The sequence below is a fragment of the Myotis yumanensis genome, unplaced genomic scaffold, assembly GCF_028538775.1.
Source record: "Myotis yumanensis isolate MYYU_CA2020_CCGP unplaced genomic scaffold, mMyoYum1.0.hap1 SCAF_2, whole genome shotgun sequence".
NCBI classification, from domain to species: Eukaryota; Metazoa; Chordata; class Mammalia; order Chiroptera; family Vespertilionidae; genus Myotis; species Myotis yumanensis.
The window spans coordinates 25551093-25693722 of record NW_027223753.1 but is presented as its reverse complement, the minus strand read 5'-3'; the positions used below and the strand labels follow the sequence as shown (position 1 = coordinate 25693722).

At 43.6% G+C, this 142630-nt stretch overlaps 4 protein-coding genes, 1 long non-coding RNA gene and 2 pseudogenes across 10 annotated transcripts; 5 read left to right on the top strand and 2 right to left on the bottom strand.

Moving 5' to 3' along the window:
* Positions 1–21007: 21007 nt before the first annotated feature.
* On the top strand, positions 21008–62284 carry RHBDL2 (rhomboid like 2). Of its 3 annotated transcripts, none has more exons than XM_070404771.1 (8): positions 21024–21206; positions 37814–38074; positions 38557–38705; positions 42682–42794; positions 54678–54778; positions 56558–56618; positions 60830–60891; positions 61735–62284. In XM_070404771.1, the coding sequence occupies exons 2-8, from the start codon at positions 37835–37837 to the stop codon at positions 61912–61914; spliced, it is 906 nt and encodes a 301-aa protein (XP_070260872.1). In that variant the 5' UTR covers positions 21024–21206; positions 37814–37834; the 3' UTR covers positions 61915–62284. The 3 variants fall into 3 exon arrangements, with proteins under 3 accessions (XP_070260874.1, XP_070260872.1, XP_070260873.1); XM_070404772.1 differs by lacking the exon at positions 21024–21206 and adding an exon at positions 36693–36758; XM_070404773.1 differs by lacking the exons at positions 60830–60891; positions 61735–62284 and adding an exon at positions 57456–60820 and having other exon boundaries at positions 21008–21206.
* Positions 24158–24657, bottom strand: LOC139002372 (large ribosomal subunit protein uL11-like; annotated as a pseudogene).
* LOC139003202 (uncharacterized) lies at positions 27780–80982 on the bottom strand. 4 transcript variants are annotated; one of them, XR_011470222.1, is made up of 6 exons: positions 70158–71225; positions 31565–31665; positions 29511–30365; positions 28846–28908; positions 28378–28521; positions 27780–28280 (listed from the first exon to the last, which is right to left on the bottom strand). It is a non-coding gene; the product is annotated as an uncharacterized lncRNA (long non-coding RNA). The 4 variants fall into 4 exon arrangements; XR_011470225.1 differs by lacking the exons at positions 31565–31665; positions 70158–71225 and adding an exon at positions 80780–80982; XR_011470223.1 differs by lacking the exon at positions 31565–31665 and having other exon boundaries at positions 70158–71223.
* Positions 67254–67837, top strand: LOC139004367 (gap junction alpha-9 protein-like; the record flags this gene model as incomplete). The annotated part of the gene is given in 2 exon segments (XM_070407322.1): positions 67254–67467; positions 67470–67837. Coding segments are annotated over 2 exon segments (582 nt in total), but the record flags the coding sequence as incomplete, so codon positions are not given.
* On the top strand, positions 68000–69045 carry LOC139004366 (gap junction alpha-9 protein-like; annotated as a pseudogene).
* Positions 70514–76179, top strand: MYCBP (MYC binding protein). The gene is made up of 5 exons (XM_070404775.1): positions 70514–70615; positions 70817–70889; positions 74335–74383; positions 74623–74752; positions 75952–76179. The coding sequence occupies exons 1-5, from the start codon at positions 70532–70534 to the stop codon at positions 75994–75996; spliced, it is 381 nt and encodes a 126-aa protein (XP_070260876.1). The 5' UTR covers positions 70514–70531; the 3' UTR covers positions 75997–76179.
* A 295-nt stretch (positions 80983–81277) lies between the features above and the next one.
* Positions 81278–97834, top strand: RRAGC (Ras related GTP binding C). The gene is made up of 7 exons (XM_070404770.1): positions 81278–81578; positions 82905–83108; positions 84068–84267; positions 86841–86955; positions 88358–88500; positions 90883–91031; positions 96339–97834. Exons 1-7 carry the CDS (start codon positions 81342–81344, stop codon positions 96488–96490), a joined length of 1200 nt encoding a protein of 399 aa, XP_070260871.1. The 5' UTR covers positions 81278–81341; the 3' UTR covers positions 96491–97834.
* The last annotated feature ends 44796 nt before the right edge of the window (positions 97835–142630 follow it).

The following is a 142630-nucleotide window of genomic DNA, read 5'->3' as shown; positions in this document are numbered from 1 at the left end:
GGTGTGTGGAGAGGCGTCGGGGTCGGCGTCTAGGGGTCCCGTAACCTCCAATCTAGTCCTTGCCCCGCGATAAAAGGAGAGGGTGATTTTTAAAAGTCCTCAAGGGCATTCCCCTGACTCCAGGAAGTGTCAGTTTAAACACAACCCGAGGTCTGAGGATGGACTTCAGGAAGTCCACCAATCCCACGAAACTGCTCAATTTTGTGTCTGTGTGTATTTTAGGGTAGAAGACCCCCATACTTTCATCGGCTCATCAGAGAGGTCTGTTACTCAAAAAAGTCAAAGACAAACAGAAAACAACCCAAACTAGTTTAAACCGTTTCAGAATGGTGTCTGTTAAAAACTTCAGCGGATTGCTGATTTGCAACTCCGGTCTCTGAACTCTTGACAGCAGGGCCCGTGGAAAAGTGCTTTTGATATTCTGGAATAATAAACGGATACCAGGAAGGTTCCACTCTCGGAAACCGTGTGCTTGTATATTACTAGGGAGCAGGTCCAAGGGATCTGTGATACAAAAAAGGTTGAAACGTTTTTATATTTATTCATATATGTTAAATAAGGACCATGACCCCGGTATCTGTCTGCTTCGACATATCTCTGGGATTTTCCAGAACAATCTAAATTTTAGATACTCTCCTCTAATAGGTCATATGTCTGATCAATATGCCCCTGTATTTGAGTTGGAGAATATGAACATGAGTCTCATTTTTTGTCCCTTTCTGTTGCTTTTCTCTGAGTCCTCCCCAGTTAATCCAAATTTCATAAAGATCAAACATAGGTCAATTTCTTTTTTGCATTTATGTTTGACAAATAGCAGAAATAATTCTAAAATGACTGTGCATATTAGTTGTTAAATTTATTTTATCCTATCTCCTTTCCATAAGGACACAAAAAGGGTAACGGTAGGCTAGAAAACTAGAAATGGAACATTAGGTCCAAAGAAAAAGATCAGCCCTAACCGGTTTGGCTCAGCGGATAGAGCCGGGCCTGCGGACTGAAGGGTCCCAGGTTCGATTCCGGTCAAGGGCATGTACCTTGGTTGCGGGCACATCCCCAGTAGTGAGTGTGCAGGAGGCAGCTAATGGATGTTTCTCTCTCATCGATGTTTCTAACTCTCTATCCCTCTCCCCTCCTCTCCGTAAAAAATCAATAAAATATATATTTTTTAAAAGATCAAAATTATCCTAATAATTTAAAAATGACTGTGACAGCCCTAGCTGGATAGAGCATCCACCTGTGGACTAAAGGGACATGGGTTGGATTCCACTCAGAGCACATGCCTGGGTTGCGGGATCCAACCCCAGTAGGGGGCGTGCAGGAGGCAGCCAATCAATGATTCTCTCTCTCATCATTGGTGTTCCTCTTTTTCTCTCTCCCTCTCCCTTCCTCTCTGAAACCCATTAAAATATATTTTAAAAAAAGAAATGTTTTTCTTTAAAAAAATTACTGTGACTAAATTTGAAATTTAGTTCTCAGTTTCCTGGCTGCAGGATAAGAATGAAAACACTGTACATGTTGAATAGATCTTGTCATCTGAAAGGAATCAGTTTATCAGAGGAGACAGACCATAGATTTTTTTTTTCTGTAGCACTAACTTCTAAAGGTAATTTCTCCTGTGACTTTATTAGGAACCAATGAATGATGTTATAAGGCAATCAAGATTTGAACAACATATGCAAAAGCAAAATTCATATGGATATTTCTTGTTATCCTATCTAATAACAGACAAACATGGTAATTGACCGTACCTTCGCTACGCCTCCCATTGACTAATCAGCATGAATGCAAATTAACCACCAACAAAGATGGTGGCTAATTTGCATAGTGCAGGCAGCTCCCGCTGCGCCGCCCCTCCTGGGGCTGGGCGGCAGCGCGATCCCCAGCCGCTGGCCGCCCCAGCAGGAGATCCTGGCCTGCCATATGCAGGGCGAGGCGGGCAGGGCAGGTGGCAGCGCCCTGAGCAGGGCGGGCGGGGCAGGTGGTAGCGAAATCCCGAGCCGCTGCCCGCCTCAGCCTGAGGTCCGGGCCTGCCGTGTGTGGCCCAGGGTGGGCGGCAGGGCGATCCCAGGCCTGCGGTGTGTGGGGCGGGGTGGGCGGGGTGGGCAGCAGCACGATCTGACTGGCCGCCCGACCCAGCGCAGGATCCGGGCCTGCCATCTGCAACCGGGGGAGATGGGGCAGACACTGCAGGATTGGGCGTGCCATCTGCCACCAGGGGAGCGGGCGGGCCTAAGCCAGCAGGTGCTTATCTCTCGAGGGGTCCCAGACTGTGAGAGGGCACAGGTTGGGCTGAGGGACCGCCCCCCCCACCACCACTGCCAGTACACAAATTATTGTGCACCGGGCTTCTAGTGTTTAATAAAAGCCAAGGACATAAAAAGCAACCTAGTGGTGGTTATTTTTTTTAAAGGGGTTTGTCTAATGTGGTCTGAGAAATTGCTTTCTTGTAGTCAAACTGGTTCAAAGTTAGAGCTTAGAAGGTTTTCATTTTTAATTTTTTAAATATGTTTTCATTGATTTCAGAAAGGAAGGAAGAGGGGGAGAAAGACAGAGAGATAGAAACATCAATGATGAGAATCATTGATCAGCTGCCTCCTGCACACCCCCCACTGAGGATTGAGCCTGCAACCCTGGCATGTGCCAGGACTGACCAGAATCGAACTGTGACCTCCTGGTTGGTGGGTCGATGCTCAACCATTGAGCAACACTGGCCAGGGGAGCTTAGAAGGTTTTCAAAGTATGGCCCCTGGGTCATCATTCTAACTAGCACTTGTAGCTAGGGTTCTGCTAAGTGCTCTGATAGTCATGCTCTTCTCTGTGAGCCTTTAAAAGTCTGAGCATGCCTTGTAATTTTAGTGTTTTAAAACAGGAAGTTATAATTTCTTTATAAATCTGGCTGTTCTTCAAAACCAGAAATTCCTTGAAAATAATATCAAGGCCTCATTCACTTATGTTTCCCCATCCTCCACACAGTGTTTGAGTGCAGTAGGGTTAGGCACAGAAGAAATATTGGTCAAATGAATAAATGGTACTCCGAGTAATTATTTTCAAGATTGTTCTCTCTATCCCTGGAAGCTGATTGTCCACGTTGCTGAATGAGGGTGGATTCAGATGATTCAGAAACCAAGCAAGTAGGTGGCATATCCTGTTTTAAGTCGCAGTTGACAGCAGTCCAGCCAGAGAGATGCCCTTGAGGGAGGCAGATGGGCTGCTTTGAGGGCCACTCACTGTGATGTCTCCTTATGAAGTCACCACAGTCCAGGTCTGCTTTACTTTGTATATCCAGACACTTGACCAGCCACATACATGCGTACACATACACACATTACTAAGTACCTTTCATGTGCCAGGCATTCTACTTTCACGGTTGAGGATACTATGGTAGGAAAAGAGACGTAGTTCTTGCCCTCCTAGGGCTTCCAATCTGTTAGAGATGACAGACATTTATCAAGTAATCACAACAACAACTATACAACTACAAACTATGACAAGCACTCTGAAGGGGAAAAAACAGGGTATTACAGTGGTTGTCTTAACCTGACTCAGAGAAATGAAGACTTGAGCTAGGAGCTAACTAAGCAAATAGAGGGTGAGAACATCCCAAACAGAGGGGCTAGCATACCCAAAAGTCAGTGATAGAAGAGACCATAATGTGTTTGAAGAATCAAAAGACATCTAAAGTGGCTGTGTTCCCTGGCTGCTTTGGCTCAGTGGATAGAGCGTCGGCCTGAGGACTGAAGGGTCCCGGGTTCAATTCTGGTCAAGGGCACATGCCTGGGTTGCGGGCTTGATCCCCAGTAGGGGTGCGCAGGCAGCTGATCAATGATTCTCATCATTGATGTTTCAATCTCTCTCTCCCTCTCCCTTCTTCTCTGAAATCAATAAAAATATATTTAAAAAATAAATAAATAAAGTGGCTGTGTTACAGAGCACGAATGTAGAGTCACGGAAGAAAAAAACTGGTGAGGAAGGCAGGAGCCTGATCACTTAATATACCCTCTTAAAAATCAAGAGATTTTTTTTACCTTTATCTTAAGAGCAGTGGGAAGCTACTCCAAGAGTTAAGGTGGAAACAAAAGAGCTTAAATATGATCAGATTTACATTTGAAAAGATTCCTGGCTGCTGAATAGAGAACAGGTTGGAGGTGAGCAGGGGTGGGTGGAGATCAGCAAAGAGGTTATTGCATTTGTCCAGATGCATGTCTTGTAGTATGAGTTTTATAATATGACAAGAAACCTCCTACCTCCTAGCACACACAGATTCTTTCACATCACCACCGGTGGGTGTTTTTATCATAGTTCACCCTATGAAAGCTCAGCAATAGGTCTGAAGTTCTGTCTATTTATGGTGACAGCAGTTGTTTGACCCAGAGACATTGATGAGCTAAAGATGGGTCTGGGAATGAAAGGAAAGAGGGATACCATCTTCCAAAATCTTCCAGGATTCTTTGCCCAAAGTTTCCAAAAGAGTTGTCTATATTTGCTATCTCCTTTTGCCTACCTCCCATCACCTATCAATCACACTGGTCTGATTTCTGCCCCTCCCATTCCACTAAAACAGGTAAAGTCACCAACGATCTTCAAGCTATGGAGGGAAGTGAACTCACAACAGCAAAGTTTAGAAGATGAAATAACAGATGTCTGCGAGGGTTAGGTATGGGGGTGAGAGAAAGGAAAGACTCAAATATGACTCTGAGCTTCTGGCTTTTTCAGAGCCATTTCTGAGAAAGTTTTCATCAGACAAGGGCCAGACGAGGGAGGAATATAGGAGCACAGTTTTGAACATATTGAGTTGCAGGTTCCTTTGCAGTGGTTCTCAACCTTCTGCCCTTTAAATACAGTTCCTCATGTTGTGACCCAACCATAAAATTATTTTCGTTGCTACTTCATAACTGTAATGTTGCTACTGTTATGAATCGTAATGTAAATATCTGGTATGCAGGATGGTCTTAGGCGACCCCTGTGAAAGGATCGTTCGACTGCCAAAGGGGTCACGACCCACAGGTTGAGAACTGCTGCTTTAAAGTATCACTTGGGATTCTCAAATGGGGTGTGTGTGTGTGTGTGTGTGTGTGTAAATATGTAAGCCTGGAACTCAGAAGAAGTCTGGATTGGAGAAAAAAAATTAGGAGAGTGATTGGTGTAGAAATGGTAATTGAAGTTGTATAGGCAGCTAGGATTATCTAAAGTAAGAATTCTTAGTCTTTTTGTGAGTGTGTGCTATAAGTCCCTTCTCTGAATATTTTAAGTGTATAAGATAAAATACATATAATTACAAAGAAAATATCAATTGTATACACACTCACATATAATATATTAAAAATATATAATATAATAAAATTTCCAGTCTATCAATACCAATTGGATATTCATATGATACTGATAGACTACATGGAAATATACATTAGGATATTCAAATTTATCTGAAACTGTATAATATAAAAGGTAAAAAGAAAAATGATTATTGAGTCTGCTGGTGTGGCTCTGCAGTTGAGCATCAACCTATGAAACCAGGAGGTCACAGGTTCCATTTCCGGTCAGGGCACATGCCTGGGTTGCAGTCTCAGTCCCCAGTAGGGGGTGTAAGGAGGCAGCTGATCAATGATTCTCATCATTGATGTCTATCTCTCTCTTCTTCTCCCTTCTCTCTGAAATAATAAAAATATATTTTAAAAAAGCACTATAGCCAAAACCGGTTTGGCTCAGTGGATAGAGCGTCGGCCTGCGGACTGAAAGGTCCCAGGTTCGATTCCGGTCAAGGGCATGTACCTGGGTTGCGGGCACATCCCCAGTAGGAGATGTGCAGGAGGCGGCTGATCGATGTTTCTCTCTCATCGATGTTTCTAACTCTCTATCTCTCTCTCTTCCTCTCTGTAAAAAATCAATAAAATATATTTAAAAAAAAAAAAAAGCACTATAGAATACAGCAAAAACTACAGTCACAGGAAATTTGATAGCCTTGGTGCCTTCATTATTGAAACTGAAATACTAAAAACAACAACAACAAAAAACCCATAAAATTAAAACTCACCTTAAGAAATTAGAAAAAGAATAAATAAACTAAAAGAGTAGGAAGAGATTAATAAAGATAAAGCTGAAAATAAACTAGAACACAAAAAAATAGTGAAAATGATTAATAAATCTGAAAACTTTTAAAAAAGAAAGAATTTTAAATTGAATTTGAGAGAGAGGAAGGGAGAGGGAGAGAGAAAAACATCAACGTGTGAGAATGATACATCAATTGGCTGCCCTGCATACCCCTGCCGGGGTTTGAGCCTAAAACCCAGGCATGTGCCCTGACCTGGAATTGAACCAGCCACCTTTTGGTGCACAGGATGATGCTCCAACCAACTGAGTCACATTGGCCAGGGCTGAAAGCTTTTTAAAAAGGATAATAAAGAAAAAGACAAAATATTTAAGAGTAGGAATGAGAAAGAAGACAATCATAGATACAGAAATGATAAGAATTATAAGAAAACTAGAGGCCCAGTGCACAAAATGCATGCACTCGGGGGAGGGTTCCCTCAGCTTGGCCTGTGCCCTCTCGCAGTCTGGGAGCCCTCGGGGGATGTCTGACTGACGGCATAGACCCAGGGGGAACAGGCCTAAGCTTTCAGTCGGACATCCTTAGTGCTGCAGCGGAGGCAGGAAAGACTCTTGCCACTGAGCTGCGCCCATCAGCTGTGAGCCCAGCTTTTGACTGAGCAGCACTCCCCCTGTGGGAGCATACTGACCACCAGGGGGCAGCTCCTGCATTGAGTGTCTGCCCCCTAATGGTCAGTGTGCATAATAGCAACCGATCATTCCACCATTGGATCAATTTGCATATTAGCCTTAGCTACACTAATAAAAGAGAAACATGCAAATTGGAGTCACTCCGCTACGCTCACCAGCCAAGCAGAGCGACTATGCAAATTAACCCACCAAATATGGCGGTTAATTTGCATATGCAGGCATGGAGCGAAGACTGAAGGCTCCCGCCGGAGTGAAGACTGAAGACTGAAGACTGAAGAGGCTTGGCTTCTCCACTGCTGTCCTGGGTGCCGGAGGAAAACTGGTGCCGGCAGCCAGGGGAAGGAAGGCCTATTGCACAAATCTCTTCGTGCAACGGGCCTCTAGTATTATATAGGATACTACCTGAAACTTGATGGCAATGCATTTAAAAAGTTAGCAGAAATGGGTAATTTTTAGTTAGATTATAAATATACAGTTAATCAAAGAATAAAAGGAAAACTATAATGTAGCAAAAAAAAAAATCACACTATACAATAAAAGAGATTTGGGCCCTAGCTGGTTTGGCTCAGTGGATAGAGTGTCCTTCTGCGGACTGAAGGGTCCCGGGTTCGATTCCCGCCAAGGGCACATGCCGGGTTACAGGTTCTGACATTTCTAGCTCCCTCTCCCTTCCTCTCTGAAATCAATAAAAATAAAAGAAGTGACCATTTAAAAAAAATAAATAAAAATAAAAGAGATTTGGGAGGTGATTAGAGATCCACCATTTACTAAAAGGATCAGAACCTGATGGTTTTGCAACTAAGATCCCTCTAACCTTTAAAGAACACACAAGTCCATTGTTATTTGATCTGCTAATTCAAACAAAATTTGGAAAGCTCTTTAATGCATTTTATAAAACTGACATAACTTTAAAAGCAATCTTTAATAAAGATAGTTATAAAAAGGAACTATGGGCCATCTTTGTTAATAAAGAGAGACAAAAATTCCAAATAAAATATTAGCAAATGGAATTCAGCACCCAAGAGTAACACACTGTGACCAAATTGGGTTATTTCAAACATAGGAGGGTGATTAGACTCTCAGGAAATGTATCAGTATAATTCATAAACTCCACAAATCAAAGAAAAGCCTTAAGATCATATCAGTAGATGCTAAAAATAAAAATCTTAGAAGCTAGATGAGGGACTCTAACATACAACATGGTGATTTTATTTATTTATTTATTAATATATTTTCATTGATTTCAGAGAGGAAGGGAGAGGGAAGAAAGGGATAGAAACATCAATGATGAGAGAGAATCATTGATTGGTTGACTTCCACATGCCCCTCACCATGTCCTGACTGGGAATTGAACAGTGACCTTCTGTTCATAGGACAATGCTCAATCATTGAGCCACACCAGTTGGGCTACAACTTGGTGATTTTAGTTAATGATATTGTATTATATAACTGAAATTTGCTAAGAGAGTATATCTTAAATGTTCTTAGCACACACACACACAAAGGTAACTAAAATTAATGGATGTGTTAATTTGTTAATTAACTTGATTGTGATACTCATTTCATAATGTGTACATATATTAAATTATCACACTGTATTCATTAAAAATCATGTCGTACAACCTAAATAAATACAATTTTTATTTGTCAATCATACCTCAATACAGCTGAGAAGAAAAAAAAGACACTTTCCTTGCAAAGTATCTGTGTAAACCTCAGATGCTCAAAACATTTCAGTAAAATTTGAATATGTTTACATCATTTAAAGAGAAAAACATTTAAAAATGAAAGCATCTATTTTTCTTTTGTATCTATTTTTTAAAATGAAAGAAAATGTAGAAGACCATATGTACAGCCTTGGTATAAAGTAGACCAAGACAGCAAACTCAGAAAAGAAAGAAGTACTTGACTTAATGAAACCATTTAAATAATTTTAAAATTGGGAGGTGGAGGGGGGTATGCAATGGAGAGAACACAAAGTTACTATTTAAAAAATATATATTTTTATTGATTTCAGAGAGGAAGGGAGAAGGAGATAGAAACATCAATGATGAAAGAGAATCATTGATCGACTGCCTCCTGCACCCCCCATACTGGGGACTGAGCCTGCAAACTGGGCATGTGCTCTGACTGGGAATCGAATGATGACCTCCTGGTTCATAGGTCGAGGCTCAACCACTGAGCCACACTAGCGGGGCACAAAGTTACTATTTATAACATAAGATGGATTCTTTCAAACTGATAAGAAGGGAACTGACAACCTGATAGAAAAATGGGTAAAGGACATGAAGAAGTAATTCACAGAACAAATCCGAACGAACAAGAAGTATATGACCCCAGCAATCGTAGCTCAGTGGTTGAACGTCGACCTATGAACCAGGAGGTCACGGTTCCATTCCCGGTCAGGGCACATGCTCAGGTTGCAGGCTTGATCCCCAGTGTGTGGTGTGCAGGAGGCAGCCGATCAATGATTCTCTCTCATCATTTAAGTTTCTATCTCTCTCTCCCTCTCCCTTCCTCTCTGAAATCAATAAAAATATATTTTTTTAAAAAAGAAGCATATGAGAAATACTCAAGCTCACAAATAGCCAGGGAATGAAAACCAAAGGAACAATGAGATATCATTTTATACTTATCAGACTGTGGACTTTTAGAAAAATTCAGATAATATTTATTGCTGTGGGATTGCTGGAACGGCATTATTATACACTAGAGGCCCGATGCACGAAATTCGTGCAAGCGGCTTGGCCCTCGCAGCCCCGGCTTTGTCCGGAAGGTTGTCTGGAAGGATGTCCGGAAGGTCGCTTGGCTGTCCAGTCTAATTAGAATATTACGCTTTTATTATTATAGATTGCTGTATATTAGTGCAGCCCTTTCAGAAAGCATTCCAGCAATGTCTATCAAAAATAAAAACATACCCTTTCATCTATAATCCCACTTCTGGGAAGACACCCAGAAAGCACTGAAATATATTTATATGGGTGTTTATTGCAGCATTGTTCACAGTGGCCAAACGCTGAGATTAAAGAGATCATTCATCATTCAAGCAGTGATCGAATAAAGTATGGTACATCTAAGGCAGCTATTAAGAAGAATGTATCAGAAGTATGGAAATTCACATGGTAGGATTTTTGAAAAGAAACTAAGGTATGGAAAAATGTTTGTAATTGACTAAGATTGCACAGCTGCCAAGGGTCAGGATTCAAAAAGTCTAGGTCCAGAGTCTGCCAACTTAGCCACTATTCTTACTACGTGCCTTTTGAAGTGGGGTTGCGTAGAAAGTTGGTAGAAGATGACAAATAAAAGGGAGCACAGAACAAAGTGGAAATATGCTGGGGTCCAACCCCAGCAGGTCCAGGGGTCCCCAAAGGTGTGGACGGAGTCGGCGAAGAAGGAATGACATGGAGACAGCGTTCAGTTGATCAGCAGCCTAGCCAGGATCTCTAGCCAAGTTCTGTGTCCATGTTCTCTCGCTAGGTTCTGTCTCTAGGTTCTGTAGTCAGGTTCTGTTGCAAGGTTCTCTAGCCAGGTTCTCCAGCCAGGTTCGGTCGCCAGGTTCTTTAGCCAGGTTCTATCCAGGTTCTATCCAGGTTCTTTTGCCATGTTCTGTCTAGGTCTCCAGTGAAGTTCTGTAGCCAGGTTCTGTCCAGGATCTTTTGCCATGTTCTCTGGCTAGGTTCTGGTTAGGATCTGATGATTATTGTCTTGTTACATCCGTATTTATACCAGCCGATTTTAATCCTGTCAATTTCTATTACAAAGGTTAGGGCGTTTCTTATCTCCATTCCAGGGAGTAAAGATTATGTAGCTTAACTACCCGCCTGGCACTTAATTAAGGGGTTGTATCCCCTCCCTAACCTCAGGGAAAAATTCCTACCTGGGGAAACAACCTTTCTCGGAGAGGTGACTTTGGTTAAAACACATAGCTCCAAGAAGGGGAGCAAACATATTAAGAACAGTATGCCATATACACCAGGTCCCTTGAAACAGCAAGGATGGACCGGCTCCCGGCAGGAATAATTATCTGGTAGCAACTGTTCCTCACCCTCAAAGACAGAACAGCAGAAACCTCCCTTCAGCTCTCAATACGGTAGGAGAACGGTGACTTCTTAGGCCACCAGAGGTCACTCCGGTTTCCTTTGTGGGGTTACAGGCCTGCGGAGTCTTGGCGACAGGCAGCACAGTGCTTTGGGTCTTCTTGCTGTCCTGCCCTGAGCTGCTCCTGCGTCTCCTCTCTGGTGGTGTGGCTCTGCCTGCCTCTGACGCTGGCTGCTGCCGGTGCAGCTACTACTATTCCTAAAGATAGGAGATAATGGAGACCTCTCTTCTCTCTGCCATAAAGCGACGATGTGGGCTGGGAGTCAGCCGGATGTGGGCTCAAACCCTAGCTCTGCTATTGACCCCTTTGTGTGAACCGAGGCAGGTCACAACCGCTCTGAGCTTAGTTTGCCCACCTGTAAAACTCACCTACATCACAGGTTAACTATCAAAATGAACTGAGATAATGCACCTCAAACGCTTAGCTCGGATCTTATTACTTACAAAGTCACAACGTGTTTCTCAATGCAGGCACTTGTATTCAGCTAGTTTTCCTTGACTTTTCTTCTCGTTGTTGGCTATAAGGCTCAATAAAGAAAGAAGTTGGGCGATGAGTTATTAAGGCTTCATTCAGCCTTAACACTTGGATTGCGGGAAACGAGTTAAGTCGGCTCGCGTGAATTGCGCGTACTCCGCGGGAGCCGTCTTAACTCGGTTCATATAGATTTGCGGTGGAGTGCGGGAAACGTGTAAACTCGGGCCGATTGTAACTGCGTATTACCAAATATTTGTTTGTTTGCCGTTCACAAAGATACCTACCTGCGTATGCGAACCGTTTCATACCCATTGGGGTAATAGGTATCATAAAAATCCCTTGTAAGTAGAGAACACTTTATGGCGCTGGTCGAGTACAATACCGTTAGGGTACCAATGTATTGTTTTCTCATTTTATAACCTATATCCCTGGATATCTCACCATGCAAAGAGAATAGTTATTGAGAAATACTTCTTGTGTCCGGACGTCTTTAGTTTTGAGTTTTGTGAATATTATTACGTGTTTAAATATTTAAATATATTGTGATAAAGACATTCATATAGAATTTTTTAACCAAATAAAATAAAATCGTTCCGCAAAGTGTTCGCATAATAATTATTTTTTTATATCAGATATCTATCGGAGTACCGCTATTTTCAGTTAGTATTATTTTTATTTGCTTTAACCTAGAATGTCGCAGCATTCAGACTATAGTGATGATGAGTTTTGTGCAGACAAGTTGTCCAATTATTCTTGTGATAGCGATCTTGAAAATGCGAGTACAAGTGTTTTGAAAAATATCATACGCTAAAAAACTATTAATTTCTATTTGTTTTGATTTATTATTAAAATTTTATTTTAAACTTTAAAAATATGTGTATATTTTTAGGTAATAAGTATTTTTTGGGTTTTTCGTATTTAGTTTATATATATCGAATTATTTATGTACTAAATAGATAAAAAAATGTCTGTGATTGAATAAATTTTCATTTTTTACACAAGAAACCGAAAATTTCATTTCAATCGAACCCATACTTCAAAAGATATAGGCATTTTAAACTAACTCTGCTTTTGCGCGGGAAACCTAAATAATTGCCCGCGCCATCTTATATTTTGGCGGGAAATTCACCCGACACCGTAGTGCTAAGTAATCCCTTCAGTCTGTGTTTCCACTGAGACTCCTCAAAGCAAACAAGTCTGATCTCATTGTGCGCTTGCTGTTCTTTGGTGGCAGAAGGCTCGCCTTAACCGGGGATCAAGCGCTGGAGGCAACCAATCCATGTGTCTCTCTCGCATCGATGCATATCTCTCTCTGTCTCTCCCTCTCCCTTCCACTCTCTCTAAAAAATCAATGGGAAAATATCCTTCTGGAGGATTAACAACAACAAACCCCCAAAGAATGTGTAAAAATGAAATGAAGTTCTCGTTGTTGTCAGATTGTCCTTGCCTGGTGTTAGGTTCTCCAGGATGCTGCTCTCACTGCTATGAAAAGCATATTGGGGAGAAAAATAAAACAAAACAGTGCACATTTTATGTCCCATATATGTGAAACAAAAAGGAAGGGGAATATATATATACATATGCATACATTGTCTTTGGGTTAATAAATAGGAAAGTGGTAAAAGTCAATGATTCTTGGGAGGAAAACAGGGATTGGAGGACAGAGGCGGATAAAAGATTTACTTTTCATTGTGTGCTGGTGATGGTGTTTGCCACTTTTTTACCAAGTGAATGTATTGCCTATTAAAAATATCTTTTAAAAATGTAGCATTCAGAGATGGAATAAGATGACATGGGTAGTACGGGAGGCAGAAAGCTTGCTCACCATGTGCACCCACCTGTCCTGCCTCCCTGCACTCCCTAGTCGAGCTTTCCAGCCCAAACCACATTTCCTAGACCTGTACGTATGTCTCCAGATGTGTTTTCAGTTCCCCAGTGAGTTACGGGCCTTGCATCTGGAACTGAGCTAAGTGCGGGAGAAATGAGGCAGCATGTGAGGATGTGGGATGTCAAGGTTCCAGAACCAAAAGCTCTGTCTCTCCCTCCCCCTTCCACTCGCTCTAAAAATCAATGGGAAAATATCCTTCTGTGAGGACTAACAACAACAATAACAACAGTGGCTTCCTGTTCCCCAGATCTTGGCCAAGGTGGTGTGTTCTTGGAGCCAATAGTCTGGATAATGGCTCCCTAATTTCCCAGAGGTAAGTCTTCCTGATGCTAGCCTGTGCCTGACTAGAATCAACCCTTATTCAGTCGCCAGCCTAAGAAGAGGTCACTATAATTGGTGAGACTTGTTTGCAGAAGGCGCTCCGAGATATACTGGCACCAGTATACTGGCAGGGGTGGTCCTAAAGGTTAAGGGTATAGTGGACACTGGATATTTCTTTTGGGCCCTCAGCATTGGACTCCTCCCCGCCGCTCCCCGCCCCCCCCCCCCCCGCCCACCCCAACACACACAGTCCTGTGTTTCTCGAATTCCCTCGGGTTATGAATCTGAGATAAAGGGCCTATCATCCTCTATGAAGCTGGCAGTGCTAAATACTTCCTTTCTCATTTTGTTGCTGGGGCATCAGCATGTGGACTGGGCTCTGCCTGCCAGACACACCTGCCTCAGAGCTAGCTAAACAGACTGGTTTCAGGAAGATCAGTTCCGGGAAAAGCAGTGGCTGCAGGGGTGGTGATCGGGCCAGTATTCAATGCTAGTGAATACCAGGGCCATTGACGCAAGCTGCGTGTCTAGAGCTTCACAGCCGTGGCAGTGATGCCCTGATCACCAGACCCGGTCAGCAACTTGCTACTGGCTGTTTGTCACTGTGCAGCTCAGAATATGATTCTTGTCGTCAGTTCTCCCTTCGATGCTATGAGCTAGTTAACTTTTTTTTTAATAAATATTTTTTTATTAAAAAAGAAACTCTCTGGTAGCTATTTAAGCAAGAGTTGGGAGTAGAAGGGACTGGAAGATGTCAATGGATTAAGGAAACCACGTACCTGAGTCTTCAAGAGTCAGTAGTGTTGGGGCCTGAACAATGAACTGGTGCAACAGGGTGCCTTGGCACACCGTTACACTCAATGGGGGGTTTTGTTTGTTTGTTTGTTTTTTAGCTGAAACAGGTGTACTAAGGTTCCAGGCTCCCTGCAAGGATCTCGGTTGGAAAAAAGCAGAGGCCCTGAAGGGAAAGAAAGAAAGAAGCCTCCTTTCCAAAACATACTTTTTATTACTGTACGAAAAGCACACCCGCCCCTCCTTTGTTCTCCCCCACCCAGCCCCCAGGGAGCTGTACATGGTGTACAGGACTGCATGACCCACAGCTGCTGCTGCACACCCTGTCCACAGGCTGAGCTCTCTGCCCCAGGTCCTTTCAAGTGTCTAGGTTGCCAGGCTGGGGCAACGGAGTCCCAGCTCACACATACTCCTTGGCAGAGTTGGGCTTAGAGTAGGCGCGAGGCGCACCATACCTAGCTTTGCCCTGAGTCCCAGGACAGGAGCAAGAGAGCAGTGCACCTCCCAAGAGGACCAGAGCAGACCCTGCCCAGCCGATGAAGATGGCAGGACCAAACTCGTACTTAGTATTCATGGGGACCAAAGGGTTATAAAAGTCTGTGATAATCTTTTGGCCGTACCAGGAGCAAGCTATCAAAGCAGCCAGGCTGGCCACGATGAAAATGAGGCCTCTGGTCATGGCTATCCGGGCCTTTTTCACACCGTCGTCTCCCCCACAGCGTGTGTGCACTTCATGCCCATTGTGGCCACGAACATGGCCATGAAGCCCAGCACGAGGGACACCACCATGAGCGCTCCAGTGGCCTGGAAGGCCGCTGCGAGGAAAGGGAAGGAGGCCTTTCATTACTGGGAGGCAGCAACCTTCGGATCACCCCAACCTTCCAGCCAGCGGCTGCCCAAGCTAACATATTTTTAATGATTTTTTTTTTTCCTGTTTAAAACACCCAGGTTTGCCCTAACTGGTTTAGCTCAGTGGATAGAGCGTCAGCCTGCGGACTGAAAGGTCCCAGGTCCCTGGCCAAGGGCATGTACCATGGTTGCGGGCACATCCCCAGTAGGAGGTGTGTAGGAGGCAGCTGATCGATGTTTCTCTCTCATCGATGTTTCTAACTCTCTATCCCTCTCCCTTCCTCTCTGTAAAAAATCAATAAAATGTATTAAAATAAACAAAACACCCAGGTTTGATTTTTGTTGCAGTTAAGAATCCTGGTGGATATATATAAAGGAGACAAATCCTCCCATTTGGGTAGGGTTTTTGCCAGCAAGATTTGCAGTTTAAGAAACACACTTCGCATTAACAACGTATGGCAGCAAGTGATAGCATAGATTCACTGGTGCTATCATACCTTCTACTTGCATTAATCAGGTTCTCCAGATGTGCTAGTACATATACATGTATATGACAGTTTGGCTCAAGCTGCAAAGTCCCACAACCTGCTGTCTATGAACTGGAGACTCAGGAAGCCTGGCAGTGTAATTCAGTCCAAGTCCAAAGGCCTTAGAACCAGGGTTGCTGAATTCCTTCCTCCTCCACCTTTTGTCCCATTCAGGCCCTCCAGGGATTTGATGAGGGGTACTCACATTGGGGAAGGAATCTACTTTACTGATAACTTTATCCCTGGTGTACTTTCAAATTCCCTCCTTAATTTATCTCAGTGTGAAACATAATGACATTATTTGACATCGGATAATAACAATTCTATGATCTTTATGGGTATGATTCTGCAGTTGGTTGCTTCTACCTGTTGGGATTTGTTTTCCCTGTGAGTCATGTTGCTTGCAACTTTGTGGGAAATCTTGGTGGCGTGGGTTGAATTGCATGCTTCGAGAGAGAGTCTGGATTTGTTTCTTCCAGGTGCCTATGGATCCTAACACTCCAGGAACACTTTACATTTTCATCTTGGAGAACTTTGGGCGACACAGGACAGTGAGGTTGTCGCTAGGTAAATACATATGAGTGGAGGGGTCGGGTGGAGAATTCTCAGGAGAGGCAGTATTTTGTTTGTTTATTTTTTGCTTTACTCTGACCCAAGGCCAAGACAAGACAGACCCACACCCCCACTATCTCCCTAGGTTGGCAGGCTTTTTTTTCCTTTTTTAAAAAAGTTTATCTACTGTCCACTGAGGATATTAGTGGGTTGAGGCTTGGAGAGGCTAAGAGTCCTCCTCTGATTTGACTGTCTGCTCTGTTCAGGTGCAGGTTTCCTCACCTCCACGGCTCAGGAAAACATTGGTACTAGGTCACCAGGGATCCAGGGATGCCCCCAGGGCTAGTAGGGCTCTCACAATTGCTTACTTGTGTTTTCTCCTATGGATTCCTTACATACCAGTCAAGGTCAGACATGCATTAAAAAAGATTATCTTCACATTTCATCGAGTTAATTTTTTAAAATAAAATTTTATTTATTGATTTGAGAGAGAGAGAGAGAGAGAGAGAGAGAGAGAAACATCTATCTGTTGTTCCGCTTAAATATGCATTCGTTGGTTGTGGCTTGTAAGTGCCCTGAGCGGGGGATTGAACATGCAACCTTGGCGTATTAGGACGATGTTCTAACCAACTGAGCTACCCAGCCAGGACCTTTTTTTTTTTTTTTTTAAGTTCAGCTATACTAGCTTTTCTGTGGATAGTTAGTATGTCTTTTTTCATAAACAGAATATCTTTTTGAAAATTCACATTTCAAATATATATAATGCTAAATCTCAGGAAAAAAAGCTAATTTATTGAGATACATTTTCAGTGCATCTAACACATTTTGGAGAGAACTCAGCTGCCCATTCATTTTTTGTTATTCATTTGTTTATTCATCATTGTTTGAACATGTATCTGGATTCTCGGGGGGGGGGGGGGGGGGGGTAGGAGAAACATACAATTTCTGCTCTTCCAGGGAATAATTTCTGCTCTTCTCAGGGTTATTTGTTTCCTCCTTCCTGGTATGGGGTGTCCACCCAGCACTTGGAGCGCCATGTTCAGCACTTGGGAACATGCTCGAGGAAATCTGGAATATACAATGAGGAACTTGATGCAGCCTACATTATATTGCTGCCTATTGACTGGCCTGACGCCCGGGGCTTTGGAGCTGACTCACTGGTCACAGTCACTCTGCACACCTCCCGTGATTCATCTACACTTTCACCACCCACCATGGGCCGGGATTCAGACCAGGAGCTTGGCGGCCAAAAGCTACAGAAACTCGTCCTGACACCTGCTGGTGGTCAGGGAGCCTTCACCTGCGGAAGGAGGGAACTCTGTCTACGCTTCCCACTTTGAAAGCTCAACAAACATTTACTGTTTCACACTTTGTTTCTGATTTTGGAAATAATTGTATGGATACAGAGATGAAACAGAGGAAGTTACTGCTCTGGAGGAACTTATAATATCAGGGCATGCCCTTTCGCAGGGGAAGAGAAAGGGACGTACTGATGATTTAAATACATTGGGTAGGTGTTATGATGTGTGGGAAATAATAGGAAGTACGTACTGGTCTCTGCCCCTAGTTCCTGGTGCAGAACTCCTAAAAAGTTTGTAATTTCTCATGTGGTGAGAGCACTAGGAGCATCTTGTGTTCTAAGGAGGCAACTCTGGATGGGCTCCTGGAGGACTCCTGGCTGGGCACTGGTCAGCAGAAAGACCAAGCCATGATTTGAGTTTGGAATTTTCAGCCCCACCCCCAGCTCTCTAGGGAGGTCATGCCTATGTGAAGAAGCCTCCATAAAATCCCAGTCATGGGGTTTGGAGAGCTCCCAGGTGCACACACCCACATGGTGGGAGGGTGACACACCCCACTCCACGGGGACAGACGCTCCTGTGCTTGGGACCCTTCCAGACTTCTGCCTGTTCATCTGTATCCTTTATCGTATCATTTAATAAACTGGTAAATGGGTGACCCTGAGGTCCCTGGGCAACTCTAGCAAATTAACCGAACCCTGAGGGGAACATGGGAACCTCTGATTTGCACTCAAGTTGGACAGAAGTGGAGAGAGAAGAAGGGAGAGGGATAGAGAGCTAGAAACATTGATAGGACCATTGTCGGCTGCCTCCTCCATGCCCCCCACTGGGTACCGAGGCTGCAACCTAGGCATGTACCTTGCCTGGGAATTGAACCAGTGACCTCTTGGTTCATGTGTGGACACTTAACCACTGAGCCACACCAGCCAGGGAAGTTTTTAGGGAAGGAAAATGAATTGGCCCTGAGGCAAATATCCTTCTTCTCTGGTCCAATCACTGTGACCAACGCTGCTCACAGAATACATAGGTGACAGCCCAAGTCCTGAGGGGTGTGTGTGTGGGGGGAGGAGCTGTTCTCAGAGGAACGGGGCTGTGGTGAGCTGAAAGGGTACCTGGTCCTTGTCTTTCTGTGGCACCCAAACCTGAATCACACCTACCACCTTTCAGTGCTCTTTGAGCAGCTAAGAGGGGCCGGAGAAAAAAAGCCACACAAACATTTGTAGAAATTTTAATGGAAACATCCGAATCTGAAAAGACCCCTGAAGCCTCATGATGGGTGGGGAGGGGGGGGTGTTAGGTGGGGGTAGCATTGCAGAGAGGACTGACTGGCTGGCCCTAGAGAAGCTTGACCTTGGGGAAGTCACCGCAGTCCTGGGGCAGGCTCTGAATTTTGCAAGCTTAGAAACACGAGCTGGTCGATATCTCAGAACCAATGTGATTTGTGGGTACTGATTCACATGGATGAGCTCCGCGAGCCACTGAGGTAGAGTTCCTAAGTAAGGATTTATTAATTTACAGGAAATATTCCCATCAGCCCTCCTCAGATCTGTTTTGTAAATACCTTTTTTTTTCCAGTTTGAGACATAGTTTAATAATTATTTTAAAATTCACTCTAAGATAAACATTCTTCGCTTTTTCTTTGTCTGATGTTTCCTCCTGATTCTGTTCACATCACACTTTCCGAATGGGAATGCCCCTGAGGAGACGGCATGTCCTTCTCCAGGCCACACCTCGGAGGCACACGATGTCCGATGTCCATCGCCCTTATTGGGATTCGTTTTCCTCGCCCAGTCCGGGTGGTGTTTGGTTTCTCCGCTCTGTAACTACCACTTCCTCCTACACTTACTGGGTCCTCAGACTTGCTTTTGGAACCAGCATTTTAGATTTTTTGCCGCGTCCCCGGCAAGGTGAGGAACCACTCCAGGACTTGCAACGCTACAAGTAATTGCTACTTCCCGTGAAGGGAGCGTTCATAATTGTAAATACCTTTTTGAGCCCCACCTCAAGGCTACACTCTGTGCCGGGTGCTGGGGACACACAGACAATAGGACACAGGTGTTGTTCTCTAAGAGCTCCCTAACTTACGTGTGTCAGGTGTGGGCAGACACCTTCACTTTCTGAAATTACACAGCTTAGGGAGGCAAGTGTCCTCCTTATCTGGTCTAATCACTGTGACCAACGCTGATCACATGAGGAAGCACCTTGTTGCGGATAAAATAAGAACAAGGGAGGTTGGCTGGAGGATGGGAATGGTCGGTTGTATCTCTTACAGCCTGGGTCCAGGTGGATAGCAGGTAACAATGTGGTTATTGGTGTGGTTATTTACCTTGCAGGCCTCAGCAATCTAGCTGAAATTCTGTGTCCCTTGTGAAAAACCTTTCTGTAACTCCCCAGTACCTGTAGGATAAAGCCCAAGTCCTTTAGCAAAGCTCACAAAGCCCTCCCCGAGCTCCTTGCTGACGGTTCAGACTTCTAATAGTTCCTGCCAGAGTCTGTCCAGGTGCCTGGCCTCTTCAGTCTGCGCATGCTTCTCTTCCCCCTTACAGCTGCGGAGAACTCCTATTCATCCTTCAAAACCCACCTTGTTATCTCCTCTAAGAGCTTCCCCAGAACCTCCCACAAGGGATGAACCTCTGGATTCCTGATGCCTGGATGTGGGGCAGCATCTACACAAATACTTCATTCTTCTCTTCCTAGCAGAGCAGCAATTTTCAACCTGTGTGCCCCAAGAATTTGTACAACATGCAGTAGTACTTAACTATTTAGTCAGGGGCACTGACCTCTTTTCCCTTTGATTGTCAAATTAAAACAACAACCAACCAACCAACACAACAATAGCCATCCGAAGTGAATGAGAGAATGTGATAAAGGGGGAGAGAATGACTGACCAGGGCAGAGAAGGGGTGGCGTCTCTATTTTTTTTTTTTGCCAGGTCAGCAACAAATATACTTTTCGGTGTGCCGCAGAATTTAGTAATTAGTTATGTGTGCCAGGAGATGAGAAAGGTTGAAAATCACTGTATAGATCACCATGTTAATCCACCTCTTTCTTCATCCTAGGGCTTAGCACAGGTGAGTTATTCTCAAAATGCACTGAATGAATAATCAGAAACTGGCAGACATTTCACCAGCGCCCAAGGAACAACCAGTTTAGTGGAGAGTGCCTGCGGCTTGTGACTAAGCCCCCGCTGAGAGTCATCAGGTCACCCACCCGGGACGCCCTGCCAGGCCTGGCTTTCCTCGGGGCAGGGACACAGTAGCGGAGACCACCTGGCTAAGGTCTTCCCCTGGAGAGCTGAGAACGGACAGCAGGAGGATAGGGCTGGGAGGACTGGAGTTCAGGGTCAGGGCCACGGAGAAAGAGCGGAGAGGCTGGCACGGTCCCTGGCTCGGTCCCAGGCAGGCGAGGGGGAGGACTCATTCATCCAGGGCCAGCCCAGGACTGGGGCTGCCGAGCTGGCTGGTCGGGCTCAGGCCCAGGCTCAAGACTGGGAGGGGATTTCCTCAGGCTCCCTCCCCGGTGCGGCTGCTGGAACCTGCCCCACGCAGTTAGTGAGGGGAGGGGCCGGGAGCGCCATCAGGGCAGCAGAGGAGCCCCTTGGCCCAGGACGCCTGGAACGCGGGGTGCAGCCGGTCCTGCCTGGGCGCCCCCGGGCCTCCCGAGGGAAGGAGGTAAGCGGCGGGAACCGGGAGCCGGTGGGGGAGTCCTTTCTTGGGGCCATGGGGTGGGGGTGGGGGGGTGAAGGCAGGAAGCATAGGGGCGGGGGTGCGGGAAGGAGACCGTGCGTGTTCCCTTGGCAGCCTCCCTTCCGGAGCAGCCTCCAGGAGTGGCCGTCTGGGATCTTGCAACTTTCTTTTTGGAGTTGGCAGTATGATTGGCCAGGAGTCGGGGGTGGGGGTGGGGGTGGGGGGAGGCCGTTGCTTGGCTTCTCCCTGGGACTGGGGGGACGTGGTGGGAGTGCCAGGTGACGCTGTCCCCCTTCTCTGCCCTGGTCAGTCGTTCTCTCCCCCTTTATCACATTCTCCCAGGGACACCCCCCACCGCCCTCTTGCCTCCTAGTTTTATTCTCCCTGCAGCTCAGCCAGGTCTCGCCCTCCTGCCCGCTGCCCCTGCCCTGGGCGCTGGAGACCACAGCCAGGGGAGACAGCCTCCGGCTTCCTCCTGCTAGGCGTCTCGCTCAGGGTTATTTGTTTCCTCCTTCCTGGTAAGGGGTATCCGCCCATTCATTTTTTAAAAATATATATATTTATTGATTTCAGAGAGGAAGGGAGAGGGAGAGATAGAAACATCAATGATGAGAAAGAACCATAATTAGCTGCCTCCTGCATGCCCCCCAGGGGCATGTGCCCTTGACCGGAATCGAACTAGGGACCTCTCAATCCACAGGCCGAGGCTCTAGCCACTGAGCCAAACCAGCTAGGGCCGCCCATTCATTTTTTGTCATTCATTTGTTTATTCATCATCGTTTGAACATGTATCTAGATTCTCTGGGGGTGGGGGAGAGGAGAAACATACAATTTCTGCTCTTCCAGGGAATAAGAAAGTGGAAATTTATTTCACAGACATGTAAGGATCATGTATAAGCTGGTGGGCAATGTGGCACCGAGGAAAATTATTTTGGCGTCATAGACACACTTGGCTTCCTGTCCCACCTCTCCTGTGCTCTTCCCGAGCCTCAGTTTCCCCGTCAGGAAAATGGTATTGCTCTGAAGATGACAGGAGACAGGGCATGTCAAGCACCTACCCTGGTGCCAGGTACACAGTGAGCCTCAATAGACATCTGTGCTCTTTCCTTCTTCTTTGGCCCCTTTCCTGCCACCTCCCCTAACCGCCACCCCCCCCCCCGGGCCCCCCCCCAGGCTTGTAAAGATGTATAAGAACCTCTGGCCTTGAAAGCACTTGAAAGTAAACACAGAACTGGGCGGTGAAGGGAAGGAGGCCAAGATGGTGTGGGGGTTGGGCTGAATAGGGAAGGTGTCTCTGGTCTCCCGGGTTTGAGGTAAGAATGCTGGACCAGGGATGGAACCTGGCGCTGGAGGGAGAAGTTATCCCCAGCAGGCTCTCCTGCTGTGTTTCTGAATCTGCGCATTTCACACTGAGCAAGTAATGGGAGCTACTTGAGTTCCTGAAACCACCTCTGCTTTTAAATGTCCTGTCTCACTTAACCATGACATGTTGTGATATTGTTAAAATGAAAACACAAACAGGCTCAAGGATTTGCCTAAGGCAGCGGTTCTCAACCTGTGGGTCGCGACCCCCTTGGGGGTCGAACAACCCCTTCACAGGGGTCGCCTAAGACCATCGGAAAACACATATATAATTACATATTGTTTTTGTGATTAATCACTATGCTTTAATTATGTTCAATTTGTAACAATGAAATTGGGGGTCACCACAACATGAGGAACTGTATTAAAGGGTCGCGGCATTAGGAAGGTTGAGAACCACTGGCCTAAGGTCACATGGCTAATCAGTCTCTCTGTATCAGAGAGAACAAAAGGACATCATCGGTCCCCAACATCCATACACCAGCTTCTCCCTTCCTGTGCATCCCGTGCTCTAGACTTTTCATCCAGGTGGGGAGGAGCACACTCCTTCCCTGATTCATTCATTCATTCACTCATTCATACATCATTCATTCCATCAGGTGCACTCTTGCTCCCAAGAAGGCAGTGTCTGTTGGTTCACAGTTGTATAACCAGCAACTTGTATGTCCCTGATACAGAAATATTTGATGAGTCCTTTGTGAGTAAATGAGTCCAGCAAACATTTATTGATGCATTCCAGCGGCTCCATGATAGGGATTTGAAGATGAATAAAACAGAAGTCCTATCCTCAGGGTACTTACTCACAGTCTTGCAGAGGAGATGGTGGTAATATACAGAAGACAGGAATAGAGGTTGTTGAAGGAACTACGAGGGGCATTTAATTCTACCGTGTCTGCTTTGTTCTCCACTGGATCCAGGGCCTAGCACAATGGCAGGCACATAGAAGCTCAATACAGTTTCGCAGAGGAGGTGTTTAGGACAATCTTGAAGGGGGTGTTAAAACTTCACTCTGAAAACCAACTGGGGAGGGAAAATATTCTACAGAGGGAGATGCTCGTGAAAAGGCCTAGTGGAGGGAGGGAGCTGCAATCGCTGGGGGCTCAATATGGCTGAAGTAGGGTGTGTATGGAGGAATAGCAAGAAATGAGTGAATACATGGGCAGGGCTCAGTCATGAGGCCCTTGTGTGTCTTGTTAAGGAACTTCAGTTTCATACCAAGAGCGCTGGGTAATTAGTGAAGAGATTTAGCAAAGTGGGGACACCATCTGATTTGTATTTCAGAATTATGGCTTATGCATCGGGGTCTCTGAGCCTGATGGGGTTCCCACCTGTCTGAGGAAACAAGTCTTCATTGTTAGGACTTCATGATGTTCAAGAAGGGACTCCTGACTTGTCCTGATCTATGGGTGCTTTGCCCTCAGCTGTACACTGGGTTACAGCTAATCTGTTCTTCCTAATAAAAGTACTGAAATTTATGAATGATTTACACTTGTATAATCTGGAGCAAATTCAGGGATATACTCCTTGCTAATTTGCAATCCTTTATGTTTTTTTTGGGGGGTTGTCAGTGATCTTTAATTGAAATATGTTCCTTTGGGGGTGTTAACTGGACATTCCACTGCACCACTGTTGATTTATTTATGATGTCATGAGGGTGGCAGCCGTCAACATTGCAGCCCACAGACTGGTTAGCCCCCAGGATCTTTTTAATGGTTCCAGAAAGTTCTCTAGCCAAAGATCGGTGCTGTATCTGTTGGGCAATGCTGGCAATCTCACCAAAAGTGATTATTTCCACGGTGCTGAATGTTTGTGTGTTTTTCTTCTTTCTGTCTCTTGGCAGTTCTTTGAGGGCTTTGATGATTAGGGCGGAGGCAGAAGGTACAACCCCAATCTGGGCCTGTCTGTACTGCATGGTTAGTTTCACTGTAATCTTTAGACCCTTCCAATCACTGGTTGCTTTGGTGATGTCATCACCAAACTTTTTTGGAGTCAGGCCTAGGGGACCAGTCTTGGGGGCCACCACTCCCCCACTGGTTCACCTCAGGTATATGACTTTGATCTCCTTGGGTGGCATGGTGACCGGTCAGATGAATCCAGGTTCAGGAGGATCAAAGAAAGTTTTGCCTAAGCCTCCACCAAATCAAAAGCCCAAAGGCAAAAGCTGTGCTTTCTGATGTAAAAGAGAAAGAGGTGGAGTTGTAGAGGTGACACCAGGAATTCTAGGAGCTCTGAATGTGAGCTCTGAATGTGCCGTGGGAGTTTGTGCTGAATATGTCAGTGGCTCTGGAACTGGGGGACATGGATACCTTTAAGGCAGTGGTTCTCAACCTTGGCTGCACATTAGAATCACCTGGGAATCGTTTTAAAATCCTGATTTCTAGGCCTCATCCTCCGGAAATTCTGTTTCTTTGTTACTAATGTTGTGGCCCCACCCCATAACAAAGAAACAGAATTTCCGGAGGATGAGGCCCAGAAATCAGGATTTTAAAACGATTCCCAGGTGATTCTAATGTGCAGCCAAGGTTGAGAGCCACTCCTTTAAGGGAATCAGTTTCCAGATCCTCAAATTCCAGAGGTACTCTTTCCTGAAAACAATCTGCTTGTTTGGATTAAGTTCTCCTTTTCAGTTCTGCTTCTGTTGTAGGCGGTGGGAACAGCACCAGGTGTCTGACTGGGGGGGGTCAGACCCAACCTGGGTTCAGCAACCTCGGTACTTGGGTTCTGGCTAGGAAAGAATTCGGAGCAAGACCCAAACTGTAAGAGAACATTTATTGAGTACATTTCAGAGGTAGGAGAAGTAATTCCTAGAGGAAAGGGGCACAGAAAACAAGTTATGGAGGTAAAGGAAGAGCCCTTGGACCTTGGGAGTGGAAGCTAATGGTAATGTGCCTGGAGGGGGGCAGGGCAAGGAAAGGGAAAGGCACTGGGTCTCCTAAGGGTTTGAGGGGCGGAGATTTTGGGGGAGGCCCCTGGAAAGATCTTAAGAGAATATTCAGTCGCTTTCCAGGTGTGTCCATTCAGGGTTGCAGTCTCCACTGATTGGCCTGCACCAGGGCAGGGGGTCTTTATTGCAGCTGGTCCTGACATCAGCTGTGGCTGGTTTTGTTGCTTATCTGGGCCTGGAGCTGAACTACAACTTGAGGCATAGATGCTATCTCTAGGAGGAAAGGTCAGGGTGTCCAAACCGCATGACCAGCGATATGCCAGTGGAGGAAAAGTCACCCCGGGGGCGAGGTCCTGCCATACAGTTGATTGTTGCTAGGTTCTGGGGCTTTCCACCCTGGTGACCTTCTGTACCTGGCCCACCATCCTTGCTCTGCTCATGTCTAACTGCCTACAATAATTCCATTGTTTCCCTTCTCTGGCTTTACTGGGTCCTTCCTGAATCTTTTTATGGTGAGTTGCTTGGGGATATAAAAACCAAAAGGATAATTGGAGAATGCTCAGTTCCAGCGAGAGCAAGCAGAGAGAGAGATCAGGTAAAATCAACGGAAGGGGTGGTGTCTTACTACTACAGGCTCTAGTATTTATTTAAAAAAAAAAATACTTATTTGATGCTAATTATGTGCCAGACACTGTTTGAAAGGCTTTACAAACTAATAAAATCATGTAATAGTCATACCAGCTCTATAAAGTAGATACTTATTATCTTTCTTTTACAGATGAGGTTCCCAAGGCACCCAGAGGTTTAATAAGTCGCCCAAGGTCATAGAGCTCTTTAGTGGCAAAATCGGCGTTTGAACTCTCATACCTTCCCTTTAGCATGTGTGCTCTGAACTGTTAGGCTACTCTAAACGCAAGTGCTTTAGCTCTCTATCTATGTATTGTAAAATTAGAATTGGGACCTGAGCCGGTTGTCATGGGGATGCAAATGAACTCATTTATAGAAATTGTTAAAAATGAAGGTGGTTTGTCTTACCAGCAGAAAATTATGCTTGTTTGGATGATTGGTTTGACAGTGAGGACTGGCTTTGACAGTTGGGTTCTATGGTAGACAAGTTCCATAAATTGAACATGCTAAGTCTGTAGCTCCAAGATTTGGATGAGACTATATCGAAGCATGCCTCTAATAAAGGCTGTGCCAGGAAATTCCATCTTGGAACCTATTTTTATTTGTGAAAAATAATTTTAGTTATTAACTTAAAAATGTGTGAGAGGGTCATAGCTTTTTCAAAATTGTTATGGAGACTCATGAGCAAGAATTGGGAGGACTTCTGGTGTACGGCACATTATGAACATCACTCACTAGCCACGTGCATCATGGTGGGCATGTGGATTCTGGTCAGGTGAGGTGTCGTGTCTTATCCACAGGTAAACAGGGGCAGAATTAGAGCAAGAACCAGGGTTTTCTGAATCCTGTAGTTTCAGTGCTCTTTCTATTATTCCATACTTCCTTCTCCCTTCACTCTTCATTTACTTGCTGGTTTATTAGGGAAGACTTCTTAGGGAGGTGCTATTGGTTATGAAAGAGCTACCCTTGTGTGAATGTGTTGGGATGGGTGTGAGGTAGAGAGAAAGGGTTAGGCAGAGGAAACAGCAAGTCCAAAGACCCTCAGGCAGCAGAGAGCTTGGTGTGTTGCTGGAACAGAAAGGAGGCCCTGTGGTTGCAGCACAGAGATGTTGGGGGAGAGTGGTAGAATTCCACAAGGAAGACAGGAGCTGGGTCATACAGGACCTTATCAGCCATAGAAAGGATATTGTATTTATCTTGAAGACAATGGGAAACCATTGAAGGATTTTTAAGCAGAGAGTTGCTATGTTTTGATTTGAGGTTGTGTTTTTGTTTTTTTAAAATATGTTTTTATGGATTTCAGAAATGAAGGGAGGGGGAAAGAGAGAGAAACATCAATGATGAAAGAGTGTCATTGGCTGGCTGGCTGCCTCCTGCACACCCCCACTGGGGATGGAGCCTGCAACCTGGGCATGTGCCCTGGCTGGGAATCAAACCAGGACCTCCTGGTTCATAGGTTGACGTTCAACCACTGAGCCATGCCAGCCGGGCGTGTTTTTGTTTTGTTTTGTTTTGGAGGGGGGCAGGAGTGGAAACCCAGATGGAGACTACAATCTACTTAATGGAGGGTTATGAAGATGAACAATGTTAATGGGAAGGCAGAATGGTATGGGATGTCCTTCTGTCTTCTAGTTCTGATGAGGTGTGTTGGTAGCTATTGTATGACAAATCATGCCAAAATGTAGTAGCTTAAAACAACAACCATTTTTATTTTGTCACTAGAGGCCCAGTGCATGAATTCGTACACGGCTGGGGTCCGGCCGACCTGGCCCTAATCAGGGTGGATCTAGGCCAGGCCTGTCTGGAGGAGGAGATGGTGGGAGGTTGGCTGGCCGGCCTACCCCAATTGAGGCCTGATCAGGGCTGGACTGGCTGGGGAGAGGGACCGTGGGCGATTGGCTGGCAGGCCCCACCCCCGATCGGAATTGGGGGGCCAATTGGGGGCGGGGCCGGCCATGGGGAGGGTTTGTGGGCAGTGGGCCGGCTGGCCCTGCCCTGAATGGGGTGGGGGAGCCGATTGGGGGTCAGCGGCTGGGGGAGGGGCCATGGGAGGTTGGCAGGCCAGCCCCACCCCCTATTGGGGTATGGGGGTAATCAGAGGCAGGGCTGGCCAGGGGGAGGGGCTTTGGTCTGCAGGTGCAAGCAGGGCCGGCGCCAGCAGCAGGCTGTGCAAGTGTTGGGCGGGACTGTGGCACATGGGAGCAAAGAATTTTCAGTAACCACCAGAGGCTCACCCCGATGACAGCAACCGGTGCCCCCCCTTGGTCTGGTGCCCCAGCTCACCTGCTCCACCATCCCGCTGCGGCTGACGCCCACCATGTTCCCCACTCTGCCACCTGCTGCCGCCTCCCGCCATGTTCTGCACGCACCCCCTGGTGGTCAGTGGACGTCATAGCGACTGGTTGTTCGGTTGTTCTGCTGTTCGGTCTATTTGCATATTAGGGTTTTATATATATAGATAGGATGAAGTTCTGTGTTTCTACACCAGTGTGTACTTTTATCACTATTTTCCATATTATAATAGGGTACAAAAACATATGTAATATCTTAAATAGCTCTGTGGGGAGGCATTGTGATGTAGTGGAGAGCCTAGGATTTGGCCTCAGAAAAATGGGTTAGTGCCACAGCTTTGCTGTTACTTGGTATGTAATTATGGGTGCCTCCTTTTGCCTTATTTGTTCATCTGTAAAATGGGAATAATAATGATGTCTTTTTCACAGGGCCACTGGGAGGATCCATTAAATAGTATACCTGGCTGGGTAGCTCAGTTGGTTAGAATGTCATCCTGATACACCAAGGTTGTGGGTTCAATCCCTAGTTGGGGCACATACAAGAAACAACCAATGAACACATAAATAAGTAGAACAACAAATCGATCTTTCCCTTTCCCTCCCTCTCTCTTTCACTCCCTCTCTCTCTCCTTTGGTTTCTCTCACTCTAAAACAGCGGTTCTCAACCTGTGGGTCGCGACCCCTTTGGGGGGTCGAACGACCCTTTCATAGGGGTTGCCTAAGACCATCGGAAAACACATATATAATTAAATATTGTTTTTGTGATTAATCACTATGCTTTAATTATGTTCAATTTGTAACAATAAAATTGGGGGTCACCACAACATGAGGAACTGTATTAAAGGGTCGTGGCATTAGGAAGGTTGAGAACCACTGCTCTAAAATCAAACAATAAAAAAGAAAATAGTAGAAGTGAGAGTGGTTCTGTAGCCTGGGAAGAGGAGGTATTGTGATTTTTTTAGAATGGGAGAGAGACACAAAAGCATTATTCTGCTGTGAGGCCTTGCACGTGACCAAGGCCCTGGTCCCCCAACCCTGCACCACAGCCACAGCGGAGGGATTCCAAGGAAGAAGCTTGGCCATGCAGCGGGCATGCAGAGGCCTCAGGAGGCCGAGTGTCCTTACCTGAGCTGCCCTCACCATCGAGCCAAGAGTGCTTTGCTTCAGGAAGAAGGAAAACTTTCGGAAAAGAGGGTATTTTTTGTTTTTAAACAAACCTTTTGCCTATTTATTCCAAGTGTATCCTCAGAGACGTAGCAAAAAGAAACAACCACAGCCACAAACCCACAATACTGAAAAGCTGGTTCTTAATTTCTGTAGCTAAAAAAGCACTCTTTCAGGCTATAACCATGGAGATTGCTGCAGGCTTCTGGAACTGGCATAATGATGGTTTGCAGTGTGATGAAGGAGGCTGTTAATCTTTGTGGTCCAGAAGCCCAATACGTGGCTTCTCCAATTACTTATGTTGCCTAGCAACACCACCAAAAGTCTCCACACCAGGCCCAGCTGGGCAGCAATTGGGTATACCCAGCCCAGCCTGTTGCCCAGCCTCCTGGGCTCCCCGGCCACATCAAGGCTGCACTCATCCTTGCCAGGGGCCTGCCTGGTACCAGTAAATGGGTGGGGCCAGCTGTTTCAAAAAAACAATTCAGATATTTAGAACCTACTTGTTTGCAGCGAGGAAAGCAGCACAAGCTAATGATCAAAACTCTCTTCGGCCAGAGAGGAGTTGTCTAAAGTGGTGGCCTTGCCAGTGCTCTTCTGGGTGAGGTGAAGAAGGGAAGGTGAGCCTGACTTAGTCCTTTGGGTTCCAGAGAGAAAAATCTTTTCCTTTCCTGGATGCCTGTCTCCATGTTGACTCCCTGTGGCAGCACTGGAAGTGGCGGGGATTCCCGGCCCCGTCCTCAGGGCTGGTGACCTGCCAGTTCTGTGGCTGCCATTTGGGAACTCCCAGGGTCTCGTCTGGTTCAGTTTGGGAAGCTGGAGGAAGAAGAGAGAGTTAGGGTAGAGGGAAGGTTGGGATGGAAATAATCAAAATAAAGATGTACTAGTACACCTCTTTAACACTCGGTGTGTAGAAATCACATGGCAGAGGAACACCCAGGGTCTTGGAGTCAAACGCCCTGGGCTCCTCTCCCAGCCCTCCCCTCAGGGGTCTATGACCTTGTTCGAGTTTTCTGGAAGCCTGAGTTTTGTTATCCATAAAAGGGAGATGTTACTATCCTGCTGTACAAGGTTGTTGTGGAAATGAACGGAGAGAATGCTCATGAAGTGTTGAGCATGGAACCCGGCACATAGTGAATGCTCACTCATGTGACGACTTTTCTTTCATTTGATTCTTACAATAATCCTGTGAGACACAGAGGGGAGAGAGGAGCTCTCTTTTACAGCTGAGGAAACTGAGGCCCAGGGAAATTAAATGTGGGTGCTAGGAGCAGAACTCAGGTCTTTACAGGGCCAAGTACAAGGAACAGTGCTCCTCAAAGACGGGCCACAAGCCCTGTTGTAGCCTTTACAGCATGGTGGCTCCACCGGTCTCCTCTGACAGCCTGGTGATGGCAGAATGAGAATGTGGTGGGGGTGGGGGTGCGGTGTGCCCGCGCAGAGGAAAAGGTGACGAGAGATGCTTTTCAATATCCAGTGATATAAGTCTCTTAGTTAATGTGGTGTGGATAAAATTCCTCTTCCCCCTTCTTCCCTCCTCCACCCTGCCTCCCTTCTCTTCCTTCCTCCTTTCCTTTTTTCCTTCTTCCTTTCTTCTTTCTAGTATTCTTTTCAATAAACGTTTTATTTATTTTGAAATAATTTTAGATTTACAGGAAGGTTTCAGAGAGTTTCTGTTTACCCTTTCTCAGATGCAGATGCTTTCTGAACCCTTCCTGTACATCAGGAACTTTTTGGGCACGAGGAATACAGCAATAAAACCATCTCTCCCAGGGTATGTGCCATGGAGGGGCCATAGAGAGCCTTAGCTTGTGGTTCTCAAAGGTGCTGCTGCCTCCACCTCACTGGTGTACTTGTCAGGGATCTACTGAATCTACTAAATTAGTTTCTTCAGGGTGGGGCCCAGGACTCTGTATGAACAGTAAATGTCTGAGGGGATTCTAAAACAGCCAGTTTGGGGAACTACGGGTCTAGTGCAGACTGTTTACTGTGCATATGAGAGAATTGTTGCTTACAGCTGAGAAGGGACTTGCTGCAGGTTACACCGCTGGGAAGTGGCAGAGGCTAGACCAGAAAACAGGTCTCCTGGTTCTGTGCTTTCCTTACACTATGTCTCCTAAATACAGAATAAGAAATGAGTTTAGGGGAGGCCAGGGGATTGTCAAGGGCGGGGAAAAAAAAAAGGACACATATGTAATACCCTTTGTAATACTGTAAGCAATAAAACAATAAAAAAAAAGAAAGGAAGAAATGAGTTTAACTCGCCCAGATAGAGTTTAGAAGAGTTTCTCGGCTGTTCAGATGTATTAGTTAGGTTCTTGGTTGCAAGGGAGAGAAACTGATTCTGGCTGATTGCACCAGTAAGTGGATTTTATTGAAAGCACATTGGACAGTAAAAGAAAAAAGTATTTCTCTATTTTTATTCACACTTCTGACACCAGATGTGTGAGTTTTCCACGCCAAGCTATTCTGACACTAACTACCCCATAGGCTAAGGGCTCAGTCCCATAAGACTTCTCCCCACGTCAGATGCCAATTGCAAGTCTGGGCCCCCAGTACTTCTGACCAACTGACTGTAAATTGGGGTTTCCATGACGCCTCTTCAGGTTCAATAATTTGCTCATAGAACAGCTCATAGAACTTAGGAGAGGGCTTTACTTACTATTACCAGTTTATTGTAAAGGATACAACTCAGGAACAGCTTCATGGGAAAGATGCACAGGGCAAGGTGTGTGAGAAGGGACATGAGGCTTCCACACTCTCTCTGAATGCACCACCTCCCAGCACCTTGACGTGCTCACCAACACAGAAGCTCTCTCAACCCCTTTGTTTAGGGTTTTTGTGGAGGTTCCATTACATAGGCATGACTGATTAAATGTTGACCATTGGTGATTAAACTCAATCTTTAGCCCGTTTCCCTTCCCCAGAGGTTGGGGCTGAAAGTTCCAACTCTCTAATCATAGGATTGTTTCCTGGCAACCAGCCCCAATCCTCCAAGAGTCACTTTATTAGCATAAACTCAGGTAAGGTTGAAAGGGCCTTATTATAAATAACAAAGATGTTCCTCTCACCGCTAACACTTTGAAAATTCCAAGGACGCTGATGAAGGCCAAATATATATATTTCTTAGTATACCATAATTTTACAGGTAGATTACAAAAATCACTAGAAGGTTGCAGACACAAGGTTTGGGAAGTAGGCAGAAACAAAGGGAGATCAGGCACCTAGAACTCTACAAAGATCACATCACAGAGCCAGGTGGGTGGAGAGAGCTTCAGTGTTGCTGCTGTATGCTCATTGCCGCAGCCTTTGTCAGAGATACAGCTGGGACTGGATGCTGGAGACCACACTGACCCCATTAGCGAGGTTGGACGCCGGACACTGCCGCCACCACTGGCTAGTCCACCTCTGTAAAGAATTTCTCCCATTCCCAGCTCTGGCCTAAAAAATCCTAAGCAAATGTAGCTGCTGGGTCATGTACCTTAGTCTTAGCTGCGTAGGGACCTGGAAAAGTGAGTATTTTTAACTTACGCTTCTGTAATAGGAAGTGGTCCCTGCTGCCCACCAAGATTTATGAGATGAGAAATTCTCCGAGAAAAGTAACAAATGATCACTACATAAGTGTTACTAAAGAGTACACTGGAAGTGCTCCACATTTGCAGGTTCATCACAGTTTCTGTAGTTCATTAGCTACTCTCAAAGGCCCATTGTGAGTGAGTGTGAATTGCAAGACTGGTTATCCCTGTGCCAGTCATTTACTAGTTAGTGAACTAGGCCTCCTGTTCCACCTTGACATCTCATGTGATGTGACTTCACTATTTATTCTCTACTAGTGATAGCCTTCATGTAACCTGCATGTGGTGACTAAAATCTTTGCTTCTTGTTGCAGGAGTAGAAAAGACTCAGGAAAATAAATCAGTTACTAGTGCCAGTGAGAAGCATGAAAACAAAGTGAAGAAGCCCGAGAAAGTGATTTTTTTTTTTGGTCACAAAGAGAAGTTCTGGATAAACTGGCATGGAATGTCAAGTTCAGTGTGTGTAGGATCTCTGATACCCAGAGATCTACCATATGTGTCACATAGAAGCAAGGAAAAATGCATTGGCTAGTGGCTTCAAGTGAGTTGGTCAGCCAGTGCAGAAACAGCTCTTTGAGAGAGATTAAACCTTATGAAAAATGAAAAGGTGTACCATTAACTAGCCAAGTTTCCTTTTTTATTTTCTTCTTTGGGACCTCGGGTGCAAAGCATTGAACATGGTTAATACTCCTCACACAACAAATTTTATAAATAACGTTTCTTTTGCATTTATGGAGTCAATTAGGGTCTGAAATGGAATCACTTAAAACTTGCTGGCTATAATTTACAACGTTCATTTGGGAGGCACTATATGAGATTTAGTGAATGAACACACCCAAAGGGTCTTTGGAAAAATTCCTTGTTGATGTCAAGGGCTTCCTGTGTAGATCTCCTTATGGACATTTATATTTCCACAGATTAAAAAAAATGGCAGACAACCATTCTGGGTAAAGGAGCACAGCCCTGCTCTTTCCAATCCTTGGCCAACACACAGTGATTCACAACACAAGCAATGCTGCTGCCAGATAAGGCCGGGAAGTACAGAAGTTCTTTTCATTCTTCCGCTTCTGAAGAATACTAGCTAAGCCATGAAAGGAAGGTCTCTGGTTTTGGGGGCACAGGGGGGACATCTCCATTTTTAACCAGAAGGCTGTCTTTTATACTCTTCCAGAGCCATTCTTTCTAATGTCGATGTAAGACCTGTCCAAACTTGTAGAGAATTTTTATGAGTTTATTTGAGCCCAAATGATGACAATTCCTGGGAAGCAAAATCTCAATGAATTGAGAACATACTCCAGAGAATGGCAATTTTGCAGCTTATTGTATGCATGAGAATCAAAGCGGGAGAGAGAAGAGGTTTAAGACAGTACACAGGCTCATTGAAGGTAGAGAGAGACTTTTGTCAAGGAAGCTACAGGCCTAGGACATGACTACAGTCATGACCCACTTTTAGTTCAGAATTTTTATGTTCAGATCATGCTATGTGGTTACATTCTCTGAATTTATAAGGTCCACCATGCAGGTGTCTCCTGAGCTTGTCAGGTTTAGTGTGTGGCTCTTTTTTGTTTGTTTGTCTACATTAACAATCTACCCCAGTTGTTTCCTACTGGTAGGATGAGAACGTTTTGATCTGAGTGTGTGTGTGTATCTGTGTGTGAGATTTCATATATACATATTCTATCTATCTATCTATCATCTATCTATCTATCTATCTATCATCTATCTATCTATCTATCTATCTATCTATCTATCTAATCTAATCTAAAAGGCTAAGTGACCGTCTGACTGGTAGCTCTGACGCACACTGACTATCAGGGGGCAGATGCTCAATGCAGGAGCTGCCGAGCTGTGGTGACTTGGCAGTGGTGGTTCTCGGGTAATGACGCACCTGGAACCAGAGAGGAGGGAGCCCGATTCTGGGGTGCATCACCTGAGAAACAGCCTCTTGCAATCCGGGACCCCTTGGAGGATGTTGGAGAGCTGATTTTGGCCAGATTCCCGGCCAGGTGGAGGTTCCCCACCTGCCCTGCTGTCGGGACCTTGCTCACTCCGCAGACAACCTTCAAGCCGTGGCCACCCCAGATGCGGCCAGCCGGAGAGGGACCGCGGGAGGTTGGCTCCAGGTTGTGTCCAGCCCATCTCGCCCAGCCCTACCCCGCCAGCCACCTTCTAATGAATTTCCTTTCAATATGAACGAATCCATGCACCAGGGTACTAATGTCTGTCTATCTATCTATCTATCTATCTATCTATCTATCTATAATAAAACCCTAAGTGACTGTTACTGTGGAACGACCAGAATGATCGGTCACTATGATGCGCAATGACCACCAGGGGGCAGACGCTCAATGCAGGAGCTCCCACAGGGGGAGCACTGCTCAACCAGAAACTGGGCTCACAGCTGGCTAGCGCAGCGGCAGTGGCAGGAGCCTCTCCCACCTTCACAACAGTGCTAAGAAACAGTGAGCTGAGCAGTAAGGAACAGAGAGCAGTTGGGCGGTAAGGAGCTGTGAGCAGCCAGATGGTAAGGAGCGAGGGGTCCTGGACTGCGAGAGGGTGCAGGCTGGATTGAGGGACCCCCCCCCGCTCCCCCCGCTGCATGAATTTTATGCACCGGGCCTCTAGTGTGTGTGTGTGTGTGTGTGTGTGTGTGTGTATTTATATATTTATATATATTTATATATATTTATATGTATATATTTTTAAAATGTGTATTGATTATAGAGAGAAAGGGAGAGAGATAGAGATAGAAACATTGATTAACTACCTCCTGCATGTCCTGACTAGGAATTGAACTGGTGACCTCTTGGTTCATGGGTTGATGCTCAACCACTGAGGTATTTCATATAAGACTATATTTCATCAGCCAGGCTGATTTCATATTTTTAAATCTTATTTTTATTTATTTTCAACTACAGCTGACACTCATTACTGTTTTATATTTGCTTTGGGCATACAGCGTAGTGGTTAGACCAGCGGTTCTCAACCTCTGGGTCTCGACCCCTTTGGCAGTCGAACGACCCTTTCACAGGGGTCGCCTAAGACCATCCTGCATATCAGATATTTACATTACGATTCATAACAGTAGCAACATTACAGTTATGAAGTAGCAACGAAAATAATTTTATGGTTGGGTCACAACATGAGAAACTGTATTTAAAGGGCCAGAAGGTTGAGAACCACTGGGTTAGACATTTATATAATGTACAAAGTGATCCCCCTTGACGTATGTGTGTGATGAATGGATCAGTCTTTTTCATTGTTGCCAATCTGATTAGTCATGTTTCCAAGGTAGTGAACTGTGCTGAGAAATTCAGGTGTGGGAGCAGAAGGTAAACAGGAGTGGGAAGGATAGCATGACAGGAAGCAGCACCTGTGAGCACCCAGATGTTGGAGATAAGATGAAGCAGGGTGCTCCTGTTCTCGGGGAGCAGGCACAGACAGGTATGAAAGTCAGAGCATGATAATGATTGACTGAGAAGAGAGGCAAAAACAAAATGTTGCAATCACTACCAATGTGCTCACCTGTTGCTAGAGCCTAGATTAGCTAGAACTATACAGCAGGTCCCTTTACTGTAGATGCCAAGGAAGAAGGCAGACACACACTGAGTCTTGGTGAAACTGAATGGGTCAGGTATGTTTGTAGTCCAGGAAATATATTTCAGTAAAATACCTAAAATGGTGGGCTTGAAGTTGTGAAATGTTTGGAAAGTTCGGAAATCTGGAGAAAAGAGAAAATTGGGGAGGAGGGAATGTAATTCTCATTTTTCTAGCTCCTTTTATAGATATAAAGTTGTATTGTTAACAACATAGAATTTTATTTCCTCATAATGTGATCATGTATGGTGCTTAAATTTACAAAGAACTTTTTAGTACAATGCGAATCATCCCTAATTGAACTTGTTTTTTTTTCTAAAATATATTTTATTGATTTTTTACAGAGAGGAAGGGAGGGGAATAGAGAGTTAGAAACATCGATGAGAGAGAAACATCGATCAGCTGCCTCTTGCACGCCTCCTACTGGGGATGTGCCCACAACCAAGGTACATGCCCTTGACCGGAATCGAACCCGGGACCCTTGAGTCCGCAGGCCGACGCTCTATCCGCTGAGCCAAACCAGTCAGGGCTGAACTTATTTTTTAAATGCTTTAACATTCATGGTTAATAGATGTGACAGTCCCCAACATCGTGCCTGATACCCAGTTGATAGTCATTAAATGACTTTTGATTCTGAATCAGAAACCTGAGAATAGAAGCAAGATGAAACTTAGAGGGGAAAGGAGATTGCTCAGTTAAACTAGATGGAACTGAGGCCAGTTATGTATTGTGCATGATTTGGGCCCTGAGACACATTACCCTCAGGGCAAAGCTAACGGCAGAGGGGAAGGAAGGACCATACAAAGTAGTGTTGCCATTTCAAGGCTCCAGTCCATCCCTTTGGGTGGTGGCAATAGATGAAACCAGAAGTGACCACTGAGAGCCCTCTCCCTCATTTGGGGAGACCCTAGCACTTTGTCACAATTACACACTGATATGCATGAGTATTCGGGCAACAGGTCTTCAGCTGCCTTGTATTAACATACAGGAAAGGCTTTGGAAACCAATGGTTATGACAGAGAACCCAGGAAAGAACCACGGCCTTAAGACTAGAGAGTCATCTGTTTCCCCTGACATTTACGTCCCTTTCAGGTGTAGGTAGGACCCAGGACAATGGCTGCTGCTGGGGATTTGCACATGGAGGATGTGAATGTGGGAAGAGACGTGGAAGAAGAGCTGGAGGAAGAGAAGAAAATGAGAGAGGATGGGGAAGGTAAAGATCCCTTCAAGAATAAGAAGGTCCACAAGATGGTCTCAAAATGGATGCTTCCTGAACATGCCCGAAGAACGTACTTGGAGAGAGCTAACTGCCTTCCACCCCCTGTGTTCATCATCTCCATCAGCCTGGCGGAGGTAAATATGTTGGGCGGTGGGCACTAGTGCAAGTACCCGTGGGGAGCTGCAGACAGACTGGGGGTTTAGATGAGACATCCATCGGAGACTAGGAAGCATGTAGGAAGAGAGTGAGGTGGTGGCAAGTAGAGCACACAGAACACAACCTCACCCTCTCCAGATCCCCCTTCCCGGGCTTTTCCTATGTTCCCAGTCACTTTCAGCCAAGCATTGAGCTTTATTTTTCAGACAAGGTCCCTGCCCAGCAGTAACTACAAGTTCAGTGGCTTCATTTCATTTTAGTTGGTGGAGGAAGTAGGATACGACCACAGTTAAATGGTCAGATACACGGCAGGAAAATTTAGTTCCTGTCATCTTTTGAGCACATGGTATGAAGTGGCCAACTGGAGAGCTAACCATTGGAAACAAAGGTGGTGCCCATGGGCTTTACCGGGGCCTCTGTGGAAGGTGTGGTTCACATTCATGTCTGCCCTCCCTGACAGCTGGCAGTGTTTATTTACTATGCTGTGTGGAAGCCTCAGAAACAGTGGATCACCTTGGACACGGGCATCTTGGAGAGTCCATTTATCTACAATCCTAAGAAGAGGGAGGAGGCCTGGAGGTTTATCTCATACATGCTGGTACATGCCGGGTAAGGAATGATAGTTAAGTCACTGCTGTTGGAGGTGACTAAAAGTCACTGTAACCCCTAATATTTATTTGTTCAGAGCTTTATTACTGACTAGAGGCCTGGTGCACGAAATTCGTGAACTGGGGTGGGGGGGCTCTCAGCCTGGCCTGTGCCCTCTCCCAGTCCGGGACCCCCCATGGATCGGGCCTAAGCCGGCAGTTGGACATCCCTCTCGCAGTCCGGGACCCCTTGCTCCTTACCGCCTGCCTGCTTGCTGCTCCTTACCACTCAGCTCGCTGTTCCTTAGCGCTTCCGCGGAGGTGGGAGAGGCTCCCACCACTGCCCGGCTTCTGGCTGAGTGGTGCTCCCCCTGTGGAAGCACACTGACCACCAGGGGGCAGTTCTTGTATTGAGCGTCTGCCCCCTGGTGGTCAGTGTGCATCATAGTGACCCGTGGTTCCATTCTGCTGGGTTGATTTGCATATTAGGGTTTTATTATATAGGATAAGGCACTTTCATGACCATAATCTCACATGATTATCACAGTATCCCTAGGAGGCAGGTGTTACTCCCACTGTTTTATGTTTGAGGCTGAGGGTAGGGGTTAGGGTCACCTGCTCCTTGTCACACAGCTAAGTTGTAGAGTTAGGAAGGATCTCAACCCATTAGTGCTAAGGGCAGGTCCATTGTACTTCATATTACATTATAACTGCCTAATATTGGTATGTATATAGGAATATTAATGAGAAGAGATCAAATCATTACCAAACCAAAAGTATGTTCCCCTGGTTGTCTGATGTTGTTGAATGTTCCCTTTAGGATATGAAGCATCACTCCCACTTTTTCTGCCCCACCAGACGCTTAAAAAAACAATCCATGAACACTGATGAATGTATAATCCTGTTATCCACCTGGAATAATATAAGCCACAGGAGCTGCAGTGTCTGGCTTTTAGTTTTGCTTATAGTTTCTTTCTTAAAAAATTATTTATTATTGAAAGTATTACACATGTCCTCTTTTCCCCCCGTTGTCCTCTCCCAGCCTGCCCCCGCCCCCCAGCCCCGGCCTTCATCCCTCCTCCCTCATTGTCTGTGTCCATTGGTTATGCCTACATGCATACAAGGTCTTTGGTTGATCTCTTCCCCCCAAGTCTCCCTCCGGCCCACATCCCGCTTATAGTTTCTTAAGTGCTAATAGCCTTCTATGACCCCCTCAGAATCCACAATTCACCATGTCCACTGCAGACAGTGAACAGCGTGCTCTTGGCCCACCTCTCTGGTGGACTCCTGGGGTTCCAGATGAGACCGACTTTGTCTAAGAGACCTACATAGCCCTGAACCTTGAAGGATGACTCTGGCCTTTGGCCAAATAGGCATCCATGGCAGGACACAGGGCTCAGAGACTTGACAAGTCAGGGACAGAATCATCAACTGCTCAGTTTTTGTGGACACTTTCACACTTTGGCTTTTCATTTAACAAGTATGTTCTGAGCATATGTGGCTTCTGCACTCAATGACTTTAAAATGACAAGGAAGCAGTTAACTGATAATGCAAGGCAGTGTAGAATTATAGTATATAGTAGTTACTTAATCTCTTTGCATCTCAGTTTCCACATCGGTAAAATAGGCAACAGTACCTACCTCATAAGTTTGCTGTGATTAAATCAGACAATGGTTATAACATAATTTTTATAGTTCCTGACACATACTAACCACTCAAAAAGAATTTACAAGGCTGTGTAGGACATGTAACATATGGGGTTGCATAGATGCTTTTATATGTAAGTAACAAAAATAATCTAACAGGGACTTCAATAAATGGAGGCCAATGTTTTCCCATATAAAAATCCCAGAGGTAGGTGGTTGGTTCATCAGTTTAATGAAGCCAGGACACTAGGTCCTGTGCTGGCACCTCTGCTTTTTCCTTGGCCTTTCCCTCATGGTTGCAAGTTGACTGCTGTAGTCTGCATTCAAAGCGGGAAGGGGGAAGAGGTAACACCAGGTACTGGATGTACCAGGTACATCCCTTTTGTCAAGACAGAAGTGCTCTTAAGTCTCCTGGCTGTGCTGCTTTTACTTGCATCTCACTGGCCAGAGCTATGTGTCCCTCTTTAAGAGAGGCTGGGAAAGGCAATAGTAGCTCTTCTAGCCTCAGTAGAGGAGGTAGAGAAGGGATAGGGAATGAGTGTTGGGTAAGCTACAGTAATATAAACGGAAAGAGGGAAAGATCAGTATGGGGATGGCTTCATACATGATATGGGTACTAGTTGGGCCTTGAAGGTGGATACAATTTGGAATAAAAAATTAATATTTTGTCCTAGTTGGTTTGGCTCAGTGGATAGAGCGTCGACCTGCGGAACAAAGGGTCCTGGGTTCGATTCCGGTCAAGGGCACATACCTTGGTTGCAGGCTCCTCCCCAGCCCAGGCCCTGGTCAGGGCTTGTGCAGGAGGCAACCAATTGCTTCTCTCACATAGATGTTTCTCTCTGTCTTTTCCTCTCCCACTCTCTAAAAATAAATGGAAAAAATATTTTTGGGTGAGGATTAAAAAAAAATTAATATTTCTACTTTGGGAATATGACAGGATCTCATCTTTCTGCCACTTCTACTCTTGATGTTGAGCAGAAGAAAGAATACTTGGGTTAATTCATTGGGGTCTCTGTGCTATTAGTCATCTTATCTTCTAGCTGTTGCCAGAGGAAAGGATGGTATGGCTTTCTTTGACCTTGTTCAGATTCACAAAGTGCATATACTCCCAAATCTCCTTTATGTCTGAGGTCTCCATAAGACTAGTGTAACTGCTCTTGCTAGACAATTCTGTGCTGAGTTATGTTACCTCTCATATGTCTTTGAAGATGGCTTGGACAGTGATGGTTGTGGCTGGGTGTGCTTGTGGCCATAAAGGTAGGTTTTCTGTTCTGCTAGATATGCCCAGAGAACCTCTTCAATGGTCTAATGGATTTTTGTTAAGTAAATTATAATGTAAAACACACTCCCTAAAACTAATGCAAAAGTTGTTGCACTTTGTGGAAGATCCAATATGTATATATATATATATATTTACTTTTTGCTTTAATCTGAAATCTTAAAAAAAAAAAAAGGCATTGTGCTACATAGCAACTAAATTGACTAAATTGATGAGTATGCTAATGTGGGAATTTATCAAATTACATTCAGAGATTATCCAGAGATGCTTGTGGGGTTTGACAAGCAAAATGATATGAAATGCATTTAAAAATATTTTTACCTATTTAAAAACTATAAAACACATGTCCTCTAATGTGTTCAGCCAAATTGTGGTACATGGGAGATACCAACTTTAGCTAGGTAAGCTTTTCCCCCCTCTTCTGGTTAGCTTTTATTTTTATTGATTTTAGAGAGGAAGGGAGAGGGAGAGAGAGATAGAAACATGAATGATGAGAGAGAATCATTGATTGCTGCCTCCTACATGTCCCCTACTGGGGATCGATCCTGCAGCCCAGGCATGTGCCCTTGACTGAAATCGAACCGGGGACCCTTCAGTCCGAAGGCTGACATTCTATTCACTGAGCCAAACCAGTTAGGGTCTCGTTAGCTTAAAAAAAAAAACCACCTTTTTAATGTAGACCTGGGAATGAAGTTCCTCTTGCCAGCTCTGTTTTATTAAAGAATATACTGAGATTGTAAGACACAGTGCTTAAAAACCTGCTGAAATTTAAACTCAATATGAATGAATTAGGATTTCCTCCATACTGTGCAAGTGAAACAAAATCAAGTTCATGTTCTTTAGGCCAGCCTTATTGCTCTCTGATTTTATCAGTAATTGTTATAATAAAACAGACCTTGTAAAATAAAAGCATACTTCTAAAATGCCCCTTTATCTGCTAAAAAAATTAGAATTTGGAATTTGAGTTAAGCAAGCCCTTAACTGGAAACACCACCTCAATGCCTATTAACCTCCCAAGGAAGTAACTGCCTGTCTCAGACATAATGTTTGACAAATGTGTTTGTCTCTGCAGAGTTCAGCACATCTTGGGGAATCTTATTATGCAGCTCGCTTTGGGTATTCCCTTGGAAATGGTCCACAAAGGCCTCCGAGTGGGGCTGGTGTACCTGGCAGGAGTGATTGCAGGTTAGTGTTCTCAGGGCAACAAGAAATCAACACCTCCGGACTCTCAGGAGGTTATAAACAAAATAAAGGTAATCAACTGTGATAATGGGCTTTTTAATTAAGATGTATTCTTCTCCTAATAAGTGCGAGGAAACCCGATAGCATTGGAGATAAGTCAATTAGAGATAGTAGAGATAAGACAATCACATAGAAATGTCATTGTGAGTGCCCTCAGGTATCGCACAGACAGGGTTTTGCACATTTGGAAACTTTGAGTAGATTGGTGCCCAGGTGCATACCCTGGGTCAGGGCCTACAGCCAGATCATGAAGGCCTTATGTGCTCCTGTAAAGATTTTGGGAAGTAACATGATCAAATTTGCATTTGAGAAAGATAACTTCAAGAGAATGTAGAGAATAGTTAAAGGGGTCTAAAGACTGAGTTGGTACTAGCAGCATACAGCAGCGACTTCTAAAATTGTGTGCGTGCCCAAGATGATTCATTATGGTGTGGGCAGAAAATACTAGAACTCCCATTCATCCATTATTTAGTTGTTGGAAACATTAAAAAAAAATAAACTTTTCATCTTGAGATAATTATAGATTTATGCTTAAGTGTAAAAAATAAAAACCTAGAGGTCCATGTACCATTTAACTAGCTACCCCCAATGGTAACAGCTTGCAAAACTATAGTACAGTACCATCATCAGGATATCCACACTGATGGAGTCAAGGTACAGAACATTTCCAATACCATAAGCAATACTCTCTTCCCTCCAACTTGACACTCTCCTTTATCCCTGGCAACCACAAATCTATTCTCTATTTCTACAGAGGTGGGCAAAAGTAGGTTTACAATTGTAATACAAATAAATAGTCTATATATATAAAAGCCCAGCAATGGGAATGGCGGAATGACCAGAATGACTGGTGGCTATGACATGCACTGTGGCAGCCAAACAGCATGATCTGGGCCCCGATTAGTTCCTCCCTCCCCCCCACCCCCAGGCCAGCCCGGCCCTGATAGGTCCCCAGCACCCCAATCGGGGGTGGGGCTGGCTGCCAACCACCTGTGGCCCCTCCCCCTGGTCAGCCCCGCCCCCGATTGGCCCCTACCATGCAGATTGGGAGTGAGGCCGGCCAGCCAACTGCCCACGGCCCCTCCTCCCCACTAGCCCGGCCCAATGGGCCCCCATCGGGGCAGGCCGGTCAGACCCCACCTGTGCACGAATTCGTGCACTGGGCCTCTAGTATAAGTAATAAATAAAAATACAAGAATAAACTATTTCATGTACTCAAAACTAAACCTACTTTTGCCCACCTCTGTATAATTTTCTCACTTCAAGAATGTTACATAAATGGAATAATATGGTAGCCTTTTGGGATTGGCCTTCTTCACTCAGCATAATTCTCTGGAGATTCATGTAGGTTGTTGCGTGTATTAATAGTTCATTCATTTTTATTGCTGAATAGTAGTCTACCACCCACCCTTCAGTCACTGGATGATATCTGGGTTATTTCTAGTTTTTGACCATTACAAATAAAGCTGCTATAAACATTTGTGTACATAAGCACAGAGTTTTGTGAAACATGAGTTTTCATTTCTCTAAGATAAATGTCCAAGAGCACAGATGCTGGGTTGCGTGGCAGTTGCATATTTAGTTTTGTAAAAACCAGCCAGCATGTTTACCAGAATGGCTATTCCCTTTTATATTTCTCCCGGAATTGTATAAGTGATTCAGTTTTCTACATTCTTCCATGCATTCAGTGTTGTTACTATTTTTTATTTTGGTTGTGCTCATTAGACCATAGTGGTATCTCTTCATAGTCTTAATTAGTATTTCTCTAGTGGCTAACGGTGCTGAACATCTTTTCATATACTTATTTGCCATTTGTATCTCCTCTTCAGTGAAATTGTCTGTTCATGTCTTTTGCCCATTTTCTAATTAGATTTTTTTTTCCTGTTGAAATTTTAGAGTTCTTTACATATTCTAGATCCTAGTCCTTTATTGACTATGTAGTTTACAGGTATTTTCTCTCAGTTTGTAGCTTGTCTTTTCATTGTCTTAACATAAGGAGTTTTCACAGTGCAAAAGTTTTCAATTTTGATGAAGTCCAATTTATCAGTTTTTTTGGTTTATGAATTGTTCTTTTGGTGTTATGTCTAAGAACTCTTTACTGAGCCCTAGGTCTTGAATGTTTTCTCCTATGTTATCTTCTAAAGTTATAGTTTTATGTTTTACATTTAAATATGTGATCTATTTGACTTTGTTAATTTTTATATAAATTGTGAGGTTTAGATTGAGGTCCTTTCTGTTTGTTCATTTGCATGTGGATATACAATTACTCCAGAACAATCTGTTGAAAAGATTCTTCCTTTATTGAATTGCTTTGGCACCTTTGTCAAAAATCAGTTGGCTATTGTTGTGTGTGACTGTTTCTGGGTCCTCATTCTGTACCACTGATCAGTGTGTCCATCCCTCCAAATAGTCAATACCACTGCTGCTGTAGATTATAAGTCTTGAAATCAGAGTGATTCCTCTCATTTTATTCTCATTTAAAAAATTAGTTTATGCATTTTACTTTTACAAAAAGACGGGTATCTGATTTGCTGGCTTTTTGTCCCCCCTGTGATAATAAAAGGCTTATAGTAGTCAGCTATCTAACAGATGTTGAGAAAACAAACACCAAACGTGTCCCTTTGATGATATTAATATCATTTTTCTCCTAAGGAACAAGAATGTAACTGCTTTTCCAAAAATAGTTGTGCTATGAAAGGGCATTTTGAAAACTGGTCATTGGAAATCACTTGATATTTATGCGATTTTGCTTCTGAAAATGATGCAACAACCCTTACAAGTTCACATTTAAAAAGCTAGGAAACAATTTTCTAATCTGTTTTAACATTTTTCAGTGAAGAGTTTTAGTGCATTTTAAACTTATTTACTGAAACACTTTACTAGTTTGCAAGAACTAATGACATACATTAGGGAAGGTGGGAATTAATAGCCAAAATTACAACAAAATTTTTGCATAACTGAAGCTCAGCCAATGATGTAATTCTTCCATTTTAAATTACACGTCATTTAAAAAATGTTATATTTTGGCTATGACAGTGATTAAGAGAAAATTTCTATAGAAAAATATCTGAATTTAGAAGTATATGTACCCCCTCCCCCCTTATTCACAGGGAAAATGTTCCAAGATCCCCAGTGGATACCTCAAATAGTGGATAGTACCAAAACCTATATGTACTGTTTTTTTCTATACATACATACTTATGATAAACTTTAATTTATACATTAGGCACAGAAAGAGATTAAAAACAATAACTAATAATGAAATAGAACAACTATAACAATGTTCTGTAATAAAAGTTATGAGAATGTGGTCTCTTTCAAAATATATTGTACTGTATGTACAGTGTGGATACACTGGACAAAGGCATGATTCACATCCTGGGCTGGATGGAGCAGAATGGCATGAGATTTCATCATGTTATCCAGAATGGCACTCAATTTAAAACTTAAGAACTGTTTATTTCTGGAATTTTCCATTTAACATTTTTGAACTGTGGGTAACTGAAACTGTGGAAAGTGAAACCATGGATAAGGGGGGGACTACTGTATCTGTATTTCTGTGTCATGATATTTAACCAGGATTTTCAAAAATAGTGAAGCTTATTTAATAACTTCATTGAAACATTTTTTAAAAATTAAAGACATTTTAAATATATATATATATTTATTGATTTCAGAAAGGAAGGGAGTGGGATAGAGAAATAGAAACATCAATGATGAGAGAGAATCATTGATCTGTTCCCTCCTGCACGCCCCATACTGGGGATTGAACCCACAACCCGGGCATGTGCCCTGGCTGAGAATTGAACTGGGACCTCCTGGTTCATAGGTTGATGCTCAACCACTGAGCCATGCCAGTTGGGCTAATGAAATTTTTTAGAGCAGTTTTAGGTTCACAGCAAAATTGAGAGGAAGGTACAAAGATTTCCCAAACACCCTGTCCCCTATACACATGCATAGTTTCCTCCATTATCAACATTTCCGAGCAGAGTGGTACATCCTATATAATAAAAGCCTAATAGGCTAAGTGTCTGGTCAACCAATCGGCCATTCAACCAATTAAAGTGTAATAATATTCTAATGATATGCTCAACTGCTTGCTGTGACATACACTGACCACCAGGGGGAAGATAGTTGATTGGTCGACCAGTGGAACAGTCACTATGATGTGTATTGATCACTAGGGGGCAGATGCTCCGACTGGTTAGCTTGCTGCTGGGGTCTGGCCGATTGGGACTGAGCAAGACGGGTTGGACACACCCTGGAGCCTGCCCGTGGTCCCTCCCCAGCTGGCCAACATCCCGTGTCTCTCCCCGGCCGTGATTGTGCACCGGTGGGCTCCCTTGGCCTGGCCTGCACCCTCTTGCAATCTGGGACTCCTCAGGGGATGTCAGAGAGCCGGTTTGGGCCCGATCCTGCAGGCCAGGCCGAGGGACCCCACTGGTGCATGAATTCGTGCACTGGGCCTCTAGTTCCTTATAATTGATGAACTTACATTGACAGAACATAATCACCCAAGTCCATAAAATTAGAGTTCACTCTTGGTGTGGTACATTCTGTGGTTTTGGACAAATGTTGACATGTATCCATCCCAGTATTGCACAGAGTATTTTCACTGCCCTAAAATCTGTGCTCTACCTATTCATCCTTTCCCCCACCCACAACTCCTGGCAACCAATGATTTGTTTACTGTCTTTACTGTCTCCATAGTGTTGCCTTATAAGAATGTCATATAGTTGGAATCATATAGTATGTGGCCTTTTCATATTGGCTTCCTTCACCTAGTAAAATGTATTTAAGCTTCCCCATGTCTTTACATGGCTTGATAAGTTTTTTTAAATACCATTAATGAAGTAAAAATAATTTTAAAATATTATGTAATTAATATGTCACATCCCTTAAAATTCGATTTTTGTGTTTTAAAAAACCATGTAAGTGCCTGGCTAGCATGGCTCAGTGACTGAACATTGGCCTATAAACCAGGAGGTCACAGTTCGATTCCTGGTCAGGACGCATGCCCGGGTTGTGGGCTTGATCCCCAGTGTGGGGCATACAGGAGGCAGACGATCAATGATTCTCTCTAATCGTTGATGTTTCTATCTCTGTTTCCCTCTCTCTTCCTCTCTGAAATCAATAAAAATATATTTTAAAAAACCATATTAGTGTAGTCATACATATACATATAATTTATAAATAAGTAAAACATACCCATATTGCACTGGGTGGTTGTATTAGTTTCTCAGGGCTCTCATTACAAAGTACCACAAATGGTGGCTTAAAACAGAACTGCAGTGTCACAGTCCTAGAGGTAGAAGTCTGACATCAAGGTGTGAACAGGGCCATGCTCCCTGCTCTGATATCTGTCGAAGAGAATCCGTCCTTGCCTCTCTCTAGCTCAGTGGTTCTCAACCTTCCTAATGCTGCGACCCTTTAATACAGTTCCTCATGTTGTGGTGACCCCCAACCATACAATTATTTTCGTTGCTACTTCATAACTGTAATTTTGCTACTGTTATGAATCGTAATGTAAATATCTGATATGCAGGATGTATTTTCATTGTTACAAGTTGAACATAATTAAAGCATAGTGATTAATCACAAAAACAGTATGTAATTATATATGTGTTTTCTGATGGTCTTAGGCGACCCCTGTGAAAGAGTCATTCGACCCCCAAAGGGGTCGCGACCCACAGGTTGAGAACCGCTGCTCTAGCTTCTGGTGGTGGCCATTGGTCCTTGGCATTCCTTGTCTTGTGACTGCAGCACTTCAATCTCTGCCTCCATTGTCAGGTGGTATTCTTTCTTCATGTGTCCCTGTCCCTTCTTATAAAGACACAGTCATATTGGTTTAGGGGTCCACTCTACTCCAATATGACCTCATTGTAACTAATCACATCTGCAAAAATTGTATTTCTTTTTTTGTTTGTTAATCCTCACCTGAGGATATTTTTTCCATTGAAATTTTTTAAAATATATTTTTATCGATTTCAGAGAGAAAGGGATAGAGGGAGAGAGAAACATCAACGATGAGAGAGAATCATTGATTGGCTGCCTCCTGCACGCCCAGTAGGATCAAGCCCGCAACCCAGGCATGTGCCCTTGACTGGAATCGAACCCGGGACCCTTCAGTCTGCAGACCGAGGCTCTATCCACTGAGCCAAACCGGTTAGGACTCCATTGAGTTTTTTAGGGAGAGTGGAAGAGAGAGGGAAAGATAGAAACTTCAATGTGAGAGAAACAACCAGGACAGGGGCCAGGGAGGAGCCTGCAACCAAGGCACATACCCTCGACAGGAATGGGACCCAGGGCCCTTTGATCTGCAGGCGGACGCTCTATCCACTGAGCCAGAAAGGCTAGGGTGTATCGTATTTCTAAATAAGGTCTCATTCTGAGGTGCTGGGGGCTAGGACTTCCACATATCTTTGGGGGACACACAATCTGACCCATGACAATGCTTGAAATTTTTTTTTTACCAATCAAAACTTTGCCAGCCTCCTAGAGTAGTGGGAATGGGGAGCAGGAAGCAGTCATGAGATAGACTGGCAAGGCTCACTGACACCTCCCCGTCCTGCTTCCCTCCACCTTGGGTGGATCCTGTTCTTCCACCTTCTACTTCTGTTCCTGAGTCCACCTTTTGCCTGACCTTTTGTGACGTCAGGCCCTGCCTGGCTCCAGCATCTGCACTCCCCTTTTCCCTATAGTTTGATTTCAACCTGTGGAATCAGCTCTGCCCTAGTTGCAAAGAGAGAAAACGTGAATAACCTGTTCAGATTCTTGCCTATTTTTGCAACAGCTTCTTGGCAGGTATTTCTTGACTGTTCTGGTCTATCTTTCACACTGCTGCCTGGGTCACCTTCCTCAAACACCGCTTAGGTCATATTATACCCTTCCTAGACCATTTCCAGCGGCCAAAAGAAAGTTGAAATGTTCAAGATTGCTCTTCATTACCCTCCACTGCCTGGGCCCATTGCCTTTTTTTTTCTTTTTCTTTTTGATAAAGAATGAATTTCTTTACTAATATTAAAAAAATAAATTAAACGTGAAGAGGTTAGAGGAAGACTTGATATGTTTTTTTAATCTTTTTTTGAGGCTGATTGACATACAAAAATTAGTACATATTTAATGTATAAAACTGGAAGAATTTGGAGATAAGTATACACCCATGAAAATATCACCACATCTATGCCGTAAACATATCCATCAACTCCAAAATTCCCTCCTGCCCATTGTCTTTTTTGCTTTGCCTACTTTGCACTACAGCCCAGGGTCTTCTCCCCCCTGTCCCCCCCCCCCCCCCCCAATTTGACTGATCATCAGAATCATCTGGAGAGAATCGACTGAAGCTATCCAGATCCCCACCCAAAGCTACTGAGTCAGAATCTCTGGGGATCTGGCCCTGGGATCTGTGTTTTTGTTTTTCTGTTCAGTGATATATAACTGACATATAACAACTTACACATATATTTTTGGCATACTGTAAAAGCACTATTTAAAGATTTCTATTTCTGATTCTTCATTGCTATTATGGAGAAATATAGTTGATTTTTTACATTTTGATCTCGTATTCTCCAACCTTGATAAATTCACTTATTATTTCTAGTAGTTAGTTTAACAGTTAAACAGCCAATTATTTTCTAAAGAGATTTAAATAAGAAAAAAACTTGTATGTTTTCCCATGTTTCTATCATTTCCAGTGTTCTTCATTCCTTTGGGTAACCCTGTGTTTCCACCTGTATCTTTTTCCTTCTGCCTAAAGATTTCCTTTAGCATTTCATGTAGTACGGGTCTGCTCGTCATCCATTCTTTCAGTCTCTGTACAACTGAAAAAATTTTCATTTTGCCTTAATTTTGAAGTATATAAGGTATCTCCAAAATGTATACACATACTTTTATTTTTAAAATATATTTTTATTGATTTCAGAGAGTAAGGGAAAAGGAAGAGATAGAATCATTGATATGCTGCCTCCTGCACACCCCCTACTGGGGGTTGAGCCCGTAACCCAGGCATGTGCCCTAACCAGAATTGAACCCTGACCTTCTGGTTCATAGGCCCATGCTCAACCACTGAGCCACACTGGCTGGCCACACATACATTTTTTGATAGCTCAATTGATTTTTTTGTTCTTTTCAGATTTAAACCATTGGAATTAATAATCATTCAAAATGTGTATACATTTTTTGGGACACTCTAAATTTTTACTAAGTATAGAATTCTAGCTTGGCAGTATTTTTCTTTCAGTACTTTAACCTTTTTCGGTCCAACGTCGAGGCTGACCCGACAGACCAGGCGCTAGTAGCAGGTCCAACGTCGAGGCTGAGGTCAACACTGCAAACTGGTTCAACATTCAATCCTGTCAATTAATTTGGACCAGACTGTTTGAATTCCAAAAATAAAATTGGACCGCAAAGGGTTAAAGATGTTACCCTACTGTTTTCTCATTTGCATTGTTTCCAATGAGAAATCAGTTATCATCCTTATCTTTGTTCCACAGTATGAAACATGTCTTTTTACCCTGGCTGTTTTTAAGATTTTCACTGGTTTTGAGCCATGTAATTTTTTTTAAATAAGATAATCATCTTTTTAAAAAAATATATATTTTATTGATTTTTTACAGAGAGGAAGGGAGAGGGATAGAGAGTTAGAAACATCAATGAAAGAGAAACATCGATCAGCTGCCTCCTGCATACCTCCCACTGGGGATGTGCCCGCAACCAAGGTACATGCCCTTGACTGGAATCGAACCTGGGACCTTTCAGTCCGCAGGCTGATGCTCTATCCACTGAGCCAAACCAGGCAGGGCGAGTCATGTAATTTTGTGGTGCCTTGGTGTGGTTTTCTTCATGTTTCTTGTGCTTGGGGTTTTTTAATCTTTTTGGATCTCATAATTTATATATTTCATAAAACTCTGGAAAATGTGGCCATAATTTCTTCAAATATTTTTTATGTACCTGCCTTCTCTCTTCTCTTTTGGGGACTCCAATTATGCATTTATTAGGCTGCTTGAAATTGACCCATAGCTCATTGATATTGTATGTATTTTTAAAAATATTTTTCTCACCCAGCCAGTGTTGCTAGGTGGTTAAGCACCGACCCATGAACCAAGAGGTCATGGGTTTGATTCCCAGTCAGGGCACATGCCCAGGTTTCAGGCTCAATCCCCAGTAGGGGGTGTGTGGGAGGCAGTTCATTGATGTTTCTCTCATCGATGTTTCTACCTCTCTATCCCTCTCCCTTCCTCTGTAAAATCAATAAAAACATATATATTTTAAAAAATTGTGCTAGCTAGTTTAGCTCAGTGGATAGAACATATGAAGACTGAAGTGTCCCAGGTTCGATTTCTGGGCACATACCTTGGTTGCAGGCTTGGTCCCTGACCCTGGTTAGGGTATGTGCAGGAGGCAACCAATCGATGTGTCTCTTTCACATCAATATTTCCCTCTCTGTTACTCCCCCTCCCTTCCACTCTCACTAAAAATGAATGGAAAAATATCCTCGGGTGAGGATTAACAAAAAAAATAGTTTCTCTGAGTGTTTTATTTTGGATAGTTTTATTGCCATGTCTTCATGTTCACTAATCTTTTCTTCTGGAATGTCTGATCTGCCAATAATCTCAACAAGTTTATTTTTTCATCTTAAACATTGTAGTTTTCATCTTTAAAAGTTTGATTTGAGTCTGTTTATATTTTATATGTTTCTACTTAACATATAGAATATAGTTGTAATAATTATTTATTGCCCTCAACTGCTAATACCTGTGTCAATTTGGGTAGGTTTTATATTTTTCTCCTTATTATGCGTCACATTTTCCTGCTTTCCAATCTCTGTTTGGATGCTATACATTTTACTTTTGGATGGTGGATATTATTGTATCCCTATAAATAGTCCTTAGATTTGTTCTGGAACTCAGTTACTTAGAAGCAGTTTGATCCTTTCTGATAAAATTTTCTAGGTAAAATTATGTTTCTGAGTCATGTTTAGTGCTAATTATTCCCCACTTCTGGTACAGGACCCTCCTATGTTCTTGATTCAATGCCCCACGAACTATGACGTTTTCTAGTTTGGAAAGTTACTTAGCCTCTCTGGTGAGCAAGAGGTACTCTTCTATTCCTTTCTGATGATTCTTTTCTTGGTTTGGATCATTTCTTCACATACTCCTCTCTGGAGTTCTCTCTCCATGCAGGTCTCTCCTCTCTGGTGCTCTGTCTTTTGAACTCTAGGTCTTTCTGGACTCTAAACTCTACTTCATCAACTTCAAGTTTACTGGGATCGACTCGGTTTTCCCCTCCATGCACTGCAGCCTGTCATTTCTCTTCAGGCGGTAAGCTGGGCAATCAGACAACTCATCTCATTTATTTTGTATCTCTCAGGGTCCATTGTCCTTTGCTATCTGATATCCAGTACTTTGAAGACCATTGTTTCATATATTCTGTTCAGTGCTTTTAGCTATTTCAAGTGGAAGGGTAAATCCTAACCTTGGGACTTCATCATGGGCAGAAGTGGACATTTGTATATGTATTTTAAAAATAAATTTCTTATATGATTACGATGCAACCACATAGCCCTACCTATAAGTTGAGAACCTTTGCTTTAAACCCATTGAACTACTTATCATTGACCTTTAGTCATCTGTATACCTTTGTTTCTATGTCTTTGCTTTTCCAGATCCCTACATTCTGAATACCTTCTCCTTCACTTTTCCTGTCCAAATTTTAAAGATTCTTCAGTGATTAATAAAAAAAACCCTATTTCCTCAGAGTACCACGGCCTACACCTCTCTGCTGAGAAAGTCATTCCTTTCTAGGTGCTTCCATAGCAAATTTATTTCATTAAAAAAAATCATCCCCTGCCCAGTGACTTGGTTGGTTGGAGCATTGTCTCGTACACAAAAAGGTTGCGGGTTCAATTCCTGGTCAGGGCACATACCTAGGTTGTGGGTTCACTCCCAGATTGGGACATGTATGGGAGGCAACCGATTGATGTTTTTCTCTCTCTCTTTCTCTCAAATCAATAAACATATCCTTGGGTGAAAATTTTTAAAAAAAGTTGTTATATTCTGCATTTTATGATTGTTTGCTCATCCATTTGTAAGATTGCTAAGGTCATGCACTTTGTATTTCTTGTACAAAGTAGGTTTAAACTATATCCTAAGGAATGAAGGAGGGCCTCAAAAGCAAGAGACCAAATAATAAAACTAAGTAGTATAGAGAGATTATCTTAGAGTTTGCGTTAAGACTTTTTTGTTGTTGTTGTTCAGGCGACCTAAAATTAGGTTAGCAAATAGATTTCATCTTACTTGGTGAATCTGATGGAATGGTATGTTGAGGAGGATTTGGAGGCCACATCTTGATTCCATGAGAAAGCTAGCCATTAGATAATAAAGTGTTTGGCATGTCTCAGGTATTTTGGTAGTGTGGGTTAAACATGTAAAATGTTTTGATATAATACATTTCAGGCAGTGTTCTAAGCATGATGCACATTTCAGTTCATTTACTTGCTCTGACATCTTATTGATATCCCCATTTTCTAAGTAGGAAAACTAAGGCACATAGAGGTTAAGAAACTTGCTCAAGTCACCCAGCTGGTAATTCTGGCCCCAGAGTCTGTGCTTTATCATTGCTATACTGTCTTCATATTGAACATTCATTCAATGTTTCAGAAAAATTGAGGTGGTTAGCCCACAAAGCTATACTTTTATAGTATGGAAGGGATAAAGTGAAAACGTTGTTTGTTAAATGGCCCAAACTTTCCAAACTTTTACCTTAGATTAGAAAGATTTATCTTTCGTGATTCTTATAGTCATGATTCTTTGTGTTTTATTTCTTTAGGATCCCTTGCCAGCTCCATCTTTGACCCACTCAAATATCTTGTGGGTGCTTCAGGAGGAGTCTACGCTCTGATGGGAGGCTATTTTATGAATGTTCTGGTGGTAAGAACTTTGGGAATGGAATCTATGGACTTTTAAAAAAACAAACAAAAAACTAGTATTTGGTATAGGAATCTTCATTTATCAATATTTACTGAGCACTCATCTTCCTTATGACCACCATTTTTTTCTTTCATATTTTATCTTATTTTCCCCAATATTAAAAGTAATGAATACTAAATAAAACTTTAAATGAAAAACAGAAAGTCAAAATCCCCAATATAGTATGTTAACAGTTTAATATACTACATTCTTTCAGATCTTCTTTTACATGTATTCAAAATCCTACTAATTAATAAATCCACCTCAATCTTTTCAAGTGTTCCACAGCACCCTCTATAGCTGTATCCTGACTTATTTAATTTTTCATTGAAAACAATGTGGGGTGATTGCAGCTTTTCACATTTACATATAGTACTATAAAGAATGTTCTTTTACATTTATCTTTTTAAGCATTTTTGTGATTTTTTTTGTAGGATAATTTCCTAGAAGTGGATTTCAATGCCAAATCGTCCTCCAAAGTTTGCATGCTATTTTACATTTCCATGATATAGCATGTGAGAATGTCAAGCACTTTTTAAAACAGGCTAAAATCCTGTCTAGTTCTTAACCCTTTAACCATGTAGGTATATTTTAAAATATAAAGTATATATATCTTATTTATACTTATTTATATATCTGTACTTTAAAAATACTGTAGGACAGGGGTGGGTAACCTGTATTCTGCCAAGGGCTATTTGGATATTTATAACATCATTTGTGGGCCAGACAAAATTATCAACTTAAAAATTAGCCTGCTCTATTTGGTCAAACATTTAATTAGTTCACCCCTAATGCCTTGGCAGGGCCAGACCAAATGATTTCACAGGTCTAATATGGCCTGCGGGCCAGACGTTCCCCACCCTTGCTGTAAGAGGAAAAATATGAAACAATTATAAAACTGTTCAAAGAATAGAAGTCATTTAGAAAAATGTTTTTCAAACTTTGGATTTAAATCCAAAGTTGTTGTGAACTCAGCTCAAGGGTTGTGAAAAATTAAGCAAAAAGCAAAAAATGAAAAATAATTTCAGTAATAAGTACTGTTTGATTTATGTGTGTACTGGGTTGTTATATAAATTATTTCTTACTTTAAGTCATGGTCACAACAGTTTGAAAATAATTTACTTAGAATAAACACCAGCTATTCCAGCATCTTTACTCCTTGGGAGGAGAGTGAATAACTTGAAAGGAAATGGAGATATATCTCAATAAATTCAAGTGGCAATGTCTTTCTGACTTTGTTCTGTAGTAACACATGAGGTTACTGCAAGCTAGACCAAGGTGCATTTTTTCTGACTAGTGTTTACATTTTTTTAAAAATTATCTCAAAAAAATAAGGTAGCATTCAAATTTTAGTACTTTCCTAACTCCTACTTGGAAAGAGGATCAAGAAATATCAAATGAATATAAACCAAAAAATTTGGAAATATTTCATCCTACTTAGTTTGACAGCATCTGTATCTATCTATCTATCTATCTATCTCATGTTAAATGTCGATTTCATATTACTTAGATAATTTCCTGATAATGAAATTGTGTCTAGTTTATATTGTGGAGTTAAATTTCATGTTTCAATTTTGTTCTTCAAAGCACACCAAAGTTGTACTTCCCAAATATATTCTTTGTTTTGCAAATATTTGACATAATTTATTCTAAATGAAAAAGAAGATAAAGAGGAAGTACAGTTGAGGTTTCATTTGCCAATAGAGAGCTTATCTTAATTATTATTTATCTCTTTGCAAGAATTTTCGAGAAATGATTCCTGCCTTGGGAATTTTCAGACTACTGGTCATCATCGTTATAAGTAAGTTTGTTTTGTGAACACTTCACTCCTTCAGTTTTCTCGGTTCATCCTTCAGAAGGTTAACCTAGTCCGTGGTCAGCAAACCTCGGCTCGTGAGCCACATGCGGCTCTTTGGCCCCTTCAGTGTGTCTCTTCCACGAAATACCAGGTGCGGGCGTGCACGTACAGTGTGATTGAAACGTCATGGCCCATGCGCAGAAGTAGGTATTTTGTGGAAGAGCCGATATTTTGTGGAAGAGCCACACTGAAGGGGCCAAAGAACCGAGTGGCTCGCGAGCTGTGGTTTGCCGAGCTGCAGTTTGCTGACCACTGAGATGCACAATGGACAGGGTTGGCTTAAAACCTTTCACTAAAGAAGTTATAGGCTTGGGGCATGATTACCCACAGTGACCTGCCCAGTTAGGAATTTATGGCCAGCTCACCCTGTAGGTTACTTTCCATAGAACCTTTCTTTTAAATCCACAAAAACAATAGCAAAGGCAGGGCCAGTTATACTGTGTTTCCAGAGCTGATCCAGATAAAGCTGTGTCTGCTCGTAGGCTTGTGGGGAAGGGCAGATGCTGGGGTCAGCCTGTGGGTTCGGACTTGAGGGCCAAGGCAGAGGTGACACTTGATAAGGCCTAAGATTTTTGCTGTCCACGTGGTAAGAAAAAATGATTCTGCTAATTGGTATTGAGCTCAGTGATCCGCACTGTGGAAACAGGGACAACCACCTTTGAGGAAAGAGACTAAATAGAAACAGTTTAACTGTAAAAAAATAGGTTTCATCCTGAGAGAAAATAAGTGACTTATTTATAGTCTATATACCATACTCAACATAATTATTTTTTCCTTGAGGAGAAATCCAAGGGCTGAGGGACAGTTGCCAGCACAGACGGGAGAGCTGTGCAGGGAGGGAGCGAGGAGAGTTGCTTTGGGAGCCGAGGTGCCACCCGAGTGGAATCACACCAAGAACCAAGGGACAGCCCTTTGACTGAAAAACGTTGTTACACAAGTTACCTGCGTCCTCAGTCTGCTTCTTTTGTGTAATTACAAGTGACTTTTATAAAATAAGCCTCAAACCTTTGATGGGGAAATAATTTTTATACTCTTCTTGAATTCTCTTCAATGTCGGAGTAAAAGCCCTTTCCTCATGCACAGTGTTTCTCCAAAGATAGTTTAGTCAGAATATATCATTCTTGAGCTAACTTGATAAAGCCACTGAATGATGTACTTTTATTATGTCCCACAATAGAGGTAGGACAGGCCAACGTTAACCTTCCCCACACATTTCTTTTTCATTGATTTGAGAGAGAGAGGAAGGGAGAGGGATAGAACCATTGATGTGAGAGTGAAACATTGATCGGCTGCCTCCTGCATGCCCCCTACTGGGGATCGAGCCCACAACCCAGGCATGTGCCCTGACCGGCACATGGTTCATGGGTTGGTGCTCAACCACTGGGCCACACTGGTTGGGCACATCATTTCTAAACGTTCTTTGGCCTGGTTTACCTACTATTGAAAATTAGAAAAGTTACAACACATGCCAGACTCTTATAAGTACATTTTAATTTTAAACAAATTTTCTTGGGAAAATGTATATATTTATATTTTAATAATAAAAATTATTTTAAAAAATTTGATTTGAGAAAGAGAAACACCAATTTATTGTTCCACTTATGTATTCATTGGTTGATTCTATTTATATATATATATTTTATTGATTTCAGAGAGTAAGGGAGAGGGAGAGATAGAAACATCAATGATGAGAATCACTGATTGGCTGCCTCCTGCATGCTCCCTACTGGGGATCGAGCCCACAACCTGGGCATGTGCCCTTGACCGGAATCGAACCCAGGACCCTTCAGTCCGCAGGCTGATGCTCTATCCACTGAGCCAAACTGGCTAGGGCTCATTGGTTGATTCTTGTATGTGCCCTGACTGAGGATCAAACCTGCAAGCGTGCCAGTGGTCGGCAAACTCATTAGTCAACAGAGCCAAATATCAACAGTACAACGATTGAAATTTCTTTTGAGAGCCAAATTTTTTAAACTTAAACTATATAGGTAAGTGCATTGTTATTAACTTAATTAGGGTACTCCTAAGGCTTAGGAAGAGCCACATTCAAGGGGCCAGAGTCACATGTGGCTCTCGAGCCGCAGTTTGCCCACCACGGGTAACCAACTGAGCTACCTGACCAAGGCTAAAAATTATTCTTAATTGTGGAGGACATTTGGCCTTAAGCACCTTCCTTCACTAAGCATTATTTGTTGGGTGTGTTTCCTGACAAAGCTAGTGAGCTTCCCTCTGGAAAATGTCCAGAAAATCTCACATTTTCATTGTTTAAAAAAAAAGGTCGGCATAAAGGCAACCTTCTTAAAACGAGTGCTAAATTTTTAGTGAGGATAATGATTGGGTTTGGAATGAGGAAGACCGGAGAAAGCAAGGATTTATTGGGAAAACATGTCTCAGTTTAGAGACTGCAGCAACTTAGAAGCAAACTCCCCCAGAAAGCAGAAAGGGCCAGAGATGGGTGGAGGGGCAAGATAAAAGGGAAATGGAATGGAGAAACTGACATGCTAAGGGTTACAAAGGCTTTTTGAGAGGAGCCTCCTCCTACCCTGGAAGACTAACCCAGAGGAACTGTTTCCAAGAAGTCAGCCCTGTTCTTTGGCAGGGTTTTCCCTATACTTTCCTAGTCCCATCTCTATTGGCTCAGGAAATGCGAATGATTGAAAATACCACACAGCCACCTTTATCCAGAACTTCCTGGACCTCAATCCCTGTCAGGTGACTTTTAACTGGGTCTTTCCATCTCTTAGGATGCAATGGCTCCCTGAGTGGAGCGCAGGGAATTGGGGGATGGGTGTCGAATGTGGCAGCTGCATGAGATGTTTCCAAGTGCTGCACATGTAGGGTGGGAGTCCTAGGCCAAGAAACCGGGAAGCCTCCTTTTGTAGCGCAGATCTGACTTATTGGAAGAATGTCTTAAGCTTTGGCTCTCACTGTTCCATCGGAGGACGTGCACTCATCCCTATCTTGGCCCATCTTCAGTAATTAGGGGTAATTAGTGTGGTAGGTGAGAGTGGAGTCACACTGCTTAAAGTTCAGGTCCTGGCCCTGCTTCTGAGCTGTGTTAAGTACTTGGGCAAGTACTAACCTCGGTGCGTTGGTTTCTTTATGCATAAAATGCCACCATCATTCCTCGCTGGTCTCCCTGCTCCTGTCCTCGCTCCATAGGGTCTATTCCCTATATAACTGTCAGAATGAGCTTTTACAAACATAAGATAGATCATGTCACTCTTGTGTTCAAAAGCTTTCAAAGGCTTCCTATCCCTCGGAATAAAAGTCGAAGTCCTTACACGGCCCCTACATGGACTGGCCCCTGCTCATCACCTATCGCTTTATCCCTCACGGTAGTCCAGAATCCCCTGGAGGTCTTGTTAAAACACAGACCGGGGGCCTCACCTTCAGTCTCTGGTTCAATAAGGCTGGGGTGGGCCTGAGAATTTTAATTCCTAATGAGCTTCCAGATGCTGCCGCTCCCGCTGCTTTTGGGAGGGGCTGAAGGGAGGAGAACCACACTTCGAAAAACATTGACTGAGCCAGATCAACTGCTTTAGTATTCCTCAAGCCCACCAGGCAAGTCCCTACCTTAGGGACTTCGCGTTTGATCTTCCCTCTGCCTGGCTCTCATTTCCAAGGTCAGCATGGCTCACACCCTTATTAAAAGTCACACCCTAGCCCCAGCTTTCCCAATTCTCCCCACCTCCCCCGTTGTGTTTCTCCACAGCACTTAGCACCACTTGACACACTGCATGTTTTCCTTGTTTGTTTGTTTGCCTCCCTCAGCTCCATCAGACGGGGCTGTGTGATCTAGTCTTGACTTCCCTTGTCTCTTCCTCTTCCCTCCCTTTGTATTTAGAAGCCCCTTCCTTAAAACCTAAAACCTTTTATTAGAAGTCTGCTCACTCCAGCATGTCCACCACCTAGGTAGTGCCTGGCACATAGAAGATAACAAATACTTGTTGGATGAATAAATCTGCAAAATGGGATAATGATAGTACTGACTTTGTAGGGTCATTGTGAGGACTGATACAAGGTTAATCATGTAAAGCACCTGGCACGGAATGTCTTAATAAATGTCAGCTGCTACCACTATTGGGGGAAACCAAAGCACTCAGTGTGCCATTGGAGACCTTGGAGCTTCATCAGCTTGTCTTTCCTTCTAGTTGCATTGGATATGGGATTTGCTCTCTACAGAAGGTTCTTTGTCCCTGCAAATGGGTCACCGGTGAGTTTGACTTATTCTTTTTTATAAAATATATTTTTATTGATTTCTGAGTGGGAGAGAGAGAAACATCAATGATGAGAAGGAATCATTGATTGGCTGTTTCCTGCACGCCCCCTACTGGGGATCGAGCCTGCAACCCGGGCTGTGCCCTGACTGGGAATCAAACTGTGAACTCCTGGTTCATAGGCCAATTCTCAACCACTGAGCCACGCCGGCCGGGAAGGTTCTGAGTTTTGTTTTTTTTTTAAATTCAGAGTGCATGCTCTTTTTTAAAAAATATATTTTATTGATTTTTCACAGAGAGGAAGAGAGAGGGATAGAGAGTTAGGAACATCGATAAGAGAGAAACATCGATCAGCTGCCTCTTGCACACCTCCTACTGGGGATGTGCCCACAACCAAGGTACATGCCCTTGGCCGGAATCGAACCTGGGACCTTTCAGTCTGCAGGCTGATGCTCTATCCACTGAGCTAAACTGGTCAGGGCGTGAGTTTTAAATCTGACATTTCATTTATGTGCGATCAGATTATGCTCCTATAAAGATCCTTCACGCAACTCAACTCTGTTCTCTTGGTTGGCTCTATAGAACCATCCAAAATGGGATGATGGTCAAGTAGACGGAGAAACAATTACTCTGCCTTGTGCACTGAGATAGTGAAATGATACTTCTTAGCTTTGCATATAGAACATCTCTCTGTGTCTCTTGCCTGAGCTCCTTGTTCTTCAGACTTTTAAGAGTCTTATGTGACTGGGATGGTCTTTGTTGTTTAGTAAGAGAGATGTAACTGAATTATGTAATTAGCATTTTTTCACTTATTTCCATTTTCCTCCTTTTCTCCCAAGGTGTCTTTTGCAGCTCACATTGCAGGTGGATTTGCTGGAATGTCCATAGGTTACACCGTGTTTAGCTGCTTTGATAAGACACTGCTGAAAGATCCACGGTTTTGGGTATCAATTGCAGCTTATTTAGCTTGCATCTTATTTGCCGTGCTTTTCAACATTTTCCTATCCCCAGCAAACTGACCTGCCCTAACAGAAGCCAATTAATAAAAAGAGCCATCTGCGGGAAAACTGGAGAACTCTTATGAAGAAACAGAGAAGCCCCAGCAAATTTTCAAAGAAGGAAAAACACCATTGAAGTGATCAGTTGCAAGGACTTCCAACAAAAGGTTTTAGGTTTTAAGGAAGGGGCTTCTAAATACAAGGGGAGGGAAGAGGAAGAGAAAAGGGAAGGAAGGACTAGAAATTTGGTCTTTCCCAGGCATATGGTGTGCATGCATGTATCCTCTAAAAGAGACTTGTTCTTCGAGGATGTATTACAGAGATGGCTTGCTAGAACCAAGAACACTGTACTGTGCTGATAATAAAAACTTTTCATACCTGTGCCAGACTACTCATAGTCATTTTCAATCACTGTTCCAGCAGATAGATCACTGAGGTGCTTTATATACATTATTGCTAACCTTTTTAAGAACCCCAAAAGGTGGCTATTATTCTGCACCCTGGAGAGGAGGACATGGAAACTCTTTTAAAAAAATCAAGTAACTTGTCTAAGAGGGAGCACAGTTTACAGATTGGTAATGACTTGAAAGCCTATACTCTTCTCCCCTCCTGGTCTAACAATGCCATATCCCCCAAATACTGAAGGTTGAGTATCGTGGGAGTAGGGGAATAAACATTTCTGTGGGTGCACCAGGGATGTAGAAATACCTCATAGGAGAAGATGGAATTCTCTGGACAGCTAGCTTCAGATTCTAATGGCTTGTCTAGGACCCCAAGGAACCTGGAACTGGCTTCCCAGTGCATACTGTGCACCTGGCTCTGGACTGTCATCTGTGATGACATTCTCATCCTTCACTGGCTAGTGGCTCTCCTAGGAGTGGGTGGGATTTATTTTCAGAAGGTAAAGATGTCATATCTGAAGGCTGAGATGCCTGTGTCGTTTTCATGTAAAGGACCCAGATTGTTGGCCATTCTTTTTCCCAAACAGTAGTTTTAGGTTATTCTCCTTTCGTCATCCCTTCGACATGTTTTATTTTTAAGCACCCCCACGTAATATAGTGAGGAATGTATTTTAGCATTTTGAGAAAAGCTGATCTGGCATTTGTTTAAAACTTTAAAAAAAAAATTGAGTATGAGAATATGAGTATGTTCTTGGTTAAACAAAGATTTGAATAAGAATGTAAAAAGGTATCCCCCCCCTTTTTTTTTTTTACTTTCTCACCCTCCAAACTGCTTTTTGCCCCTGGTGATGACCACTGTCAACAGCTGGGTGTGTATTCTAGGCCTTTTTCTATCCAGGATGAGCAGAAAGGGAAATGTATTGTAGATGATGGCTCACTACTCACTGCACTGAATTGCACTAATCTACTCTACATCCCCAAAGGGACAAATTCACAGAAATGCTCATCTGCCATGGTGGATACACCAGGTCACTAGCTCTGAGGAGAGACCTTTAATGACCTAAAGGGCAATGTAATTGTTAATCACAGGAAACTGGACAGCAACAGGGTTCATCTAACTATGAAATCGGACATGACCCATTGATTATTAATACTGATGACTAAATAGTTATTATCTAGTCAGAAAGATTTTCTGGTACCAGAAACATTGTTCACATGACCAAACACAGTGATTATCTTATTGGGTTCCCCAGAGGGCAAAATTACCGTAAAGAGAGCACATACAAACATTGGGTGTTTTAAATTTGATATCTCTGAATTACAGAGGAACCATTTATTCAGCTTAATTTAGGGATAATTTTAGTCTTCTAAAGTGCTGGGTTATTGGACATACTGTAAGTATTCTTATCTGCTGTTCAATAAAGTATCCACTAGGCACAGCTGGCTTACACATGTCACGTTGCCAGAGCACAAAAGCTGCACCTGACTAGGGGCTACCTCACTGGAGAGCACACATCGTCTATTTCATCATTGCTGCCAAAAGCTCTATTGGACAGCCTGTTTTAGAGGCAAGAATGAGCTGAAAGGGAAACGGATTTTAGCTGGTGGCTGACTCATTCACTGCACTGAATGGAACTGAACCTGCTCTACACCTGAAAAGGGAGCACAAGTTGGAAATGACTGAGCTATAACTTCTAAGAAGGATTTGCTTCTGATTCATAGTCATCTAAACCAGCGGTTCTCAACCTGTGGTTCGCGACCCCTTTGGGGGTCAAACGACCCTTTCACAGGGGTCGCCTAAGACCATCGGAAAACACGTATATAATTACATATTGTTTTTGTGATTAATCACTATGCTTTAATTATGTTCAATTTGTAACAATGGAAATACATCCTGCATATCAGATATTTACATTATGATTCATAACAGTAGCAAAATTACAGTTATGAAGTAGCAACGAAAATAATTTTATGGTTGGAGGTCACCACAACATGAGGAACTGTATTAAAGGGGTTGCGGCATTAGGAAGGTTGAGAACCACTGATCTAAACTAAGAAAGGTTTGTGTTAATTTCTCTCTTAGCTAATTAAGAGCCAACTGAAATGTTTTATTTTCTGCTTTTGAATTCTATAGTAATGTATTTATGTACATAGTATTCATGTCATTTGCTATAAAAGCTTTAGAATCTAAGACTTGTGGTGAAATAATGCTGCTGCTTTCAGGAAATACTATTCCCTTTAAGGAAAAAAAATCTTTTATTTCTTTTTGTGATAGAAAAGTAAAGTGCTCATGTTAAAAAAAATTATTAAAAATCAAGTCAATTGTACTCATACTACCCAGAGATAAGTATATTTTGATGAATATACTTCTAGGCTTTTTTTGTTGTTGTTAATCCTCACCAAGGATATGTTTTCTATTGATGTTTTAGAGAGAGTGGAAGGGAGGGGGAAAGAGAAACATTGATGTGTGAGAGACATATTGACTGGTTGCCTTTCACACACACGCCCCGACCGGGACCAAGGATGAAGCCTGCAACTGAGGTACCTGCCCTTGCCTGGAATTGAACCTGGGACCCTTCAGTCTGAGGGATGACCCTTTAACCACTGAGGAACCGGCCAAGGCATAGGCTTTTTTGGGTATGCATCTCTACATTTAAGTAAATTCACAATGATGGGGCCATATTATTCTATTTTATAATCTGAAAATTACTGAAACTATCAAATGTCTTTTTAAAAAATATATATTTTATTGATTTTTACAGAGAGGGATAGAGAGTTAGAAACATCAATGAGAGAGAAACATCGATCAGCTGCTTCCTGCACACCCTCTATTGGGGATGTGCCCGCAATCAAGATACCTGCCCTTCACCTGAATCAAACCTGGGACCCTTGAGTCCACAGGCCGATGCCCTATCCACTGAGCCAAACCGATTAGGGCTCAAATGTCTTTTTATATTAATATATAATGATCATTTTTACTGTTTGCATACTACCAAACTGTGGGTGTACTATTATTTGTTATGTAAAATAGTCTTTCTTGTACTGATAATTATTGTGTATGTTTTCAAGTTATGATTACTATCATAATACCTGCTTACACTTTTTTTATGTCTTTTATTTTATAAGAGGCCCAATGCACGAAATTTGTGCAAGGGGCTCGGCCCTCGCAGCCCCCGCTTCGTCCGGCAGGACGTCTGGAAGGTCGTTTGGCTGTCCGGTCTAATTAGCATATTATGCCTTTATTATTATAGATTACTTTTTAAAATATATATTTTTTATTGATTTCAGAGAGGAAGGGAGAGGGAGAGAGATAGAAACATCAATGATGAGAATCATTGATCGGCTGCCTCCTGCATGTCCTCTACTGGGGATCGAGCCCACAACCTGGGCATGTGCCCTTGACTAGAATTGAACCTGGGACCTTCAGTCCACAGGCCGACACTTTATCCATTGAGCCAAACCAGTTAGGGCCCTGCTTACACTTTAAAGTGCTTTGAATTGTTGGGTCAAAGAGTATATTATTGTTAACATAAATATAAATTTTCTCTGTCTCAGGAATACAACTACATTTTAGAAGGTTGATGCTTTTCCAAGTCTTTTTTAACTGCATAAAGATTTCAAAAAGGCTCTAACCAGATATTTAAAAAATCAAAACTATATTTAAATAATTAAACTTTTAAGAGAAAATAGATGATTTCTTAATGTCTCTTGAATGCAGATTTCTTAAGTTTGCTTAAAGAGAAAAACCAGTTTAATAACAACGATTAAGAGCTGACTTTAGAGTTATATTAATTTAGCTGAGACCTTGGATAATATAAGGTGTGCCTCAGTTTCCTCACTATAAAATAAGGAAGCAACATCTTGTAGGATTTTTGTGGTGAACATATCTTGTAACTATACTATCCCAGGATGTTGTTTGTGTAACGTTTCCCTTTCTATAAGGGATATAGGACATGCATTTATATTTTAGATGAAAGTGAATGAAAACATTTATTCTTTTTACTTTCTTTTGGGATATATTTCTTCTTAGATAGATATCCGAGGATACCAATCTTAATATAAAACCTGGCTGATAATCCAAGCATGTAAATTATAACTGGTCCTATTGCTCCTTCCACAAAGGCAAGCTTCATGTCTTAAATAGGTCAAACACTGTTACAACAAAAATTCCTATAATATCATCACCACTCCAATGTTCCATTTATTTCTCTAATAACATCTTGGTAGTAAAAATAGTTGAAAAATTTTGGAGTTAATTTTAAGATGATAAAATTTTTACAATATTTTTCATAGCAAAATATAATAAAGATTTGATGACTATTCATGAATATACTACTGAAATGATTTCTGAAAATGTTCAAAAACTGCCATAAAGAAACTAGAATCTAGACATTTAAATGTGGATTAAAAAAAACTAGTCTAAATTCTTATAGCAAGAGCCAGATCTGTTTCCTCTGCTTTCATTAAATGCTGTATCTTACTGAATGATGAAATGAAACACATTCATTTTCCTTTGTGTATAAATGAGATTTTAAAATCACTGACTTTGGTTATAACTTAATAGATCAAATCAGTAGTTTCAGGAACCTCTCCAAAAGCTGAGTTTAAAAAAATAAAACAACAAACTTCAGCTAAGTAAGAAGATGCCTTACTTATAGGGAGTTCTATAATTTTATTCTTAATAGAGATTATATGCAGTGCTCTCCAGTATCATGTTTTTATTTATTATTATTATTGCATTATGAGGTCTAAACATAAGTGAATTAAAAATCCTAATATCTTAAATATATTTGTGGTAACAGATTATCACAACTCTAGGGAAAAAGTAAAGCAACCAGCACATGGATAGAGTGATGTTTTGGCCATAGGTTTGCTTTAAGGAAGAGCACACAGTCAGAATGGAAGAATTTACCTGCCTCCTAGTTGCTGGGGTTCAGAGCTAAGATGGTGGACTAAATAAACACGGGGGACTGGAGTTTCCTTGGAGGCATTCTGGAGGAAGTTCACATCCACTGCACTGTGATTGGAAAGATCTGGCTCACCACCCTGTTCATATTTCGTATGCTTGTTCTGGGTGTAGCAGCTGAAAATGTCTGGAATGATGAGCAGCCTGGCTTCATCTGTAACACAGAACAACTTGGCTGCAGAAATGTATGCCATGACCAGGCTTTTCCTTCTCCCTCATTACATACTGGGTTCTGCAGGTGATTTTCGTGTCTTCACCATCCCTGGTCTACATGGCCCATGCTTTGTGCCGACTGAGAGTTCTGGAGAAAGAGAGGCAGAGGGAGGAAGCTCAACTGGGAGGAGAACTGAAAGGGGTTGAGTTTGATATGTCTGGGGATCAGAGGAGAGTGGAGCAAGCACTTTGTCAGCTGCAGCAAAGGAAACGTAATAAAGCTCTGCTCAGGGGAACCTGGCTTTGCACCGACGTGATTCACATTTTCACTTGCTCTGTTGTTGAAGTTGGGTTTATGATTGGACAGTACTTTTTATATGAATTTCATTTAGAGCAGTGGTTCTCAACCTTGGCTGCACATTAGAATCACCTGGGAATCTTTTTAAAATCCTGATTTCTGGGCCTCATCCTCTGGAAATTCTGCTTCTTTGTTACTAATGTGGCCTCACCCCATAACAAAGAAACAGAATTTCCGGAGGATGAGCCCCAGAAATCAGGATTTTAAAAAGATTCCCAGGTGATTCTAATGTGCAGCCAAGGTTGAGAACCACTGATTGAGAGTCTCTATTTAAATGCCAAGGCTACCCATGTCCAAATATAATTGTTTTGTCTCATGATCAACAGAAAAGATAATATTCCTATTATTTTTGCAACCCACAGTCATCGTTTCACTTTTCTTAAACATTCTAGAAATTTTCCACCTAGGCTTTAAGAAGATTGAGAGAGGGCTCTGGGGACAATATAAATTGAAGGATGAGCATAATGAATTCTATTCAAACAGGTCAAGACAAAATCTTGCCAAATATCAGAGCATAGCTGCAGATTCACTGAAGCAACTCTCGTCTGCACCTGGTTATAATCTGATCGTGGAAAAGCAAGCACACGCAACAGTGCATCCTAGTTTAAACTGCCCTGCATTTCAGGCAGGTCCTGATAGTCACAATAGAAATGATGAGAAATGCATTTTGGATGAACAGGAAACTGTATTTTCTAATGAGATGTGCACATTTAGTACTACCTGTAGTCATATTCAAAGTATAAGCTAAGTACTAATGAAAACACTAAAAACAAAAACACACACAAAAATACACACACACAACACAACAGGAGCACTAACCGGTTTGGCTCAGTGGATAGAGTGTCGGCCTGTGGACTGAAGGGTCCTGGGTTCGATTCTGGTCAAGGGCATGTACCTTGGTTTCCGGCACATCCCCAGTAGGGGTTGTGCAGGAGGCAGCTGATTGATGTTTCTCTCTCATTGATGTTTCTAACTCTCTATCTCTCTCTCTTCCACTCTGTAAAAAATCAATAAAATATATTAAAAATAAAACAGGAAAAGAAGTTAGTGGTAAATAGTTAAGGAAAAAAAAAGAAATTGATGGCAAAAACAGCAAAAGGAACCAGTACCCTACAGGTCACTGTTCTATTCCAGGTGTTGCTATAGATCTGGACAACCACATGGGCAGTCACTCCAAACAGCTTTCTCTTTGTCAGCTAACTGCACCAGGAAAAACCATGGTGGCTTCGTGCTACATGGAGTCCTTCTACAGAAGATGAAAATTGGGTGTCACCTTCTAAAGGTAATCTCAAGGGTTGGTTCAGAGAAAGTACAATCAGAACCCTTTCTCCTCTACAAGGAGAATTCCAACCACTTGACATTCCAGACACTCCTAATTCTTTTGGAGCATTGTCCTCTGGATCAGAACCTGCAATAATGCTGCTGCTTGTCTCCAAATCAATTAGTGTTGCTGACAAGCAATCTCCTTGGTAGGCGGGCTCCCACGGACCTTCAGATCTGAACAGCTGTTGGCTTTTAGACATTCTGCAGATAATCACAGAAGCAGCCTAGTAATAGTGGAACACAGACAAAACAGCTAAGGGCAGCTCTGAAGACCAGGTGTTAAAATGTACAAATGCAAACCCATTTCAAAGAGGAAAAACAGCTCTAATTCTGAATTGTGAAGAGGTAGTTTCGAAAACAATGATACAGAGTTACCAAATCGGGATTACTTTTTCACAGGCCCCCTTCAGAATTTTTGAAAACCGAGTTTGGGGAAATCATATGTTCAGAATCGAGGCTAAATGAATTGGAATAGAGTTTTTCCTTGAAGGGACCACAGTACTTCGGAGATTGTTCTTAATGTATACAATTCCTCTTTTTAATTACTGATCTTTTATTTGTGGACACTGGTTAAATTTCGTTTGCTCCTGGGACTGTTTCCTTACAGACTGCAACTTAATGTGTTATGAGTATAATCTTAATGCTGTTATCCAGTAATAAAATCTTAAAAAGATTTGTGGCTTGCTTTGACCAGTTTATGGCATCGTGATTCCGTGCCCAGACTGAACTTTTGGCTCTAGTTATCTAATCTCAACATTTTACTAACAGGACCTATCATACAGGTACAGTGTGAAGACCAAAATAAGAAACACGTGTTTAATAGAGTGGCATCAATAGGCGATCCAAAGTGCTAGCTCTCATTAACATGTGTGACTGCTCACTCTATAGGCCCACATTAACTCGGCCACAAAACAAGGAAACCCCAAACGTAAAAGCCAGAACTGAAACATATGATTCCTAAACACACTCCTCAAACCATTGGAAATCCAAGGGCCGCCCTGCGTCAGTCGTGGGCACCTTTTTAGGGTGGGAGCCAAAAAGCCAGAGCATTCTTATTGGTTACCACAGATTCCGAGAGGTCCCAGTTGAGGCAGGTCCGCCTACCATCCGCGTCGGAAGATCCTTCCTGGTAATAGTCCTCAGGCTGCCGAGTTACGCAGGCTCCACCCCCGGGCGCCACGCCCGTCGTTGGGCCCCACAAGGACGCAGGTCCCGAGTTACCAAAACCTCACTCGTCCCGAGGCCACAGACTCGCTGCAGGGACCGGAAGAGGAAAGAGTGTTGTCAGGCTAGCCCGGTGGGCGGGCGTACGCAGACTCCCTCGGCTCAGCCCACCACGGGGCCTTCAGAGCGTCCTTGTCGCCATGAAAACAGGCCACACCCCGACCCTTCCGGACCGTGGTCCGCAAGTGCGCAGGCGCGCGCGCCCTTCCGCGCATGTGCAGTGCCGCTCAGAGCCCGCCAGCCACGGTCTCCGGCGCCAGCTACGCCGCTGCCGCTGTCACTATGGCCCATTACAAAGTGAGGGGGGCGCGGCGGCGTGGCTGGGGGCGTGCGGGAGGTGGCCAGCCGCGGGTCGGCTCCGGGTGGGCATGGGGGCGCGCGCAGGTTTGGGTGGGGGGGCCAGAGGTAGCGATGCGGAGGCGGGGTTTGCCAGCCTCCAGAGCCTTCTTCCTGCTCCGGCCCCCGGATTCCGGCCACTGACCCGCCGTATCTCCTCAGGCCGCCGACTCGAAGCGCGAGCAGTTCCGGAGGTACTTGGAGAAGTCAGGAGTGCTGGACACGCTGACCAAGGGTGAGCATGGGCGCGGAGAGGGTGCCTCGTGTTCTCGTCGGGCTCCGCGGGCAGCGCCCCGGACGGTCTGTGACGTGGGGAAGGAAGGGCACAGGTGGGACCCGTGCGGGGTCCAGCGAGGCGGGCCTCGGGGCCGGCGCACGCCCTGCCGCCGGACGCCGCCCGGCCCGGCCCGGCCCGGGTTGCCCGGCGCACGCCGCCTCTCCCGGCCGGGAGTGAAACTCTTGCAGCTGTTGCAAAAAGTCTCTTCAACTTCCGTTGCTTCGCCTCGAGCAGCCGCAGTGGGCATGTTTGCTACAGACCTTGAGATCCCAGTTCCTCCCGCCCGACGGTTTCTGGGGCGCCCTGGAATCCTGTTAAGAAACATTTAACCTCGAACCAAGCTGGAAAATTTCCAGATTTGAAGTGCGCTACGAAGTAGCTAAGTGAGCCTAATCCCCGAAGCAGGCGATTCCGTCAATTAGGCTTTTCAACCCCCGTTTCATAGTCCATATTAGTTTCTACACTGTGCAGATTTCACAATTAAAGTAGAATTACAGTGATATTGTTTTCACTTTTTAAATGAGAAGCGGTTACACTGTGTCTCTTCCTCCGGGGTTCAAGATCTAAGTGAGGGTGCTTGAAGCTGAGGTTTTCGAGTTGGTTGGGGTCCTGCTTATTTCGTTAGCAGTAATTTAAATGCCTATTATGTATCACTTAACTCCCGTTCAAGGATGTATAAGAGCTGGCAGGACGAGGACCTAGGTCTAAATGAGAAGAACAGTAAGTGTCTGGGAAATACTTTGGTTACCGCTCTTTGGCCAGAAACAAAGATTAGGAGCAAATTGGAAGGGAAGAATAACTCTGGCTTAGCAGAAAGTAGGGCTTTTAATTCTCGAGTCTGGATTGATAATTTTGATTTCCTACTTACCTTGGGTGGGGTTCAGGTACTCGTTTCCCTGCCTCTTTGCAAACATTAATAAATTTCAGCAAACATTAAGGAACTACTCTATGAAAGGCTTGTCCTCTGTTGTTTCTGGAAGCGTTACAGATTCTTGGAGGCCCCCCCCCCCCCAAAAAAAACACACACACACAAAAAAAAACAAAACAAAAAAACTCCACAAGTTCATTTCTTTCTTTCATTTAATCATTTTATTCAGATTAAATGGGGATACAGTAGTGGAAAAAACACACACCACACTCCCTGCTCTAAATGAGCTTATATCCTATTTGGGGGAAGACATAATTAATACCTAGTGTCAGCCAGTGGTATTAAGACATAGCAAAATGGGGGATAAAGGAGGGATGGGTGTGGCATCTTATGTAGGGTGGGTGGTGGTGGGGGGAGGACTCTCTTAAGTAGTAACATTTGAGCAGAGACCTGAATGAAATAGTATCTGCTGTCCAGAGTTCCAGGAAGTGTAAGGAGGCCAAAGTGCATGGATGGAGGGAGTGAAAAGTAGAATGGTAAAGGCCAGAGAAGTGACCCTGGTGGAAGGTGACTGAAGATGTACAGCTTTGTGGCCATACATGATTTTCCTTCATGAGAGATTAGAAACCATTGGTGGCTTCTTTTCCCTTGCTCACATCTACTGGTATCTAACCCCTCACCACCTCCCTACATTTCCATTTCCCTAAATAACATCAGGTAACATAATATCTACTGATGTGATCTATTTCAAATTTGATTTTCAGCATCAAACATAGGTACTTTACATAGATTTAACTTCTAATTTTTATCTAGCTTTATTTCCAAGAGGATTTGAAACTGCTTCTAACATTAAAACACTAAAAAGACAGGATGGCTAAAGATAAAAGATGATAAATTAGGAAGAAGAGGCATTTAAGAGTTATTTTGAGCCTGTATCAACCTCTAAAAATCCTGGCTGCTAAGGCAAAAAGGGGATCATTAGGTATAGTGTTTTTCTTATCTAATTAAAAGGAAGTATATTCTATCTATAGAAAAGAAAATAACTTGACATTTACATTATGTTATGTAATTACCAACCTTTTAAGTACCACTGACAAATTTAAAAGTTGAAAGAAATGGGATAAAAGAAGAGGAAGAAAGGATAAAAATATTCATGTTTTATAAAATTAGGACTCAGTAGAGATCAGTGGAAATTAATGGAAGAAACAAGTTTGAGTATATAATTTAAAGGAAAAGAGAGTAAGTAGAGTAATTAAAGAGTACTGTAACATTACAAGGCAGGCTGAGGAGAGGGTAGTTGTGATGTTAAATATATCAATTTCTCAAAAAATAATGTAAGTATATTTAGAGAGATGAAGAGTAACTATCAGAACTCAAAGTAGTTGCCCATTTGAGTTTTCCCATACTGTCTTATTTTGATGAGTAATTAAAACTAAAAAATAAAAGGGAAGTATGTAAGTTGGTTTACAACAGGAGTTGTTAACTTGGGGTCTAGATATGCACATTTTTTTTGTGTGTGTAGTTACATTTTTTTTGGGGGGGGGAGGCTTTTATCAGACTTTTCAAAGGGTTCCATGCACAAAAATGTTAATCACAGGTTTAGAGAGATTTTTAGCTGAGTAGTAAATCCTAGTAGGAATTTGTTCAATAGAAGATGAGCAAGGTAGTACTGATATGAGCTATTGGAACACTAAAGTATCATATTTTAATGTTGATTACTGGTAAAGTTTTTGGATGGTGGTTATTTAGCATGTTATGTATGAAAACTTCATTCTTGAAGAACATTTTGAATTCCATAGCTATGTTGATATTTCAAAATTTTTCTCAAATTGATCTACTTTCTTTCCACCTCTCTATTACTCTAGTGCAGTTGGCTATCTTTGTCAGCAGGATTACCACATCAGCTTGTTAACTGTTCTTCCTGCTTTTATTCTTGTCCCACTTGCTGATTTTCCACACAGCAGTAGTGATCCTGTTACCTACTGTTTAAAATGTTTATGTGCCTGTTCTTAGAATCAAAGTCCAACTGAACTTGCAGGATCTTCCCTAGTCTGCCCCCTACTCCCTTCTAGTTTCTTCAGCAAATCAATTACAGCGGATACTCCTGCCACATTGTTCGCAACTCCATCTAGCCACACTTATTTCAGTTCCTCCATATGTTGTTTGCTTGCCCCCTGCCCTTCCCATTTTATCTGTAGTCCTCATCACCTAGATCTCAGATCTTAGTTCCTTTATTTTAGGAAGCCTTCCCTTGTACCCTAGAGTTAGGTGTTCTTCCAATGTGCTCCTATAACCCGTTATCCTGATTGTTCCTTGATTCTCTTTCTGTGTCTAGTTCCTTGCTTACCTTTTGCACTAGACTGTAAATTCATTGAGAGCGGGGACCTTGTCTGTCTTACTCACCATGGTATGGATAGGCCTGGCAGGGTGCTTGACATATACTAGGCACTTAATATATCCTGAGTTATAGACTATAATGTCAGCCATTCAAATTTCAGACTTTAATTGTTGCTTTCTCTGCTTTTTGATTTGCAGTATTGGTAGCCTTATATGAAGAACCAGAGAAACCTAATAGTGCTTTGGAGTATCCTTTTCATCTTTCAAGTCAGAAAAAGGCCTTATTTTTAGAATTCTCATTTTTTTCACATAGATAACCTTTAAAATACTTTTGATTAAAAAAAAAGTTACTTTCCTTTGAGTTTTGGGGTGATGATCTCTGGGTAAAAATGGGTGGTGGGATGGGGTGACTCTGATCAGAGATGCTACTCCGGGCTATTTCATTACTGTCATTCAGCTCAAGTAAATTCTTAACTTTGAGATTAGTTTTTTAAAGCATCACTTAGGAGCTGCTACCCCAGAAAATCCAGAAATAGAGCTGCTTCGTCTAGAATTGGCAGAAATGAAAGAGAAATATGAAGCTATTGTAGAAGAAAATAAAAAACTGAAAGCAAAGGTAAATTTTTAAAAAGAATTCATGTTAATAACTTCATTTTTAGTTAATAATTTCACCTATCATTAACAATAATTAACACATTCATGTTAATAATATTAATATGACCAAAACATCACTAAAATGGACAGTAGGGGAAGGAGGAAGGTAAATATCAATCTCAATTAATTGCAAGGCCAAACTGATGCCCTGCCTAGAAAACCACAGACACATTAGAAATAGGATAAGCAAAGTGTGGTCAAGAAGAGGTTCTGGGGAACCTGCATCAACAAAAAGATGAGAATATTGGTTAATGCTACTTCTAGTATATGGAGACTTCTGAGAGTCTTACAAAGTTGATTTAAGTTGCTTTGTGAGTGGCACCTCTTAGAGTTGTGCAGTGTACAATCTACCTAGTCATGTGGTGGCTCTTGTAAATTTGTTTGCACTTAATTTTGTCTAGTGCTAGTTTTTTCTTTGTTTAAACTCCTGTGAGAATTTTAATAAACTTCAAATTAGTCAACTCTAAGTCCTTGAGGTTTCACCACATTCTAAATCACATAATGCATTTTATATTACTATAGGAATTTTTCATGAGTTTTATTTTCTCAGTAACTTTGTGAGATAAGTGAAACAGATGCACCGGTTGAGGAAGCTACAACACAGTGAAGCCTAGCTTCTCAAATCTGACAGCTTAATGGAACAAATCAGCCTAGTGTTCTTCCCAGGGAACAACTTGGCATAAAAGAAAATGCAGTATTTCCACAATGTGAAAATACCAATTAACTCTTGGGCACCTTTTAAATCAAAGACATCGGCAGGTCTTTATTATCTGGCTAGATTCATATATGCCACATAATTTGTTTTTTCTACTTTTTGGGAGAAAGTTCAGTAAACTTTTGGTAGAGGGGCTTATTATAATAAGCCACATCATCCTTGGGAAGATAATAGATTATTGCATATCAAGTGTCTTGACAGGGTAGCCATAAAGTGGAATTAAATTTTAATTTTCTAGTAATATTAAAGGTTTATGTAAAAAGCCTTCATTAGGTTTGATCGTATTAAGTCTTAGATCATTGAATGGTTTAAACATTTAAACATAGAAACTTACTGAATCAGTAATTAAATTGAATATAATAGTTAACTCGTTTTGTTACTCTTAAGTTTTTTTTTATCCAGTTTAGAATAAAATTCACCTAAACTCCTCTGTCTTTGCCCTATAGCTTGCTCAGTATGAACCACCTCAGGAGGAGAAGCGTGCTGAATAGGATTCTTCTCAGTTGAAAAGACACTGAAAAATGTTTTGTAAGACTTGAATAGTTTGTATAGTATATAATCTTTTCTGAACAGATGCTATAGAACTTTTATATATATATATGTTAAATTCACCTATCACACTTTAACTGTTATAAACACATATTCTTATAATCACCAATAAAAACTTAATATAATCTTCTTTGGGTCTTAAAAAAGCAGGAGTATCCAAAGTGAATCCTGAAAAAAATCTAAACACAGCCATCTAATTCATTACCTTAAAAAACATTCTGTTTACTAGTCTGACTAGGAATGATGGTACTGGTTGTATTTTAGCTGAGGAAGGTTAGCATGGAACTGTTCCTTGGTTTAGTTCAGGATATGAGCACAGGTACAGTCATTCTTTAAAACGAAGATGACATTGTTTATATTCTCCGTAGGCAGTTGGAGAGATCTGTGTGACATGAGATGCTTTTGCATGGGTTCTAATGAATCTTTTGCTCGTTTATATAATGCGGAATAAATAACTCTTCTTTGTCACCGCTTTGCCTTAGATAACTGTGTGTGCCAGTTTCAACTCTGACACCACGTTTTCCTTCTATGCATTCATGCCCTATTTGATAATGTTGCCTTGCTTGCTACTTGCACATTGGCTTTCCTGTGTTGATTTTCAATTTGCTATAATAGCAGTTACCCTGTTGTAACTTAATATAACATTAAACAGGATCACACTGTTCCCCTGCCTTACTTAGTTGCTCAGTTGAGCACAGAACAGAAGCAATATAAAATGCTGGGTTCATTCACAAGCTGGGATGAGAAGGAGAATAAGCCATATATAGAGGAAAATTATAGTTTGCTGGTATAATTATATAGTGCTTTTTTCTCTCAAAATATTCTTCTAGCCTTGAATTCATTTTATCTTCATTATCCCTGTGAAGTAGGTAGGGCAAGTATGAGGGGAGGTTGGATGCTGATATTTTAGGCCAAAGACTGATATTAATACAAATTATTTACTAGCTATAGAACCTTGGGTACATCAGTTAACTGCTCTGAAATTCACTTTCCACATCTGTTACTTGAGAATAATATCTGTGCTGCCTACCTCACAGGGTTGTTGTGAGGGTCAAGTGGAATGTATGTGAAAGATTTGTAAATGGTAAAGCACTATATTCTTGTTCATTAGTCCTTTTTCATTTATTTTGGAAGACCCACAGACTTTAAAAAAAAATTGGTTTTAGCCCTAGCCAGTTTGGCTCAGTGGATAGAGCGTCGGCCTGCAAACTGAAAGGTCCCAGGTTCGATTCTGGTTGAGGGCACATGCCTGGGTTGTGGGCTCAATCCCCAGTGGGGGACTTGCAGGAAGCAGCTGATCCATGATTCTCTCTCATCATGGATGTTTCTCTCTCTCTCCCTCTTCCTTCCTCTCTGAAATCAATAATAAAAAAATGTATTAAACACACAAAACTGATTTTAGAGAAAGGGGAAGGAGAGAGGAGAAAGGGGGAGAGAGAGGGAGGGAGAACATGGATTTGTTGTTCCACTTTTTATGCATTCTCTTATATGTGCCCTGACCAGGGATCGAACATGCAACCTTGGCGTATTGGGATGATGCTCTAACCCAGTGTTAGGCAAACTCATTAGTCAACTGAGCCAAATATCAATAGTACAACAATTGAAATTTCTTTTGAGAGCCAAATTTTTTAAACTTAAACTATATAGGTAGGTACATTGTTATTAACTTAATTAGGGTACTCCCAAGGCCTAGGAAGAGCCACACTCAAGGGGCCAAAGAGCCAGATGTGGCTCGAGAGCTGCAGTTTGCTGACCACTGCTCTAACCAACTGAGCTACCCAGCCAGGGCCTCTGTTTTCTTGATCATTTATTTTCCTTACTGATTGACTGACGTTATTAAGAAGTAGTCCTATTTCATATATCTTATCCCGATTGTTAGAGAACCTAGCTTTATTTTTTGGTCAAAACACACAGAAAATGAAACAATACACTGAAAACTGGCTTAACTAGCAAAAGTCTCCATACCTGCTAGAAACTGACTAAGCCAATTGTAAGGGAATTTTATTCAGTCATGTTGGTAGGAATGTGCCTCTTCTAATCACAAGTTTGTTTTTGGATGGGGAGGGGGGTCAGATACTGTTGGAAGAACATTCACTTGAATTAGTTTATCTTCTACCAATCTAAGTGCCTTCTACATGGACAGCAGAGGGTTGAGTGCAGGTGTTATAATAATGAATGACTTGAAATTAGTTGTAAGACAGGTATATAAGCAATTACAGTATGGGCTAGGATGTGCTAAGAATCGTCATCATAATAAAACATGACCCCCTGGGGTTTTGGAAGAGAGGGAGATTGGCTTCTTTAAGCAGTTGGTATGACAGTCCCCTTGTGGATATAGACAAGTAGAAATTTTTTCTGGCACCCAATCCTCATTTGCTTTTTTCTCCTGGGACTAGTATTAATACATATGTAAGTCAGGTGGTTGTGTCTTGTGACATCCTTTTGGACAGAAGGCCAATCTGTGGGTTGGATAATCACACTTTGGTGGAACTGACCTGCTAAACTGCTGTACCAGTCAGTGCTATTGAAGAACTTAGGGTCAGCCTGGCCACTGGAGGTCCTCTTCAACATTTCTATGAAGGATTTGGATGAAGAGAGTATACAAGAAGAGGCTCAATGGAATAGAAAAAGCACCCTATCCATTCAGTTCCTGCTGTGCTTCAGCTAACTTACCTATACAATGTAGATTTCATATCTTGCTTACCTCACAAGGTGGTTGTAAGGATCAAATATAATGGATGAAAAGTACCTTGCAAATGATAAAGGACTACATATGGGTCAGATGGTAGTAATGCAAAATCTGTTAAGTGCCACAAAGCTGGAAGGGCTGATTGATAGACTTATATTGAAACAAGCTTGAGAATGCTTAACAACTTGGAATATCCAAACGTCTGGGCCTAAATCAGGAAGCTGAGCAAGTCTTATATTTAGGTTAAAAAATGCAGTTACACAAGTCGAGGCACTAGCATTGCTGACAATGTACTAGTTTCAGTGATTATTAATGGGGGACCACTTGTACTTTATGAATATATTTTTAAAAAATATATTTTTATTGCTTTCAGAGAGAGCGGGAGAGAGAGAATCATTGATTGGCTGCCTCCTGCACATCCCACACTGGAGAGGGAGCCTGCAACCCTGACCAGGAATTGAACCGTGACTCCCTGGTTCATAGGTGGACCCTCAACCACTGAGCCATGCTGGCCGGGCTTTTTTTTTTTTTTTTTTTTTTTAAATTATTGATTTCAGAGAGGAAGGAAATGGGGGTGAGAGATAGAAACATTAATGATGAAAGAGAATCACTGATCACTGCCTCCTGAACGTCCCTACTGGGGACCCAGCCCGCAACCTGGGCATGTGTCCTTGACCGGAATCGAACCTGGGACCCCTCAGTTCGTAAGCCGACGCTCTATCCACTGAGCCAAACCAGTTAGGGCACTGGTCAGACTTTTTATAAATATTTTTTAAAAAAATTCATTCTGGAAAGCATTAATAGAAATACTCTCCAGGTACTAAACAGTCATTCTGAAGGCTGTATTGGTGGTCAGTATTGCATTGTAGGTGCCAGACATTTGATGGATGTTGACAAGCTCAAATGCATATAAAGGAGAGTGACCAATAGAAGGCATTTGAAAAAAGAAGGCTGTACTAATATAGTAACCATAGCCACACTTGGTATTTAAAATTACAAATTCAAAATTGAGTTCCTTAGTCACATTAGCAACATTTCAGGTGCTCAATCCACACTGGCTACTATATTGACCAGTACAGATTAGAACAATTCTGTCATCATAGAATGTTCTACTGGGCATCACTGAAGGAATGGTTGAAGGAACTGCGTACGTTTAATGTAGAGTAGAGAAAAGATTTAGGGGATAACAAAGACTGCAAATTAGGGCTGTCATGAAAGATAACACTACTCCTGTGTTCAATTACAAGCTCCAGGGAGTATGACTTTTTTTTTTTTTTTTTTTTTGGCCTGAAAAAGAGACTTTTAAAGTTTTACCGAAGTGGAAACGGCTCCGTTTTGAGATAGTGAACTCTCTCTTGAAACTATTGAAGTGTATGCTCTATGTCCATCAGATGCTGTATAGTGGGTTATCTTTAAGTGAGAGGTTGGACTAGATCTCTAAAGATGTGTCCTACCTGTAACTTGTAGATTCAGACATCACCAAGTCCCAGACCTGCATGAACATGCTTTCCCTTAATAACTTGGAAGACCAGTACCACCACCACCATCCCCACTTGAAGAGGAAGATCCTCTTTTCTCAAATGTCCAATTCTAACACCTGTCAAGGGTGAAAATTCCTCTAGCCTTCTGGAAACATTTGGTGATAGCATTTATCTTGATTTGCTTTCATTGTGTATTCCTTTGGTCTCTGTGGGGGATGGAATTACTGGAGTAGATTTTGACTAGGTGGGAAGGAGGGGAAATTGAGTCATGTTGAGTTTGAAGGGGCAGCAGTATCCTCTTGTCAGTGATTTGCTGAAGAAAGATGTCCCACCTGCTAGAATTAACTGTATACACACCCAGGACTGCCTTGTTTGAGGTTTGCCCTCCATCTGAATGGCTCCTCCTCCATACCTTTGCATTTCCTAACCAATCCATCCATTCAAGGACCAGCTCAGACAACAGCTTCTTGTAGACTTTCTCACCCTCTCAACTCCCGAGCATTATAGTCTGTATCTGTGCCCTTCCCACGCGTATCTCGTACCGAGACTACTTACGCTATTAATCTTCGAACTGGAGGGAAGCGGGTGGGTCAGGGTCGGTTCCAGTTTGGCGTCCCAGGACTTCGCAGACATCAATAAATGTTGGTTTGGGCGAGTACAATTGTACCGGAAGGACAATCAATTCTTCCAAATGCCCAGAGAGCATCTCTCGCTGCGATGGCCTCCGGAGCTCCAAGGAAGTCAGGAGAGCGGTGAGAAACAATGTGCGTGGCTGGGCAGGACCGAGGTGCGGGCTGGGGCGGAGAGCAGAAGGCTCGGCCCGGCGGGGCCACCCTCCTCGTGACTCCTCCTCCCCCTCCTCCGTTCCGAGTCAGGTGATTCCGGACACGTGACGGGCACCACCTACCCTGCTGCTCCCGAATGGCAGCTTCTGCAGCCAATAGGCGGCTGGCCTCGGAGCGGAGCCAATGAGGGCCGGGATGGGGGAGGGGGCGGGCCGCACGGCGGTGGCTGCTGCCGGGGGCGGCGGCGGCGGCGGCGAATTGGGGAGGCGGCGGCCTGGCTCGGCCTGGCCTGGCCTGGCCTGTCAGGGCGCGGGTGTCGGCGGTCCAGCACCATGTCCCTGCAGTACGGGGCGGAGGAGACGCCCCTTGCCGGCAGTTACGGCGCGGCGGATTCGTTCCCCAAGGACTTCGGCTACGGCGTGGAGGAGGAGGAAGAGGAGGCGGCAGTTGCGGGCGGCGGGGTCGGGGCGGGGGCCGGCGGAGGCTGTGGCCCGGGGGGCGCTGACAGCTCCAAGCCGCGGATTCTGCTCATGGGGCTCCGGCGCAGCGGCAAGTCCTCCATCCAGAAGGTGAGTGGGGCCGCGCCGCGTCCCTCCGCCCCTCCCCGGGGACGCGGGTGGCCGCCGCGCGGGAGAGGCCCCCCGGAGAGGGTGGCGGCCGGCGCTGGCCGCAGGGCTGTCCCCCCGCGCGTTTCCTCTGAGAAGCAGAGCCCCGGGCGCGGCTCGCGCGAGGACCCCGATCGGTGAGTCCACGCCCAAGTCTGCTGAGGCCGAGCGGGTCCCCGAAGGCGAAACTGGCCGGCAGGAGGCAGGAGGCAGGAGGCAGGTGCCCGTGGCACCGCCGGGGTCCTCCGCCTCCCGGGAACCAGCCCCTACTCCCCAGTTCCTACTTGGAGAACTTCACGGAGTCCCTCCCCTGCCGTGTGTGTGTGTGTGTGTGTGTGTGTGTGTGTGTGTGTGTGTGTGTCCGTCCGTCCGTCCGTCCAGGTGAGCCCCAGCGAGCAGCGTCCGAAAGAGTTGCGGTGAAGTCACGGCCATTGGTTTGCTCTTGTTGCTAGTACAGAAGGCTATCGCGCTGTAACATCACTGGGGGTGTTATTCCACTTACGTTAGTTCTTGCGGCCTGGCGAGTATAATCGCTGGTGCCATTACCCCTGACTGTGTGGTTGAGAATATTTGCAGACCCTTGTCAGTGCATTTGCTTTCACTTAGGAGGGCCTGTCGGGACCGAAGGGAGGGCTGTGCACTTTCTCGAAAGGGGAATGCAGAGAGGCACGGGTGACCTGGTCCCAAAAGGCCAGATTCCTTCCCCTTTGCCCTTTCCACTCGGTTGCAAAGGTCTGTCCAAAATAAACCTTCCTGTGATAATGTGCAGAGATAATGTTTTTGAAAAATAGTCATCTTTCCAGTTTACTGGATTGCTTGCTTTTCACCTCTACAGCAAAATTTGGGTACATTTGTGGTAGGTATTTAGCAAACTAATCTTAATCCTTTTCGTATTAATATTACTGACTAAATCTTGGGAGTGACTGTCTATTTTTCTCTTTTAGAAAGTAACAGTGAGAGAGAGGCAAATTAGTTTTGTGTTAGAGTTGTATGGATTGCAATTATTTGTAATACTTAACAATTGTCTTTACCATTTCTTTTCTCAGGGGTTTTCCCTGTCAATTACTCCTGTATCCCCCATATATCACTTTCTACTTGGTATAATTACTGTCTTTGTTTTATTTCTTCCACGAGACTGCAAACTCATTTTCCATTTCTGACTATATTGGAACCTAATGTAGGCATGCCAATAAGTGGGGATTAGGTTCTTTAAATTATGTTAATTCAGGGAATATTTTTTAACTTTTGATACAAAGTTGAATAGTCATAAAATTGTCTTTATTTTAACAGGTGGTGTTTCATAAAATGTCACCCAACGAGACCCTCTTCTTGGAAAGTACCAACAAGATTTATAAAGATGACATTTCTAATAGTTCCTTTGTGAATTTCCAAATATGGGATTTTCCTGGGCAAATGGACTTTTTTGACCCAACTTTTGACTACGAGATGATCTTCAGGGGAACAGGAGCATTGATATATGTCATTGATGCACAGGTAGTTGGGGGAATAATTGTTGATTTATTTTTCTTCTCTGGTGGCAAAGGATGTAGAAACAAGGCAGAGTTGTTTATCTTCTTTGTCATGTGCTTCTTGCAGCTTATTTTTTTGCCAGTAGATTCCCTAGCAGTACAAGAGATGCAGCTGTGAAGGTGCTTTGGGAGCAAGCATGGCGTTCTGAGAGTACAGAATAGCAGATGATTAGGAGATGTGGTTTATATCCCTGAGTTCTAGTTCATGAGCAGCTTTCCACTTTTATTTGTTAGTAGTAGATATTGCTGTACTTCATGATGTCACTCACTGAAAAGATCTCATCAGTGCCCATAATATAAGAATATGGGAACTGAATAAATATTAAAGTGAATAGTGTCCTTAATTGTCCAAATTGAGTTTAGCTTAACAAGCATTTATTAAGGGCCTAGCGAGTGGCAGGCCCTCAGATAAAGAATGGGACACGTCTTAAGTAGCTTCTTTTTTATAGGAGTGCATTAGTTAGGAGTGCTTTCTGGGTGACAGGCTATGGAATGGGTGCTTTCACAGAGCTGATCTAATGTAATTTATCTTCTACAAAGTCTGAGGAATGTACTGTAGTTCCAGTTTTATGGATGAGTAAACTGAGATCACAGTCTTTAAGCAACTTGCTTAAAGTCATACATCTAATAATGGCAGAGCTGGGATTACTTCAAAAAGTCTATTGGGAAGAAATACCCATTTCCTTTTTTCTTTCCTTATATTATCAGTATCAAAAATTACAACATTTACTTGGTAACTAAATTTTTTAATCTTAGATTAAAGATCTATTGAGTGGTGAAAGTTAATGTATTTGTTTGAGTATGAATAGTTAGGGTAATATATTTTCTGTGGTTGGGGAAAGAGGTGTTTTGAGGCTTTCTTAACTCATTACTTGACTTTGATAAGATTACTTTTAAAAAAACTATTTTTTTTCTGACTTACAGGATGACTACATGGAGGCTTTAACAAGACTTCACATAACTGTTTCTAAAGCCTACAAAGTTAATCCAGACATGAATTTTGAGGTTTTTATTCACAAAGTTGATGGCCTGTCTGATGATCACAAAATAGAAACACAGAGGGACATTCATCAAAGGGCCAATGATGACCTTGCAGATGCTGGGCTAGAAAAACTCCACCTTAGGTAACGACAACATGTGTGTTTGATATGAGCCCTGAATAATGTGTCAATGTAGTCCCATCTCTGTCATTACAAACACAAAGCTTTCTGTTCCCAGTATATCCTTCCCAATTCTGTAATGTTTTTGATCTCTTCTTTGTTGAATTCAAGCAGTTTTGGGAACCTGATGTTATTGAGAAGTTACTTTCCCTCTTTTTTTTTTTGCATTTTCCTGGAGGTTGAAGTCATGTGAAGTCTTTCTTTTGGTGCTTTTACAGACTCATCCCCAGAGATTGGAATCAGGCTTTTTCCTCGTGGCATAAAACTGTTTGGGGACTTCCCCCTCTTGGTTTCATCTTTTCTTTTTTTTTTCTTACCTCAGCTCAAGGACTCTCTGTCACATTTGCTATAGATCTCTGTAGCTTGAATTTTTACAGTATTTTTCTTAGTAGAAGAGCCTTTTATACATTCAAGTGATGACTGTAATGTATCTTGTTTATATTTTTTTAAACACTGTATGCTTTTATGAAACTCTAAAGTTTGGGTTAGGTGGGTTTATCCTATAAATCTGCTTAGGGCTTCAATTAAGTTTGAAGAACTGCTGATTCATAATTAAAGACCATTAAGAAATTATTAACATATATTTTTGTGTGCTATAGGTAGGAATGAGTAATAAAAAGTTCCCAAGAAAATGTCTTCTCGATGATATAAACAGCTACTGTTATAAACAGCTTAAACGGGAAGCAGGGGAGAAATTCAAGTGTCGCTATTTCCTTATCCTTGGTCTGTTACAATGACTTCCTTATAGGCTCAAGCCACCCCCATCCTGAAATACTCACTAGGGCCTCAGACTTAAGGTCTTTCAGTTGTTCTTCTAGGAAATCTTATAGAAAACTCTCATTGAGCTCTAGTTTACCTAGATTAAAAATTTTAAATGTTTATAAGTAATTTATGTATTAAAAAAATCAGCAGTATTTGTAAGAGAAAGTGGCAGTGTGTTTCCCCAATCATTTTTTGGGAATCCACTATTAGTGGATTTTAAGCCATGGTTGTCCTGTGTTCCCCAACGCCCATAGGAATCCTAATCCTCTACACCAATGGTTCTCAACCTTGGCTGCACATTAGAATCACCTGGGAATCTTTTTAAAATCCTGATTTCTGGGCCTCATCCCATTAGAATCACCTGGGAATCTTTTTAAAATCCTGATTTCTGCAGCCAAGGTTGAGAACCACTGCTCTACACCATGGCTGTGTCCCTTCCCAGGGCATCCCATCCCAGTGGTGCATACTATCCCTTTCCCCAGTGCGTTATAGGACTCTAGGCCTTGTTAACCTCAGGAGTCTGCATCAAGCTTTTAATAACTACTAGCAGGCCTGTGGATGAGGCACCATTTGATTTCTGGTTTCCAGAAACATGGCATTTGAAAATGCCCTGTTCTCCCTGTCCCTGTCCACCTCCAAGCCTCACTGCCCCTGCACACCTTCTCACATTGCTAATCTTTTTGACTAAAGGAAACACTAAAATATTCCTGTGTCTTCAGTGCCTTTAGGGGGTCATCTTGGCCTCACCTATTCCATTGCTCTCACGTCAAGAGTAGAGCCCTATCTTGTTAAGCTCTTAGGTCAGCTCCTTGAAAGTATCTTTAAATTACCTGTAAAATATGGTACACTCAGTCCTGTGTTTCTGACTTTGCAGTATGTACTTATAAATGTGTCATAGATACAACTATATAATGAAGATTATACTCAGTGAAAAAGCAGGTAGGATTGTCCACCCTGTTTAAATTGTTAAAGGCAACTCTCTCTCTCATTCTCAAATATGTGTTTCACTAAATATATAGATGTTACTTCTCTACCTTACATCCTTTTAGGCTTCCATTCTCTGTGAGGCCCCAGCTGCCATCCTTCCTAATAAGTTATTTACATATATTCTAAGCATCAGTTGTATCCATTTATTTATTCAAATATTTATGAGCACTGTTTAGGATAGTGGGCTTGCAGCTATAAAGAAGACTGACTGACAATCTCTGTCCTCATGGAGCTGACATTCTTATGAATGAGACAGCTCAAAAGCACTTATAAATAAATGTGTAGTGTAATTTTAAGTTCTTGTCAGTGCTATGAAGAAAAATGAGGGAAAGCGATGGTACAGAGGTACTATTTTAGGTAGAAGGATCAGGAAAGAACTTTCTGAGGAGGTGACATTTTGGTAGAGTCCTGAATTACATACTTACTTGCTAAATGTCATCTATCTCCTCTAAGCTTTCTTTTGACTTTTGTCAGTTATAAGCTTAAGAAACTAAGCTTTTTGGATCAAATTGCAAGGGCTTAGGTGAATATTCAAGTTTCTGCATCTGAAAATGCTTTCCTGGGCAGTACCTCAAATGCCTTTTGTATAAATGCAACAAAAGGGATGGATAGCTACAAACCAGGTGGGGACACTGCATTTGTCATCTTGAACTGTGGGAATGGTAGACAAGATAAAAAGCTTTTAATTTACTGAAATAAAATGTTAAGAAACTTAAAATTTTGTGTATTATGATCATTGTCACCAAACTTGAGATTTTTCAAATTAATCAAACTGTATTGTTTTTCAGCTTTTATTTGACTAGTATCTATGACCATTCAATATTTGAAGCCTTTAGTAAGGTGGTACAGAAACTCATTCCACAACTGCCGACCTTGGAAAACCTATTAAATATTTTTATATCAGTAAGTGAGCTATTTAATTCACTATAGTTTTGATTTCATTTTCATTGAACATATTTGTATTATCAAATTCTCCAAAAATGGCTTGAATCGAGTTGAAAGACTAACGACGCACTTAACAGATAACATAAATAAAAACATTAAAAAAGGCTTGAATTATTTTCTGAATTCTTTCCTAAAACTTACCCTTTTTATCTTAAAATGAATTGATGAAAAATTTCCTCATGCTTTTTATTTATTTATTTATTTAAAAATATATTTTATTGATTTTGAGGAAGGGAGAGGGATAGAGAGTTAGAAACATCAATGAGAGAGAAACATTGATCAGCTGCCTCCTGCACACCTCCTACTGGAGATGTGCTCGCAACCAAGGTACATGCCCTTGACCGGAATCGAACCTGGGACCTTTCAGTCCGCAGGCCGATGCTCTATCCACTGAGCCAAACCGGTTAGGGCTCCTCATGCTTTTCAAATGAAAAAATATCTTCATGATGTCTGTTTCCTGAAACAAGTAACTGGAAAAGTAATTGGAAAAGACTGGGTTTTGGGAATTTGGCTTAGTTTATTTCTCTGCATTAATGGAGGTCACATTGAAAAATTGATCTTTTCGTTTTCTTGCTAACCTTAGTATCATTTTACATTCATGCATTTTGAGGAATTCAGCTTAATTAAGGGGGTGGAGATAGAAGGGGGTCTTAATATGAGGTGACAGGAAAATTTGACCTTGGGTGGTGGGCATATGGTACAATATACAGATCTTGTAACATAGACATTCACTCATGAAACCTATATGTTCATATTGACTAATGTCACCCCAGTCAATTTAGTAAATAAAATAAAAAATAAGGATATCCCTCCAATAAATTTAGTATTCTTCATTATATTTTCTAAACATTACTTTGAAGGACTCAGTGTGTAGTGATCTCGAGTTCTTTTGGGCTTTTGGGTTATGCGAGATGTTGACATCTAATATAACTAATATTTTATGTTTTGCTAATGGTCATATAAAACCCTTCTGGTGTCCGGGTCATTCCAATCAGATACTGATTATTGTAACAAGAAAGGGTTACTGAAAATGTAGCATGGCTTGATTTTTGGAGGATTTCTTTGTTTTGTTAATTTTATTTATGCTGTCTTAGAAAATCATTCAAGTGAAAAGGAGAGAGAAAAAACAAACTTGACTGATGATGCAATTATGTCAGTAAATCAGCAGAGAAATAAGTTCACTTTTATTCTTTGGCTAACAGAAGTGTCACTTTCCCCAGTACTATTTGGATATTTTGGAATTGGGTTGTGTCATTAAAAATGTCCTTGGATGTTCATCAATAATTCAAGATCTTTGATAAGTTGCAAATTGTAATTCTTAAAAAAAAACTGAACACTTCCTCCATTTTGTTTTTCCAAGAATTCAGGTATTGAAAAAGCTTTTCTCTTTGATGTTGTCAGCAAAATCTACATTGCAACAGACAGTTCTCCTGTGGATATGCAATCTTATGAACTTTGCTGTGACATGATTGATGTTGTAATTGATGTGTCTTGTATATATGGGTAAGTTATGTACGTATTTCTGTAAGATCTCCGGTGGAAAACTAGTTTGATTTGTCAGAGGGATTAATTGCTGAGGCCTCCAGCAAGTACTGTCTGAAGTAGACTCGTTCTGACCATAGTACTTCAACTTGGAGCATGATTTCTCTGTAGGTGGGCTGCTGGATTTTACTCCTTCAGAGAGAATGAACAAGAATGGTTGAAAAGGTGTGACTAGGGCCAGACTTTCTCCTGCCATTATTTGAGGGGGTTTGCACTGCGTCTTCTCATTTAGGGAACTTAGCTAGATAAAAACACTAGGTTAATTTATTTAAAACATCTTGAGTAACAGAGTGAGTACTGTCCCTAACTTAACCGGAGGCTTTGTGGAATGAGGGTCCTTAAGGAGTTGGAATTTTGGATGTTAGAAGGATTTATATGTATAAAATTTTGACCTATATGAGTTTCCAAAGTAAATCTCTAAATTACAAACTCTCCCTTTATGTAAATTCACCAAACTATACAGAAATTTATAAAAGCCAGTAAAGGTGTGATTTTGTACATTATCCCAGAGGGATGAGTGAAAACTGGCGAATTACTGGTATTTTAAAAGCCCAAAACCTGTGTTGCTTTTGATAGCCCTGATTCCCTAATACAGTGATTTTCAACAGGTGTGCTGTGGCAGGCACACTGATGGCTGCAAGAATTTTTATTTTATTTAAAAAACTATATTTTTATGATTTCAGAGAGGAACGGAGGGGGAGAAAGAGATAGAAACATCAATGATGAGAGAATCATTGATCAGCTGCCTACTGCATGGCCCCTACTAGGGATCGAGCCTGCAACCTGGGCATGTGCCCTTGACCAGAAATCGAACTGTGACTTCCTGGTTCATAGGTTGACACTCAGCCATTGTGCTACGCTGGCCAGGCTGCAAAAAAACTTTAAAACATGTAATACCTGATGGTTTAGTCAGGGCACTCACCTCTTTTCCCTCCGATTGTCAAGTAAAAAAAAAAAATGACAACAGCCAGCACAACAACAGCCATCCGGTGTGAATGAATCAAAATTACACGTTTTTTAAAATTGTCAGATTGTCAAAAAATATAATACATTTTTTGGTGTACTGCAGAATTTTAGTAATTAGTTTCTGTGTGATATGAAATGAAAAAGTTTGAAAATCGCTGCCCTAATATGTTAACACCAGCACTCCCAACGTACTTTCTGATGCTGTAACATTGCCTTTGCTTTCTGATACCTGTGTCCTTTATCTGTTGGTCTCTGCTCCATCTAAACTCCTCTTTCATTTCTCTGTTCCTACCCTTGACCTTGGTCTTTCTGCTTAATTTGTCAGTGTCTTTCTCCAACTGCCTCTGAGTAGGAAAATGCATTTGTCTCACCTGTTCTTGTCTATTCTTGTCTTCCATTTCTATTTATCACTTTTGTGATTACATGCTCTCCTTTGTTTTCTTTCCATAATGAAATGAGATGTTTGTTTATATTATTCAGTAAAGTTTCATGTTTCCATTTCTAATTTTAAAAGTGGATGAATTACCCCTGGCTGCTGTGCCTCAGTTGGTTGGGTATTGTCCCGTGCTCCAAAAGGTTGCCAGTTTGATTCCTGGTCAGGGCACATGCCCGGCTGTGGGCTTAATCCCTGAAAGGCAGCATGCAGGAGACAGCAGATAGATGTTTTGCTATCACAACGATGTTTCTCTTTCCCTCTTTCCCTCTCCCTTCTTTTCTAAAAATCAGTAATAAATAAATAAATAAAAAAAGAATAGAACATTTGTTTTTTCTTTAAAACAAATCTAAACTTTGTAAGCCAAATTTTTATCTCATTATTATTAACACAATGTATGCATGCACTTTGGTGTGCTTTATTATAGTTTAATTTGCTTTCTTACTTGACTATTAGTTTACATTTTTCGAAGGGGGACTTCGTATAACAATTCTAGAATGTCAATTCTAGTTTAATAAATGAAAGCTTTCAGAACCTGTAAGACTCACTTTATAGGCATCAGGATTCCACAGTATCTTTGATAGACTATTTTAGTTTTTTTCCTTACTCTTTTTTCACTAATGGCAGTTTTTGTATTTTGGTCCTTCTTTATTTGCAGACTCTGTCAGTACAGGTTAGCGTGAGGGAAAATTTACCTAAATGGCTGTATTCCATGCATTTTAGGTAAACAAGATGAAGGTGTGAACGCATGGGATGCTGCATCAAGGTCTGGGAACCCTATACACCTAAATGAGAACTTCTGTGCCAATATATTTAAGCCCGTATTCTTCTTTCTCAAAACACATTTGGGAAACTGGGTGGAAAGACATGTCATTGTGCAAATGAAATGTGACAAAATACTTCGTTGGGAACCCTGTAATGAATAACACTTTCTTTTAAAACAGGTTAAAGGAAGATGGCAGTGGAAGTGCTTATGACAAAGAATCTATGGCAATTATCAAGCTGAATAACACAACTGTCCTTTATTTAAAGGAAGTGACTAAATTTTTGGCACTGGTTTGCATTCTTAGGGAAGAAAGTTTTGAACGAAAAGGTAATGGCATTTTAAAAATGCTATTTTTATGTTAAGTTCTGTTATAATTTCTTAGGTTCTTGAAAATGAGAAAATAATACTGCAGTGTTAGAACTGTGATTTTTTAAAATATATTTTATTGATTTTTTACAGAGAGGAAGGGAGAGGGATAGAGAGTTAGAAACATCAATGAGAGAGAAACATCGATCAGCTGCCTCTTGCACACCCCCCCACTGGGGGATGTGCCCGCAACCAAGGTACATGCCCTTGACTGGAATCGAACCTGGGACCCCTCAGTCCGCAGGCTGACGCTCTATCCACTGAGCCAAACCAGTTAGGGCAGAACTGTGGTTTTTAACTGGTGTGCCGCAAGGATTTTTAAAACACGCAGTATTGACTACTTAGGGCACTGACCTCTTTCCCTTAGATTGTCAAATAAAAAAATGACAACTGCTAACAGTAGCTGTCTTGTGTGAATGAATCAAAATTATACCTATACTAGAGGCCTGATGCTCGAAATTTGTGCAGGGGGCTCGGCCCTCGCAGCCATGGCAGCTTGCCTCAGCCCTCATAGCCGTGGCTTTGTCCAGAAGGTCATCCAGAAGGACATCCTGAAGGTCATTCGGCTGTCCGGTCTAATTAGCATATTATGTTTTTATTATTATAGATATTTTTTCAGATGGGGGAAAATATATTTTTTGGTGTGCTGCAGAATTTTAGTAACTAGTTTATGTGTGCCATGAGATGAAAAAGGTTGAAAATCACTGTTAGATGATTAAAAGCTCAAACTACTTTTCTCCCTTCCCTTCCATATTTAGTCAGACTTACTCCTTCCTTCGTTTGATCTGCTATATTAAATCAAGTTTTTTACGCCAGTCTCTTATTTCAGATCTTTTCATTACCCAACCGCCTGACATTTGGCTTCTTCCTGAGCCAGGTGACCAGGTTACCTCCTTGCTGCCGGTGGCCTTTTCTCATTGTGGCTTCTTCAGCCTTCTGAAGCCTCTCCAACCTTGAAGCGTTCTCTCTTGGTTTCCCTAAACCTGAACCCTGTGGGTTGTTTTATGTATTTGTTTCTTTGAGGACCTCTCCTGTCTCCTCTGACTGTTTTTCTTTTTCTTGGTGCTGAGTGTTCCTCAGAGTCAAGTCTTTCTGCTTGCTTCTCTTATTCTCCAGGTCAGCTCATCCAAGCCATGGCTTCAGTTAATCTTCTCTATGTGGTTGGTTGGAAAATTCACATCTGCAGCTCTGACTTGGGCCCACATTCCTGTCCCATGTTTGGAGCTGCTATTAGTAAGACGTCTACATTTAAATATTTGACTATTATCTTACCCAGGTGTCAAAAACTGTTGAACACTTTCCCCTTTGTTTCATGGCCTTCCTGGCACCCTACTTCTGTTACTAGTTTTGACATTTTTTTGGTGTCCAAGCTTAGCTATCTTGTTGTGTGGTGGTATTGCTGAAGGGGCTCTTGCAGATAAGAGGGCATTCATTGTTCTCTTTTTCCCATTCTTTCCCTGTATGGCTTACATTGAATTTTCACCAAATCTTATCAGTTGTTTCTTGGCACTGTTTCTTGGATTTTCTTTTTATTTTATTATTATTATTATTTTAAAATATATTCTTATTGATTTCAGAGAAGAAGGGAGAGGGAGAGAGAATCATTGATAGGCTGCCTCCTGCACGTCCCCCACTGGGGTTCAAACCCGAAACCTGGACATGTGCCCTTGACAAGAATCGAACCTGGGACCCTTCAGCCCACAGGCTGAAGCTATCCACTGAGCCAAACTGGCTAGGGCGGTTTTCTTTTTTTTTCCACTGTCATAGGACCTCATCCCTCTAGGCTTATGGTGCTGCAGCAACTTTGTACTTGAGATTATGCATTCAACATATACAGGGGTGGGCAAAAGTAGGTTTACAGTCGTGAGTACATGAAAGAGTTGTATTCTTGTGTTATTATTTATTAGTTGTATTATTTTTATATGAATAACTATAAACCTACCTTTGCCCACCTCTGGATATATATAGAAGGCTTGTATGTATCATATTTAATTCCAAAGGAAGACTAGAATTCAGAAAATTACTTATGGATCTACAATAGCTCTCCATTATTCACTGCAACAAGTCCCTGCTCTTCTCCCTAAGATTTTAATGTTAGTTAATATTAAATGATTACTATTCTTTCATTAATGTTAATATTAATGAATTATTTCATTTTATTTTGGATAAAATAAAAATGTTTATATTTCTTTGAGCTTAAGAAGTATAACACATGACAAATGCATGTATGCCTTTGTGTCTTCTTTGTTATTTCTCAGTTGAAAACCCCTCCTTTGCACTTGTAGTGTTTTATTTTTCCCCATGCATGATTTATTCATTTACTTCACATCTATCTATAAAGTATAGAGCATAAATGATCTAAAAATGTAAATAGTGTTTTCTGCAAAATTGTTTTTGAGATTTATCCATATTGATAACATATAGCTCTATCTAGTTCATTCATTTTTTAAAAATATTTTTATTGATTTTAGAGGAAGGGAGAAGGATATATAGAGAGAAACATTAATGATGAGAGAGAAACATCATTGATCGGCTGCCTCCTGCACCCCCTACCAGGGATCGAACCTGCAACCCAGACATGTACACTGACAGGGAATCCAACCATGACCTCCTGGATCATTCAGCCACTGAGCCATGACGGCTGGGCCAGAACATAATTTTTAAAAAGACATTGCCCTCCAAAGTGGTTTTACCATTTTCACCCCTGTTAGCATTGTGTGGTAGTTCTTGTCACTTTATGTCCTTGGTAATACTTGATGATGTTAGACTGTTTAGTCACTCTCAGTCTGGTAAGTGTGAAATAACATCTCATTTGGCTCTAATTTTTACTTCTTTTACTAGTTAGGGCAAGCAATTAATTACCTTTTTATGCCTGATCAGGTTTCTTCTTTGGTGATTTACCTCTTCTTATTCCTTTGCTTTTTTGTAGTGATCTTTTTTTGTACTATATCTTTTTTGTACTTCTTAAGATTTCTATATTTTTCTCCATTCTGTTTAAATTTTTTTTAAACTCTTGATTATGGAAATTTTCAGATGTACACAAAAGTAGACCCGCACAATGACTCTTCATGTACCCATCTCCCTGCTTCAGTAATCATCAACATAGGGTCACTCTTGTTTTCTGTATGTCCTTTTCCCAATGAAATGTTTTTTTACTCTTTTGTTGTGAAAACTGTCAAACATATTAAAAAAAGTAGAGAAAATCATGTAATGAACCATTTTTAATTTGTCACCCAGTTTCAACTTTACCAAAATTAAAGCCAATCTTATTTCATCTCTATACTTCTTTTTCTACTAGATTATTTTGAAGCAGATACCTGACATCAAATCATTTGTCTGTATAGATTTCAGCAGATATCTCTAAGAGGTAGTATTCTTTTTCAAACGTAACAGTATTCCCATTAATACAGGTAAACAACTTAATAATGATTTTATAATATCAAATATCAGGTCAGTGTTCAACATTTCACAACTGTTAATTTTATTTTACCATTTACATAGAAGTAAATTTTTTTTTTTTTTAATATATTTTATTGATTTTTTACAGAGAGGAAGGGAGAGAGATAGAGAGTCAGAAACATCGATGAGAGAGAAACATCGATCAGCTGCCTCCTGCACATCCCCCGCTGGGGATGTGCCCGCAACCCAGGTACATGCCCTTCACCGGAATCGAACCTGGGACCTTTCAGTCCGCAGGCCGACGCTCAATCCACTGAGCCAAACCGATTTCGGCGATAGAAGTAAATTTTAACGTAGTTGAACTTATCAAAACTTTTATAGTTTTTTTCTGTGTCGGAAGGACCTTCGTGATTTGGTTTTAACCTACTTATTTAGACTTGATTCTCAGTACTTTCTACCAAGAATTCTCTGCCCCTTTCTCCAGTCAGACTAGTTTCTTTCCCATCGTTCACCTGTGCTGTGTTCTGATTGCCAGCTTCCTGCTGTTGTCTTATAATTTTGCTCCTCTTTCCTGCCTGATGAAATCTTACTGGTTTCCCCAAAGGGCTGCTTCATCTCTGAAGTTTCATTGATTGCTTTTGCCCTGCACTTTGCTTTCCGTCCTTTGGACTTCTTTATTGTTTGTAGTCACTTTGACACCAGATGGTTTTGATTTGTTTGTTGTGTATCATCTTTATGTCTCAGTGTCCTTGAGGGCATCATTTCTTTTCTTTCTGCTCTGCCTTCTTAGCACTGGCTTCTGTTCTCAAGGTCACTTCATGGTTTGGAATGGCTCCAGGAGCTTTGGCCATTTTACCCATATTCCAGTCATTAAGGAGGACCAGGGGTGAGGAAAGAATACAGCCTCTTCTTTTTTAAAGGAGACTTCACTGAAGTCCCACACACTTACACTTACCTCAGTGGCCAGAATTGGTCATGTGGCCATACATAACTGCAAGGAGGTCTGCGGTGTGTAATGTTTCAGCTGAGCACCAGTATGCTTGTGAAAATTGGGGTTCTGTTTCTGAGGTAAAAGAAGGAAAATGGATAATTAGTAGGCAGCTTGCCATTTCTTTCATAACATAGAACTGTTTGGTTGATCAAAATCTTATTTGTAAGCCAGTTCATGAAACATGAGGAAGGAGCTGCCTTGCCTGAGGTGGGGTACAGGCTGCCTGAGGCTCTGCTGGGGGGCCTCTGGTACCTCCCAAACCCCAGGACTCTACTGAACAGTCTGCCAACAATTATTCTAGCTGTTTCCTTCAGTCTTCATTAGCTGCCCCAAAGATGTGTGAAAGGAAAAGCTTGATAATTAAAAAGTATTTTATTTTCATTTTATTGTAAATTTTCTTAGCAAATTTACCTTCCTCATTCCTTTTTTTTTTTTTTTTTACCTGTTTATTCCCAGGCCCCAGAGGTAACCAGTATTAACAATATGGGCATATGCTTTATTTATTTTCAGTGTAGGGAATTCCTCAGCTGGATGTATGTTTTTTTTTAAAAAATATATTTTTATTGATTTTAGAGAGGAATGGAGAGGGAGAGAGATAGAAACATCAATGATGAAAGGGAATCATTGATCAGCTGCCTCCTGCACGCCCTTTACTGGGGATCAAGCCCACAACCCGGGCATGTGCCCTTGGCTGGAATCGAACCCAGGACCCTTCAGTCCACAGGCCAACACTCTATCAACTGAGCCAAACCAGCCAGGGCAGGATGTATGTTTTTTAATAAATATCAATTTATTTTTTTTCTGTCACCAAATGTTTCTTAGTAGATAATTTCACAGTTGACATTCAGGAGGACTGATCTTCTTTTTTCTCCTTGCAGGTTTAATAGACTACAACTTCCATTGTTTCCGAAAAGCTATTCATGAGGTTTTCGAGGTGGGTGTGACTTCTCACAGGGGCTGTGGTCACCAGACCAGTGTCCCCAGCCTGAAAGCATTGGCACACAATGGCACGCCTCGAAATGCCATCTAGCCTGAATTCTAGTTGTTGGGGCTCTGTGCCAGCTTACTATTCACTCCAGGGTCAGATGCCACGTGCTGCAGGACATGGGAGTTGCCACTTGTGGGAATCTGGTGCCTGTCCCACCAGAGACGAGGGGTAGAGTTTCTCATTTGGATGAAAACCCCTTCAACCAGTGGTCTACAACCGAATCTACTATTTCTTCTTTTTCAAAAATGACAAAAAAGAATTCTCGAGGCCACAGAAGTCAAGTGTGTGTTTCTCTTCTTTGGGGTCCTACTTTAAGTAGTTGGGATATTTTGGACCTGGAGACAACACCGCTTACCCATCCTTCCATGGAATGTTGCCACCATTTACCAGTTGAAAATAATAGAACTGAGTTTTTATATGCTCCACTTAGGTTTTCAGTTGAGTAGTCTCTAAAATGCTGCCTTGCTTAAGTTCTAACACTGCCTCTCAGACTTCAATTTTGGACGTTGCATACCTAAGACCTTTTAAATGCATTTTCCTGCTAACTCAGAAGACTTGTGGTCTCACTGCAGCAAAGGACATTCCTGTATTTGTTACTGAAGAAATGAGAACATTTTATGTTGCATCAGATCAAGGGCAAGGTTCAGCAGTGGAAGCACTGAGGAAAAAATTTTAAAACAGAAGAAAATTTTTGCAATGGTGTTTTGGGTACCAGATATCTGGGTTCTTTTCTCCTGCATATGATAAATGATCATGATCAGTGTAACAAAGGGAATTTAAAAAAAATTGTTTTCCCCACAATCTCCTTCTTCTAGGGGAGGAACTCATTATGTCATTGAAATATTTAACTCATTTTTCTTTAAACTCGATACCAGCAGCTACATACCTTTTATTCTATGCTATCTAGATTCTTTACGTACAGCTGTTTTGTTGACCATGAATGACCCTAAGGCACTGGTCCCCTGGGAGTTGGAGAGAGCACATGTGTTGTTAAAACACTCTTCGTCTTCAGTATTCTGACACCAAGTGTCACCTGTGGTACTTCCTTCACCTAGCATATTAATTCATAATTTTTTCTTTTTGTTGTTGGTTGATACCCTTTTTGTTGATTTAAACTTACACATTATTTTTACTTCACATGCCCAGTAGTCATTTATTCCAAAGCCACTGGACCACTTGAGTACATAAGTGCCACTGTTGAATGAAATGTGTATATTCAGGTCTGTAAACCTAACAGTGCAACTTGGAGTGCTTCCTGCAGATGACCCTGACTGCTGAGTATTTACATGGACCATGGTGATATCCAAAAGAAAAGTGCTTTTATATTTATAGATTATTTCATTGAACTATATAAAATGGGTATCAATAAATGTATTTACACCAAAATCAGTTTTTTTATTTGCCTAAGATATGAGAGGGTGGGGTGATAGAACATTGGGTTGTCCCACTCTGTCACCTTATCATCCATTTTCTTTCCTTTGCTGCCTTATGGTTAACATGCCTATGTTTCAGGACTTCAAGTTCTGTCCTGATGCAGGAATTTCATATCTTGTGGCCAGATATCTCTCCTGGGCTGTTTCTGCTTAGGATAGGAGATCCTGGCCCAGGTAAAAATGGTTTTTTGGATGTGGTGTTTCATACCAACTGATTGCATGATGGGGAATATCTAGGGCCTGGCATAATTGATGTATTAAATCCAAGCTAGGACGGAGAGGAATTAAGCAGAACACCATATAAAAATGTGTGCTGCCCTAGCTGGTTTTTCTCAGTGGTTAGAGCATCAGTCTGCGGACTGGAGGGTCTTGGGTTCGATTCCAGTCAAGGACACGTACCTTGGTTGCAGGCTTAATCCCCAGCCCTGGTTGGTGAGTGCCGGAGGCAACCAATCGATGTGTCTCTTTCATATCAATGTTTCTCTCTGTCTCTCCCCCTCCCTTCCACTCTTTCTAAAAACAGTGGGCATCATTTCTTTTCTTTCTGCTCTGCCTTCTTAGCACTGGCTTCTGTTCTCAAGGTCACTTCATGGTTTGGAATGGCTCCAGGAGCTTTGGCCATTTTACCCATATTCCAGTCATTAAGGAGGACCAGGGGTGAGGAAAGAATACAGCCTCTTCCTTTTTTAAAGGAGATTTCACTGAAGTCCCACACACTTACACTTACCTCAGTGGCCAGAATTGGTCATGTGGCCATACATAACTGCAAGGAGGTCTGCGGTGTGTAATGTTTCAGCTGAGCACCAGTATGCTTGTGAAAATTGGGGTTCTGTTTCTGAGGTAAAAGAAGGAAAATGGATAGTTAGTAGGCAGCTTGCCATTACTAACATATCCTTGGGTGAGGATTAACAACAACAACAAACTTATACTGATTCCAACTTGTGATTCATTTTTTCCAGTTCCTGAGATATTCATTACTGACTTTTATATGTCAGTTAAATCAATGTTTATATAGATGCTCATATAGTTAGGCTGGGTCTAAATCGTTTGGAGTAAAAAGCATACATTAGCTTATTAAAAGGGAGGGAGGTCAAAAGATCTTTACTTTCATAATTGGGCTACTTTAGAAGTTCAATTTTAAAACTCAAATAGAAATCACAGAAATAGCCCAGGCAGGTATGGCTCAGTTGGGCTGTCCTGTGTACCAAACGGTTGTTGGTTTGATTCCCGGTCATACCTGGGTTACAGGCTTGATCCTCAATGGGAGCATGCAGGAGGCAACCAGTCTCTATTTTGCTCTCACATTGATGTTTCTCTCTCTCCTCTCTCTAAATATCAAGAATTAAAAAACAAAAACACAGAAACACAGTGAAAAACAACCACCATAAATCCTGTATCCTTTTTCAAATTATGGAAACTAAGTCCAGAGGATTAAACAGCCTTGTCTAGGGTTATGGATGGTGTGACCATGTGAATGACTCCAGACATGGTACTGTTGAGAGTGCTGACCCTGCAGTAGGTGTAAACTGCACTGTCTTAAGTAAACCAAAGGTGGCTGACCTTGTCATAGATCTAGTTGGTGGCCAGCTGGGGCCTGTGCTTCAGATCTGGCAGCTCAGTGCTGCCTGCCTTTACCTTTTGCCTCAGGCTCCCATTGGTTAATGGAGGCAATGTCTCTAGATGAGTGTAACATGGCACATAGATGCCCAAGAAATATTATTTCTTCCCCACTATGGAAAATTACAAATTCAGAGAGTGATTAAGGAGAAAAGGTGAAATAGAAATAAAGTCAATGAGGAAAGGGGACAACTCAGGAAAAGGGGAATGGGAGAATCATATTGAACTATTCAGGATTTGCCTGATGTGCACCTGAGGGATGTTAATGTGTGCCAGGCTACCTCAGAGAGAGCAGGGACAGATGGTGAAATAAAACCTTTAAAATTTTTTGCAGCCAGGTGTTACAGCTGTTCCACACATCACGACCTCTCCCACACATTCATGTTGACATGCATACACATATGCACATATACACTGAGTGGCCAGATTATTATGACCAGCCAAATTATTATGACCACCGCATCAGTACTTCATTGACACTCCCAAAAATACTGAATATTGAAAACTTCCTAAGCAAATATTCTCAAGGTTTTATTATTATTATTATTTGCATAACTAATTCACTTCATTGTACTGATGGGGTGGTCATAATAATCTGGCCACTCAGTGTATATGTACACAGACATATAACGATGCCCCAATATATTTGTGGGTTGTGCTAATTTACCTTCTGCATGTTTAGTTCTGCTCTTACAGAAACAAGTGATTTTAAAGATAAAATTCTGATAGTACATACTTTTGTAGTTGGGGAAAGCAATGTGTGTGATTTGTGGACTTTGTTATGGTTTTCTGTTTGTTTTGTTTTGCTAATGCTGAAAGCTCTTCCAATTATATTTCAAAGATATTAGTGAATACCATTACTGTTGTCCATCTAAGCTAGTAAAGTAACACACCCGTGCCCCCCCCCCCCCCCCCCCCAGACACCCCAAAGGAACATAGTCTTTACAGGGAATGTGAGCAGCAAGCAGTTGCACATATCTGGGGTGTATTTCTGTTAATAGTATCTTCCCTGAACTGCTCCCATAGAGCTGGGAGACTGCGGACATAAAGAGCACAAAGACAGACCAATGATTTAGGTCAGTAGTCGGCAAACCACGGCTCGAGAGCCACATGCAGCTCTTTGGCCTCTTGAGTGTGGCTCTTCCACTAAATACCACGTGCGGGCGCGCACGTACAGGGGATGTTGTGGAGTGAAAGAAGATGTAGTGTCGATTGAGAAAGGTATGTTGAGGTGGTTTGGACATATAGAGAGGATGAACGAAAGGAGATAGACGAAACAAGTATTCAAGACGAGTGTGGATGGGAGAGTTGGAAGGGGTTGACCTCGGCGAACGTACCTCAATTAGATTGAGGACGTTTTTAGCAAAGGCCAGCTTAGGAGTACCCTAATTAAGTTAATAACTGTACCTACCTATATAGCTTAAGTTAAAAAAATTTGGCTCTCAAAAGAAATTTCAATTGTTGTACTGTTGATATTTGGCTCGGTTGACTAATGAGTTTGCCGACCACTGACTTAGGTGGTTTATGTGTATTACCTTATGTAATCTTCATAATACCTTGAGAGGTAAGTATATGTTCCCATTTTCCAGATGGAGAAACAGTCCAAGAGAGGCTCACTTGTGAGTGGTGGAGTTAAAATTGGAATTTATGCAGTTGATTCTAGAACAGGGGTGGGCAAACTTTTTGACTCGAGGGCCACAATGGGTTCTTAAACTGGACCGGAGGGCCGGAACAAAAGCATGGATGGAGTGTTTGTGTGAACTAATATAAATTCAAAGTAAACATCATTGCATAAAAGGGTACGGTCTTTTTTTTTTTTAGTTTTATTCATTTCAAACGGGCCGGATCCGGTCCGCGGGCCGTAGTTTGCCCACGGCTGTTCTAGAACCTTCATCTGTAAACTCCATTGACCTTGCTTCCTAAATAGGATTTGCTCATGGGATATTTTGCAGAAAAGTTTGACAGTTAAATTTTGGAAACAGCATTCTGTAGTCTCTTCTTGGAGATTTACTATGTACAGTCAAATATTAAAGGTTCTGCAATATATATATATATTTTTAATATATTTTATTGATTTTTTACAGAGAGGAAGGGAGAGAGGTAGAGAGTTAGAAACATCGATGAGAGAGAAACATTGATCAGCTGCCTCCTGCACATCTCCTAGTGGGGATGTGCCTGCAACCCAGGTACATGCCCTTGACCCGAATCGAACCTGGGACCTTTCAGTCTGCAGGCCGACGCTCTATCCACTGAGCCAAACCGGTTTCGGCAGGTTCTGCAATATTTGAGAAGACCTGCAATAGAGAATTTGACTTTGGTTTATATCCCATGTTCCTAAATTTATTTGATCCTTTATGAAATGTCTATTCAAGTAGCATATAATAAGTATACTGAAACTAGAGGCCTGGTGCATGAATTCGTGCACTGGTGGGGTCCCTCGGCCTGGCCTGTGCCCTCTCACAGTCTGGGACCCCTCAGGGCATGTTGGACTGCTGGTTTCAGCCCGATCCCCACAGGCCAGGCCAAGGGACCCTAGTATGCATATAAGATCTTTGGTTAATCTCTTCCCACCCTTCCTCCTCCCCCCTTCCCTCTGAGATTCATCAGTCTGTTCCATGTTTCCATGCCTGTGTTGAGCATCTGCCCCCTGGTGGTCAGTGTGCATCATAGCTACCGGTTGAATGGTTGAATGGTTGCTTAGGCTTTTATATAACGTATATAGATGTTTTCAGTGGGATTGGAAATATGATTTTTAAAAAAATATATTTTATTGATTTTTTACAGAGAGGAAGGGAGAGAGATAGAGAGTCAGAAACATCGATGAGAGAGAAACATCAATCAGCTGCCTCCTGCACATCTACTGAGGATGTGCCCGCAACCCAGGTACATGCCCTTGACCAGAATCGAACCTGGGACCTTTCAGTCCGCAGGCCGATGCTCTATCCACTGAGCCAAACCGGTTTCGGCTGGAAATATGATTTTTATTCCACTTTTCCCACATGTTTTAACACAACATTCAGTGAACTGGTTGTGAGATAGAGTAAAGCTTATGTATTTCCATAGTTGAGTTTAGTAGCTCATACTGGCTGTTCCTTGAGCCTGGAATCCACTTCCCTTGGTCTGTAGAAATTCTATTATCCTACTAAGCTTAGCCTAAATGCCACATCCTTCACAAAACCCTCTGACCACTCCCTTTTCTACCTCTACTCCCCACCCCCGAACCTTGTCATGGGTGAGTCTGTGCTCAGGACCTGTCTTTGTAGGTAGTGATGGGGGAACCATATTATTTTCTACTCTGTAGCATTTCCTCACTGTGCCTCATATGTTGAAGAAAACCCATGCTCATTTAAATTGTGAAGGCAGGGCCTGGTTTGGCTGTAGTGACCAATTCCTTAGTGTTTGACCTCTAGGTGGCGGTGTTGTATCATTTAAACATGGCTTCTAGCTTTCTGGCTCCTGCTGTTGGCTCTGTTCTGAAAGGTTGAATTGCCTGTTATCACCCCAGTGTACACCTAACTTAGAGATCCAAAGAACTGCTGATGTTATTTCCCCTGAAATCATATTCAGAGCTGATTTGAGACATTTTATTGGAATTGGAGCAGTTTGCAATTTTTCAGTTTTATATGTTAACAGCTACAAAGAGTTGGATAGACTGGAGGTCATAACATCATTTACTTCAAGGATTACAGGTTCCAAAAGGCCTTAAGAAGACTACTCTGTCCACATTCCTACAGCAGGCAAGTCCCTGTGCTTTCTGTTGTAGATGTAAGTCCTCTTAAATGCTTCTAAGGAAGGAAATGCCACATATTTGAATACCAATATCTGCTTTCATCATTTTCCTATGCCTCAAATAAATTTTGTTGTAATCATTTCACACTTAAGAGTTAAAATATTGTAAAGGAAAAGGCTCCAGCCCACTATCCTTCCATGGACACTTGTTTTTCTTTCTTAGAGCCGTATCATCTCTCCACAATCTCCAGCTGTGCCTTTGTTCTGCGAAGACAACTTTTAGTGTAAAAGGGACTAGATACATCAGTATGTCTTCAGAACTGTTTAAAATATAATTGAGAAAGTTTAAAAGGACAGTTATAATGAGGAATTGAGTGGAAGGAAACTAGTAAGCACCCCATCCCCCCAACTTGCATTTGCCTGTTATTACCAATGTGTTGCCCTAAAAGTGCTGCAACTTCTACTTTAAGATCCTTACAGTATTATTTTCACATAAAAGTTCTTAGTTTATTAATCTTGTGAAATATCTGCACAGTCACCACAGATAAAGTCACTGGAGAATCTTTACTACTGTTGTGCAATCCCCAACTCACTTAATTTTTTAAATTTTATTGACCTAAGGGAGAGGGAGAGAGAGAAACACTGAGAATTGAGCCTGCAACCTGGGCATGTGCCCTGATCGGGAATTGAACGATGACCTCCTGGTTCATAGGTCGATGCTCAACCACTGAGCCATTCCAGCCTGGTCCCAGCTCACTTTTGTCAGCACCAACATTGGCCTTTGCGGTCCCCCTGACTTTCCTTCTTTTTTTAAAATTAAATCTTTATTGTTCAGATTATTACAGTTGTTCCTCTTTTCCCCCGCCATAGCTCCCCTTCCCCCCCGGTTCCCACCCCACCCTCTGTCCTTACCCCCCCCCCCCCCACTGTCCTCATCGATAGGTGTACAATTATTGTCCAGTCTCTTCCCGCACCCCCCACCTACCCCCCAAGAATAGTCAGTCCACTCCCTTTATATTCTATTATATTCACCAGTTTATTCTGTTCATCAGATTATTTATTCACTTGATTTTTAGATTCACTTGTTGATAGATGTGTATTTGTTATTCATAATTTGTATCTTTACCTTTTTCTTCTTTTTCCTCTTCTTAAAGGATACCTTTCAGCATTTCATCTAATACTGGTTTGGTGGTGGGTGATGAACTTCTTTAGCTTTTTCTTATCTGTGAAGCTCTTTATCTGACCTTCAATTCTGAATGATAGCTTTGCTGGGTAAAGTAATCTTGGTTGTAGGTTCTTGGTATTCATCACTTTGAATATTTCTTGCCACTCCCTTCTGGCCTGCAAAGTTTCTGTTGAGAAATCAGCTGACAGTCGTATGGGTATTCCCTTGTAAGTAACTGAGTTTCTTTCTCTTGCTGCTTTTAAGATTCTCTATTTGTCTTTTGCTCTTGGCATTTTAATCATGATGTGTCTTGGTGTGGTCCTCTTTGGATTCCTTTTGTTTGGGGTTCTCTGCACTTCCTGGACTTGTAAGTCTATTTCTTTCACCAGGTAGGGGAAGTTTTCTGTCATTATTTCTTCAAATAGGTTTTCAATATCTTGCTCTCTCTCATCTTCTGGCACCCCTATAATTCAGATGTTGGTACGCTTGAAGTTGTCCCAGAGACTCCTTACACTATCTTCATATTTTTGGATTCTTTTTTCTTTTTGTTTTTCTGGTTGGGTGTTTTTTGCTTCTTCGTATTTCAAATCTTTGACTTGATTCTTGCGATCCTCTAGTCTGCTGTTGAGAGCCTGTATAATATTCTTTATTTCAGTCAGTGTATGCTTAATTTCTAGTTGGTCCTTTTTCATAACCTCGAGGGTCTCACTAGATTTCTTGAGGGTCTCACTTAATTTATCGGCAGTTTCTAGAAAATTCTTGAAAAACCTTATAAGTGTGGTTTTGAACTCTATATCCTGTAGTTTGCTTTCCTCCATTTCTGTCATTTGTGACCTGTTTCTTTGTCTCTGCATTTTTTATGCTTCCCTGTGTTGATAGAGTGGCTTTGTGTGCTAGCTGTCCTATAGGGCCCAGTGGCTCAGCCTCCCCAATTACCAGAGGTGGACACTCTTGGTGCACCCCTTTGTGGGCTTTGTGCACAGTCTTGTAGTTAAGCCTTGATTGTTGTAGGTATCACTGGGAGGAATTGACCTCCAGGCCAGTTGGCTGTGAGAATCAGCTGTGTCTGCAGTGGGAGAACTTCTGTTCTGGAGACACCCTTCTGGGGCAAGACTTGCTACAGTGGGGCTTTGGTGCTCACTGAGTCTGCCCCCTGAGTGTGTCCCTTATGGATCTGAGGAATTGTAATCTGGATGGTCCCACTCTGACCACTGGGTACACTGGCTCTAGGATCTCTAAGGAGGTGCTAATTTAGCCTCTGCCTGAGGCTACCCAGCAGGAGCTATGGAGAAATCTGCAGATTCCTCTTCTTTGTTTGGGGTTTGGAGGTGCCCAGATGAGGCCCAGCTGTGAAGCAATGCAAGCTGCTGTGGGGCCTTGGGCCTTCTTTTGGAAGTTCTGGGTCTCTCTGACCCAGCTGCAGTTTGTTAGGTAATTTTCAGATTGCAAAGGGCCAGGCCTTTCATATGCAAAAGCCTCTGTGCACAGCTTGGGTGGGGCGGGGTCTCAGGGGATCAATAGGACGGAGCAAGCAGCTATGGCTGCACCTCAGTCCTACCCTAAGAGGCCCCACGTTTCAGTGTCCCGGTAATTGCTGCAAGCACCTCTGAGAGAAAGCCGCCCTCGAGTTCCAACTGATGCCACACAGTCCAGTTTCTCCCTTATGAGTCTGGGTCCCCAGAGAGTCGCCTGGAACTGGAGTTCAAATCAGTCGGGAGTTTGAGACTCCCTCCCGATTGAAAAAGATAGCCGCATCCTCAGTTGCCAGCCCTTTCCACGTGCGCCTCCGTACCTCTGCACTTCCACCTCCTCTGAGTCTCAGTGTGCTTTTCTCTTTCCTTCTAGTTGTAGAATTTCCACTCAGCCATCCTTCCTGTGGTTCTGGATGATGTCCGTTTTGTCTTTTAGTTGTATTTTTGAAGTGGTTGTGCGAGGCAGCAATTTCTGGTGTTTATCTATGCCGCCATCTTGGTTTCTCCCTGACTTTCTTTGTTCTGCATTCCTTTCTCTGTTTTTTTGAAGTCGTCTTCTCATATAGGCCATGTCTTGCAAGTCTACGTTTAGGTTCATTTTTCTTTGCATAACCCGAAGAATCATAAGTCATGCTAAAGTAAGTTGTCTTGCCACCACCAAAATGGGTTCTGAATCCAAACACAAAGATGTCATCTGGTGTGGTCCTATACATTTAGGCTAGTTTTCCCCACATTTCTGTCTTAGGTAGGGTGAAGGACGTCAATGACCATTTGTTTCTGCTGAACTTGTCTGTTGGCCATGAACTTCCTGGTCCGGTTAGTTACTGTGTCGTTCATGATGGGTCCTTTCAAGCAGCCAGGGAGGAAATGAGAAGATTCTTAAACTTTTATACTTTTTAAAATCCTCACCAGAGGATATATTTATTGATAGGTATGTGCCCTGACCAGGAATCGAACCCCCAGGCTTTGGGTGTTTGGGATGATACTTCAACTGACTGATCCACCTGGCCAGGACAAAATCCTTATACTTTAAAAAAGCATCTTTTGAGCTAAAGTGATCAAATATCAGAAGATTTAAAGTGATCAAATATCAGAAGATTAATTTGATTTAATATGACAACCTGCAGAACAGACAGATGCTTAGGCTATGAAAATGGAATATCAATCTACATTTGTTGTTGTTGTAAAAAGAGAGGTGCTGGTACACTCCTTTTGGTACATTGTAAATATTCCTTCTTTTCTATGCCCTCTCTCTGGTCTCTATTCAAACAGACATGCAAACTTAGTATTTCAGATAATGAGATAGCTGATAATGGAGTGTTAATTTATCTGAGCAAGCCGGACCTATCTTATTCTGAAAAGCAGTGCTGCAACTCTCTGTACTGGGGCTTGGTCCCAGAAAAGGCATTGGCTTTACAGCTTTGGGAGATGAACTGAGAAGTAGGCTTATAGCCCCACTGACCTAATACCAGTCTTGATTTTGGAAATAGAGCTGTTTGCCATTTCCATCTTGGAGGATGCCTTTTTGCTTCACTCTAGCGCTTCCTGGTTAGATGTCTAAGACTGAAGACCCTTTGGGCTCTGTTTCCTCACTATATGACCCCTGTGATGGTCCATTGATAGACATGGGATAATTGAGAAAGGCAAGCTATTTGGCAAAAAGGAAGTCCTTTAGGTGTCAGGGGTCACTGGATCTCAGTGGAAATGCTCTTTGGACAATAGAGTGATGAGGCTGGATGGAGGTGAAGAAGGCTGAGCTGAAGACTGAGCTAGCATACTAGGGGCATGGAGCAGGACTTCAGGAAGGCCATGGTCAATCAACAGGAGGAAGATTGCTGGGAAAGAAGTCAGGAGGATAACTTGAAGTGAAAAGAATACTAGATATTCCGTGAAATGTGAAATGTAGCAGAGGTCTGAAGAATAAAAACAAATAAGAGACTTTGATTTTGCCTGGGAATATTGGTGACTTTGAAAGACCTCCAAACTGGAGATCGGGGACACTTTATATTTCTGTAGGTCCTGGACTCTCCTCTCCCAATGGATTGTTAAATCCCTAAATTATTTTTTATTTCTTTCCAATCCAAGATAATGCTTATAGAAGTGCTTGTTTAACTGGTATTCTTTTAAAAAAATGTTTTTATTGATTTCAGAGAGGAAGGGAGAGGGAGAGAGAGAGAAACATCAATGATGAGAGATAATCACTGATTGGCTGCCTCCTGCACACCCCCCACCAGGGATTGAGCCCACAACCCAGGCATGTGCCCCTAATTGGAATTGACCCTAGGACCCTTCAGTCCATAGGCTGACGCTCTATCCACTGAGCCAAGCTGGCTAGGGATAACTGGTATCCTTTTTTATTTTACCCCATCCAGGCCGGACCCTTACCACATTTTTAAAAAATGTTTTTATTGATTTTTGAGAGAAAGAGAGAGGAAGGGAGAGGGAATAGAGATAGAAACTTCGATGAGAGAGAAACATCATTGATTGGCTGCCTCTTGCATGTCCCCCACAGGAGACTGAGCCCTCAATTGGGCATGTGCCCTGACCGGGAATTGAACCGGCAGCCTCATGGTTCCTGGGTCGAAGCTCAACAACTGAGCTACACCAGCCGGGCACCCTTACCACATTTTATCTCAGTTTTTATAGGAGCCTTGGCTTGTCTTTTGGATTCTCTTTATTTTCAAAATCTAGCCTATAATATAATAGTACTAGAGGCCCGGTGCACGAAATTCATGCATGGGTGGGGTCCCTCTGCCTGGCCGGCGATCGGGGTTGATCAGGGCCATCTTGCCCAGTCCTGATCGGGACCGATAGGGGCTGGTGGCCAGGGAGGGACTGCAGGAGAGCTCCAGGGTGTGTCTGGCCTTGTCTTGCCCAGTCCTGATTGGCTGGACCCCAGCAGCAAGCTAACCTACTGGTTGGAGCATCTACCCCCGGTGGTCAGTGCATGTCATAGCAACCAGTCAGTTGACCGCTCGTCGGATGCTTAGCATATTAGGCTTTTATATATATATAGACTAGAAGCCTGCTGCACTAAAATTTGTGTACTGGGGGGCGGTCCCTCTGCTGTCTCTCACAGTCTGGGAGCCCTCAGGGGATGTCCTACTGATGGCTTAGGCCCGCTCCCCATGGGAGGCAACTGGGCTGATCAGGGGATGACGCTGCCCCTATCACCCCGCCGCTGCTTCAGCTGCTGGCCTCCGCAGCTGCCTGCCCTTGGTCCTCGCAGCTGCCATGGCTTTGTCTGGAAGGACATCCGGCTGTCCGGTCTAATTATGCTTTAATTATTATAGATTGTAACTCATGGTGTGGAATGCTCGGCACATACTTTCCCTCCAGCCCCTGGTCTTGGAGACCTCATGTCCTTCCAAGGCTCTGCTCAGCCTCTTCAGCTGCCACATGAAGTAAATTGCATTGTGTGCATGGAAACCCTTTGCTGGCTCCATGGGTGTCTTTTCTTCGCTTCAATTCAGATTTCCCCAACATAAGGAGCGACACCCTCATTATCAGGTAACACCATCATGGTAAGACCCCTGCTCAGCCTACTGCAGCAGTTTTAAATAGGCCATGGGTTGCCCTAGATGGTTTGGCTCAGTGGATAGAGCCCCGGCCTGCGGACTCAAGGGTCCTGGGTTTGATTCCGGTCAAGGGCACATTCTGGATTGCGGGCTCAATGCCCAGTAGGGGGCATGTGGGAGGCAGCAGATCTATTCTCTCTCATCATTGATGTTTCTGTCTCTCCCTCCCTCTGCCTTCTTCTCTGAAATCAATAAAAACATATTAACAAAAATAAAAATAAATAGGCCATGAATCAAATGACTCTGTTCTCCATCCACCCAGTCCCCTCACACACTCTTTTGTCTTCGCGCCCCCGCCCCGCGCCCCCCCCCCCCCCTCCCCGCCACACACACACTCTGCTGGGGTCTGTAAAATGGGGTCAGGATTTCTATGTCAACCAAGGGCGATGCTCCCGCACAGCCCTCCTTCCCCGCCCATCTCTGTCCCCAGTCCTATGGGGTCTCTCCCTCCAGCCCCTCCATCTAACTTGGTGGGCTCTGCTCTGCCCCCTGCTCCTGTGACTTCCTGTCTGCAGCCTCCCCCTTTCTCCTCCCGGAGGTGGGTGGAGCTCCCCAAAGGCGGTGTGGGCAGGGCTGTGAGGGGCAAGCCTAGGCGGGGCCTCGGAGGAGAGCTGGGGTGACGGGTCACGGGGAGGATGGAGGGACATGGAACCTGTCCCGTGGGAGAGGCACTAGGCTCCTTGGCTGCCCCCACCCAGCAGCTTTTCTAGGCCTCTGCAAAGCTGTCACCCTCCACGCCTCGCTGCTTCCCACTTCTTTTCAAGTTTTGGACTTAGTTTCTCCAACTCAGCCCCTCTCTGCTGCATCCCAGGGAGCCCTGGCCCTTCCCCCTGTAATGGTGCCACCCACTCTCCTGGAATAGTTAGTGAAACTTAACTAAATTGCTTACTGAGAATGCCACAGGCTGCGTAGGGCTGCGCAGTCCACGGCTCTGTCATAGCAGCCTCCCCCGCCACCCCGTCCCTCCTGGCGCCCGCTCCCGCCTGCCCCGCCTGCCTTTGCCAGGGGCTGGGGCCAAACTCTGGGAGCTTCCTGATGACTCTCACCTCACACCTCACTTTCCAGTCCAGCCCACCAGCGCCTGCAGCAAGCGAACCTATCGGTTGCAGTGGTCAGTGTGTGTCATAGCGACTGGTGGAGCGGTTGAGCTCCCAGTGGAACTAGGGTGGAAGGGACAATTTGCATATAAGGCTTTTATTATATAGGATTATTTTAGTTATAGTAATTATTAGTATTATGGTATTCGAGTGCTTACAACTTGCCAGCCATTATGCTAACAGCTTACTTGCCTTCTCATATAATGCGCCCAATGTCATGAGGTTGGAGCTAGTTTGTGGTCCATTTTACATGAGAAAATCAAGGCACAGAGAGGCTAAGGAATTTGCAAGAACATATTGCTAATTATTGGGAGAGTCTGATGCCAGAGTGAAGATCTGCCTTCTCGGTAGTAGCAGAGCTCCTTAGAAAATGAGCTAACATAAGGAGGAGGGATAATGGCTACATGGGGATTCTGAGCAGCTTGGCCCAGAGTTCCTCAAGAGTAGCTGTAGACACCCACTGTGGCAGAGGCAGGATACCTGTTCACCAAACAACTTTCCTCTACTTCCTGGGCACAGGGATAGCCTTTTCAGCCTCCTTTGCAATTAGGGATGGTTATGTGACTGTTTTGGCCAATAGAATGTGAGTGGAGGTGATGTATACCATTATCAAGCCCAGCTCCTAAAACCGTCTCATGTAGGATCCTCCATGCATGACCCTTTCCCCTGCTACCATATTGCTGCCTGTGCGCATGGCAACACTGTTGCAAATGCAGAGCCTTGATGTGGAAGGAACCTGGATTCCTGGGATCACACTGTGGAAGGCTCATCTGCTGACCAGAACCACTTGTTACATAAGCAGTGAAGAAATGCCTCTGATGTGAGGTCTTTCACAGTATGGGCTTTCTTTGTTATAGCAGCTGGTGTTATCCTAATTTAACACCTATTTGCTATATGGGTCATGATTCTTGGCCAGGAGGTCAGGCAGGTAGGGAATGAGAAAGGAAATAATTTCGGGAAAGAAGTGAAGCAGAAAGACCCAGTTTTTGTGTCTAGTTGCAAAATGCTAAAAATAATGTTTTTCAGGCCAAGCAGATTATACTGACTACAGAATTTGAACTGGGGTTTACTAAATACGCTTAGGGCAAACTTCTAATGCAAGGAGTTTACTGTGTGACCCTAGGAATCAATGGATGAGCTAGAGGGGTTCCGAGAGCTCCTGAAATTGTATGCAAAATTACATGTACCGACTGGACAGAAGGAATCAGGCTTTTCTCTGTACACCCCAAAGGGTCTACACTCAAAAAGGTGAAGGACCAGTTTTGAATCTGAACAAAAACCACACAGGAAGCATATTTAGAACAGAAATGAAAAACTTGATTTGGCTGAGTGTTCTGGATTTCACATTTTTTTCGTGGGGTTTCCAAACTTCCCCCTTGTATGTGTAAAAACTATAAAAGGAGAGCTTTTCTTGAAACCAATACATTAGCATATGGTACAAGTGTCAATGAGCAAGTAAAACAGTCGGAGCGAGGGAAATCATGAATATAAAATGTACTGATCTTGTGGTCAAGTAGCACATTAGACCAACAGTCTTCGGAATGAAAGTAAGCTTAGATCACGGTTTACCATCTGGCCTGCCAGCTTCCCCTTCTCTGTATGTCAGAAGCGTCCTCATCCTTCGTGTCCCTTGGTGCTCCCTCCTCTAACGAGCCTTCCCTGCTCCTGCTTTCTCCTTCTTGATCTCACTTCTCAGCGAGACTCCTGGCCCACATTCTGGCCCATCTCATCTCCTCTTCTAATTATTCTACGTGTATAATGAAATCCTGCAAGGGCCATCACCAGGCCTAGGCAGGGTCTGTGCATTTTGCACCCACCAGGGGTGCTCAGAACAGGCTGGCCTCATACTGTACTCCCGATACATTGCTGTGCTGGGGAATAATGGGAAAAATGTAAATGGCAGGACTGGGAGATACAACTTGTGACCCGTGAAAGACTTCTTAGGAACAGTGATGTCTGGGCCTGCCTGTGGGTGACCAATATTTACTGGTTGCCTGCTCTGAGCTAGGGTCCAGGCCAGATGTTTATTCATTCATTGGACACATATTTATTGAGTACCTACTGGATGCAAGGCTCTGTTCTAGGTTCTGGGGATCTATCAGTGAATACAATAGTGAAGTTCTTGCCATTCTGGCAAAAATTGGGATGCGGGTGGAGGAAAACAGAGGCTCAGAGAAGTGAAGTGCATGCCTTAAATGGTATAGCTGGTCCGTGAGTGTCCATCTTTGGACTCCAAGTCCCAGGGGCTTGTCAACATGCAAAGAGGATAGGGAGGAGAGATATAAAAGATATTAGAGGCAATTTAATACAGAGTCCTGTTTATTGCCCTTTTCAAAACAAAATGTACTATATACAAAACAGGAGAAACCCTTAGGAAAAATGTTTGTTAATGTATAATAGAAGAACTTAATATTCTTAGTACACTTTCACAAATCAGTAAGAAACACATTCCAAAATGAAATGAGGAAAAGATATCAGTGTGACACTCACATGCAAAGTACGTAGAAGAGGCCAAAAACATGAAAAACCTTAAACCTCATAAGTAATAGGAAAATGCATATTAAAATAACAATGGGCTTCCCTTTCTCTATCAAATAGAAATTTTTTTCCCCCCAAAGGATGATACTCCATGTTGATGAGAGTTCAAGAGCAGAATCTTTGCCGAAACCGGTTTGGCTCAGTGGATAGAGCGTTGGCCTGCGGACTGAAAGGTCCTGGGTTTGATTCTGGTCAAGGGCATGTACGTTGGTTGCGGGCACACCCCCAGTAGGAGATGTGCAGGAGGCAGCTGGTCAATGTTTCTCTCTCATCGATGTTTCTAACTCTCTATCCCTCTCCCTTCCTCTCTGTAAAAAAATCAATAAAATATATTTAAAAAAAGTTTTAAAAAGAACAGAATCTTTCACTCATGCTTTTGCAGTCAAATTTTGGATGTTTTAGAACTCATTGATTCTTGTACCTCTTTAAAATAACATTGGAAAAGTTTCTTACATTTTTGTACCGCTTTAACAGTGATTTCCAATTTTTTCTACAGTGAATATGTATCCTTTTTTATAGTTAAAATATACATATATGTATTTTATTTTTTATTATTTTTTAAAATATATTTTTATTGATTTCAGAGAGGAAGGGAGAGGGAGAGAGAGATAGAAACATCAATGAGGAGAGAATTATTGATCTGCTGCCCCCTGCACGCCCTCTAATGGGGATTGATTGAGCCTGCAACCTGGGCATGTGCCCTTGACCGGTATTGAACCTGGGACCCTTCAGTCACCAGGCCAACACTCTATCCACTGAGCCAAACCAGCTAGGGCCATATATGCATTTTAAAGAATCTTATGAAAATTGATGGGAGGAAGAAGAGGGGATGTTTATTTGTTTTTAACATGCAGTAGAGTATGGCCCTAGACTCAGAGAAGGGGGACCACATTTATTGTCTGCAGTTTCTATCATGTCAAATTGCCCTTCTTTTGTGCATCCTCACCTGGCCGGTCTGCGGTTCTCTTCCTTTCAGCTCCTAGTCAGAGCTTGATCATCAAGTCTAGTTCTCTGAGCGTGGACTGTGCAGTTCCTATAGTTATGTTGTAGGCCTTTATGGCAGTGGTTCTCAACCATAGCTGCACTCTGGAAGCACTCAGGGTGATTTTAAATAATAGTGATACCAGGTCCATCCCAAACCAATAAAATGAGGCTGACCCCATGCGACTTAATGTCAGTGTTGTTGAGAACCACTGGCCTGTACGCTGGATCCAAACTCACCTAGTTGTTTGCTCAGGCCTAGGTCACGTGACATAATATAGGCTTGTTGAATTGACTTAAATAGGTTTGGTCTCCCCAGCTCCTCAAGCACAAAGAATTCTGATTTTGCCACTCTTTGTTTGTTTTTGATGTGTCAAACACACACACACAAGAGGTGTCAGATGTATATTTGTTTGTTAGTACACCATTCTTTTTTCTTCTAAATTCCTGGGTTGTGCTAGCTCAAAGTATCTACAGTTAGTACCAGGTTTATTGTAAAAGTTTCAAAGGAAGAGGAAGGGAGAGGAAGAGAGAGATAGAAACATCAATGATGAGAGAGAATCATTGATCGGCTGCCTCCTGCATGCCCCATACTGCGGATCAAATCCACAACCTGGACATGTGCCCTTGACCAGAATTGAACCTGGGGTCCTTCAGTTTGTAGGCCAATGCTCTATTCACTGAGCCAAACAGGCTAGGGCAAAGCAAGATGAATTTTGATTCACTTGGTTAAATAAAGAAACATGTTGCAATGGGTTGTTTGACAGAAGCTATAGTTAGCCATCATAGGCCAGTTACTGTATTTATCTATCTCTGGCACTTGGTAGCTGTCCAATGAATATAGGATGAATGAAAGAAGGAATGAGTGAATGAAAAGATTGAAACCAGGGTGGTACAGGGTCTCTAACTTTATATTTGTCTCTAATAAGGGTCTCTAGCTCCTTCTACCCATTCTACCATTTACCACTAAATTTTTATTTCAGACTTAAGTTGAATATCACTGTTTTGGTGGTGTTTTACCCCAAACAACACGCAAGCCCTAAATAATCTTCAAAGTAAACCAATTTCTGGGCGAGGACATGTTCAAGAACATTCATTCCAGAACTTGAGCACGTAGCTATAGACGGTCTGTCATTTTCTCAAATGCCAGCATTTGCTCTCCTACAAAATGCTCCCCTCCTCTCTCCTCTGGCTAAAGATTCTAAAACACAGGTATGAGCCTCACCAAACTTCTCTTGCAGCTACTCTGTCGGCAGGCATGGTACTGTGAAAGCAAATGTCACTGCCGCAGCCATAATTTAAGACGTCCTTTTAAAAAATTCCAATTTCATCATTTCACAGAAGAATAGATCAATATTTCTACAGTTAAGAGTTTAGTTAAAAACCCTGCTGTGCAATGAAATAATGCATCTGCTATTGGCGTAGAGCGACTGGGATGTTAATTCCCTGGTTTTGTGTCAGTTAAGGGCAAATTAGCCTTCCAGCACCAGTCATGACTCATTATGTCATTATGTAGAAGGCACTTACTGTACCTCCACTACTATGCAATTTAGATCCAATAAAAATTGTGACAGCGTTTTTATCCACTTCATTAAGCTACTAATTTCTTGTAAAAAAATGTACATTAATCTTTTTATAGCTTCATGCAGAGTGGCATATTTTTAGACTCTAACATTGATTAGGTCCTGGTTAAGAATAATTTTCACAGTACTTTTAAGAAATGTAAATAAAGTTACAATAATTTAATTTTTCAACATAGTTATGACAGTATTGATCTTAAAATGAACATGTTGGCTGAATTAAATGTGTAGCCCAAATGAAATACAGACTGAATATTTAAACATGCAACAAATTACAAAGCATGGCTTAACAATACCCTGCAAACAGAATGAAGAGAGGGAGCGTGAACCTCCATGGAAAATATTAATTGCTCGTATTTTAAAAGATGTAAATGGGAATTTTTTTGACATCTGACTTTTCTCCCCCAAATGTTTAAAAAAAATACAGTAAAAAATCGTCTTCCTCCTTTGATTTTTCATTCCTTGTGAAGTATTAATGACTCTTCTGCCTGAATACATTAGGGAGAAGTAGACCAAGTGCCCTGTGCCGGGGCTGTGATAGTAGGTTGGAGTCAGGGAAAATGTGCCCAGGGCTTCCAGGGGGCACTACAGGCAGTCAAGGGCAGGGCGTTGGCATCTTTTGGTGCCAGGAGCTGCTCCTGTTCATTCCAAGCACCCATCCTACCCTGGTCGTTTTTTAAACAGGTTGACCAGGCCATGAGTCACATCCCCAAGGGCCTTAAAGGCGAGCCCTAAATGCTGGCTGACATTTGATGTAATTATGTGGGTTTCCCATTAGATCCTGACTTGCCTTGCTGGACCTTGTCTCCTTGCTCTGGACTGAGCTGCATTCTGACTTTGTTCCCTAGTCTAGCATGTAGTCTTCTGCTTTCCCAGGCCAGGGAGCCCAGCTCTGTCTTGGGCTCCAAACCCACCCCATCCTAGCCCTTGGTAGGTGTCCACCACACCAGCCCCAGGAGACATGGAAAGTGAGAGGGGGTGTGGGACAATGAGACTATGTCACAGGAAACACAGAGTATGACCAGTACTACATTGGTGCCAAAGACTTAAGGACATAGCTGTGTCCCCTCTCCAATTCCGTCCCTGTCTCCTGTAGGGAGGCTTTGGGCTGGGTGATTAGAAAGGGCCATCACAGGACTGACGTCCTGGGACTGAAGGCCTCCCTCTCAAATAGAAATCCGTCCCTGGGACCTCCCTGGTGGGTTGTGTGTGGATGCTCCCAATGCTGGGAAGCTCACTTCTTTTCGTTTTGTTTTTTAAATCCGCAGAGCCCTGCGTCTTTCCTGAAAGGGTTTACAGTGGGGCAGAGACGGGCTTCCTGCCTTATAACATCTCCACTGTCATCGAGGCGGCACCAGTCAGAGCAGGTCTTCCCAGCCAGTCACCCTCAGTGTGCACGCTGCTGCCGCTGCTGCTGAGGGTGATGATGTTCCTGTCACCATTGTTGCGTCCTGGTTCTGGGAGTACAATTGTCCCCAATAGGTCTGTGTGGGTCCAAGGCCTGTTCTTAGCCTGAAGCCCAAACAGCCTCTTTCTGGCCCTTGGTCGCTCTCTAGAGAACCTGCAGTGGTTGGAAATGGTCCTTCCGCTTTTTTGGCTGCCCTAGACCCTAGGTCAGACAGACAGACCCTGGGTCAGACAGACAGGCCCTGGGTCAGACAGACAGGCCCTGGGCCAGACAGACAGGCCCTGGGCCAGACAGACAGGCCCTGGGCCAGACAGACAGGCCCTGGGTCAGACAGACAGGCCCTGGGTCAGACAGACAGGCCCTGGGTCAGACAGACAGGCCCTGGGCCAGACAGACAGGCCCTGGGTCAGACAGACAGGCCCTGGGCCAGACAGACAGGCCCTGGGTCAGACAGACAGGCCCTGGGCCAGACAGACAGGCCCTGGGTCAGACAGACAGGCCCTGGGTCAGACAGACAGGCCCTTGGCCAGACAGACAGGCCCTGGGTCAGACAGACAGGCGCTGGGTCAGACAGACAGGCCCTGGGTCAGACAGACAGGCCCTGGGCCAGACAGACAGGCCCTGGATCAGACAGACAGGCCCTGGGCCAGACAGACAGGCCCTGGGCCAGACAGACAGGCCCTGGGCCAGACAGACAGACCCTGGGCCAGACAGACAGGCCCTGGGTCAGACAGACAGGCCCTGGGCCAGACAGACAGGCCCTGGGTCAGACAGACAGGCCCTGGGCCCGACAGACAGGCCCTGGGTCAGACAGACAGGCCCTGGGCCAGACAGACAGGCCCTGGGTCAGACAGACAGGCCCTGGGTCAGACAGACAGGCCCTGGGTCAGACAGACAGATTCTGGGTCAGACAGACAGGCCCTGGTCAGACAGACAGGCCCTGGGTCAGACAGACAGGCCCTGGGTCAGACAGACAGGCCCTGGGTCAGACAGACAGATCCTGGGTCAGACAGACAGGCCCTGGGTCAGACAGACAGATCCTGGGTCAGACAGACAGGCCCTGGGTCAGACAGACAGGCCCTGGGTCAGACAGACAGGCCCTGGATCAGACAGGCAGGCCCTGGGACAGACAGACAGATTCTGGGTCCGACAGAGCCTTTCCCCCTGGGGATTCCCTAAAGCAGCTCCTCTTTGCAGTGGCTGCTGCCTCCCTGCTGTTCATGGCTGGGCATTGCTGTCTGTTCCTAGCAGCAAGGCTCCTGTTGTTGCTCTTCTCACCTGTGAGTGCTTTACCCATCAGGAGAGCATCACTGCCACTCCCTGGACAGGCAGATCAACGGAGACCCAGAGAGGCAGAGTGACTGACCCAAGGTCACACAGCCACCAGGCAGGGGAGCCAGGACTAGAGCCCTGGCCTTCTAACTCAAAACCCTGTGGTCTGCCCTAACTGGTTTGGCTCAGTGGATAGAGCGTCGGCCTGCGGACTGAAAGGTCCCAGGTTTGATTCCGGCTAAGGGCATGTATCTTGGTTGCGGGCACATCCCCAGGAGGAGGTGTGCAGGAGGCAGCTGATCGATGTTTCTCTCTCATCGATGTTCCTAACTCTCTTTCCCTTTCCCTTCCTCTCTTTGAAAAATCAATAAAATATATTAAAAACAAAACAAAACCCAGAGCTTACAAAAGGCTGTGGTAGCAGCACAGGTCAGTGGGCAGGAGCGTGGACATTGCAGCTGGGTAGATTTGGGCTCAAAATCCAGCTCTCCCACTTACTTGGATAAACTTAGGTAGCTTACCAAGCTTTTCTGAACTTCTGTTTCATCTTGTATAAAAATGAGATAAATACTTTTTCTCCTCACGTGGTAGCGGTGAGATTTAAGTGAGATAAGATGTGGAGCACACAGATTTGCACTTGGCACATATTGAACTCAATAAATGGTAGCCCTTGTCGTCATCATCATCATCATCATTACTTCATTCAGATCTCACCATAACCCCATGCAACAGGCATTCATTTCCTCATGTGTCGATATTTATAATCATAATAGCTAAATTAGCAGAGAGAAAGATGAGCCCCGGCCTGGTGTGTTAGGATGTTTGCAGCCTGCTCCTGCATTTCTTCCTGCCAGTGCCCAGCATCATTTTGTCAAGCCTAGGCCTACAAGGCTCCTGGCTTCTTCCTTCCTTTCACAGGCCCAGGCTCCCAGCTGCTGAGCCTCATGGCCGGGTGACCTCCGATTCTTAGGAGGTGACCTGGGTGACACCAAGGCCGTGGCTGGGGAAGCAGGATCTGGCCCAGAGGAGGAGCTGAGCTGTGCCCCCAGCACCCAGCCTCTCTCTCCAGGAAGAATTCGTCTTCTGGGGTCACGTAATTACTCCCCGCAGGAAGCTCTTACGACTTAAGTATAGGGTTCTGTACGTGACGCTGTCTGCAAGGAGGACTGGCGGGAGGTTAGGCTCTGATTCTCTTCAAAACAATGATTCCTTTGAGGTTCCCATAAATACTCAGTCAGGTTCCTATTATGACAGCGTGAAGGAGCAGTTGGCAGTTGGTTGCATCTTCATAATGAAGACTGGAAGAAAAGTCAACGACAGTGAATAAATTAGACTTGGGTGTGTTTCACCTTCCCTGGCCTTGTTTCCCTGTGTACCTGAGTACCCTCCCAGGACCAGTCTGCTGGCCTGGCCTCTCCCGCCCTAAGCATCAGGGGAGGGGGACGGGCTCTGGCGTCCTCTCCCACAAGGCTGTGAAGTCCCAGAGTAGGAGGGGTTTAGGCTTGCAGGCTCCTTAGCCAGATGGCATTTGATACGAATATGGATGTTGATGGCGTTTGGATAATGCCGCTGTCTGTGGCAGGGGCTTTATTACTGTTATGAACGGCGCAGTCCTGGAGGGAGCCATTCCGTTTAGTTACCTTTGTGTGCCAGTTACAAATGTTTAACAGACAATTATCAGGAGATAGTGTTCTAGGGGATTCGGGTTTTTCCTGGATTCCCGGGCTGGTTCTGCCGTCAGCCCGTGCCACAGGGCTCAGGCACCTTGAGTGGGCGTGGGCTGCCTGAGATCATTCACTTTCCTGCAGGATCTCGTCACCCTAATCCTTTCCGTTTGTCCTTGAATAAGGCCTGCCCATTCTCCGGGGGCTTGCTTTGTTGCAACCTCTCCATACCAGATACATCAAAACCCTACCTTTCACACTTCCTGGGGGAGTTGGAGCTTCTTCCTATTAAACATGAATAATAAAATCCTCTGCTTTCATCCTAATGGGGTTAGTAGGAGGTGTTTAGCTTTTTATAGCTACCTAGATGATCGAAGGAGGCAGATGAAGCCATCACAAAATTAAGGACGAGGTCATCATTGGAAGGCTAGGGACGGAAGTCTTTTAAAAGCATGTCTGGTCTTAATTCAAAGCATCTCTCTGGAGAGCTTCAGCGAGTAGAGGCCACGGGTTTCCTCTGTTGGAACCAAAGCCTTGGCAAGGAGGGGACTGTGCAGAGAGGCTTCTCTCCAAGTCCCGGGGAAGGACCGGTCCCTTCAGAGCACATGGCACTTTCAGGACGGATTATCTGGTGAAGAGTCAGGCCTGCTTCCTCTCCTTGCGCAAAAGGCCTCGTGAGAAACGGATGCGTGCATGATGGGACCGCAGGTGTTGTCCTGGGCCCTGGAAAATGGTTTCAGAGGCCGGGCTGGCGGATGAGATATCAGGAAAATGGGAAATCAGGAGGCCGAGCCGAACTTCTGGAAACAGCATACAAATGGATTGTTGTGTGTGCTCCCAGCGCAGCTCTAAATCTGAATACAAAATAGAGAAGATGCTCTTTTGCTCCTTTCAGACTAATGATTTTGTCCTTTTTCCCTCTCCTCCTCGTTTTATTTCTTCATCTATAACATCTGCAAGAGGGCAGCCAGACTAATAAAACTGTGCTAAGCTCGCCTAATGCCAGCCATTGATCCAAGGGTGGGACCCGATTAATCAATAGGATTTTAGCCGTGTTCACGTCCCCAAGGGACATCAGGCCCAAAGACAGCTCTTGCCTCAGCAGAGGGGAGGAATCTGAGAACTGATGGAGCTGTGATGCTCTCCGTGTGGCTTCTGGGAGGTGGGGAGAGGCGGGGTGCGGTGCCCACCCCCCAGGGACAGCCTGGGTGGCAGTTTCAGACAGCCACGGTGGGTGTTTGATGGCCTTGCTTTGGAGATGCTTACATCCTCTGCAGTGTGACAACGCCACAGGATTTGCTGGGCTCCTGGGGTGGGTGCTGCAGGAGATAGAAAGGGGTTTCTAGAACAGAGAAAACCTCACTCAACATATGGGCACCTCTCACATAACTATAGACCTGGGACATCATCTTCTCTAAGCCCCCTCCTCGTGCGGTAGAGGAGACAGGCCCAGAGAGGGCAGGGCCTTGCCCAAGGTGACCCAGTGAATTAGTAATGCCACAGAACTAGAATTCAAGTCTTCTGGGCCAAGCTCTTCACCCTCCTGTATCTATCAAGTTGAGTCAGGATCAGACTCTGTTGCAGTCACATGAGAGAATCAAAGGGTTGATACAAGCAGTTTAAGAGAATTCAGGCAGGGTATAGACACCCAAACTGAAGAATTCAGTTTCAAAAAAAAATCATCATACATTCAAAAAATAGACCCCATATTTCCTCTCCCCCCCCGTTTTCTTTTTAAAAAAATGTATTTTTATTCATTTCAGAGAGGAAGGGAGAGGGAAAGATAGAAACATCAATGTTGAGAATCATTGATTGGCTGCCTCCTGCATTCCCCCTAGTGGGGATTGAGCCCACGGCCCGAGCATGTGCCCTGACCGGAATCCAACCATGATCTCCTAGTTCATAGGTTGATGCTCAACCACTGAGCCATACCTGCTGGGCTCCTTTTCCTTGAATGTGTTTTTTTAATTTTTTATTGTATGCTACCACATTTTCAAAAAGTACATGAAACACAGATACAATTTGACAAATAAACTATAAATACCTTTGCAACCAACACCCCCCAAAAGCCCACTGTGTGCCCCTTTTATTTCAAATTCCCCTTCTTAGAAGTAATCACTGTCTTGACTTTTGTGATGACCATTTCCTTGTCTTCATAATTTCCCCACAAAGATAGCTCCTTGCTGCCTGCTTTTAAACGCTGTATAAATGGAACCATCCTCTATGCATGTGCTCTTTTCTGTCTTCTTTCTTTAATTGTGAGATTCATCCATGCTGTTATCTATAACTGAATTTCATTCATTGTCATGGCTAGTATTTTTTTCTTATACGTGAAAATTATCTTAAAGACACACATTGAACCCTGCCCTGTGAAATAAAGTGTGCTTCATAAAGCAGTTCACCCTAAGGGCTGGGTGTTGGGACAAGGGTGCCCCTAAAAGCTGGATTTTTGAACTTTGGTTCTGGCTGCCCTAAGTACTACTACCAACTTCTTTTTATGTAGCTTTAGGGACCTGATTGTCTCAGGAATTCCCTCAAAACAGACAGTAACTTAAGGGGAACAGGACTGTGCTAGGGTCCAGATCTCCCCAGGCTGGGCAGGGGGAAAAACCCAGAATTCCTTGCTTTGCCAGTGGAGCACCTGACCTAGACCCTGAGCCCCCTGGAGGCAGCTGCTGTTCTGTCTGTCTTATCTCTCCAAGGCCCAGTCCAGAGTCAAGTCAGTCCAGAGCAGGAGATGATAAAGGTCGCTCAGAACAGCCTCCACAGGGAGCCTGCATTCCCTCAGCAAGAGGGTCTTCAGTGACCAGTGACTGAGGAACTATTTCCTCGGTGGGCTGGTGGAGGCCCCCAGATGCAAAAAATCAGCTTAGTGGTAGAGGCAAGACTCTGGATCAGCCTTAGTGCATTGGTATCTTAGAAAGGTCAGTGTTAACCGGAGACTCACCGCTTCTCAAGAAATTACATAAGAAGGAGTGCGGGAAGAGCAGCTCTTATTAAAAACAAACACAGCCCGCCATGTGCTTTTGCAGGGAGCCGCTGGAGACCCAGGCGGGGCTGTTCTAGGCCTCCTGCTCTGAGGTGTAGGGTTTGTGGCCACAGAAGCCTCTCCAGGGGGCTCTGAGCCCGGGTCTGTGAGCCTCCTGCTCAGCTGGGAGAGGAAGCTGAGAGCGAGCCCATTCCTGCTGCTGCCCTGGCTTAGGCTGCGGGACAGCAGCCTGATGGGCTGTGTACTCCACCTGCTGGGGCTCAGTGACCTTCACCTTGCCCCGCCAGGTCAGGCATCAGGACAGCTACCACCATAGCTGGCGATGCAAATGCATATTGTTTGAATTATTATAAGTTTTAAAAAATTTAAAAAGCTCATTCTTTAAGGAATACCATAAAATATTTAGGACCATCAAGGCTTATTGCAGGATCAACTCTTCCCACCCCTCCAGGGCCCCTGGAGGCTCCCTGAACTTTCATGGAATTCATCCAGTAAGTTATCATCTATACTTTTTTTTTTCTTCGAGACACTCATTTGTAATTTGCATGTATTTATTTGTTGGCTTGTTCATTACGTCAACCTTTTCCACCAGATATGAATCCCACCTCGATTTCCTTGGCCCTAAGGGATTAGTAGGTACTTGGTAATTCGTAAATATTTACGGAATGAATGAATGATGGGGGATTGCTGAGGAGTCTGACTCTGCTGTGGGTTGAAGGAAAAAGACCTCCGACCCCGTCCAGGTCTCCGAAGGACAGTTCAGAGCTCTCAGCCGGAACCACAGCCTGGGAGCCGCTGGGAGCCCTGGGAGGCGCGGGGGGAGGCCCGCCTTCCTGGAAAGCCTTGCTTGGAATTGTCTTCAAAAGCTGCGACGGCAGCCCCCGGAGTTTGAGCACGAATAAATCATTAGCATTTTATTTACAATTCTGGATTTACAGTTCCTAGAAAAGGATCCTGCTGTTCAGTGCGGATTCCTGCTTTGCTGGCTTTCCGCGGCGCCTCCTCCTGCTCCCGCTTTCGGGGGAGCCGGGTTAGCTCGAGCCTCGGTTGGACCAGGGTGAGATGCGGGGCTGACGCGCGTGGCGGGTGGCCCGGAGGAAGGAGGGTGCGCCACTCCCCAGGTCTCGCGTTTTCCGACGACCCTGAGCGGAGAAGTCGTCTCATCCCCGTTTTACCGGGAAAGGTTTGCTTCAAAGAGGGCCGGGAACTTGGCCAAGGCCACACAGCTCGTGCTCAAGTTTGCACGCGAGTCCTCGGCCTCCACACCCAGCCGAGCTGGAGCTGCCGCAGCCCCGGGCGCTCTGTCCGCCCGGCCCGGCTCCCGGCGCCCTCGGCGTCTGCGCGGCGCGCCCGCTAGATGGCAGCCGCGGTCTCCGCCGGGCCACGCGGGCCGCCGGGGAGGGTGGGGGGTGGCCTCGGCGGTCGCCACGGCCACGCTCCGGAGGCTCTGGCTGGAGGCCTCGCGGGTTGCTCCGTCGGAGGCGCTGCCGTGGGCACCCAAGCCCGGGGTGCAGGGTCCAAGTGGCCAAAGGAAGAGGGTTGCTGGAAGCGGTTCAGGCTCCCCTGCCTGGAGTGAAATGGGGCTGGTTTCCGGCTCTCCAACTGGGGGTCCGAGGGCATGGCAGCTCCCGGAGAGCCCCACGGGGTGGCCGGCACTTTCGGCCCTGGGCGATTCGGGATGCACGCACAGGGCCCGGAGGGGCGGCGAGGGGCGGGCCAGCGAGGTCGTGCGGGGTGGAATCCGTGGTGGGAAGCCACCGGGCCTATCCTGATCTGGTCCCTTTGGAGGTGACCTTCAGTGAAAGCCTTCTCCCTTCCCTCTCTCCCAGTGCGTTCTGAAGCTCGCACTAGCTGCGAGGTGACCTGGACCCGCCACTGCTGGCCTCTCCCTTGACCCAGCCCTAAAAGGCAGGCAGAGTTAACCTGCCCCCTCCCCCGCCTATCCTCAGGGCCATACCTTTAGGGAGTAGTGATTGGGACTGGTGCGCCTCCGAGCTGGCACACTTCGGGGCCTGGGCCCAGCCACAGGAGAGAGGTGTCTGGGTAGAGGAGATAGCCCTGGAGGTAGTGGTGGGGTCAACCATGGCTTTCCCAAAGTAGAGGGACCCAGGGGGCTGGGGTGTCTGATAGGAATTGTGGACCAACAAGGGTCCACATACTAAACCTGACAAGCTCAGGGGAGGCCTGCATGGTGGCCTTACAAACTCGGAGTAACCACATTCGATGTCTGAAATGAAAACTTTCTAACTCAAAGCGAGTCCTGGTGGTAGCCATGTCCTAGTCAGTATCTTTCCTGACCAAAGTCAGTCTTTACAGTAACGGAGACTGTAGTCTTTTTGCATTTAGAAGACATACCTTTGGAAAGCCAGGGCCATTTCCTTTTCCCAGGCCCCTCAGGGCAAAATCACGGCACCAGAGCACAGAGCACAGACCCCCTCATTGTCACTGTTTCCATGTGAGCTGTTAACTATCCTACACCCACCATGTCAAAGCAGTAGGGGTCTAGTCCGTTTACTGTTTATCCAATCCCAGAGATTTCCTCCCTTTGCTTCTCCCTCCTCCCGAATCAGTCACCAATGGATTTCATGTGAGCTCCTCACCTCGTTTCCTGTGATTCTAACGTATCAGATAAGGTGCAAAACTGCCATTCTCGGGAGTGTTTTCTCAATCCGTTGAGATTTTGTTTCCTGTTTAAACTCATACACATTCTCTACAAGTTTGGATATTTCTTGTGTCGACAGAATTCATGGATTCATTCTAGTAGCCCCTCTTTCTTTGGGCTCCCAGTCTTAGGGTTTCTCCTGTGAAGGGTCCTACATAACTCTGCTGAGAGCTGCCTGCTGGCAGGTGAGGTCGACAGACACGCTCTCTCCTCCCTTCTCCAGTCAAGTTCCTCCTCAGGAGGCGGCTTCTCTGCTTTCTAAGAGGAAGGGGGCTCAGCCAGAATTTGTCCTGGCCTCGTGGCCACCTTCATGCACTGGCCAGGGACAGAGCTGAGCTGCTCCAGGCTCTGAGGATTGGGCCTAGTCATGGCACTTGGAGGTGGGGGCACTGAGGCTCAGAGGGGGAAGGCCTTTGTCGAGGTGTCTCCAGGGCATCCAGGTCTCCCACTTCAGGACTCTGGCTGCTGCAGGGCCTGCTCAAAAGACTTTTCTAGTTGAGATCTGACCAAGTTCACATTTTGCATTGATTTTGAGAAGCACCTGAGGCTTTGTCCTGGAATGCATGGATCAATGGGCCCCAGGAGTGGGGGCTGGCATTGAGGGGGCATCGTTCCCTCTCGCTGGTGGGTCCCCAGGCCATGCCTTCCCCCACTGGGGCCCTGCAGGTCAGGTCGGATGAGGGCAGGCCTGTGGCGTTAGGGAATTGTGATGGGAACATCCACTGACCCTCTAAGCCAGCGGTTCTCAACCTGTGGGTCGCGACCCCTTTGGGGGTCTAACGACCCTTTCACAGGGGTCGCCTAAGACCATAGGAAAACACATATGTAATTACATATTGTTTTTGTGATTAATCACTATGCTTTCATTATGTTCAATTTGTAACAATGAAAATACATCCCGCATACCAGATATTTACATTACGATTCATAACAGTAGCAACATTACAGTTATGAAGTAGCAACGAAAATAATTTTATGGTTGGGGGTCACCACAACATGAGGAACTGTATTAAAGGGTCGCGGCGTTAGGAAGGTTGAGAACCACTGAGAGTCTAAGTCAGTGGTTCTCAACCTTGGCCGCACATTAGAATCACCTGGGAATCTTTTTAAAATCCTGATTTCTGGGCCTCGTCCTCCGGAAATTCTGTTTCTTTGTTACTAATGTTGTGGCCCCACCCCATAACAAAGAAACAGAATTTCCGGAGGACGAGGCCCAGAAATCAGGATTTTAAAACGATTCCCAGGTGATTCTAATGTGCAGCCAAGGTTGAGAACCACTGGTCTAAGTTATCCCCAGGAAAGGGCCTGCCAGGTGGGGTAGGGAGCTGTGAGTAATTGCTATCCAGCACCTGGCCCTCTGTTAGGATCACAGCTTCCATGACAGAGCCGCTCTCTGACCGGGCCTGTCCACCGGCCTGAGGCTGAACTGGCTTAGACACACCCGCCCGGAGCCCCGTGGCTGTGGGGTGCAGGCGGTGAGGGTGCCTCGCCCAGGAGGACGCCGGCGGTGACGGGCAGCGGACTTGGACCTCGTCAGGTTACTCGGTAATTATTCTGCACAGCCCTCCTGCGATCCGCCGGCCGGGGTGGCGGGCAAGCGGCCGCAGATTGGGAGGGAAAGTGAGTGTCCCCGGAGCCCCCCTGACCCGCTCTGGGCCGAGAGGGCCTCTCCGAACCCGCTGGATCAGGCCCCCTTAGACGGCGTGCAAGGGCCCGGAGCAGCCGGCGGACTTCAGTGGCAGTCGGAGCGGCTGTCTGGGGAACGGGAAAACTTGTGTCGGCGGCGGCAGCCTTGCGAAGGGGGGAGCCAAGCCGTTTGCAGCGCGTTCCGTTCCTCGCGCTGCCGCCACCGCCTCGGCTCCCCAGAGCCCGCGGGGGCGGGGGCGGCGGAGGAGGTGACAGAGTTCACGTCCCCACCGCCGCCTTTCCCGGAGTGATGGATGGCTGTCGACTCCGGCGGGGGAGCCTGCACAGCTCCCTCTGCAGGGAGCGGCGCTCAGCCTCCCACACTCGGCGCCGCGGCTCCATCAAACTCCCTTTCTCCAGCTGCTCGGGGACCGGCTGGGGCTCAGGGTCAGGTAACGTGGCCGGTTCTGTTGTGTTAATGAGACCATCCTTGTTGGGTTCATCCTCATCGGTGGCACTCGGGCACAAACGCCCATCTCTCCCCCGGGCTCCGCTGGCCCAACCTTTTACAACCGACCCACGTGGGTCCTCCTTCCTCCGGTGCCCGAGGCTCAAGTGCCAGGACTCACCTGCGTTTTCTTTGGGTGGCACATGCGTCGGGGTCAGGGAGCAACTCACCTCTGTGAAGACAGAGCAAAAAGCGTGGCTCCTCTCTTCCCTAAGAGACAGTATATTTAAAACGTTCCATTAAATGCGGGCTTTAGTTCATTGGTTAATTACAGGAATCACATTGATTCTATTTGGACTTCCTTCTCTCCCTACCCCAACATGTCCTTAGTACATCGTTGGTAGCTGGGAATTCTGAAATAAAAACTTGGGGTGGGGGTTAGGGTTGGGGAGGGAGTTCCTCCTATGGGAGGGACCTTTATTTTATAGTTTGCTTCGTGTCAGGGGATCCTTGGATCTAGTTCCTCGTGCAAAACCAAATCACAGCGGCGGGTTCAGGGAAAAAGGTGTGGATGCTGCCACATGTGGGGTGCTTGAAACACTACCTCACCAGCAGTAACGATGACAAAAATGATGTACTGCAGGTAACAGTTCTTGGGCACCTACTATGTGCTGGGTACTGTGTACTTTATCTCCATTATCTTGTATAATCTTCAGAGCAGATGTATACAATAGGTGCTTTCGTTATTCCCATTTGGAGGAAAAGTGAGGCTCAGAGAGGTGGATTAACTCGTTTAAGGTGACACAGCTGGAAAAGGACAGAGGCAGAACTCAGCCCGAGTCCCTCTGATCTCAAGGCCCTAGAACAGTGACGGTGAACCTATGACACGCGTGTCAGAGGTGACACGCAAACTCATTTTTTTGGTTGGTTTTTCTTTGTTAAATGGCATTTAAATATATAAAATAAATATCAAAAATATAAGTCTTTGTTTTACTATGGTTGCAAATATCAAAAAATTTCTATATGTGACACGGCACCAGAGTTAAGTTAGGGTTTTTCAAAATGCTGACACGCCGAGCTCAAAAGGTTCGCCATCACTGCCCTAGATTCTAGTCTAGGATCTAGATCAGTGGTTCTCAACCTTGGCTGCACATTAGAATCACCTGGGAATCATTTTAAAATCCTGATTTCTGGGCCTCATTTTCCGGAAATTCTGTTTCTTTGTTATGGGGTGGGGCCACAACATTAGTAACAAAGAAACAGAATTTCCGGAGGATGAGGCCTGGAAATCAGGATTTTAAAACGATTCCCAGGTGATTCTAATGTGCAGCCAAGGTTGAGAACCACTGGCCTAGATCATCACTCTGCTCTATTGGTATACAAACTGGCGGTTATCTTGTTGCAAAGCACATGTGTATGCTGCTCTCTCTCTTTTTAAAACAGAGCAAGAAACAAAACAAAGACACCAATTCTCACTTTCCAATGGGACAACTGGATCAAAGGGAGCCTTCCCAGTTACATTGCTGGCTTCTGTAAAAGAGAAGTTGCCTTAGAATTATTTGCCTTAAAAAATGATCCATGAATTTAACTAATATTTAATGCACTTACTGTGAAGTCATCTGGAATGTCTTCCTTTTGTCATTCTTCGCAGCATGCCCAAGAGTCCAGCTGGAGCTGGACAAATCTGTCCTCCATTACCCCCCACCCGCACCCCATACTTGCCTTTCACCTTCCGAGGATGGAGAGGGCTACCCAATGAGAAGCCTGCACACAGGCTGCTCAGTCAAGTTGCCTGTGAGTTGGCCCAGAGCCACTGAGAGTGAGAAACTTTCAAATTTCAAAACTGCCCTGGGCCAATTTAATAAACTTCTGCCACCTCCATCCTCTTCACATTTTTGAATTCTCAAAAATTCATTCCCATCTAAGACGCATACAAGAGTGGAAGGATTTTGGAATGTTAATAATGCAGAATTTTACAGCATAGCAAGGTGAATTCTCAAGGGGTAGCGGTTAACATCTGCTTTCTCTTTTCCCAAGATAACAATGGGGAAACCTGTGCTCTGCGCGCGCACACACACACACTCAGCCAGGATTGCGAGAGCTGAGTTTCTCTCTCTCTCTCAGCAAAGAGGTAAATTTCCCCAGATCCAGCACCAGGAACAATAACCAGAAAACTTGCATGTAGCAAGAGTGACAGTGATAGAAAAAAAAACAAAGCCAATCTCTCAGGGGGCACTTTCTGGGCTGTGAACAAGACCCTTTCTTCCAGGGGGTCTGGAAGATGGCAAGAAGCTCTCTGCTTCCTCCCAGCGGGGCGATTCTTAGCAATCAGCATCAGAGCTGTGGTCCTGACATGTCCCCCTGGGAAGCAGCAGGATGCTTTGTATCAGAAGGAGACAAACCGAGAGAGCTCAGTCTCTAGTTCTAGGCACAAGCCCTGGAGCACCGGGGTGTGGCTGTGGGGTGGGGGTTGTCTCTGCTTGTCCTCTATGAGGGTTTCTGTGCTGGTGCCATCATATCAGCCCTCCACAGGAAAGGATGGTGACTGCCATTGAGCTCTGGAAACAGGCACCTGGGTCCCAGGCCCAGACCTGCCCATGTGAACTCCTGAGCCTCAGTCTTCTCAAATGGAGATAATCATACTGGCTTCATGAGACGTGTGTGGGCTGCTTAGCATAAAGGCTGGCCCAGTGTGCCGTGACTGTTTTAAAAAACCACACATGCATATAGTCCACCCTTATTTCCTAAGACCCAATTTAGCTGCTCATTTCAGGGAGTAAAATGTCCTGTGACTTGAAACTAGGTGACCCAGGAAATAATTGATCTAGCCTTGACCTATAGGTTCACTTGAATAGATCTATGGAAATGATCCAGATTCAAGTCACCTTTTTAAAGGGAATCTCTTGGTTGGTTTTACTCATTAAAAAAAAAAAAATGACCCAGAAGTTATTATTAAAAATGAAGGGTGCCGCTCTAGCCAGTTTGGCTCAGTGGATAGAGCATCAGCCTGTGGACTGAAGGGTCCTGGGTTTGATTCCAGTCAAGGGCATGTACCTTGGTTGCAGGCTCTTCCCCAGCCCGGGCCCTAGTCGGGGGCTCAGGCAGGAGGCAACCAATCGATGTGTTTCTCTCACATCGATGCTTCTCTCTGTCTTTCCCACTCTCTTCCACTCTCCCTAAAAATCAGTGAAAAAATATCCTTCAGGCGAGGATTAACAACAACAAGAAAAAGAGTGCCCACCTTGTGCTTGTAGCTCCCTAGGGATTTTTATCATTCGGTTTTGGGGCTGAAACAAATGCTTCTATAGGTTGTAACAGCATCTCGCAGCTCAGAGCCATGTGAGGAAATGGCCAGGCCTCACTGTGCAGATGCCATTCTGGCTGAATATTGGAAGCCCTGAACTGGCGCACGGGCTTCTCCCTTTCACTCGCATAATGCAATTTAAATCCCTTGTTAATTTCCAGGTCGAGTTTCATTCATGAGGATAATCTTTAATTGATGTTAAATATAGGGATCAAGTTAAGTGCATTATTTCTTTTTTACAAAGTGCTAATTGTTCATGTTCTCATAAATTATTTTCTCTTCTCATGTAGCAGGTTTTATGAAAGAACTTTTCAGCCAGTGCTTTTAACCTCATTGTATGAATATTATCCTGTAATCAGCAGGTCGTTCAGAGCCTTCCTGTGCTGATGATTTCCATGTCACCCTTCAGAGCAGAAAGGAGAAGAAAAATGAGCTCGTTTTGAGTGTATGCATATTGGGGTGGCTCACAGACATTAAGACTTTTTTTTATACCCAAACATTTTAAACTCTAAGCACATCTTTCAGCTGCTCTGTTCCTACTGACACCCTTGAGGGATTGAGCCCAAATCTACTACTTTTAAAAAGGTCCAAACAAGTTATTAATTCAATGTTTTTATTAATTTGATTTTTTTATTTTATTTTATATTTTATTGATTTTTTACAGAGAGGAAGGGAGAGAGATAGAGAGTTAGAAACATCGATGAGAGAGAAACATCAATCAGCCACCTCCTGCACATCTCCTACTGGGGATGTGCCCGCAACCCAGGTACATGCCCTTGACCGGAATCGAACCTGGGACCCCTCAGTCCGCAGGCTGACGCTCTATCCACTGAGCCAAACCGGTTTCGGCTATTAATTTGATTTTTTAGTAAAATGTACATAGCATAAAATCTACCATGGTAAAACCATTTTTTTTTTATCTTAGCCATTTTTAGGTGTACAGTTCAGTAGTGCTAAATACATTCACACTGTGGTGCCACCTGTCTTCAGAATGCTGTTCATGTTGCAAGACTGAACCCCATTCCCCACCCCAGGAATCCACCTTCCGTTTCTATGAATTTGACTACTCTAGGTACCTCATATAAGTGAAATGATATAGTATTTGTGTTTTTTTGTTTTGTTACTGGCTTACTTTACTTAGACAGCGGTTCTCAACCTGTGGGTCGCGAACAATGAAAATACATCCCGCATACCAGATATTTACATTACAATTCATAACAGTAGCAACATTACAGTTATGAAGTAGCAACGAAAATAATTTTATGGTTGGGTCACAACATGAGGAACTGTACTTAAAGGGCCAGAAGGTTGAGAACCACTGACTTAGCATAATGTCCTCAAGCTTCATCTATCTGTATGTCAGAATTTCCTTTTTAAGGCTGAATAATATTCTATTTTATGTCTGTACCCCAATGTGTTTACCCATTTATCTGTTGATGGACGCTTGGTCCACTTCCACGTTTTGGCTGTTGTAACACTGCTGTGAACTTAGGTATGCAGCCTGAAACTGCTTTTGATTGTTTCACTTATTCTAAAAATGTTTAACCATGTTCAGAAAGGACCCTGTGCTGAGCTTCTGTAGGAGACGAGAAAGGGGCTGTCTGCTCTCAGGAGTTGCATAAAAAGAAAGCAAGACAATAGCATACCCACTGTTTCTTGAGCTCTTACATGCATCCTATTATTTAATGTTCACTATGACCCTCTGAGGGAGATACTGTGTGTTATTCCTATTTTGTACATGAGGAAAGTGAAGTTCAGAACCATGAAGTCACTTGCCCGAGATTATCACAGTCAGGGGAACTGGGATTGGAACCTAGGTCTGTTTGACTCAAAAACCTGTGCTGTTCACCCAAACAATACTGTGCCTCTTGCAAAGGCATAAAACTCCATAAAAAGAAGTGAGGGAACCATGTCCCTCGAGAGAGCCACAGACATTGTGCTAGGAAAGTTCAGAGGGGCTCAGATTGCTTCCTTTTTTTGGAATCAGAGCAGAGTCCTTGGAGGAAGTGGTGTTTGGGCTGGAGCTGGGAGGATGAGGAGGAGTTGGGTGGGCAGAGATGGGAGGAAACAGATGGGAGGGAAGGGCATCATGAACAAAGACCCAGAGGTGAGAAGGCATGAGGAGTCCAGGGCAAGGCAAGGGCTTCGGGTAGGGTATGAAGGGACTTCCTGGGAGATGAGACTGCAGAGTTACTCGTGGAATAACTCAAGTCATCTGAGCTGGAAGGGCTGAGAGATGAGGACTCTCATGTCACAGACTAGGAAGCCAAAGTTCCAGGAGGAAAACAAAACTCGGGTCTCCAGACTAGAGGCCAGGACTCATTCCCCAGCACATTGGAAAAGGTTGTGGGGGTGATGGGAAGCCACCAAAGATGTTTGAGCAGAGGTGCGGCAGGTTTGGGCATTGTGACCTTGTATTGTGAGCCCCAGAGCCACAGGGCAGTCCTAGATGTGAGGGTGGTGTCAGGCAGTAAAACACACAGCAGGGCTGTTGTGACCCAGGAGCCCTACTGGGCTTGGCTATGGGCCTGTGCTGAGTGGACAGGGCAGCCCCTTCCCTCCACCTTCTGCTGGAAGCCAGTAATTGCCTCCCTGCAAAGTTACTGCGTTTGCTCCTTCCATCGTGGGTACATTTGCAGGCTTAAAACAAACAAAGGAGACAGTATGGACAAGTGTGGTTAGGACACACAGGCTCTGGAGTCAGACAGTTGTAGGTTGGAACCCACCTCTTTGTGCTATAGTCTCCTCCGTGTAAAAAGAGGGATGCAATAGGACTCTCACGCAGTTTGAATGGAATACTGTGTTGAAGACAGGAAGGTACCTGGCATTTGCGAGCTCTCGTTCAGTGTTAGGACTATTGTGGTGTTCCCAAGATGGCTCAGCATGTTTTGTTTCCTAAGTAGCAGCCCAGGCGCGGCCGTCTGCACTGGCATTTGGGCTGCAGGTCCTGTTTGATCTGGAACAACAGAGGAACCAAACAGCGCCCAAAGGCCCACGTCAGGTGTCAAGCGTCTGAGTTTTGGATTTTGACAGCCCTGCTTAAGTCAGAGAGGCTTGCTGCTTAGGAATGAAAAAGGCAGGCCTTTCTGTTCTTTCATCCATCCCACAAATTATTATTTGCTAATGGCTCGCTATGGCGGCACTTCCCAGACGAGGCCTGCACGTGGGGGAACTGGAGCACTGCGCAGGCTGGCCTGGCATTGTGTCACTCCTCCTCACGGCATGGCCCTTCACGGTCCGTAAAAGCTTTTTGGTGTCTGCTGGTGGCAGGATCTGTTTTTGACATATGAATGCATTTTTCTTTTCTTTTTCTTTTTTTCTCTTCCCCAGTCCCTATGCTCCAAGCCAGCAGCCTGGCCCTTCCAATTCCTCTGCCTCAGGGTTTCTTGCATGGAGCAAAGCAGTTGATTGAAGAGAGGGCTCTTGATCAGCAGAAGCCAAAGCTCCTTGCATAAATGAGACTGGGTGTCTTAGAGTAGACAGAGCCTTCACGAACCTGGAATGGGAGAAGGTAGTAGGTCCCTTTAAGGCAGGGGTGGGGAACATCTGGCTGTGAAATCATTTGGTCTGGCCCTGCCAAGGCATTAGGGGTACCCGGGGCTTTCTGCTCTGGTAACCTGGCCTATTTTTCCTACTCTGCTTATGTCTGTCCACCTGCCTACTATAGCACCACTATCTAATTCCAGAACATTCCATCACCCCAGAAAGAAACTTTGTACCTATTAGCAGTTACTCCCTGTTACCTGTTCTGGCCTTCACCTGAGCACCCTCCCCCACCAACCCCCCTGGTCACTACTAATCTACTTCCTGTCTTTATAAATTTGCCAGTTCTGAACATTTCCTATAAATGGGATCATACAATATGTGGCCTTTTATGACTGGCTCCTTTCAATTAACACGATGTTTTCAAGTTCTTCCGTATTATAACATGGATCAGTATTTCATCCCTTTTTATGGCTGAATAGTATTCCATCGCATGGAGAGCCCATAGTTTATGTATTCATTCATTAGTTGATGGACATTTGGGTTTTTCTACATTTTGGCTATTATGAATATGCCATTATAAATATTCATATACAAGTTTTTGAGTAGATATATGCTTTTAATTGTCTTGGGTACATATCTAGGAGTAGAATTGCTGGGTCATATAATAACTCTATATTTCACTGTTTTCCAATGGCTATACCATTTTGCATCCCCACCAGCAGTGTATGATCCTAGTGGGTGTGAAGCGGTATCTCATTGTGGTTTTGATTTTCGTTTTCCTAATGACTAACGGTGTTGAGCATCTTTTTCTGTGCTTATTGGCCATTTTCATATCTCTTTTAGAAAAATCCCTATTCAAATTCTTTCCTCATTTTTATTTATTTTTAATATTTTTTTCTTGATTTCAGAGAGGATGGGGGAGGGAGAAAGTGATAAAAACATCAATGATAAGAATCATTGATTGGCTGCCTCCTGCACACCCCACCCTGGGGATTGAGCCCCCAATCCGGGCACATGCGCTGACTAGGAATCGAACTGTGACCTCCTGGTTCAGAGGTTGATGCTCAACCACTGAGCTACGCTGACTGGGCATCTTTTCCCATTTTTATAATTCAGGTATTTGGCTTTTTATTATTGAGTTGTAAGAGTTCTTTAGATACAAGTCCCTTAGTAGATATATGATTTGCAAATATTTTGTCCTATTTTGAGGATTATCTTTTCACTTTTTTTTAGCCCCAATGTTTTTAATTTTGATGTAGTTCAACTTATCTTTATGTGTGTGCACATGCAGTGTGTGTGTGTGTGTATGTGTGTGTGTGTATGTGTGCCTTTGATATCATATCTAAGAAACCATTGCCTAACCCAAGGTCACAAAGATTTACTCCTATGTTTTCTTCTAAGAGTTCTACAGTTTTAGCTCTTATATTTAGGACTATGATCCATTTTCAGTTAATTTTTGTATGTGATGATGTGGCTATCAAGTTGTACTACTGATAATTATGTTATAATTAACTAGATATTAATAATAGGAAGAAGGCAAAGGGAAGGCCAGACATGAGCATGTCCACCTGGGCAGCTGCATCAGGAAGCTGCAATTTCATACTCCCCAGGGAATCACTGGTCCACTCCCTGCAAATCCCTGGAGGAAGGGGTCCAACAAAGGAGAGATGGCTGCATGCACAGTGAAGTAGAGGTGAGGATAGGGAAGGTCCTGGTCAGTGTAACCTGGAAACAGATAATTGGCTAGCGGGGGGTAGAACCATGGCGAGCGAAATCTTCGAAGGTTAAAATCCCCAGACAAAGGCGTTCTCTCACTCTTGTTGCTCTCTTGTTCCTCTCTTTTGTTCCCGCTTCATTGCACTTGCTCACGTTCCTAAAAGCCATGCAGACCTCACACACAATTGACTATAGCTGGGAACACAAACGACGCTAGCCTGACGCTGAGTTGGACTGTGCAAATATGGAATGGAAACGCTAGGCAACGACTTTAATCCTAGCTCCGCTAAAGACACAGCTGGGCTTCTTCCATGGCCGGACAGAGGGAGAGGGGACCTTGGGAACCCAGGGGTTTAATTCCACGCAAATAAATGCCACTCATCCTCCCATGCCAATCTCAGAAAACCCCTCTTCTCATGACATTGCAAGACGCCCACTTTCACTGGCAACTGGTGGGGACCGGAGAGCTCCCCACCGATAACACCAGCACCATCTGTTGAAAGGACCAGCTTTCCCCGGTGAATTATCTTGATACCTTTGTCAAAAATCAATTGACTGTAAATATAAAGGTTTATTACTGGCATCTCAGGTCTATTCCATTGATCTACGTATCTATCCCTATGCCAGTGCCGTACTGTAGATTTGGTTACTGTAGGTTTGCGCCTCTCCCCACTGTTGTCCCACTAGGATCAGTGATGGCGAACCTATGACACGCGTGTCAGAGGTGACACGCAAACTCATTTTTTTGGTTGGTTTTTCTTTGTTAAATGGCATTTAAATATATAAAATAAATATCAAAAATATAAGTCTTTGTTTTACTATGGTTGCAAATATCAAAAAATTTCTATGTGTGACACGGCACCAGAGTTAAGTTAGGGTTTTTCAAAATGCTGACACGCCGAGCTCAAAAGGTTCGCCATCACTGCACTAGGTAATTGCAGTTGCTCAGCCCATACTAGGAGCATGAATGTTGACAAGAGGCAGCCTCTCCCTTTGACTGAGGCTGGGGCAGCAGGTGCATGCACACATACCCCTGAACATCAGGGCTTCTTAGCTCCCTCCCCAAAGGTGCCACCCCAAGCACAGGCGTCTTCTCCAGCCTCCTGTCTGAGTTCATTTCTTCCTGAGATCCTTCCTGGGTTAGAAAGCGTTAGCTGCATACACAGTGCAGGCTGCAGTCTGCCTTGGAGACAGATACTTCTGCTCTTCTGCTTCCCCTAGCAGCGCAGGCGCTTCGTAGCTGTCAAGACCTCTGCCACCTCACCCTTCTGAGCCCCACTGACTTTGACAGTATTAATACCTACCTCTCAGGATTGTTAAAGCATAAATTAGATAATGTGTCAAGCACTAAAGATAAGCGCTTTGGAGGCATTTACTCCTGTGAGATAGGTACTCGGCTTCGTTTATAAGGCTGGGGAAACTGAGGCACACACGGAAGAGGCTGTAGGCCAGGGCTCCAGATTATTCCGCGGGGAGCCAGGACTCACCAGTCTGACTCCAGAGCCTGTGCGTCCCGGGACAGAGTTGCAGGGACCGACAGCAGGGGCTTCCCTGGGAGAAGACCCCACTCAGGGCTGATTCTGGGGCGAAGTCTGCCCCTGCCCCGTTCCCTGGCGGGCCGCCCCAAAGGAGGTCTGGCTGGACAGAGCGGGAGGCGGGGGTCCCCCAAAGGCAGCCCGGCTTCTAAACCAAGGAGGCTGGTTCTGCTTCGGTGGCCCCGCTGCTAAGTACGCAGCCCGGGCTGTGCCGAGTGTTCGTGCTGGAAAACGAGCACAAAGAACAAACAGGAAGGCCTCTAAAATGCTAATGCGGCGCCCGCGCGGCTGGCTGGCTCGGCTCAGCGCCTCATCACTGCCGCCGGGGCGGGCGGACGGAGCAGCGGGGCGCGGGCCCCACGCGGCGCGGCTGATGGCGGCGCTGATGGCGCGGGGGCGCGGCCGGCTCAGCGGGCTCCCGGGGCTGCGGGGCTGCGGGGCTGCGCGCTCCATGCCCAGGCCTGGGAGTGGGCGCCTGGCTCCTAGGGCCAGGCCGCTGCAGACCTGCACCTGGTTCCTAATTCCCATTAATTGTTTAATTTAAAAAAGTATTTATTTCTTTTAAAAATCAAAAAAGTGATCAACGCTAGTCGTGAAAAGCTCAAAGAATACAGCGATGCATAAAGCAAGACGCGAAAGTCCCTCCAATTCTTCCTTCTCCAACCTTCTCTCCAGAGATAACCACCCTTAACAGACTGACATGTAGCCTTCCAGACTTTTAATACGCATAGCAATTTGATTTGAAAAAAATCAAAATCGAAATAACAGTCCCCCACCCGCCTCACCCCTGTTGTACATTCTGGTGTCTTGCTTGCATTTTACACATAAGAATGTGCCTGGAGGTCTTGCCACATGTCATCAGGCCTTGGCCTATCTAATTCTTTCCAAAAGCCATATAATATTCCAGAATACCGGGATACAATAATTAATTTAACCTTTTTCCTGCTACTACTAATTAAACGATTGCTACATGCCAGGCCTTTAACTAAGCACCTTACGTGTATCGTGTTATTCCATCGTTATAACAGAGGCAATGTAAGAAATCCCCTTTTAAGAAATGAAGAAACCATAAATCATCTCCTACTGCTTGTATTGCTTCACCCATTCTAACGTCAGTAATGTACAGTAATAAAAACAGCACGCCCAGACTAGGAGACAAGAGCGAACTGTAATCCAAAATGAGACTTACAAGCAGAAGTGCTAGGTAACCAACAGTGTCACTCACAAAGAGAAAGTCACCCTGTACTGTTAGTCTTAGAGGATTTGCTTCATCACCTCAACTCAACCTCCCGGTTTTGCAAGGAGGACATAGGTTTCTAAGACATGATAACAGAGGCAGAGAAAAGCTACTAGTTGATTTCTTATCTGAATAGCTGCTCTTCTTTTAGGTCCTCTACTTTTCAAATTTAAGCATGAGTTTTTGTTTCTCTGTTTTTTCAACCATTAGTTTTTGAAGGGTAACAACTTTGTAATACACGATTTTTCTTGTTTAATAACTTTATTACCTAAGATTATACCATTATTTCTAATACATTATGAATTAATTTTTATATTTAAAAATATCTAATTAATATGGAGCTATTGTTTTCTAATTAGCTGTGATCATTGAAATATGGTCTTGATTGATTCACACACACAAGTTTAAAATTCTTGTTACCCTCTTAAATGATCATCCCAGTATTTTGATTAAAAATGTCAAAAGTTTGGGAATAAAAAAAAAAGAAAGAGAAAAAGGAAAAGGAAAAGAAAAAGAAAAAGAAGAAGAAAGAAACAGGTGCAGAGAGGCGAAGGAACTTGCCCGAGGTCACACAGCTAGTACATGGCAAAGGCAGGATGCAAACCCAGGTGGACCTGACTGGGAAATCTTGCTCTTCTCCCAAAGCTCAGTGCTCAGCCAAATGTGTCATTCAGGTCACTGAATGCTGGCGGGGCCTTTCCCTACCCTGTCAGTTCTTTAGCCCACAAGCAAGCTCTGCATCTGTGTTTCTGTGCTATTCTGCTGATTTCATCCTGATGATTCTAGCGCAATGATTTTGATCTAGGGATTAAAAAATTGCAATTGTATTGTATTTACTTGGTTAAAAAAAGAAGTACTAGAGGGTATGAAATGAAGTGATTTTTCCACTCCAGATTCCAGTTTCCTCTTTAGAGGAAAACCTTGTTAGTTTCTTATGTATCTTTCTAGACATTTTCAATGCATATACTTTTCCATATAAATGGTAGCATACTAGACAGGCCTCTGCACCTTGCTTTTGCCAATTAACATTATATATACATATATATGTATTTAATATGTTTTTATTGATTTTAGAGAGGAAGGAAGGGAGAGAGATAGAGAGATAGAAACATCGATGCATCAGCATAGGTCAGCTGCCTTCTGCATGTCCCCTTCCGGGGATGGAGCCCGAAACCCGGGCATGTGCCCGACCAGGAATTGAACCGGGACCTCTTGGTCCAGGGTATGACGTTCAACCACTGAGCCACACCAGCTGGGCTAACATTATATTCTGAGATAATTTTGTATTGGCATATATAGACCGATCTCATTCTTGTTGCTTTTAAAATTCAATTTTGTTTTTGGAATAGGTAATACATCCAAAGGATTCAAAAATCAAAATAGTAGAAACGAGAATATATTGAGAAGTCTGACTCCAATCCCTGACTCCCCTGTGAGTGCTCCTCTGCCTCCTTTGGCATCGGCGTTCATTAGTGCATCTTTCCAAGTTCTCTTTATGCAGCATTCACGATACTTACGTATTTAGCTATCCTATTGATAAATGGTTAGGTTTTTAAGGTTTTTTTTTCTTTTTTTGTGTGATCACATGAGAAGGCTGCAGCGAAATTCTTGTATAACATTTTGCACAAGTGTGTGAGCAGGAAAAATTATTAGAAATGAAATTGCTGGATCAAAGGGCATGTAGATTGAAAATGTGGAACTTAATGGCCAATTTGTCCTTCACAGAAGTTGCACCTGTTTATATTCCTGTTGCTAGTACATGAGTATGCTGATATCTCCATATCGTCATCTACACTAGGTATTATTACATTTAAAATTTTTTGCCAATCTGATAGATGAAAAATAATAATTTATTGTTTTAAAGGTATGGGGATGGAAGAAACATTCCTCTACTCCCAAGGTGCTTTTGGGTGGTCTAATAATCAAATAGACTCAAGACAGGTTAGCAGGAGAAAATGACCAAATTTAATTACATACATACATATGGGAACCCTGCATACACGAGAGGCTGCGAGGCATAAAGGGAAAATGACAGATGACATTCCTAGCACTTTGGACTTCAGAAGGTCACTGCAGGGAGAGCACATGTTTAGTAATCAGTAGTTTGCCCTGCCATATAGATAGGTAATCTCTGATAACCTCTTAATATGGGCAAGGCCCCTGATTCAAACTCCTCCTGACAGCTCAGGGGGAGGCAGGAGTTTCTCTTGAGTCCTCAGGATCTCTGCTGCTTTTAGTTTAAAATAATCTGAATACCACTGAGGCACATCTTGGAGTGGCTTGTTTTAAACATTTACATTGATCACTGAGGCTGAACATCTTTTCAAATGTTTAAAAATCATCTGTATTTCTTTCCTTGTCTGTCACTATTTTTCTATTGTATTGTTTGACTATTTCTTATTGATTTAAAAAAATGTATATATATTTTTAATTGATTTCAGAAAGGAAGGGAGAGGGAGTGAGAGATAGAAATATTAATGATGAGTGAGAATCCTTGATCGGCTGCCTCCTGAACGCCCCATACTGGGGACTGAGCCTGCAACCCGGGCATGTGCCCTTGACCAGAGTCGAACCCGGGACCCTTCAGTCCACAGGCCGACTACTCTATCTACTGAGCCAAACCAGTGAGGGCTCTTACTGATTTTTGAAAGTTCTTACATAACGTGGAAATTAGCCTTTCCCAGTTTGCCATTTAAAAAATTTTGTTTTTGTTTTGTATGACAGAAATTTTCAAATTATTGTGTAATTAAATTTATTAATTTAAAATAATTAATGGGATATATATCTTACTTCAATCTTAAATACTTTTTCAAAATTTCAAAAATATTTTTCATGTTTTCTTTTGTATTTTTTATAATTTTATAATATTTAAATCTTTTATCTATCCAGAATATGTCTTAGTGTAAGAAGTGAGGTAAGAATTTAGTTTTTCTCCCTAAAATGGCCAGCCAGTTGTCCCAACACTATTTATTAAATAATAAAACATTTCCTCATTGTTTTGAAATGCCATCTTTATTTTATATCAAATTCTGATACATGTTTGTGTCTATTTCTAGATAATCTATTCTTTCCATTGATTAGTTTGTCTATTCATGTTTCAGTACCAAATTGTTTTAATTACTGATGCTTTGTAATATGTTTTAATATGTTAGTAGGGCTAGTCCCCACTCTATTCCCCCCTCTTCCCCCCAGAATTTTTCTGGCTAGACTTACATGTTTATTTTTACATATAGACTTAAGATCTACTTGTTATGTCCCAAGAAATATCCTATTGGTACTTAAATTGGGATTATATTACATTTATAGCACACTTTAGGGAGAATTGATATCTTTAGTGAGTCTTTTTAATCAAGAGCGCAATCTAACTTTCATTTACTCTGGGCAGAAGCAGTTTATACTCACCAAGTATTTAATTTGTTCCCCTGAATTTTGCTGCTTCTTGCAGATGGTAGGGCTACATAACTCGTTCTGGCTGGTAAAATATGAGCAAAAGTGGCATGTGACACCTGGGGGCAGAGGTAATGACAAACTCAAGTCTGAGTCTCTACTTTCTCTTCCCTTGCTTTGGTGCTCATGGAAGTACGAGGCGATACGGGATCAAAGCAAGTCCATTGCAGAGCCACACATGGGGGACAGCTGTCTTGA

Bases quoted from the DNA above. Each gene is read 5' to 3' on its own strand.
- RRAGC (XM_070404770.1), top strand. From the start codon at position 81,342: ATGTCCCTGCAGTACGGGGCGGAGGAGACGCCCCTTGCCGGCAGTTAC. The intron at 88,501-90,882 runs GTAAGTTATGTA...CTTTTAAAACAG, and splicing joins GATGTGTCTTGTATATATGG to GTTAAAGGAAGATGGCAGTG. The intron at 91,032-96,338 runs GTAATGGCATTT...TTCTCCTTGCAG, and splicing joins AGAAAGTTTTGAACGAAAAG to GTTTAATAGACTACAACTTC.
- RHBDL2 (XM_070404771.1), top strand. From the start codon at position 37,835: ATGGCTGCTGCTGGGGATTTGCACATGGAGGATGTGAATGTGGGAAGA. The intron at 38,706-42,681 runs GTAAGGAATGAT...TTGTCTCTGCAG, and splicing joins TACATGCTGGTACATGCCGG to AGTTCAGCACATCTTGGGGA. The intron at 60,892-61,734 runs GTGAGTTTGACT...TTTTCTCCCAAG, and splicing joins TCCCTGCAAATGGGTCACCG to GTGTCTTTTGCAGCTCACAT.
- MYCBP (XM_070404775.1), top strand. From the start codon at position 70,532: ATGTGCAGTGCCGCTCAGAGCCCGCCAGCCACGGTCTCCGGCGCCAGC. The intron at 70,616-70,816 runs GTGAGGGGGGCG...GTATCTCCTCAG, and splicing joins TCACTATGGCCCATTACAAA to GCCGCCGACTCGAAGCGCGA. The intron at 74,753-75,951 runs GTAAATTTTTAA...TTTGCCCTATAG, and splicing joins ATAAAAAACTGAAAGCAAAG to CTTGCTCAGTATGAACCACC.